This window comes from Tasmannia lanceolata, unplaced genomic scaffold (genome assembly GCF_043159265.1).
Source record: "Tasmannia lanceolata isolate RefF3 unplaced genomic scaffold, GAP_Taslan_0.1 ptg000008l, whole genome shotgun sequence".
Classification (NCBI taxonomy): Eukaryota; Viridiplantae; Streptophyta; class Magnoliopsida; order Canellales; family Winteraceae; genus Tasmannia; species Tasmannia lanceolata.
Genome location: NW_027518685.1, coordinates 11,421,817 through 11,565,531, shown reverse-complemented (window position 1 = coordinate 11,565,531; position 143,715 = coordinate 11,421,817). Strand labels below are relative to the sequence as shown.

Sequence of the window (143,715 nt, the reverse complement as noted above, 5' to 3'; positions counted from 1 at the left end):
TAAAGCAAACCTCTCTTTCATGACCTTATTTCTCCAAGCAGCTATGATGGACTGAATGAGATCAGGAGACAATTTTTCACACAAAGGAGGTGTTACAGCTCCAGGGGGACAAGGGCGCCCTGTGATCTGATGAAGAAGACGGATTGGTGCATAAAAGCTTGACTTTTCTAACCCCATAAGATATACAAAGGGATATGGGTAAGTGCTAGTGATAACTCGCAAGCAAGAATGACTCACACAACAAAATTGGGTTTCCTCCACATGCTGCAACCAATTACGCCACTCATCAATGGATTGTGGTCGGTTGGCCATTGGTTGCCAAGATGAGAAATCTGTCAAGGTGTACTTGCTGTGGCTTATCCTCTGGAGGATAGTGAGTTTTTCACAAAGCCATACGTACAAGAGTTTGACACACCCAAAAAAATTGTCATGAACCTCCTGACGAGCAATAAGATCCAGTCCGGAGAAAGATTCTGCGAGTATGGTGGGAACAGGATTCCTCCCTTCATTAATTTGATCCACCACAGCTAACAGGGCCAAAGGAGCGTTATAAGAATCACTACGAAGCACGTAACGTGCGAAGACACCAAAGATCAAGGCATTACGCCGACAATTCTGAAAGCGGGAGTCGGTAGGGTTGACATTTGTGGAAAAAAGTTTGATTAGGTCCTGGACTCGCACGCTTGTGTCGGTGAGGCATGACAGAGCATCAACCGTGGAATTTTTAAACAATTTGCAGAAAAGGTAATGAGGGTCATCTGGATTCAAAGGTTGGACCCAAAGTCCCTCCAATGGGAGCTCTAATAGGACACACCAATCCTCAAAGATGGGACAAAATTCAAAGGAACCGAATCTAAAGACATGAAGATCAGGATCCCAAAGATTGGCAGCTGCTTGGAGAAATTTCCAGTCTATACCGAGTATGCTCAGATGATTGAAGGTACTGATAAACTTTTCGGCCATACTCCTTTCTGAATGCTCACGAGGGAGAGTTTTAAGAGTCTCCTTTATCCAACTCTTCAACACATTATTGGCCATGATCAAACCTAATCATCCAGACAAGACAAAATTATGAGAGAAAGGAGATACCCATAAACAAATGAAAGGGATAAATTTGATGATCAATTACAGGAGAAGGATACAGTCTGAGACATTTGAATTTTTCATCAAAGATGAGAGATAATCAAGAGATCAGACAATAGACCACGGCCATAAAATGACAAAGTAGGTCGCTAACCGGATCCAAATCTGGCGATGAATATCATCAACTGTGCGATCAAGAGGATCAAAATGATAGACCATGGTCATAGAGACAACGGACAAGCCATCAACCAGATCTAAGACATAACAAGTAGACAGACAAATAAGGATCTAATCCTACTGAATGATGTATACATGGGAATCCAAATAAGGTAGACCGACTCCAAAGGATAGCAACCATGCTTAACATGTTTTTGGATAAAATTCAGCAGCATGACGGCTATACGAGGAGGTCAAGGTCTAAACTAAGTAAACTGACTCTAAAGAGTAGCAGTCATGCTCAAAATGCTCTACGAAAAATTCGACAGCATAACGGCTAAATAAGAAAGTCAAGAAAAGGCAAACTCACGGTTTTCCTAACTCTAAGAAATAACAATTACGCTCAAAATATTCTGCGAAAAATTCGGCAGCATAACGACGCTAGACAAGGAAGTCAAGAAAAGGCAAACTCACGGTTTTCCTAACTCTAAGAAATAGCGGTTATGCTCAAAATATTCTGCGAAAAATTCGGCAGCATAACGACGCTATACAAGGGATCCCCATAATTTAACCAAAGGTATATGAACAATGGTTACCAGAAAAAGGTAATCAACTGATGGACTGAGCAACGGTGAAAATATACTACAACGGGTCAAACCCTATAATCAACAGATCAAGGACTAAACCTGGCCAAGGTAATGGCGATCAAAAGTCACTGGCTAGATCTAGATCTGAATAACGAAGGGATATAACCAATTGAAATGAATAAGGAACTCTAACTGAGAGGAGAACCCTAATATACATATAATCAGTATATATAAGCATATATATATACACACAAATCCTAACCAGGGGCACCAGCCCTAATTCTAATCTAGCTGAGTCAAGAAAATCTCGACTTAAGACAGACTGATAGTGTGTTAGGACCGTGCTGTAGCTATGTAAAATGAGCTACCCTAGTCTACCAATGGGGCAAAGCTCCTAACTCTAGGCTCCACATGTGTAAGCAACACACGTTCGATCTTATATGAATGCAATATACTTATATAAACACGGGTACTTCCTAGTTGGATTTCACTAGGTCAGTAAGTATATACATAATATATAAAAACAAAGTAGGGCTCCGGACTCAATCTACCGGGTACTATGCATATGAAACATACCTAATATGTATAACACAAGTACACCTAGTGTTATACATAGTATGCTTCATTGCTCATCGGCTGCTGTAAACACAAGTACACCTAGTGTTTACGGCTGCAGCACTGGCGCATAGCTTGGAAATAGATTCAACAGTATCATCAGGGTGAAGACATCCCAGTCGGATACGTATTGAATCTATCCCGTGGAGCCAAGAAGGAAAAACAAGGAAAAATAATGAAAGAAAATAACAAATATGATAATGCATGATGTGCAGTGTGTGAATCCCTTGTTTTAATTATGCACCCATCTGGTGCCCCTGGATTCTAACGATAGAATTCCCATTTAAAATGATTTTAACTCAAACTTCTCCAAAGTTAGTAAAAATGGCATTTTTATAGAGTTAGGCAATGTTTCAAAAAATCCCCAGCAGAGTCGCCAGCCTGTGGACCCCCGATCCGAGATAGGCGGCGAGGGAACTGGTCCCCACACCATCCGGATCATCCACGTGTGAAGGAGAGCTCTACCAAGGAACTCTCAAAACGGATGCCACCCTCATAGCATAGCACGAGTGGCGATAGCCTGTGGACCCCCGATCCGAGATAGGCGGCGAGGGAACTGGTCCCCACACCATCCGGATCATCCACGTGTGAAGGAGAGCTCTACCAAGGAACTCTCAAAACGGATGCCACCCTCATAGCATAGCACGAGTGGCGATATAAAAGAAAGAGATATGTCTCGATCCGGAACTGAGGTTCGAAACCGAGACATACCTGAAATAAACTCAGAGTCGCCATCCATGGATATGCCATGGAACCCTAAAATCAAATCCTCTGTGCAATGGATAACCAGAAATATATATGGGTTCGTGCCTGGTTACGAATGGGGAAGGTCTGAGAGCACCCCCGATTCGTCCGAGTGCAAGCACTTGGTCTCTTATGCCATTTATTATTAACTCCAAAGAAGTTTGGATAAAAATCATCTGAAATGGGAACAATCCTCAAGAATCGTCTACCTAAGCATGCATTTCCTGAGGATAAAGATAATAAACACATAAAATAAAATAAAAAATGTGCCACCTAAGCACAGCTAGGTTATGAGTGACAAACCTAAAGGGTGTCTAAGTTCTGATGTGCAAACACATGCAAGCCACAGCAAAAGGTATAGGATCAGTACGAGAAAGTAAGAAAACACATCAAAACATATAATAACAATCATAATAAATCCTAAGACTCTAAGTTATTAGCCCGAGTCCTCGGATGGTCTGGTATTCATCCAAAGAAGCCTACGTATCCCCGCCTCCACGAGAATCAAGGCAACGTAGTTCTTCGCGCCTATTCTAAGCTATGATGCCTAAGACACCTAGACCTCTATCCTAGACTCGATCTAAAAGACCGGACTAGTTATTAAAGTTTATTATATGATTATTTAAATTCCAGTGAATTGTGGATTTTAGGACACCCTATATGCCTTAACTAAATGCAGATTAGCCCTAGGCTAATGCAGGTGGTTCCTACAACCTATGTGTAACTAGGCTGTATTTTCTAAGAAAAACCAAAGGTGGACTAGCGTATCCTACTCTAGTCATCACTCGGCGATGTGTATCGCCGACTGACCGGACGGAGGCGCTCCTATAACTCTAGGACAGACCCCTAACTCTAAAACAAGCACACAGCAAACAAACAACCAAACAACCTATCAAAAGAAAAACCCTAACTCTAAAACTCTCTATCTAGGAGAAACTCCTAACTCTAGAGGAAGATCTTTTGAAAACAAGATTTTAAAGGTTTTTTAAGAAGGTTTAAAATGTTTATTTACAAAAAAGTTTGGCTGGACTTGGGATGTAAATCCCAAGCTGCACTACGTACCTCGGAAGAGGATCAAGCCAACGTAGTTCGAAACGAACTCTCTAACTATCAAACACTTACAGCAAATCAATTATTTTTTATGCTTTCACCCTTTTGGCCAAAGACCGGAGGGAATATACAAAACAACATCCTAGGGACAAACCCTAGGGTGTTCAGGGGAAACTATGCTCTAATAATACTATTATAAGAGCAAATGAGTCAAAGACTCTCTAATGACAGTAACTGAAGAATAAGTGAGTCAAAGACTCTCTAATAAAAGCGACTAAAGGATAAACGAGTCAAAGACTCTCAAATAGGAGCAACTGATAACACTGAAATGAGATAACAAAGTCAAAGACTCTCTAATAATACTTGCAAATGAAACAGATGAGTCAAAGACTCTCTAAAAACGGAAACACGAGTCAAAGACTCCAATGACACCAGCTAAAAGATAAATGAGTCAAAGACTCTCTAAGGGAAAAGAAACACGAGTCAAAGACTCCACTAACACCAACTAAAGGATAAATGAATCAAAGACTCTCTAAAAGAGATGAAAATACGAGTCAAAGACTCCACTAACACCAATTAAAGGATATATGAGTCAAAGACTCTCTAAAATAAAAGGAATACGAGTCAAAGACTCCAATAACACCAACTAAAAGATAAATGAGTCAAAGACTCTAGAAAACCACCGAAAAGGCAAATGAGTCAAAGACTCTCCTAAAAGACCACCTAAAAGGTGAATGAGTCAAAGGCTCTCTAAAACATCACCTAAAAGGCGAATGAGTCAAAGACTCTCTAATCAAGGCTGACTCCTATGCGAATGGACTATCGAATAAGGAGAGGCTTACAAGCAAAAGGAAAAGGAGACCTTGTGCACATTTGGCAAAGGTAAAACACCCAGCCAGGCCGGACAGCTACCTAGCCATCAGGGTGCAACAAATGTGCAACCAGATACCCATATAGGATAGGGGTATGAAGCCAAGCCGAGTAGGGTGCTCTTCCAAAACCAAACGGCGCACTCTAATAACACCATCTAAAGGATGAATGAGTCAAAGACTCTCTAATCAAAGCCGACTCCTATGCGAATGGACTATCGACTAAGGAGAAACTTACAAGCAAAAGGAATAAGAGACCTTGTGCACATTTGGCAAAGGTAGAACACCCAACCGGGCCGGACAGCTACCTAGCCATCAGGGTGCAACAATGTGCAACCAGATACCCATATAGGATAGGGGTATGAAGCCAAGCCGAGTAGGGTGTTCTCCCAAATAACGCACAAAGAGGAGATCTAACGAGAGAATGAGACCAGGCGGGTCTCCTAAACACACACAAAGATGAGCTCTAAGCGACGAGGCTTGCCTCCAGAGGAGAACTGCCTAACGAGACAAAACGTGTCTCCTAGAAAGGACATCTCTAATAAGACCAATTGGTCTCCTAAAATAGGAAAAGAAACTACCATCTAAAGGAAGAATGAGTCAAAGACTCCCTAACAGTGCTATCCAAAGGACGAGTGAGCCAAAGGCTCTCTAATACTAGACTTAAAGGAAGAATGAGTCAAAGACTCTCCAAAAAACACCTGAAAGGAGAGTGCTTACGAGACTAAGTAAGTCTCCTAAGAAAGACTCCCAGTACATCCATCATTGTCCTGGCAATGATTAAAGACAAAGGCAACTAACAGACCTAGTTGGTCTCCAACTAGCGAGGGTATAAGCTGAGATACAACTTAGAGAAGAACTCTATAAATGAGGCAAGGCATGCCTCCTATGGGTACACTATCCATCAAGATCAAGGTGATCCCCCCGAGATTAAGCTACAAATGAGGCGTGCCTCCAAAGGAGGATCGCCTAACGAGACACAGTATGTCTCCTAGTACAGGTTCTAGTATCTAAAAAAAGTCTAAAAGAAATATAGAAGACTGCATTAGTCTAATCAAAATAGAGAAGAAGAAAAAAAAAAAAAAAAAACTACCAGGTAACCTCAAATTTCCATTCAATTATTATAAAAACAAATCAAATATTAGCAAAGTATGATTTACAACTAAAGAGTGCACAATCTGTAAGAACAGCAATCATAAGATGATAAACAACATTGAATTAGTCCAGACCAGCCGCTGGATAGCCTAATAAAGTAAAAACAATATCAAACACTTCAAAGCCAACCACAAACCCCAATACGGGGACTCAGCGAGATCAGATGATGCCAAAGTAATCATCTGATTTCAATACACATATAATATTCCTACAAACCGCCTTGAAATCAGACAGTACTCATGTCGATAAGATCGAATAGAGTAGTCATCTGATTTCCTCCTTCAATTAAACAATTTATTGAAATAAAATTAATTAGCCCAGACCAGCCGCTGGGTAGCCTAATGAAATAAAAGAAAGTATGATAAAGTTTCAAGATAATCTCACCTGAATAATCCATTCATCACCATCTTCAAAACCTAACTCAAAGCTTAGTATAAGAAGAGAATATATATAAAAAAGAAATCAAAAGATTATGATAATTCTAATTTATACAAATTGTAGTGCGTAACAGGGGCATATCTGAAAGGTTGAGTAGGCCTACTAAACAAGAGAGGGGAGCGCTACTTAGATTGAGCGAGTCCCCTAAAGATGGGCTTGGGCTAGCGCCTTCATCGCCCTAAAGACAAAACACCTCTATCTTAATGACTTGCAAACATGGTCATAAAATCTAAGATCGTCTCGAATAAGGTCATACCATTTACCTGCGACTGAAATACCTTTGTGTGCAAACTTATGAAAGTAACCTCAAAGGAGACCAAAGCACTCATGGTAATAGAGATGGATATTGACAGATGAGTCATAACTACATCCGAATTGTAAAAGGCTTAAATGCAAGGAAGCGAGGTTATTCTCATAGCACAAAGTCACCATAGGCATCTTGATCTTCTAGTAACACAGAGCTTTCACTATAATGTAAAACCACTTGGATTCATTTGTAATTCTTGAGATAGGATTCCTAGAACACCATTTGAAAAGACAAAACCAAACAATCAATCATAAGGAAGGGCCTAAAACCCATTTTTGTTGAGCCATTTTACCAAGATGAAAAAGAAAGGAAAAGATTTGTCCAGTCACTCCTATAGCAAGAGTAGAATTATTTGATGATCCAAACACCAGCAATTCACATTATTTGAGGATCCAAACATGATTGATCAACAACAGGTTTGTGTCATTTGATAGTTCAGACCATTCATTCACTATGCTCTATCACACACCTCAGAGGAAATTAGCAAAGAAAATGTTAAGATCAAGATCAGGTCATGAAATTGAACCATTAATCACTGTCTTTCCTCACCACATCATAAAGAAAATCAATATCATGCATGAAATAAAAGTAAGAGGGATCATGGATTCAAACTTCTGATTATTGCCACTTCTCAAAAATCATTGAGACCAAAACAAGGTTTGCAAAATCATTCACCAGCTCATTACAATGATAGCAGAGATCAAGCAAATTAATCCATGGGAATCGAAGTAATATTTGTAAAAATCCATAAAGAAGCTTTCGATCCATCTAAGAAAAGAAATTCAGAGATCAAGCAAATATAACCAACACATTCTACATTCTACTTAAGAAATCAACAACAATGAAAATTACCTGACAATGACGATTATCTAGATCCAAAGAGATGGAGTCAGATCTTGATTTAAACCAGCTGAAGCTTAGATCAGAGAAAATGAACTGCAGAGATCCCTCTTTCTCTTTGATCTTCTCACAAATCTTTCTCTATTACTCTCTCTAATCGAAAATTTTCTTTTAAATCTGAGATTTCTCCGCTGGCCGGAGCTCCGGGGAGCGAGATCGGAGAAGAAAATTTCCAATCGGAGAAGAAAGGAAAAGAAGGAAACAGAGGAATTATTACAAACAGAAATTGGAGATTAAAATGAAACAGAGGAAGAGAGGGAAAACAGAGAGATTGATCGGAGGGGTTCAGATCAGATGAACGAAGCTCAATTGACCGGAAGTGATGGTGGGAGTTTGCCGATTGGCCGGAACTCCGGTCAAGCCGCCGGAGAAGATCAACACTTCTTTTCCGAATCTGCCCAGATCTAAGGTTTCATGGATAGATCTCTTGAATATCAAAGGAGAAAGACAAATGCGAAGGATATCAGAGATCGGAGCTCGACAGGTGGATGAGTTCTCAGAAATAGGTGATCGGAGCTTGATCGGAGGATGATCGGAATCTGTCCAATCGGAAAAATGATCGGAAAATCAAGGTGCTCGGAAATTTAGGGTTTCGGACAAAGAGTTTTAGACCCAGCTCCTTCTCTCTTTTTGCAATCTCAGATCTGAGATTTCAGATCTCAGATCTGAGAATCTAACAACGAATGGCCGGCTTGTGGAGGCGGATCGGAGAAGCTTGGTCGGAGGAGGAGGTGCTGCCGGCCGGAGACAATCGGACGGAGAAGGATCGTAGATCCGGTCGGATTTGCAGAGAAAAGGTTGGAGGAGAAGGAGGTTGCTAGAGGAGGAGATTGATCGGGGAGGAGGAAGATCGGAGAAAATGGAGTTGCCGGAGGAGGAAGTGGATCGGAGAGGAGGTGCCGGAGAGGAGGTGCCGGAGAGATTTACAGAGGTTGCCGGAGGTATGATGGAGAAGATGATCGGCGGAAAGCAAAACCCCCAAATCTCTCTTTCTCTCTCGCTCTCTCCTTTCTCTGTTAAAAAAAAAAAAAAAAACGAGAGATGAACAGTGCCTTTTGATTTTTCTGATTTTTTTTATATATATAAAAAATATGCTGTTGATAACGGCACTCCACTTATGGATAAGGCGCGCGAACTATTAGCTGCCCCCCGCCCGCTTTGTCTTATTAGACAAAAGGCGAAAATCTCGGCTATTTTTGCAAAAGGACACCCCCTGTGCGGATAATTTGCCCCCCTTCCAGATTTGGACTACGACCACTGCCTCGATCCGTTCACCGATCAAACGTGCTCGGATCTCGATGAAATTTTACGGGGACCTATGGAAGACCCTAACCTAGCTTAGGGTGCAATTTGGGGGCCGAATTCACTGGTTTGATGAGGTTGCGCACAATCGATACGAATTTGGGTCTGGTCAAAATGGGGTGTCTACAGCTGTAGACACCCCATTTTGTTTTGTTTTAATCAACAAAGAAGTTAGTGTTCTTGTTATCAGTCTCCTTTAGTGTTTTCCATTCCCGTGTCCGCTCCTCTTGTTTTCTCGATCTTTTTGGTTATTTTTGTCATGTTTTGTGTCGTCCTGATAATTGTTGAGAAAGGTTATTCCCAAGAATCCGAGCAAGAGAGAATTTGGATCCGATTGATGGGCCCGTCTTGAGCATTTGTTTAGATTTGGATCAAACAGGGTGGCCCGCGCATTGTTTTAGTGAAAAATGAGTTTTGAACCTACTTCGATCCAACACCTAAAGATGATCATCAAGAGAACGGTCAAGATCTCAGAGAAGTTGTTTTAACAACCAATTTTGTTACGATCATCAGGTTGAGTTACTCGGATCAGCCCATTGAAATGATTTAGGAGGACACAACCTACTTAGGTAGGGGACCCATCAATTGGATGGTCTGGATCGTCATAGAGGAATGATTTAAGGGGGCACAACCAATTTACATTGCGACCCACCATTTGAACGGTCAAGATCATCAATTGTCGCCCATCAAATGGACGGTTCGGATCATCAAATGGGAGTGATTTAAAAATGGGGTAACATATTCACATTTTGATCTATTGGATGGTTCGGATCAGCCCATAGGATTGATTAGTGGAGCACAAATTAAATCACATCGCAGCCCACTATTTGAACGGTCAAGATCATCAATTGTCGCCCATCAAATGGACGGTTCGGATCATCAAATGGGAGTGATTTAAAAATGGGGTAACATATTCACATTTTGATCTATTGGATGGCTTGGATCAGCCCATAGGATTGATTAGCGGAGCACAAATTAAATCACATTGTTGCCCATCAAATGAACGGTTCCGATCATACTTTGGAGTGGGGCATATGATTTTATGCACAATTGGGAATTTGGTCACATATGGGACCCACTTGGGTTATCTTTTACCTACTCAAAAGGACTTTAAAAAACATGCATGGGGCCACACACATGTCAAAATTCAATGTCCACAATGGTGGCCACCTACCATGGAATATGTCCACAATGGTGGCCACCTACCATGGAATAAGTCCACAATGGTGGCCACCACCCTCCCATTCCTTTGCTATAAATGGTTCAATGAGGGGGAGTAAAGGAGAGAACTCATTTCTCTTCTATCATGAGTTCTAACAAAGTGGCTATGTGGGGTTGAAAAGAAAAAAAGAAAGAAAAAGAAACAAGAAAAGAAGAAAAAGAAACAAAAAAGAAGGAAAAAGAGAAAGAAAGCGGAAGCGATCGCACGGAGGCGGGATTTTCGAGTTTTTCGGCTCTCGGATTCGGCGAGGATTTCGATCACAGGTAGGTACACCGTTCTCGGAATTTTTTTAGAATTATTTGGTATATTTTCGGATTTTTGCATGATTTTTAACAAAGAAAACTAAACGTTATACTAAACAGATTCCAAAAATAATGAAATTTCGTGGGAAAATAATATGATAATGATACATTCTACCATGAATTTGTGAGAATTTTTGGATTTTGTTTGGTATATAATTTTATGCTTTCTTTGAAAATCAGCAGATTTTGGGGGAATTTTTACTGACATCAGATCACAAAGAAAATTCTTAAAATTTTTACAGTAGTCTTATATTTCAAATTTCTTGCTTCTATAAAAGTTTCAATTACTTTGGATCTTGTTTTACATGGGATGTAGTGTTAATTCATAATCTGGTCTAACAATTGAAAAATCCGAAACTGATAGTAAATAGTTTTTTAAATTCATGAAAATCTCACAGCATGCTAATTTCACTTATATCTTACTAATGTAGAAATTTCATGGAATTTAGATTTCTATTTCTAGTAGTTTCTGTGTTATTTTTGCAATCTGGTCAATTAATTGTTAAATCAAAATTAAATATGAGCTTAATGTAAAAATCTGTAAAAATCTTCCAGCAAGCTACATCTCATCATATCTTGCTTCTGTATAAGTTTCAACTCATTTCGAATTCGTTTGCAACAATTTCACTTGTAAAATCACTCATATGCTTAAAATTGATAAAATCCATTGAAAATCCGAAATTAATTGAAAATCACCTGAAAATCTCTAAAGAACCTTAAATCTTTGTCATATATTAAATCCTTAATCCATTGAAACAGAAATCTTAGGATCTTTAGATTTCCCTGGAAAAATGGCCAATGCATCCATAATCGTATCCCAATTGCAACCGATCTTTGACAATTTGAATACTTAAGCTATAGCACGTTGTTGGCTCCGAGGTTCACTGTCCACGAAAATCCTGAGATATGCCAGGCAATAAGATGCTATAACCTAAGTATTAAATTGCGCAAGGAAAGAGCGCACGATTCCCTTCCTTGGATGCTATCCTGGGCCGAAACTGGTGAACCCTAGAACCATTGGTAATCCTTGAATGTCCAAAAACTGAAAATCCTTGAAATCTAAAATTCATTAACCTCGAGAATTTAAATCGATTTGTCTTGTGTCTCTCGGAACCATTGGATTATGGTTTCCGTCTTAAGAACCATTAGAGCCCACTTTAGGAACACTGGTGTCGTGTCGTGTCCTAAGTTTTAGGGAGTCCTAGAGTTAGGAGTCCAGCCTCATCACGGACGTTTGCTATGTATAGCAACCGTGCCATAGGTCTAGTTACACTAGTCACCCGATCTTTCCCTAGGACAAGCCTAGTAAACTAGGATGTAGGCTAACCTGCATTAGTCTAAGGGACAACTTGCATTTAGATAAGAATCATATAGCATCTTCGATGAAATCCTAAGATAATAAAATCCTCAACTTGAATTAAATAACTTCTCCTAAAACTGTTGAAACAGTCAATCCCGTCTAGGTCGGTGTCTTAGTTGAGTTAGGCATATGTAACTTAGCTTAGGTGCACCGAACTACGTCGACTCTGATCCCAGTGAGGCTTGGGTACGTAGGCAGCTTGGATGTCTGATGGCATACCACCCGCGAGTCGGCACCACAAACAAATTGTGGTGTTTTGTATATTAATATTCTTGTAAATGCTTAATCAAATCACTTAGGACTTTCCATTGAAATTAGAATTCTAGGATGCATGTCACTTAGTTCGCACATAAACATAGAGTTGAATGAGCCATTTAAAATAAATTCAAAAGAGTTAGCTTTTGGAATCGAAGACCGATTATCGGGCAGGAATGGTGCATGTGGTGGATAAATCCCCATACCTTCCATTCTCGTAACCAGGTAGCGAGTCTAGATTTCTGGTCAATTACGGGTCCTAGATCCCACATCTAGGTGGCGACTCTGTCAGTCTCTTTCGTGTGGAATTCGGATTGCCTTAGTGATCCCAAGTTTACAGGAAAGATTAATTCAAATCAACATTAAAATGCACACGCCAATCGCGTGGGTACGAGAGTTCAAAGAGAGAGAGCGCGGCGGCTCGCGCCCCACCCCTCTCGCGGGATAGGGTACCACAGTCTGGCGACTCTGCTGGGGATCACCTAACTTCATTAAAATTCCAAAAGATAATTCATTTGAATTTAATTTAACTGGCTCATAAGAACTCTATCTCTTGTATACTTGTCAGATTAGTTTGTCTTGTTTTATTTTCTCATCACATTTTACTCAAACTTAATCTAACAAAACCTGAAGGCATCATAGATCGCGCGAACTTATTGCACACACTTACATCACTTGCATCTAAACCCTTGCATCTCACGTGCACACACGTCCTATTTTAGGAACCCGGAGTGTTATCTAGCATGGTTGACTGGGATTTCATCACCTGGTGCCTCTGTGCTAGAGAAGCATTCCACCCTTAGCCTAGTACCTTTATGGTGCGTAAACGGATCTCTTGTTCACGTACTGATACGCCGGACACTGGTACAGTATATCGAACATGGATTCGCGCTAAGGGGACTCTTGGCCTTACCCCTAGATTAACCCACACATGCATGCAGTATACGAACACATGTGCACCACATGTGTGAGCCTAGTTTAGGATATCTTACCCATTTGTGTCTAGATTAGGCCGTAGTCCATCTTCCAATGGCTACGATCGGTCCTAGGTACACAAACAAAGTCATGAGTCGAGATCCTCTCTCCACTCCGCTAGATTAGGATTAGGGTTGATGCCTTCAGGTAACACTGTTAAAATGTGCGAAGACTAAAAACTTTTCCTTTGGGGTTAGGATATAAATCCCATCATTTCTAAAGATCTCATAGGATTAGTTATTCTTAATCTACCCGTTGAAAGTAATCCTATGCAATCTCACATTTTGATCATGTGTCTATCATTCGTCTCTTGTGGGATTCGATTGTGTCTTCATTGGCGGAAATTGTGTCTCAATCATTTGATCATGCAATCTTGATGATCCAATCTTGCCTGTACCCTTGGTCTCTTCCTCCTCTAGGGGATACCTTTTTCAAGAATATTTCTGCTGAATCCTTCAGAGTTTACTCTCATAATCCTTGAACGAGGGGCATTCCCCGCGTGCTGTCATGTCATCATTGCTGTGTGTATTTGTTTTGAGGAACCATCATTTTACCTCTCGTTCCTTATCTAGTCGTATCATAATTATCATGTCAATCATAGAAAGGAGAAATTCCCTGAATTTCAAGCTCGCATCTCGTGTTTATTGTTCCTATGTCAGGATTGCTCACTGCTGAAAATCCAGGAAAGCTTCTTGGGTTTGAATCTATTCGTGGCCAGTGAAGAAGCTATTTCCCCATTTTCTTTGGAAGTCTCTCTATCCACTTTTTCCTACCGATGGCCGATTCTATGGAAAATTTTCAGCTCTTTCATGTCACAGAAACCCTGGCCCAGCTCGTCCAACTGATGAAGGAATTGAAGGAAGAAAATCAATTCATCAAAGCTCAACTTACTGAGAAATTTGGTCCAACCACTGTTGTCTCTAAGGGCAAAAATCCGAGCCTCTCCATGGTTATGGGTTTGGAAGAACTAATTGTGAATCTCTCTAGACAAATGGCTGCGCTAACAGAAGAAGTTCATCAGATGAAGCAACAAATGCAAACCTGGTATTGTCAGTCCCAAAGTTCGAAGCATTTCGCTGACAAAAATACCAAAGTCCAAGGTGTTGTTACCAGAAACTCTATCTCTCAGCACCAGCAGGATTTTATTGGGCCCTTAATTCTTGAATATAACCAAGAGCCACCATCTGAGACTACTAAAAGAGAATTCACTGACTTGCCGATCTCGCGACCTGATGCTTTGAAATGGTTGCTCAAGGAAAGAATGATAACACTATTGGAATCAGAGCCTGTTCCTAATCCTCTTCCCAGTCCTGGGACCTTCCAAATGAAAGAATTTTGTGATTATCATTTACGTCATGGTCATGCAACTGATAAATGCCTCAGCTTGAAATATGATATTCAAGACCTTATAGACATGGGGCTCCTCGACCCTCAAAATCTTTTGTCAAGCGGCGAAGCTTCATCCTTTCCTGATGACCACAAACCGTGGTTTGAGCAAATGAAGAGAAAGTCTCACGATAATCACGACCAGCAATGTACAGTGATGAGCCCGGTCTCCATAGGTCAGGAAATCAAAGTGGCCACAATACATGGGGTTTATAACAGAGGCAATTTTACTTCGAAAAAAATCAAGGAGTTACAAAACCCTATGGTATTCAAATACAATCAGTTAACGGCAACACCTAAGCAAGCGCTCAAGAAGGAATTTACCCCTCTCCCATTTCCACCATCAGTCATTTTGCAGCAAGGGTTAGCTTCAGGTCACATTACCCTACCCGGCATTAGGGCTCCTCCTAATCCTTTACCAGCAAATTGGAGAATGGACCAGTATTGTGAATACCATAGAGGCCCTGGCCACCTTACTGATAATTGCATTGCCTTAAAATTCAGGATCCAAAAGTTGATTGATGAAAAAAAATTAGCCTACCCGAATCATGCAGTACTGCCGCCAGCCGATCGCAATGCTTAGATAACTGAGGGTTCAAAGAAGCACAGGCCCGGTTGCCATGAAAAGAATCAGAAGTTGAAAGTACCACTTATGAGCCAGCTTTCGCCGAGCCTCCGGAGCTAGACAGTTGCGGCAGTTAAAGTTTTAGTCGTTTACTATTTTATGTTGAGTCAGTCATCATGGTCAGTGCAATTGTTGAGTCCGGTTTTACAGTTCAAGGTTAATGCCTAGTCCAGGCAAGTTATCGTTTGCTTTTCTCTTTATTCAGAGTTGTGAATCCTGAGCATGTTCAGGATAGGTCGTCAGATGTAACAGCCTTTCCTTTAAATAAAATTCCAAGTTTCAATAGTTCACTTGTGTCTGTTTCTTAAGTATGCTTCTGATCTTAAAGTAAGACTCCCTCCTCAAATGAGGACAAAATTGACGAAACTCCACTTGAGTCACAGCAATTACTTGAACAAGAGGAGGAGCGCCAATCTCAGCCTTTCAAAGATGAAATTGAAGTGGTAAACACTGGCACTAAAACCTTGATCCAGTAAATGCCGATTGAAAATACATTACCCTCTAAAGAGTGTGAAGAATTGATAAAATTATTTCAAGAATAAGAAGATTGTCTAGAAAAGCTACAACCGATACCAGGGGCAAGACATAGATGGAAAGCTCAAAGAATATGAAGAAAGTGAGAAGATATATGCTATACAAGGGGCATAGAGTGGAAACAACTTTCATATTTCCAATCAATGACCTTGGTTCTCAAATTCATAAAGCCAACAAATTCAAGATGAAAAGTTCAAAAGCAAACAATGAAAAGTGATCATCAGATATCGAGAGTACGAATCCATAGATGGAGGATGTCAAAGAACAAGTTTCGCTCTATGAAAGTCAAAAGCACGTATTAGAATCTTGAAAGAAGAAGATCCATTATCTCTTACCTGGAAATGCCGTCAAACTCCGCGAAAAAAAAAACAAAAGAGAAAAAAAAAATAATCAGTACCAGAGGGACTCTAGTAACCTAGATCGATTCCCAATTTGAACATCAGAAGGCCTCCTTTGGCCGAATAAATCCCAAAATCAGAACCCAACGTCAAAAGAATACCGATTGCAAACCCTTCGAGCCTGAGTAAAATTTTCTTGAAAACCCATCAAACCAGGGGCATTTCCCCGAACTACGCGAGACCTGATCCCTATACTGGGGTACGTAGGCAACTCGGTTGAACCGAGTTCGGTCGATTCAAAAAGGAAAAGAAATTCAATCCTTTCAAAAAAAAAAAAGAGAGGGACAAGTTCCAAAAGAAGAGAAGTTAATTGTTCCAGAAAGAAAAGAAAAAAGGAAAAAAAAATCAAACAATTTATCTTCAAACTAGGGGCATTCGCCCTGAACTACACACGACCTGATTCCTACCTTGGGATATGTAGGCGACCTGTTCACAGGTTCGGTCGAAATCTTTGTTGAGCCTTAAGCCATTCTTTGAAAAGCCCTATCTTACCTATAAAAGTCCTTCTGGTGTTCAGAACTAATGAGCTAGGTCCTGAGATACAATAAAAAAATGAAATGATGATGAATAAGAAAAATAACGGAGTTTGAAGATCTGCTAGACTGAAAACCTGAAAGGGCGGTCTAGGCAAAATTTAAGATCATTCCCCTGCTAAGTTGAAAACCCGAAAGGGCGGCTTAGGCAAAAGCTAAGGGGATAGCCTGCTGGATCGAAAACCTAGAAAGGTGGTTCAGGCAAAAGTTAAGGCTAGCGCGGTCCGCCAAGTTAAAAACCCTGAAGAGGTGACTTGGTCACGGTAAGAGAATCATTATAAGAAGGCTACAGCCGGTATCAAGACTGAAGATCAACTGAAGTTCAAGCAAATTCAAGTGATATCCTCAAAACTGGGGGCATTGAAGCTAAGCAATCTTAGGGGTCGTAATTAAATTCTTGAGGCATTACTGTTTCGAGGAAGAAGTCCGGTGTTTACCAATTGAAAAACTATTCCTTGCAAGGATAGACTTACCAAACAAAACATTAACTAAGTCAGAAGCATCACTATGTTTGTCAGTATAGTCAGTCAATCTTTATTATTCTAAGTTCACTCCTTCAGGGCTGCTCAATCCTTTGAGTAGTGCCTTTCATCTAAGTTTTCTCTTTAGAAAGAGTCAATTGTCGTTCCTATGTCCAAATGATGTAACTGTCTTGGTGAAGGAGGCCAGGCCTAGGCAGCTCCCTGCAATTATACCTGAAAGAGCTCGAGAATTTAGTCAAACAACTTCATTTCAAAGAAGATCAGCTCAGAAAAATTCAGAAGTAGAAACATCAGAAAGCCCAGCTTCCGTAAAAAGATCATACCCCAGGAAGGCACCTTAAGCTTGGAAGAACCTCAGATGCAAAGATGGTTGAGCCAATTTCTCAGAAAGATGAACCGCTAAAATTCAGAATTTCCTTCCAGTTAGTTTGATTATATCCAAGAGAGCCGTTGTTCTAGATTACCAATCTCAAATATCTTCTTCAAGGTTTCAGTTATCAAAATCCCCAGAAGACAAGACCAGCAGTCTCTTTGAGAAAAATCTTGTTGAAGTTTCATAAAAGTGTTTCTGATCCATTCTTGTTAGTAATGGTTCTTCGTTCCTAAGGTTTGCCGTTTCATCATTCGTCAAAGTCCTAGTTTCCGATATCTTTGTCAGGCACGATCTATAACATCCCCGATTTCATTAAGTTCAAAAAATCAAAAATTCATCAAATCCAATCCTATGTCAAATTCAAGTTCATGAAAAATCTCTAAATTCTTCGTTGTTGAATTCATCAATCAAAGCTATCTTGTTTCTTTGAGCCCGTTTGTGAACGGTGCCTCTTTTCTCGAGTCCATTTGTAAATGATCTCGTCTTCTCCTTGAACCCGTTTGTGAACAGTGTCTCATTTTTCTGAGTCCATTTATGGTCTCATGTCCTCCTTAAGCCCGTTTGTGGACGGTGCCTTATTTCTGAAAAATCAAAAATTCATCAAATCCAATCCTATGTCAAATTCAAGTTCATGAAAAATCTCTAAATTCTTCGTTGTTGAATTCATCAATCAAAGCTATCTTGTTTCTTTGAGCCTGTTTGTGAACGGTGCCTCTTTTCTCGAGTCCATTTGTAAATGGTCTCGTCTTCTCCTTGAACCCGTTTGTGAACGGTGTCTCATTTTTCTGAGTCCATTTGTGAATGGTCTCATGTCCTTCTTGAGCCCGTTTGTGGACGGTGCCTTATTTCTGAAAAATCAAAAATTCATCAAATCCAATCTTACGTCAAATTCAAATCCTACGAAAAATCTCATGTCCTCTTTGAGCCCGTTTGTGAACGGTGCCTCTTTTCTCGAGGCCATTTGTGAATGGTCTCGTCTTCTCCTTGAGCCCGTTTACGGACGGTACCTCATTTCAAAAAAATAAAAAATTCATCAAATCAAATCCCAATTCAAAAAAAAAATAAAAAACAAATCCAATCTTACGTCAAATTCAAATCCTACGAAAAATCTCATGTCCTCTTTGAGCCCGTTTGTGAACGGCGCCTCTTTTCTCGAGGCCATTTGTGAATGGTCTCGTCTTCTCCTTGAGCCCGTTTACGGACGGTACCTCATTTTCCAAAAATAAAAAAATTTAGCAAATCCAAATCCTTACTTCAAAAAAAAAAATTCAAATCCTACGAAAAATCTCATGTCCTCTTTGAGCCCGTTTGTGAACGGCGCCTCTTTTCTCGAGGCCATTTGTGAATGGTCTCGTCTTCTCCTTGAGCCCGTTTACGGACGGTACCTCATTTTCCAAAAATAAAAAAATTTAGCAAATCCAAATCCTTACTTCAAAAAAAAAATCCAATCCTACGAAAAATCTCATGTCCTCTTTGAGCCCTTTTGTGAAAGGTGCCCCATTTCTCGAGTCCATTTGTGAATGGTCTCGTCTTCTCCTTGAGCCCGTTTACGGACGGTACCTCATTTCCCAAAAATAAAAAATTTATCAAATCCAAATCCTTAATTCAAAAAAATCCAATCCTACGACAAATTCAAGTTCATAAAAATTCTCTAAATTCTTCGAGCCCATTTGTGAATGGGGCCTCGTTTCTCGAGTCCATTTGTGAATGGTCTCATCTTCTCCTTGAATCCGTTTGTGAACGGTGTCTCATTCTCTGAGTCCATTTGGAATGGTCTCATGCCCTCTTTGAGCCCTTTTGTGAAAGGTTCTTCATTTCTCGAGTCCATTTGTTAATGGTCTTCTCCTTGAACCCGTTTGTGAACGGTGTCTCATTCTCTGAGTCCATTTGGAATGGTCTCATGTCCTCTTTGAGCCCTTTTGTGAAATGTTCTTCAGTTCTCGAGTTCATTTGTGAATGGTCTCGTCTTCTCCTTGAACCCGTTTGTGAACGGTGTCTCATTCTTTGAGTCCATTTGTGAATGGTCTCATGTCCTCTTTCAGCCCTTTTGTGAAAGGTACCTCATTTCTCGAGTCCATTTGTGAATGGTCTCGTCTTCTCCATGAACCCGTTTGTGAACGGTGTCTCATTCTCTGAGTCCATTTGTGAATGGTCTCATGTCCTCTTTGATCCCTTTTGTGAAAGGTGCTTCATTTCTCGAGTCCATTTGTGAATGGTCTCGTCTTCTCCTTGAACCCGTTTGTGAACGGTGTCTCATTTTCTGAGTCCATTTGTGAATGGTCTCATGTCCTCTTTGAGCCCTTTTGTGAAAGGTGCCTCATTTCTCGAGTCCATTTGTGAATGGTCTCGTCTTCTCCTTGAACCCGTTTGTGAACGGTGTCTCATTTTTTGAGTCCATTTGTGAATGGTCTCAGGTCCCTGATCCCGCGAGAGGGGTGTGGGGCGCGAGCCGCCGCTCTCTCTCTCTTGGTCTCTCGTATCCACGCGATTGGCGTGTGCATTTTATTATTGATTTGAATTAATCTTTCCTGTGAACTTGGGATCACTAAGGCAATCCGAATTCCACACGAAAGAGACTGACAGAGTCGCCACCTAGATGTGGGATCTAGGACCCGTAATTAACCAGAAATCTAGACTCGCTACCTGGTTACGAGAATGGAAGGTATGGGGAGTTATCCACCACATGCACCATTCTTGCCCGATAATCGGTCTTCGATTCCAAAAGCTAACTCTTTTAAATTTATTTTAAATGGCTCATTCAACTCTATGTTAATGTGCAAACTAAGTGACATGCATCCTATGATCTAATTTCAATGTGAATCCTAAATGTGTATCTTGATTTATTAATTTGTCTGGATTCAATCTAAGTGAAAGTTCTCCTAAAATTCTAATTTCATGGAAAGTCCTAAGTGATTTGATTAAGCATTTACAAGAAAATTAATATACAAAACACCACAATTTGTTTGTGGTGCCGACTCGCGGGTGGTATGCCATCAGACATCCAAGCTGCCTACGTACCCAAGCCTCACTGGGATCAGAGTCGACGTAGTTCGGTTCACCTAAGCTAAGTTACATATGCCTAACTCAACTAAGACACCGACCTAGACGGGATTGACTGTTTCAACAGTTTTAGGAGAAGTTATTTAATTCAAGTTGAGGATTTTATTATCTTAGGATTTCATCGAAGATGCTATATGATTCTTATCTAAATGCAAGTTGTCCCTTAGACTAATGCAGGTTAGCCTACATCCTAGTTTACTAGGCTTGTCCTAGGGAAAGATCGGGTGACTAGTGTAACTAGACCTATGGCACGGTTGCTATACATAGCAAACGTCCGTGATGAGGCTGGACTCCTAACTCTAGGACTCCCTAAAACTTAGGACACGACACGACACCAGTGTTCCTAAAGTGGGCTCTAATGGTTCTTAAGACGGAAACCATAATCCAATGGTTCCGAGAGACACAAGACAAATCGATTTAAATTCTCGAGGTTAATGAATTTTAGATTTCAAGGATTTTCAGTTTTTGGACATTCAAGGATTACCAATGGTTCTAGGGTTCACCAGTTTCGGCCCAGGATAGCATCCAAGGAAGGGAATCGTGCGCTCTTTCCTTGCGCAATTTAATACTTAGGTTATAGCATCTTATTGCCTGGCATATCTCAGGATTTTCGTGGACAGTGAACCTCGGAGCCAACAACGTGCTATAGCTTAAGTATTCAAATTGTCAAAGATCGGTTGCAATTGGGATACGATTATGGATGCATTGGCCATTTTTCCAGGGAAATCTAAAGATCCTAAGATTTCTGTTTCAATGGATTAAGGATTTAATATATGACAAAGATTTAAGGTTCTTTAGAGATTTTCAGGTGATTTTCAATTAATTTCGGATTTTCAATGGATTTTATCAATTTTAAGCATATGAGTGATTTTACAAGTGAAATTGTTGCAAACGAATTCGAAATGAGTTGAAACTTATACAGAAGCAAGATATGATGAGATGTAGCTTGCTGGAAGATTTTTACAGATTTTTACATTAAGCTCATATTTAATTTTGATTTAACAATTAATTGACCAGATTGCAAAAATAACACAGAAACTACTAGAAATAGAAATCTAAATTCCATGAAATTTCTACATTAGTAAGATATAAGTGAAATTAGCATGCTGTGAGATTTTCATGAATTTAAAAAACTATTTACTATCAGTTTCGGATTTTTCAATTGTTAGACCAGATTATGAATTAACACTACATCCCATGTAAAACAAGATCCAAAGTAATTGAAACTTTTATAGAAGCAAGAAATTTGAAATATAAGACTACTGTAAAAATTTTAAGAATTTTCTTTGTGATCTGATGTCAGTAAAAATTCCCCCAAAATCTGCTGATTTTCAAAGAAAGCATAAAATTATATACCAAACAAAATCCAAAAATTCTCACAAATTCATGGTAGAATGTATCATTATCATATTATTTTCCCACGAAATTTCATTATTTTTGGAATCTGTTTAGTATAACGTTTAGTTTTCTTTGTTAAAAATCATGCAAAAATCCGAAAATATACCAAATAATTCTAAAAAAATTCCGAGAACGGTGTACCTACCTGTGATCGAAATCCTCGCCGAATCCGAGAGCCGAAAAACTCGAAAATCCCGCCTCCGTGCGATCGCTTCCGCTTTCTTTCTCTTTTTCCTTCTTTTTTGTTTCTTTTTCTTCTTTTCTTGTTTCTTTTTCTTTCTTTTTTTCTTTTCAACCCCACATAGCCACTTTGTTAGAACTCATGATAGAAGAGAAATGAGTTCTCTCCTTTACTCCCCCTCATTGAACCATTTATAGCAAAGGAATGGGAGGGTGGTGGCCACCATTGTGGACTTATTCCATGGTAGGTGGCCACCATTGTGGACATATTCCATGGTAGGTGGCCACCATTGTGGACATTGAATTTTGACATGTGTGTGGCCCCATGCATGTTTTTTAAAGTCCTTTTGAGTAGGTAAAAGATAACCCAAGTGGGTCCCATATGTGACCAAATTCCCAATTGTGCATAAAATCATATGCCCCACTCCAAAGTATGATCGGAACCGTTCATTTGATGGGCAACAATGTGATTTAATTTGTGCTCCGCTAATCAATCCTATGGGCTGATCCAAGCCATCCAATAGATCAAAATGTGAATATGTTACCCCATTTTTAAATCACTCCCATTTGATGATCCGAACCGTCCATTTGATGGGCGACAATTGATGATCTTGACCGTTCAAATAGTGGGCTGCGATGTGATTTAATTTGTGCTCCACTAATCAATCCTATGGGCTGATCCGAACCATCCAATAGATCAAAATGTGAATATGTTACCCCATTTTTAAATCACTCCCATTTGATGATCCGAACCGTCCATTTGATGGGCGACAATTGATGATCTTGACCGTTCAAATGGTGGGTCGCAATGTAAATTGGTTGTGCCCCCTTAAATCATTCCTCTATGACGATCCAGACCATCCAATTGATGGGTCCCCTACCTAAGTAGGTTGTGTCCTCCTAAATCATTTCAATGGGCTGATCCGAGTAACTCAACCTGATGATCGTAACAAAATTGGTTGTTAAAACAACTTCTCTGAGATCTTGACCGTTCTCTTGATGATCATCTTTAGGTGTTGGATCGAAGTAGGTTCAAAACTCATTTTTCACTAAAACAATGCGCGGGCCACCCTGTTTGATCCAAATCTAAACAAATGCTCAAGACGGGCCCATCAATCGGATCCAAATTCTCTCTTGCTCGGATTCTTGGGAATAACCTTTCTCAACAATTATCAGGACGACACAAAACATGACAAAAATAACCAAAAAGATCGAGAAAACAAGAGGAGCGGACACGGGAATGGAAAACACTAAAGGAGACTGATAACAAGAACACTAACTTCTTTGTTGATTAAAACAAAACAAAATGGGGTGTCTACAGATGCCCCTCTTTGGTAGAGATGACGTAGTCATTGAATACCAAAGTTAAAAATGACAGAACCATTTTGCGTAGCTTTAATCGACAAATGACTCTACACAAAACGGAACCGACGCAAACATTTACTACCTAATGCAAGACCCTAAACGAAGTCCTAGAATTGGAATGCAATAAAAAAAAATCCCGCTGCGGTGCCGCTCACAAACGGGCAACGAGAGAATGAGATACCGCTCACAAGCGGGCTCAAGGAGAAGACGAGACCATTCGCAAATGGACTCGAGAAATGAGGCACCGTTCACAAACGGGTTCAAAGAAAAGACGAGACCATTCACAAATGGACTCGAGAAATGAGGCACCGTTCACAAACGGGCTCAAGGAGGACCTGAGACCATTCACAAATGGACTCAGAAAATGAGACACCGTTCACAAACGGGTTCAAGGAGAAGACGAGACCATTCACAAATGGACTCGAGAAATGAGGCACCTTTCACAAAAGGGCTCAAAGAGGACCTGAGACCATTCACAAATGGACTCAAAAAATGAGACACCGTTCACAAACGGGTTCAAGGAGAAGACGAGACCATTCACAAATGGACTCGAGAAATGAGGCACCTTTCACAAAAGGGCTCAAAGAGGACATGAGACCATTCACAAATGGACTCAGAAAATGAGACACCGTTCACAAACGGGTTCAAGGAGAAGACGAGACCATTCACAAATGGACTCGAGAAATGAAGCACCTTTCACAAAAGGGATCAAAGAGGACATGAGACCATTCACAAATGGACTCAGAGAATGAGACACCGTTCACAAACGGGTTCATGGAGAAGACGAGACCATTCACAAATGGACTCGAGAAATGAGGTACCTTTCACAAAAGGGCTGAAAGAGGACATGAGACCATTCACAAATGGACTCAAAGAATGAGACACCGTTCACAAACGGGTTCAAGGAGAAGACGAGACCATTCACAAATGAACTCGAGAACTGAAGAACATTTCACAAAAGGGCTCAAAGAGGACATGAGACCATTCCAAATGGACTCAGAGAATGAGACACCGTTCACAAACGGGTTCAAGGAGAAGACCATTAACAAATGGACTCGAGAAATGAAGAACCTTTCACAAAAGGGCTCAAAGAGGGCATGAGACCATTCCAAATGGACTCAGAGAATGAGACACCGTTCACAAACGGATTCAAGGAGAAGATGAGACCATTCACAAATGGACTCGAGAAACGAGGCCCCATTCTAACGGTCAAGATCATCAATTGTCGCCCATCAAATGGACGGTTCGGATCATCAAATGGGAGTGATTTAAAAATGGGGTAACATATTCACATTTTGATCTATTGGATGGTTCGGATCAGCCCATAGGATTGATTAGTGGAGCACAAATTAAATCACATCGCAGCCCACTATTTGAACGGTCAAGATCATCAATTGTCGCCCATCAAATGGACGGTTCGGATCATCAAATGGGAGTGATTTAAAAATGGGGTAACATATTCACATTTTGATCTATTGGATGGCTTGGATCAGCCCATAGGATTGATTAGCGGAGCACAAATTAAATCACATTGTTGCCCATCAAATGAACGGTTCCGATCATACTTTGGAGTGGGGCATATGATTTTATGCACAATTGGGAATTTGGTCACATATGGGACCCACTTGGGTTATCTTTTACCTACTCAAAAGGACTTTAAAAAACATGCATGGGGCCACACACATGTCAAAATTCAATGTCCACAATGGTGGCCACCTACCATGGAATATGTCCACAATGGTGGCCACCTACCATGGAATAAGTCCACAATGGTGGCCACCACCCTCCCATTCCTTTGCTATAAATGGTTCAATGAGGGGGAGTAAAGGAGAGAACTCATTTCTCTTCTATCATGAGTTCTAACAAAGTGGCTATGTGGGGTTGAAAAGAAAAAAAGAAAGAAAAAGAAACAAGAAAAGAAGAAAAAGAAACAAAAAAGAAGGAAAAAGAGAAAGAAAGCGGAAGCGATCGCACGGAGGCGGGATTTTCGAGTTTTTCGGCTCTCGGATTCGGCGAGGATTTCGATCACAGGTAGGTACACCGTTCTCGGAATTTTTTTAGAATTATTTGGTATATTTTCGGATTTTTGCATGATTTTTAACAAAGAAAACTAAACGTTATACTAAACAGATTCCAAAAATAATGAAATTTCGTGGGAAAATAATATGATAATGATACATTCTACCATGAATTTGTGAGAATTTTTGGATTTTGTTTGGTATATAATTTTATGCTTTCTTTGAAAATCAGCAGATTTTGGGGGAATTTTTACTGACATCAGATCACAAAGAAAATTCTTAAAATTTTTACAGTAGTCTTATATTTCAAATTTCTTGCTTCTATAAAAGTTTCAATTACTTTGGATCTTGTTTTACATGGGATGTAGTGTTAATTCATAATCTGGTCTAACAATTGAAAAATCCGAAACTGATAGTAAATAGTTTTTTAAATTCATGAAAATCTCACAGCATGCTAATTTCACTTATATCTTACTAATGTAGAAATTTCATGGAATTTAGATTTCTATTTCTAGTAGTTTCTGTGTTATTTTTGCAATCTGGTCAATTAATTGTTAAATCAAAATTAAATATGAGCTTAATGTAAAAATCTGTAAAAATCTTCCAGCAAGCTACATCTCATCATATCTTGCTTCTGTATAAGTTTCAACTCATTTCGAATTCGTTTGCAACAATTTCACTTGTAAAATCACTCATATGCTTAAAATTGATAAAATCCATTGAAAATCCGAAATTAATTGAAAATCACCTGAAAATCTCTAAAGAACCTTAAATCTTTGTCATATATTAAATCCTTAATCCATTGAAACAGAAATCTTAGGATCTTTAGATTTCCCTGGAAAAATGGCCAATGCATCCATAATCGTATCCCAATTGCAACCGATCTTTGACAATTTGAATACTTAAGCTATAGCACGTTGTTGGCTCCGAGGTTCACTGTCCACGAAAATCCTGAGATATGCCAGGCAATAAGATGCTATAACCTAAGTATTAAATTGCGCAAGGAAAGAGCGCACGATTCCCTTCCTTGGATGCTATCCTGGGCCGAAACTGGTGAACCCTAGAACCATTGGTAATCCTTGAATGTCCAAAAACTGAAAATCCTTGAAATCTAAAATTCATTAACCTCGAGAATTTAAATCGATTTGTCTTGTGTCTCTCGGAACCATTGGATTATGGTTTCCGTCTTAAGAACCATTAGAGCCCACTTTAGGAACACTGGTGTCGTGTCGTGTCCTAAGTTTTAGGGAGTCCTAGAGTTAGGAGTCCAGCCTCATCACGGACGTTTGCTATGTATAGCAACCGTGCCATAGGTCTAGTTACACTAGTCACCCGATCTTTCCCTAGGACAAGCCTAGTAAACTAGGATGTAGGCTAACCTGCATTAGTCTAAGGGACAACTTGCATTTAGATAAGAATCATATAGCATCTTCGATGAAATCCTAAGATAATAAAATCCTCAACTTGAATTAAATAACTTCTCCTAAAACTGTTGAAACAGTCAATCCCGTCTAGGTCGGTGTCTTAGTTGAGTTAGGCATATGTAACTTAGCTTAGGTGCACCGAACTACGTCGACTCTGATCCCAGTGAGGCTTGGGTACGTAGGCAGCTTGGATGTCTGATGGCATACCACCCGCGAGTCGGCACCACAAACAAATTGTGGTGTTTTGTATATTAATATTCTTGTAAATGCTTAATCAAATCACTTAGGACTTTCCATTGAAATTAGAATTCTAGGATGCATGTCACTTAGTTCGCACATAAACATAGAGTTGAATGAGCCATTTAAAATAAATTCAAAAGAGTTAGCTTTTGGAATCGAAGACCGATTATCGGGCAGGAATGGTGCATGTGGTGGATAAATCCCCATACCTTCCATTCTCGTAACCAGGTAGCGAGTCTAGATTTCTGGTCAATTACGGGTCCTAGATCCCACATCTAGGTGGCGACTCTGTCAGTCTCTTTCGTGTGGAATTCGGATTGCCTTAGTGATCCCAAGTTTACAGGAAAGATTAATTCAAATCAACATTAAAATGCACACGCCAATCGCGTGGGTACGAGAGTTCAAAGAGAGAGAGCGCGGCGGCTCGCGCCCCACCCCTCTCGCGGGATCGGGTCCCACAACAGCCGCCTAGAATGATCTCCAAGGGAAACAGAAGAGATCCTTCAAAGTACTGTCGGTTTCACAAGGACCACGGCCATGACACAGAGGATTGCTGGCAGCTCAAGGGAGAAATTGAGCAGCTGATCAGCCGGGGTTATTTGAAAAAATACATCCAGAATGACGGCCGCACCCAAGAGCGCAAAGGAAAGAGTCCCCAGGGCCGTAGCCCTCGAAGATCACAGCAGCCCCCTCCTCAGGATAAGACTTCTCAGGTCACCGACGCACAGCCTGAGGCACCCCGATCTCAACCAAGGGGGGTTATCAATACAATCATGGGCGGACCAGCCGCTGGGGGCACCTCCTCTGCTGCTCGAAAAGCATATGCACGGCAAGTTAACGCCGTTCACACAACCAGCAAAAAGTCAAGAACGGAGAATGAGATCTCCTTCTCGGACGCAGATCTGGACAGCCTTATTTTGCCCCACGACGATGCATTGGTGTTAACCATGCTTGTTGCTAACTGGGAGGTAAAGAAAATTCTTGTGGACAACGGGAGCTCAACGGATATTCTATACTACCATGCCTTCGAGAAAATGATGATAGGCGACGACCGTCTAAGGCCGGCGAACTCAGATTTGTTCGGCTTCTCCGGAGAGGTCGTAAAAGTGGTAGGACAGATCGAGCTCCCTGTTCTTGTCGGAGATTCACCATGTCAAGCGTTCGCCATGGTTAACTTCCTGGTAGTGAAGGCCACCTCGGTCTATAATGCTATCTTGGGACGGCCTGGCCAGAATCTGATCCGAGCAGTCGCCTCAGCCTACCACCAAAAAATGAAATTCATAACCCCTAATGGCGTGGGGGAAGTTCGCGGAGATCAGCCTCAATCAAGGGAGTGCTATGCAATGGCACTGAAAGGAAAAAACGCAGTGGAATCACTGCCAATCGAACTGCTTGATGTAAGGGACGAACTCAGGGGTACTCAACCCGCTGAGGACCTACTCTCCATCCCACTGTGCCCGGAGGACGGTGAGAAAGTCGCTCTGATCGGTTCCTCCCTTAGTAGTAGCATTCAACATCAACTCACCGAGTTTCTCCAGGGCAATGCAGATGTCTTTGCATGGGTTCCTGCCGATATGCCCGGCATCGATCCAGAGATCAGCACTCATAGGCTTGGTGTCGATTCAACCTGCAGACCGGTGAAACAGAAAAGGAGACACTTTGCTTTTGAAAGGCGACAGGCAATAAAAGAAGAAGTGGAGAGGCTTCTGAAGGCTGACTTCATTCGTGAGATTCGATATCCGGACTGGCTAGCAAACGTAGTCCTAGTCAAGAAGACTAATGGAAAGTGGAGAACCTGCGTCGACTTTACTGATCTGAATAAGGCTTGTCCCAAGGACAGTTATCCGCTCCCGAAGATCGATCAGCTCATCGACGCCACAGCGGGTCATGAACTGTTGAGCTTCATGGACGCCTTCTCCGGATATAACCAGATCAGGATGTACGAATCGGATATACCAAAGACCTCATTCGTCACAGATCAAGGGACTTATTGCTACCGAGTCATGCCCTTCGGCCTCAAAAACGCTGGAGCTACTTACCAAAGGCTGGTGAACAGACTGTTTCAGAACCAGATCGGCCGAAACATGGAAGTTTATGTGGACGATATGCTGGTCAAAAGTCGAAGTGCACAAGACCACGTGTCTGATCTCAGAGAAACATTTCAGGTCCTAAAGAAGCACAACATGAAACTCAACCCCACCAAGTGCACTTTTGGTGTCAGTTCGGGGAAGTTCTTAGGATTCATGGTGAGCCAGCGAGGGATAGAAGCAAACCCAGAAAAGATCAGAGCCGTGATGGAGCTTATCGCCCCAAAAACCATCAGAGAAGTTCAGCGGCTCACGGGAATGATAGCGGCGTTGGGTCGCTTCATCTCCAAATCGGCGGAGAGATGCCTGCCTTTTTTCAGTGCGGTTAAGGGCCTCAAAACTGCGCCCTGGACGGAAGAATGCCAGATTGCCTTTGACGAGCTGAAAAGGTATCTGTCCTCCCCGCCATTATTAACAAAGCCGGAGCCAGGTGAGGAGTTATTTCTATATTTCTCCGTTAGCTCCACGGCACTGGCAGCTGTCCTCGTCCGCGAAGAGCACCGCCAGCAAAAACCAATCTATTATGTCAGCAAGGTTCTTCACGACGCAGAAACAAGGTACCAGCGGGTCGAGAAATTGGCTTACGCGCTGGTAATGGCTGCAAGAAAATTAAGACCGTACTTTCAAGCTCATACTGTAAAGGTCTTGACTGACCAGCCGCTTCGGCAAGTACTCCATCGACCAGATATCTCCGGACGACTTGTGAAATGGGCCGTAGAGCTGAGCGAGTTCGACATCCAGTACGCTCCAAGGCCAGCCATCAAGGCCCAAGTACTGGCAGATTTCGTAGCAGAGTGCACCATCCCCCAGCAAGTCGCCGACCCTGAAACGGTACTACTCCCAGTTGCAGAGAAAGCGGTTCCTGACGAATGCATAGCAGAAACTCAGACAGAAATCTTGCAACCGCCGGCAGAGCAGGACTCCATGACCAGCACACCAACTTGGGAAGTATATGTCGACGGTTCTTCAAATAAAAACGGCTGTGGAGCAGGCCTCATCCTCACTGGGCCTGAGGGGTTCACTGCGGATTATGCTCTGAGATTCGGATTCCGTGCGTCCAACAATGAGGCAGAATATGAAGCCCTCCTTGCCGGAATGAACCTAGCAATTCAGACCGGCGCCCGGAAATTAAAAGCATACTGCGACTCACAGCTGGTAGCAAATCAGATCCAAGGGGTCTACGAAGCACGAGATGAGCGTATGGTTAAGTATCTTGCCAAGGTTCATCAACTCTCCAGCCGGTTTGCCAGTTTCGAGGTCATCAGAGTACCACGAACAGAAAATGCCAAAGCAGATGTACTGTCGAAGCTGGCTGCTTCTGGATACACCACTCTTGGAAGCATACGTATGGAATTCCTACAAAGATCTAGCATCGAAAGAGAAGCCGCAGATATAATGCAGGTGGAGAACGAGCCGTGCTGGATGGATGAGATCATTCATTACTTACGGGACGCGAAACTTCCCGAAGATAAGAAGGAAGCCCGTAAGGTGATACAGAGAGCCGCCCGATTCTCCCTCAGCAGTGACATTTTGTATAAAAGGTCCTACACTCTCCCGTACCTGAAGTGTCTGGGACCAAGTAACGCCGCGTACGCATTGCAAGAGACTCATGAAGGAATCTGTGGAGAACATCTGGGGGGCAAAGCCCTGGCGATCAAGGTACTCCTCAGAGGATTGTATTGGCCCACCATACGACAAGACGCGCTGAATCTGGTTAAAAAGTGCGAGAGGTGCCAGAAATTCTCCCCCACCATCCACCAGCCTGCTGTGGCGATGGCCCCAATTATCAGTCCACTCCCTTTTGCAGTATGGGGGATGGACATTCTGGGTCCTTTTCCACCGGCTTCCGGAAAGCGCATATTCGTAGTAGTGGCAATCGACTACTTCACCAAGTGGGTGGAGGCAGAACCTCTAGCCCAGATCACTGAGCAGAATATACAGAATTTCTTCTGGAAGGCAGTGGTCTGCAGATTTGGGATTCCCCGTGCCTTAATCACAGATAACGGCAAACAGTTCGACTGCCGGAACTTTCGGAAGTTCTGCTCTGACCTAAAGATTGAACAGAGATTCACTTCGGTTGCTCACCCCCAGACCAATGGGCAAACGGAAGTAACTAATAGGATCTTGCTTCAAGGGATAAAGAAGAGGCTGGATGAAAAAGCTGGCCGATGGGCAGATGAGCTCTACCATGTTCTGTGGGCTTACCGCACCACTCCTCGCACGACGACTGGTGAATCACCATTCAACCTCTCTTTTGGAACCGAAGCCGTGATACCTGTTGATATAGGCACCCCATCTCCCAGAGTCATCAGTTTCCATGAGCAACTGAACAGCGACGGACTCCGCGCCAATCTCGACTTACTAGAAGAAATCCGGGAGGAATCTCGAATCCGGGTCGCCGCTTATAAGCAGAAGGTGTCGAATTATCACGACTCCAAAATTCGCCCCAGAGAATTCAGGACAGGGGATCTGGTCCTGAGAAAGGCAGCCGTCTCCCAGCCGACGAAAGTAGGGAAACTTTCCCCAACTTGGGAGGGACCCTATCGAGTGAAGGAAGTTATCCGGCCAGGAAGCTACAAGCTAGAGACACTGGAGGAGCACCTATTACCCCACGCATGGAACTCCAAAAACCTCAGGAAATATTATCAGTAGTCGAATTATCCGGCGTGAAAAGGTGATCTTGTAAATTTGTATATTTGTTGTTATGAATAAATAATCTTCTTGCAAATTCAGTGTCACTTTTATATCTGAAAACCCAGTTCACAAAACTTGGGTACTCACTGGAAACCCAGTTCACAAAACTTGGGTACTCACTGGAAACCCAGTTCACAAAACTTGGGTACTCACTGGAAACCCAGTTCTTAAACTTGGGTACTCACTGGAAACCCAGTTCACAAAACTTGGGTACTCACTGGAAACCCAGTTCTTAAACTTGGGTACTCACTGGAAACCCAGTTCACAAAACTTGGGTACTCACTGGAAACCCAGTTCACAAAACTTGGGTACTTGTTAAAAGACCAGTTCGTCACAATTCGACCATCAACAGCCTCATTCACAGGTTATCAAAATTAAAAAGACAAAGTCAAGCAAATCACTCAGTTGAGAAGTATCAGAGACAGACAAATGTGATTTCATTGATCAGAATATGTGGGGCCTCGAGGGCCATTACAAAATTCACTTTAAAAATGCTGGTAAGAGCTGTAGGGTCTCAAGGACCATTACAAAAAGAGGTCAAAACAAAAACAAAAAAAATTCTAAGCATCTGGAAGAGAGGTGATGTCAGCAGGAGCATCAGCAGGAGTATCTGGCTCCTCATCAGTAATCTTCGGCCTGGCAGGGAGAGTCATGTTCTGCATCAATAGGTTTGGATTGCAGGCCTGGAGCTCCTGGAGGCAGTCGTAGTATCCAAGACTATAAGCCTCGCTCAACAGGCTGAAAAGTTCAGCCTCCTTTGCCTCTGTGGCCTCTTTCACTGCCTTCTCCTGCCTTTCAGTAGCTCTTCCTCTTTGAGCCTCCATGGCTTCAGCAGCCTTGGCCAGTTTCCTCTTCTCTGCGGCCAGATCCTCTTTCAACAACCTCCTCTCCTCCTCTATTCGCCCGATGCTCGTTTGAAGCTCCTGCACCTCAGCGGCCAACTTTCCGTTCACCTCTTCAGATGCAGTAATGGCTTGGGAGAAATTCTTACTCTTCTCCTTGAGGTCATTATAGTAGAGCAAGATCTGAAGAAAGAAACAGAAAGAAACAGGCATCAGTATGGTGAAAGGAAGAAATGGGCAGAAAGTTAGCAAATCGAAGCACCACTTCCTTACCTGGTAAGCTGAGGATAACACAGCCTCCTCTCCTGTAGCTGGCGGCTCGTAAAGGACCTGTTGCTTGTCCTTCCGCAGCAAACACTTGCTCATGAGCTCTGCTGCTACTCGGCTCTCGCCTAGGGCAGTGTCATCCTTCAAAACGGCCCAATTGGGTCAAAAGACATGCTCACTAAGTCCCGTAGGAGGACGAGCCCCAGAACCGGCTCCGGTAGAAGCACCACCGGATTTAGAAGAGCCACCGCCCTGAGCAAAGGGGCCTATTAGCTTCACCGTAGTCTTGGGCCTCTGGGATGGGGGTGGAGTGCCCTGTGACGGGGCCGGACTCCCCAGTACAGTCGCCTTTCTCTTCTGGCGCTCCTGTTGTGCCTGTGCAGCACCCTCCTGTGCCCGTGGCTGGGCTCCTTGCCTGATTTTCTCGACGGTTGATTGTTTCTTCATCTCTGCAAGACAAATGAGCAGCCAACGGTCAGAAGCAAGTATATAAAAAATAAACAGATTGCATAGACAAGTCTAGCTACATACGTTCTGGAGTCGCGGCACTCACGCCCAGCCCGACCAGAATCGCCTCTTCAGAAAACTCCTTACAACGGATGAGGCCCGATTGCTCGATCTCCTTCCGCATCAAGGCGAATGTTATCCTGTCCTCACCTTCGAGGAGCGGCTTTCGACTCAGTTTTGAGGTATCTGGAGTGTCCCACACTAGAGGGACGGACCAGGGCTCACTGGCCTCCTGATCCACAACATAGAAGAATCTATTCTTCCACGAGTGAATCGACGAAGGAATGCCAGTGATTATCTTCCGTTCAGGGCGCTGGCTAATGTAGATCCAGCCCCCTTCTTTATGCTTCTTCAGGTGTGCACAAGCACGGAACAGTGACAAAGTCACGCTCCTCTCTAACCGACCGTGGACGAGGTATAAAAACCCAACTAATAATCTCCATGAGTTCGGAGCTACCTGGGCCGGGGCTAGTCCGTAGTATCGTAGCACCGCTGAGAAAAAGGGGTGCAACGGAAATCGGAGTCCTGCCCTCAGTGACTCCTCATAAATACAGAGATCCTGGCTCTCGTTGCAGGCTCTGTCTCCCTCTATAGCTGCCCTCAGTTCAAATCTCGGGGGCACACAGTATTTATCCCTGATATCTCCCAGCATAGACCTGGTGAGGTAGTTCTCCTCGACTAGAGCTCGCAAGTTGTATTTTGGATCGGCATCCATCCGCGCTCTAGCGATCACCTCCACCGCCCGGCCAGGAAGGAATGTTGTGGACGCTTCAGCAACGTCGCTCTCAACACTCCCTCCTGCTCGCGGGAGACTGCCAGTCAAGGGTGGAGTGGCATTCAGATCTAAGATCACTTCATCCCTATCCCCTCCGTCGTCACTATCTACAAGGTCTATCCTATCAGACGCCCTAGCCACTACAGGCTCCTGAGGCATCCTAAACTCCGAACTACTGCTAGTGGAGGACCCCGTACCGGACTCGGAATTGGAAGTACTACCAGACATAGTAAAAGGAAGGGCTTAGAGGAATACCGGTGAGTGGAGCTCGTAAAGATCTTGGAACGCGACTTCGAGCTACGGGCTGCGAACTGCGATCTGCGATCTGCGGACTGCGAGCTGCGAACTGAGAAGTGGAAACTCCCAGAGCAAGAAGAGGAAAAAGATGAAAAGTAAAAAGTAAAAAGTGAAGGGGGGTAAACCTCCTTATATAGTTTTTAAGAGGCGGTTTGGCAATAAATGCGATGCACGCATCTCGAGGTCATCCGGATTGCGCCACGTGTCCCCTATTTATGACGGACACATTCTCCCACCATCAATACGATCAAGCACGCGCGTAAACATTCACGTCCCAAGAATGGATCTCCGCACTCCGCACTCCGCACTCCGCACTCCGCACTCCGCACTCCACATTCAGTCCGGAAAAAACCGTACTGGATATAACGCGTTCTCACACAACGACAAAAATCAGTCCGGTCCGCACCGAACTGGCCGCAAGACGACAAAATTCAGTCCGGAAAAAACCGTACTGGATATAACGCGTTCTCACAAAACGACAAAAATCAGTCCGGTCCGCACCGAACTGGCCGCAAGACGACAAAATTCAGTCCGGAAAAAACCGTACTGGATATAACGCGTTCTCACAAAACGACAAAAATCAGTCCGGTCCGCACCGAACTGGCCGCTAGACGACAAAACTCAGTCCGGAAAAAACCGTACTGGATATGACGCGCTCTACAAAACGACAAAAAGCAGTCCGGTCTGAACCGGACTCCACTTCCAGCCGAACTCCGGACTGCGAACTCCGGACTCGGAACTCCGAACTCCGGACTGGATAACGCGTTCTATGAAGCGCCAGGAACCAGCCCGGTTGAAGCCGTACTCCGGACTCCGAACTGCGAACTCCGGACTGAATATAATGTATTCTGCAAAGCGCCAGGAGCCAGTCCGGTTGAAGCCGTACTCCGGACTCCGAACTGCGAACTCCGGACTGGATATGATGTATTCTATGAAGCGCCAGGAACCAGCCCGGTTGAAGCCGTACTCCGGACTCCCAACTCCGGACTCCGAACTGCGAACTCCGGACTGAATATAATGTATTCTGCAAAGCGCCAGGAGCCAGTCCGGTTGAAGCCGTACTCCGGACTCCGAACTGCGAACTCCGGACTGGATATGATGTATTCTGTAAAGCGCCAGGAGCCAGTCCGGTTGGAGCCGTACTCCGGACTGCGGACTGCGGACTCCGAACTGCGAACTCCGGACTGGATATAATGTATTCTGTAATGCGCCAGGAGCCAGTCCGGTTGAAGCCGTACTCCAAACTGCGAACTCCGGACCCCGGATTGTGGACTCTGTACTCCACACTAAATTCTCCGATTCACCTCTGAACAACATCTGCCCATCCAGAAAAACGATCGTCACACTTTCCCAAGTCCCTCAATGACTTGGAAAACTGGGGGGCAACTGATGGGGTGTGAAAACACCAGCCTCTCACAGGCTGCCACCTGTCCCAGAGTAGGTGAGATCCAGCCTCTCACAGGCTGCCACCTGTCCCAGAGTAGGTGAGATCCAGCCTCTCACAGGCCGCCACCTGTCCAGGACACCTCACCCGTTTTTCCCTATAAATAGGGAAACAGGGCTCAGACAAACGGGTAATGCTAAAAACCCTCTTCTCCCTAAAAACTGACATTTCCCTTCACTCTTGCTCATACTGACTTGAGTGTCGAAGGACCTGTCCGGACTAAAATCCGGTCTGGTCTTCTGACCTCGTTTGCCTTGTGCAGGACTAAGCACTCACCACAGGACTCATACTCAACCTCCCTCGTCACTCGCTCTCAGTTCTTACGCCACTGCTGTACCTGTTACCGATTTTAGGTCTAACAATTGCCATCCCCTATCTTTGCTATTCAGATTGTAGTCAATTGACCTTGTGTTTTTTTCTTTTTTGTGTGTGCACGCACATGGAGGGAGAGAGAGAGAGAGAGAGAGAGAGAGAGAGAGAGAGAGAGAGAGTTTTAATATGTGGGCATAGCGGCGAAATCAAATCCTATTTAACTCGAAGTGGCACGACTGAGTACTCGGTTGATGACTGGGAGAGTCAAAGGAGTTTTTATATGATCTTGTTGCGCAAAACATGGACTTGAAAAGAATGAGGCCAAGGTAAAAAGGAGGACAACGAAAATGGGGAGGAGTTTTGAAACTGCAAGGGGCTGTTTGGATACGTGGATTTTAGAATCCATGTTTTAGTTTGAAAACAGTGTAAAAGAGAGTTCATGATCAAGCTGCCGTCTGCCGTCCTGATAGCGTTTCTTGGATTTTAAGTGAAATCCAGGTTTTAGAAATCTCTCCCATAACCTCAGATTTCTAAAACCTGGAAACATGGGGCGATATGCTGCTCTCGGCTGGTCTCTTTCTTTTCTTGTCTCCCATCTACAATTTTGAAGAAATCCAGGTTTCTAAAACCCGCGTATCCAAACGGAGAGAGAGAGAGCAAATAGCCAATCAAAAAATTACAAGTTAAAGAGAAAAAATTGACCGTGTCTAACAAAGAATCAGGTGCACATGACCTCATTTTTTCATCTTTATAGATTTCTATCAACGCTACTAGTTTGGGAGAAAAAAAAGAGAATTTCCCCCAACCCATTTCCCTACTGCTATCATTGCATGTAATGCTGTAGCATTTTATAAAGTGGCCCCCTCAAATTTTACAAGAGTAATGGCAAAAGAAACCAGATCCGAAAACTACTATAAAGGTTTAAATAAGCTACCAAACCGGCCCCATAGATCACATTTAGACTTTTCCAACATGTAACCCCACGTTAGGAGTACCAAACATTTAATAAAGTCTATCCTATCGACTTGACTAAAGGGATACTTTCCTATCTTAAACTTGGGTTTTACTGGTGACCGCTGCTAATACATGGGAACATTACCTACGGGCAGACATAACCGCCGGTATTGATAATCATAAATATTCCATAATTCACCAGTAAAATAGTCAAATAAATTTTTAAATCGGGCTTTCTTGTAGTGAATGTACGAAAATATTAAGCATATTAATCAAACTGTATGACAGTAAGGCCCTGTTTGTTTTGGGTTTTAAGAATTGATTTTGAGTCCTAAATTGAGTCCAAATAATCAGTTTCTGACTCAAAATCAATTCTTAAAATCCAAAAAAAAAAAACAGGGCCTAAAAATGCCCAATCTTAATGAAGGTATAAAATACTTCAAACTCAAAAAATGAGTAGAAAAAGTGCAAAAAAAGTATAGAATACAACAAACTTGCTTGTAAACATCAAAAATCTTAAAATACTTGCCGATACGTTTGCATAAAATTCTAAGTCAAATAATAATCCATACTTCATCTATTCCCCATCATATTTTACTAAGTTACACATAAAATTTATAAATTAGTACTTATAAAAGTACTAGTGTTCACATGAGCAAAAAAGCCTTAAGGTTGGCTCTTCACCACCTAAGACAAAGAAATAACTCTATCTTTGTAGCTTCTAAAATGCACTTGGGGCTTATCAGCATAAATCAAATTAGATAATTTATAAGTAGACATTATTTCAGATAATCTAACAATAATTTCTACATCAAACACTAGACCTCAGCTCTGTACATCTTAGATCTCACCCAAGGCCTCATGATGAGTGTGAAAACCCTTATACCTCTTGATCTTCATGAATTTTACCAACAAGAAGAACCCAATTGAAAGGAAAGATAGATACATGAAGGAAATGATGAAAAAGAAAGTAGAAAAACAAATCTTGAGAAAAGAGATACCCATTCACTCCGAAGTTCTTTCCAAAAGTAAAAAAAAAAAAAAAAAAAACTTCAGATTTCATTAATTGGAAGATACACTGTGATTAGGGAATGTCACGTCTGTCTACCTGAATTGAAAGCACTTCAATTCGAGCGTACAACTCTTGGAGGTGAGGGAGAAAATAAAATAGAGGGAGAGAGCTACATTATTTTACAGAAAATGAAAAATGCTATGAAAAAAAATCAAACTTAAAACCATTTCTAAAACTAAGCATTTGAACGAGCATGATAAAGAAGTAAATTTACATTTAGAAATGATACCTCCTTAAAGTAGAAATGATACAGCCTTAAATCGATCAAAGCCAAAGGCTATTCAAATAAAATAAATAAAACTTTAGAACACGCACCTTTCAAAGTGTGGGTCGAAATTAACTCCTTCCGAATAGGCATTGAAGAATTATATTGGTGCTCTGCTCGAATAGTTGAGCCTTCCTTCAAGTGGTTTGGAGAAGGGGAGGAATTTTTCCATTGTTGGGCTATTTGAATTATAAATGATTACATAACACCAACTCTAACAGCTTAAGCTATTGGAGTAATTGGTTGTTTCTCATGGTATTGGAGCTATTGCCTCATATATAGCAAAGTCATGGGTTCTAAACCCAAAAACTCCTTGATGTTAAAAATCCATATGTCCGGCCACACAAAAAAATGAGGGGCCATTCGTGAGGGGGAAGTATAAATGATTAAAGAACACCAACTCTAACAGCTTAAGCTTATGGAGTAATTGGTTGCTTCGCACAAACTTATCTAAAATTTGTGTTATTACTTAGGTTGAAGATGGTGGTTTGGATCATATTTTACTAAGAGTTATCTTTTAGACAGAAGTGATGGATAAAAAAGATTATTGGTTTTTGCAAATCACTGATTTTGGGTTATGCCTATCTCATCCCTGCACCTAAGAATGGACTAATGGGAAGTAAGCTCGGAATAACATGGAATAAATTCAGATTTGATTGAGAAATCCTAGATCCTAAATTGTAGGAGGTGACCGATCCGAGTACCTTTTGCCTTACTGATCACTAGCCAATCTATTGGCCTTGTGTAGGTGTGATCAGTTAAAGAGGTTCCTCTCTCATGTTTTCTAGATTTTCCAAGGGTTGATTGACTAGAAACCTCAAAAAACTTTGGGTAAAACTCTTGTGCTCTCTTTTCTCAATGTGAGATTGTTCTTTGAATAATGAGTGTTCAAGGGTGTAAAATTATCTCATGAAAGGGCAATATAGGTCGGACTTGAGAGGACCAATAATATCCATGGACCCGATCACAATACACGTGGGGGTGGGTCCATGTTGTATGATGATTGTTTCAACGTTCAAAAAGTTTCTTCTACAAGGAAGGTTTCAGATAGGGCTGCAACTCGGGTCGGGCGGGTCGGGTTTTGGAGAACCCAACCCTACCCGAGAAATATCTCGGGTCGGGTCGGGTCGGGTTTTTTTTCGGAAAACCCACGATTCCCAAACCCGGCCCTACCCATGATAAATCTCGGGTCGGTTCGGGTCGGGTCGGGTTTTTTCACGTTGACGCAAATTTTTAAGGAAAATTCTTGTTTGGCAAGGCAACTCAACTCATAGAAGCAGAAATTACACTCACATTACACTTGAATCAAACAATGATGTAATTACACTCACATCACACTTGAATCAAACAATGCTGTAATCAAACAATGTTGTAATTACAATCAAACAATGTTGAATCAAACACTTGAATCAACTCAACTCATAGAAGCAGAAATTACACTCACATACAATAACAGTGGGTGCGTGGGTTTTCACTTTTAACTTTGGGATAATTACATTTACACCCCCTCTAGTTTCTGACACATCCATTTCCACCCCTATAGTTTAAAACGTGACAAATACACCCCTGTAGTTTCAATTTGTTTGAGGTTTGCCCCCTCAGCTGAAGGTTCGTCCATAGATTGAAGGGTTAGGATGATCCGATGGAGCTGATTTTTTGGGCACACCATATCTATGTCAGGAACCATCAAATTAACGCTTTGGATCATCCAAATAATGTGGGCCCACATTGTTTGGATGATCCAAAGCGTTCATTTGATGGGCCCTGACATAGTTAGGGTGTGCCAAAAAAATCAACTCCATCGGATCATCCTAACCCTTCAATCTATGGACGAACCTTCAGCTGAGGGGGCCTACCTTAAACAAATTGAAACTACAAGGGTGTATTTGTCACGTTTTAAACTATAGGGGTGGAAGTGGATGTGTCAGAAACTAGAGGGGGTGTAAATGTAATTATCCCTTTAACTTTTAACTAACAATAGAAAAAAATGTACATACTATAACTTATGTAACTCGGGTCGGGTCGGGTTGGGCCCCTTCAAACCCGGCTCAACCCGAGATTCATGCGGGCTTTTGAATGCTGAACCCGGCTCGACCCGAAACCCATGAAACCTGAACCCGACCCAGGCTATTTTCGGGTCGGGTCGATGCGGGTCGGGTTTTACCCGGCTCGAGTTGCAGCCCTAGTTTCAGATATCAAACATTCTCCCTCTCTTGATCTTTGGTGATAGGGAGAGAGGGCCCACACTTAACTTGGTTGAACCCACCACTCTAAAGCAGAGGTGGGCCATCCTACGAGTGGATACATCATTTCCCTGCTGTATAAACTATACTATACACATGAATTTCTTCTATGCAAATGACAATAGAGGATCTTTAGGACCCACTTAAAAAGAAATACATAAGCTATTCGCCCCCTTTTCTTCCATGGACCAGCCCCCTCTAGTGTATTTATGACTATCCATTTACATTAAAAGGGTGGCTGAAGGAAGCAAGAGAGAGAGAGAGAATCTATCATTTAGAAATGAAATATTCGTCCCTTTTCTTCACCAGGCAACCCGTTGTAGTGTAAAAAGAGGAGTCATCAATACAAGAGAGGAGTGACCCGGGGAAGAAAAGGAGGCAATACATAATTGTTAGAGATGTTAGGCAAGAGTCCAAAGGCATTGTATGGAGACAATCTCAAAGCGGGTTTGGTGAGAAAGACAGCGACCTAACCAAACCAAAACCCTCCGCCCTTACTCAAAACCAACCCAATAGGGACTAGCTATGTAACTAGACGAAAATGCCCTTATGAAAGCCCCATCTTACCCTCAGTTCATCTAATTTTATAAATTAGCATGCCAGCCACATGAGATCCATGGTCACCTAAAATATTTAGCTTTTTTAGAAGTCACCAACAAAGAAGAAACGCATGATACATGAAAGTTCGTGTGGTCCCACTTGAATTCACAGTCTTTGATAACCGCAACAGGAAACAAGTTGATAGAACACCGTTCTATAAAAAAAGAAAATATGGAAGAAAATGATAGAGGAAAGGAAAATAATGAGTTAATTCGAGGAAACTCGGCCTCCAATATGCTAATTGCACTAATAGTGATTATTTATTACTCCAAAAGCCATACGGCATCTACATCTTATAGAAAATAGGGATAGCAAAATATGGAAACATATATCAGTAGAATATAAAATGGAAAATAAGGAAACCCTAAATATGGTAATAACTTAAATAAAGAAAATATAATCTAAATAAAGAAAACCAATTCTAACATTCCCCCGCCCTTAATTTCAACCTTGTCCTCAAGGTTTGAGATTGAGCGATGATATTTCGAGGACTTGATCTTGTGCAAGACGTTCCAAATTTCTTTTATCTTCTATTTTTTTTCTTTCTTCCTGCTTTTTGCCTTTTCTTTGTCTTATAATTATCCATTTTCTATATCATTATCGCCCTTTGCAAATTGATCAAATCATGCCATTCATCAAAGCTTCTTTGTTGTAACTTTTTTGAATGATTGGGGTGTTGATGCACGGATGATTGCGGGTGAGGATATTTTCTTTGGCGTTGGGAAGGTTGAAAGAAGCGACAAGTTTTTCGGTGTTGACTTTTTCGGACTTTACAACACTGACAATATAATCGACAACTTTCTTTTGTGGTTTTTTTGCTTTTTCTTCTATCTGATTTCTTTTTCTCTTTTTTTCTGTTACGTCTTTTCTTTCTTATTGTGTAAGCCTTGTTGACGGTGTTCTCGCTAAACTTTTCACTTAGAGGCTCTCCTAACTTCACGCAAGATAACGGTGCCATCACCTGAGGAGGATTGGAATTTTGAGAAAGAAATTCTCTAAACATCTTCATTATTTTTTCTTCGAAAGCTTGGAATCTCGAATCGATCTTTGCATCCAACTTCGCTTCCAACTTTGCTTCCAAGGATTGTTCTTCTTCTGACGAACCATTCTGTTCTTGGCATCCATGGAATAAGCCTTCAAATCCTTGATACCAATCTCGTTCTTTTGACGGCGAGTAAGAGGCATCCACCAGTAAACTGCTCTGATACCAACTTGATAGAAAAAGAAAATAGGGAAGAAGATGATAGAGGAAAGGAAAAGAATGAGTTAATTCGAAGAAACTCAGGCCCCCAATGAGTTAATTCCTAGAAACTCGGCCTCCAATATGCTAATTGCACTAATAGTGATTATTCATTGCTCCAAAAGCCATACGACATCTACATCTTATAGAAAATAGGGATAGCAAAATACGAAAACATATATCAGCAGAATATGAAAAGAAAAATAAGGAACCCTAAATATGGTAATAACTTAAATAAAGATAATATAATCTAAATAAATAAAACCAATTCTAACACAAGTATTGGATTTACCTGGAACATACCTGAGAGAATAATGGAGTAGTGTTTGGTTGTGAATATGGGAGAATAGTGGTAGGGGTTATCATTACTAATAGAGAGAGGGTGGAGAGAGAGAGAGAGAGAGAGAGAGAAGCACCATTCTCAAGAATTTTAAAGCAAATTTTTGCCTCTTTCGTGAATTTTTGCTTGAATTTCAAATGGAGCGGACAAGGGTGAGACGAGGATGGCATTTGCAGACGTGCAATGATTAACTAAGAGACATCCTAGAGAGTCTCCATGGATTCCAATGTTATATTAGAAACCAAGCAAGGAATTTCTCTATTATGGTATTGATGCAATCGCTAATGGGTGGAAGTGTGAAAATTCAATTACAAGGGAAAAAATCTTGGCCTTACTAACAATGAATTTATAATCAAAGCCAAGGGTTCTTCCTTTTCTCTTCTATTTCATGGCCAAAGCCAAAAATCTCCGACAACATCAGTCTCCTTTATAATTAGGAGAGAATCTAAATGAAATAAAAGGTAACAATTAATCAAAGCAATTCTTACTAAAAACAAGACTAAAAGAAAGAGCTAATAAAAGAAGGGCAGTGATAAATCGACTCCCAAATATCTTAAATCGACTCCCTATGTGTCTTTCTCTCTCCTATGGGTTAGAGAGAGAAAGAGGAGAGAGATAGACACATGTGGGGTCGATTTAAGATATATGGGAGTCGATTTATCACTACCCTAAAAAGAATCAATTAAATCAAAAGCAAATAATGCCTAAAGATAAAGTCAATGCAAAGATTTGCCATATTCGGTCATGCATAGGAATAGAAAGCAATCCAACGGATGATACATGCAGGGATGATCAAATAATCAATGACAATCTAAGGCTACCGTGATTTGAAGATGACGCATATGCCTGTAGACCCAATTGGGCACCTTTGGCTTTGCACTCTCTAACTACCATACAGCTTTTGGATGGACCACTTTCTTTTGAATTTATGCACTATGATTTAGGCCAAAAAATCATTTCTATAGGATGATCCCAACCCTTTGACCTATAGACGAACTTCATATTATGGAAACCTTTATAGATCGGAGGGCTAGATCATCCTATTGAAATGATTTTTGGATCATCCTATAGAGTGGTCCTTAAAGTACTTTTTGAAAAATACGGGACTGTAAGGCCTTACCTCATAAAAACTCACTAGGATGTTTAGCAAAATTAGCCCTTCCACTCAAAACCTCCTCCAAAGAGATTATCCAACCCATAATTTACGATTGGAATCTGAAGGCTTGCACAAATTGTTGGGATTTTAGTCATTGCTTGGAAGATTGCCTTGCTTCCATTCCATCCCATTCTAGGAAGGAATGGAGACCTGTTTCCAGAGTTGCTGAGGGTGTACGTAGCAGTCTCATAAATCCAGATCTTCCTAAATCTGATCTTATGATTGGGTCTAAAGTTCCCAAAGAAAATATTCTTTCAATTCGAAATGATGAGTTTGCCCAAGCTAACAGTTTTGCTTTCTTAGCCAATTCGGAAGAGGTTTTTGATGGGAAGGATTTATTGGCAAATCTCTCAAAAGAAGACCCAGGTAAGGGCATTGTCTCCTCTCCCTCCACATCTGAGGGAGGAACTTGGCAAACTATATCAAAGAAGAAAGGAAAAGCTTTCCCATCCCCCCCTTCTCTGCTGGGCCAAAGAACCCCCTTCAAAGGGCTCATCCCCGGATCTTACAAGTCCTAAGTGGGGTCTGGCTCTCTTCTCTTGGGTGATTTTGGGTTCTTGTCCCCATCTGTTTGCTGTTGGGCTTTGAATTTTGTTTCCCTTAGTTGATGCTTGCTGTTGCTTTTTTGGGGTTTTCTTTTTTTTACTATTTTCTTTTGTTGTTCTCGTGTTGTTGGTTTTTTGTCGTTGTTCTTGATTTGTTTTTATTCGTGCTGCTTTGCTCTTGGCTTTTTTTTGTTTCCCGGTCGCTTGTGGCTTGGGTTTGCTCTTGCTCAATCTTTATAATCTCCTTTTTATCAATATATCTGGTCGGGGTCTGCCTAACCCAGCTTACCCATCAAAAAAAGAAAAAAAAAGAAATTAAGCCTCCCTTGCTTTTGCGCAACCAAACACGCAATTTCTCATATTAACTATCAGCACGTGATGAGGGTCATTTGGTCAGCTCAAGGGGTATTTCGGTCCAATCGGAATAATTTTCCCGCCGCTTCACGCTCGTACAAGGATATTTTTGTAATTTCACAATTCCTTGTCCTACTGCAATTCTAGTGCGGACTTTCCGAGAACGACGTTTTCCGCCTCCCTCTCGTATAAAAGAACCCAAGCTTCTGAAAGTCAAAAACCATATTTTTGCAGAGAGAAAGAGAGAGGGAGATATAAAGAGAGAGAGGAATTTGTTGAAGGAATGGCATCTGCGAGTGTGGTGAAGCTGAATTCGTTGTCTTCGCAGTGGATTGGACAGAAATCGTTCAATCGTGATGGATCGTGTCGGCCGAGTTTCCGCCGAGTTGCATGCCCGATCCGAGCCGGAGCTTACACCGACGAACTCGTTCAGACGGCAGTGAGTTTCTAACCCTAATATCTTAGGGTTTGATTTCATATATTTTTTTAGATCATTAATTAGATTGTAGCTTTAGCTTTTGTACACATGTATAGTCGTTATTTCCCTAGATTTAGATGTGTTACGATGGATCGTTTGCAAATCGTTAGATCTTGTAATTATCTAGTTATTAGTGTTGGAAATTTGAGATCACCGATCTATTTTGGTGATTTTGATCGAGTTTTTGCCTTTTGATCTTGTACAGTTGCATAATCGTTATTTTCCTAGAATTAGATGTTATAGGATGGATCGTTTGCAAATCGTTAGATCTTGCAATTATCTAGTTATTAGTGTTGGAAATCTGAGATCATCGGTCTATTTTGGTGACTTTTGATCGAGTTTTTGCCTTTTGATCTTGTACAGTTTTTGCTTTTGTACTGTTGCATAATCGTTATTTTCCTAGAATTAGATGTGTTAGGATGGATCATTTGCGAATCGCTAGATCTTGCAATTATCTGGTTATTAGTATTGCAAATTTGAGATGACTAGTCTATTTTAGTGACTTTTGATCGATTTTTTTGCCTTTTGTTCTAGATTTCTAATCTCTTCATCGAAGCGGTTTGAGGTTTGGAGTTTGTTGTAGGCATTTTGATCGAGATTTCAAGAATTGAAGTGCAAATTCGTTGGCTGTGAATCTTTAATTCGTTTCTGTTTTAATTCGCTAAATGATCGGATTAGTTGTAGTTAAAATGATTTAAGCATGTGATTTGGATATTTTTCGTTATTTTTTAACTCACGATTTGATTATGCTGGTTTTATTTTGATTTGAGTTGTAGCAGCTGAATGATTGAAGGATTAATTTGTTATTTCTTCATCTTGGTTTAGTCACTTGATCTTTAAACTCATCACCTCTTTGTGTTAATTTTTTCAACAACTTATTTGATCTGTTTCTGGTTACAGATTTGTCTGTTAGATCTACTTTATCATCTGAAACTGGTTTAACACCTTTTATATAATATTTTTTCTGAAATTGTTCTATTTGCAGTCTATTTGTTTCTTTGGTTTTCCAATATACACCATAATGTTTCTGTTATTGTTTATTACTGGAAAGAGTTTTGTTGTGAGAAATAGGCCCTACCCCAAATCTTACAAGAATTTGCCTGATCTTGATCAGACGGTTGTCACATGTTCGGATCCCATCTGAAATCAATCTGGTGCTCGCCTCTTCAAGCTAGTTGGTGTCCCTACATGTGACAACGACCTTTTATAAATGATAAGGTGGTTGCTAAGTGTGCGTAAATTTGTAGAATTTTGGTGCAAGTGATTACACATGATCATTCATCTTCCGTTTCTTTTTGGTGTTGTTTTTGTAAGCATATTTTCACTAATCTGTTAGGCAGCTAGAAAATTATTCGTCCTGTGACCGGTGATAATTTTAAGGAGTGTGCGTTCAAGCATGTGTATTCTAGCATCACCGGTAAGGTATATGTTTGATTCTGGGGAGTGATATCTTCAAATCTTCCTGCTCAACTACCAGCCCTTGGGACATCCTAAGCTATGCACATCCATAAGAACACTATTACTTTATTAACCCGTCGATATCCCATCAACCGAGATCAACTGACGAAGTGATGAGCTGACTTGCGAAGGGTATAGCTTCTCGTGATACTATTCTGATCAGAAATATGCTCACATAACTATTTTGGGACTGGTTTGTTTGGGTTGTTTGGTTTTATTTTGTGGAGAGGACACCTCGCCTTGCTCATCTATCTAACTTCCCTTTCACAACTGCCGAATGTTTATCATGATTGTGATTATGCATTTAGAGTTGATTTATCGGTTTTCCCTTGTTCTGCCTTTTTTTTATTTTATTAATCATTCTATTTTTGGATAAAAGAATGCTATCGTTTCCTTGAACTTACGAGTGGCTTGCATGAAAGTGAAATTTCAGTGGTATTTTTTTTGGGTAGGCAATAGGTAAGCTGGGGTTAGGCGGGGACCCCTACCAGAAATTAATAGAATGGAATGAACGTTACAATCGGGTATATCTGACCCCATTAGAGTCACCAGATACAATTTCATGAGAGGGGGAGGAGTAAGATTTGGATGAATATCCTCTCCTTTACAATTTCAGTGGTATTAACCACCAGTTTAATGGTGTTTCCCTTTATGTGTATGTTCAAAATTGCTTCTGACTCCTCCCTATCTGTATTATGTAAGAATAACCTTTTTTTTACAGTTATGATGTTTGATGTTTATCAGTGTCTTCATGCTTATCATTGACTCTCTAAGTTTGGCTCCTACTGTCCGGCGCCAAATATTTCAATAAGTGAGCAAGTTCATCAAGAGACCTAGTGAAAAAAAAAACATGGCTCAATCCAGAATGCAGGAGTGTAAATGTCAAGCAATTCATTTCATCCTTTTAATGTCATAAGGAAGACGTTATCATTACTATCTGTGGAATCAACAAACAAATAGATTTCTGTGTGAGAATGGGAAACACTAAACGCCCCTATTGATGTGAAGACTGTTAAAATTAAATCTAAGAGTTTGTGCAAAGTTTGAGCAGATAAGTTCTATCCTTTTAATTCTAATCAGATTTCCTGTGCTTGACTACCTTCCATTTCTCCCTTGTTTGTGTACCTGTAGAAATCCATTGCTTCTCCTGGACGTGGTATTCTTGCCATCGATGAATCAAATGCAACATGCGGAAAGCGGCTTTCATCCATTGGTTTGGACAATACAGAACCCAACCGCCAAGCTTATAGGCAGCTTTTGCTGACCACTCCTGGCCTCGGTGAATATATTTCTGGTGCCATTCTTTTTGAGGAAACCCTTTACCAGTCAACAACAGATGGAAAGAAGTTTGTGGACTGCTTGCGTGAGGCAAAAATCATGCCAGGCATTAAAGTCGATAAGGTAATTCTGCTATTATATTTTCAGCTTGTTTTCAACCTTGAAAAACTGTTATAATTTAAGCCGACCCCAACTAGTTTGGGACAAAGGCTTTGTTGAGTTGAATTGTTTTCAACCCTGAAAAACTGTTATAATTTATTAATTTCTTTTTAATTCAAGATCACAGCCTCTCAATGTTAATGGTGCTCCAAATAATTTGTCCAATTGGTTAATGTTTTGTTCCAAGGGTCTGGTTCCTTTGCCAGGATCAAACAATGAATCTTGGTGCCAAGGTTTAGATGGATTGGCTTCAAGATGTGCTGAATATTACACGCAAGGTGCCCGTTTTGCAAAATGGTATGTATGTATCCATTTATTTTACTATGCTTACGCTGAATATCACTAATTTATCATTTCATTTTGTTCTCCTTGTAGTTTCAAAATCGACGGCAAATATTTTTTCTCCCCTTTGTTTGTTTCCTCTGGTTGATTATCAGGACACTCTTTCAAGGCATGTGTCAACTTCTATTCAATTTTGAACTTGGCTGACAACTTTGCAGGCGGACAGTTGTTAGCATTCCCTGTGGCCCGTCTGCCTTGGCTGTTAAAGAAGCTGCATGGGGACTTGCACGTTATGCTGCTATTTCCCAGGTATTTTTATGTGTTCATGATCTATATGTTTGTGTATTCTGATTTGATAAAGGTTCCTTTGTCTCCACAATTCATATTGGAATTCTTTATTCCTAATTGGGAATGAACAGACATCTTGAGACTATGAGAGAAATTTATATCGCATTAAGGAGGTTCAGTATATAACACCAATGTAAAAAGATCTAGCTTAAGCAGTTTGGATGCTTATAAATGTCATGCAGGTAAATTAGTTTCTGAAATGTGAAAGTTTTTAGCATCACACTCACATGCACAATTTAGAACTAATCTATATGATGCATGAGTCCTCCAAACATGCACAAAGTGAAAGGAATGCTGACAAAAGAATCATCATCAGATGAGCCAGAAGCGAAGAAATGAAGGACGTATAATCTGTCATTTGTGACAGAGAATAACATGGGATTCTTTTTTTTTTAAAATTCCATCCTATATTTGTTGATTAAGCCTGATTTATGACTATTTTATGTTGAGGTTTCTTAATCATTTTCCATGGGCCTGTTTGCTATTGGATTACTATTTTGTTTGTTTGCTTTTCTATATTTAATAGGCTTTAGATAGAGAATTGTTGAAAGTTGGAAAATTGGACTATAATTCATCATGGAATCCATATTATTTTATTGTGTATTATGTGATTTAAAATTTAAGCCAAATTATTTTATTGTATATTATGTGTGTGAATGGCATTTAAAAAAATATATTTTGTGGGTGAATACAAAAATATGCATGTGTTTTTTCCTTCTTATAGGATTTGTGCTGACCATTATAGTCAATAAAAGTATTGAATGATGGTATTATCTCACATGTTAACTACTTGGAATTGCATTTTCCTTGGATTGACTAAGATAAGCATATTGGTGACAATTATCCTTGGAGTTGAACCGCTAGCACTCTTGTGCTCTTCAATATTACAGTTTTCACTGAATAGAGAGAGCAAGAACCTAAAGTGGATGTGTAAAAGTAAGAGAGAAGGGAGTCATGGATTTCAAAGGATAGGGGGCTCCAATTTAGTTCTGTTTGAAAATGGTTGTGGGGACTACTCGTTAGGTATCTGGAATCTTGGTCGTGGTTCTTTCTTGGTTCGCGTTATATATCCAACAACGAGTATCCCGATTGTGTAGGGTGAGGAGCTAGACTGAAGGGATATCACCATTTAAGAAGATTTTGAGTTCATCAAAAATTTCTTTTTAATTTTAGAAGCACTATAGGATATGAAAGTTCAGGGAGATATTATGGGGACTTTGTATGCGTAGTTACTTCTTTAAGGAAGGCCAATCACTGACCTGAATGGTTACTTCTTTATATTTGGATATGAGAATTCAATAAGTTGCATAAATGTAATTTTTTATTTCCATATAAAAAGCTTACTATTAGGATGAATATAGCTCGACAACCTTGTTGCATTAGAATTCAACATGGGTATAGTGCTGCACTGGCAAACCTTGAAAAAAAGTATTAGTGGAATCAGTAATATACATATCAATTGAAAGAATTAGGTTTTTTATGGGGATTCGTGGGGATTCGAGCTCACTTGTTCTGTGCATGTGTCTCAACAAGGATTTCATCTTTATTTTCCAAACGAAATCCTATTTTGCTGGCAGTCCTCTACCTTTTATAATGACTTGAATCTATGCACTCTGGTAACCCAGATATATGTCCATGTAGATCTTGCGGGTGTTCGAGGAAAGTCTTTTATAGATTTTAATATCTGTTATTACTGTAATTCCTGCTGCAGGACAACGGCCTTGTGCCAATAGTGGAACCTGAGATTCTACTTGATGGAGAACACCCAATTGACAGGACACTTGAGGTGGCAGAAACCGTATGGGCAGAGGTCTTCTACTACTTGGCACAAAACAATGTGGTTTTTGAAGGCATCCTACTTAAGCCCAGCATGGTAACCCCAGGTGCTGAACACAAAGAGAAGGCCTCTCCAGAGACAATAGCCAAGTACACACTCAAAATGTTGAACAGGAGAGTGCCACCTGCTGTTCCTGGGATCATGGTAAACTCCCTTTAAAACTGTTTTCACATGGATCTGTATTTTAAATAAGAGTAACTAATGGAATAATCTCTGTGATTTATATGCAGTTCTTGTCGGGAGGGCAATCGGAAATGGAGGCAACACTGAACCTGAATGCGATGAACCAAAGTCCCAACCCATGGCATGTTTCTTTCTCATATGCACGTGCTCTACAGAACTCAGTCCTTAAGACATGGCAAGGACACCCAGAGAACGTGGAAGCTGCACAGAGGTCACTATTGGTGCGTGCCAAGGCAAACTCTCTGGCCCAGCTTGGCCGTTACTCCGCTGAGGGTGAGGATGAGGAGGCTAAGAAGGGAATGTTTGTAAAGGGATATACCTACTGAGGCAGTGACCGGAAAGGACTTTGCTCAGCCTCAGATTTTGCTTTAAGGTAATATAGAGATTGCCTCTAAGAAAATTAGAGGGTTGGTTTTATATTTATGTCATTTAGAGTGGCTTTTTAGAACTAATATACATGGTAGCCTATCTTCTTGTTTTTGGCTGTCGAGATTTGTGCCTCTACATAAATGTCATTGAAAAGAGAAACTTGATCTGGGTTCAACAGTTTCTAATGCCATCAAAGTAGCGTTTGATTTTAGTCTATTTCTGTCTAGGAATGAAATTCTGAGTACGCTTTTCGACTTTGTTTCTTGGAAACTTCAGTTTTACTCAGAAGTATGAGAAATTAAACCAGATAAAAGGAGAATGTGTTAAGCAATATAAGATATTGCAAGGTATTAAGCATACAACTACTCTTGTTCTCTTTCTCACTCGGCCATTTATCTTATCCTGGGTAGTTTAATCTGCTCAGATAGCTCCTTGAGGCCAGCTCAGGTCTTCTGTATACGATATTTTACTTGCTGGTAAATTTTCTAGAAAATTGGATGGCATCTCATTGATAGCTTCGACTATTTGATTGGATTACAAGCTCCTTAAATTAAGAAGTTGATATTTATGAGAAATTAATTATATGATGCCAGATCAGGCATGCTCCTGCAAGGGCGGTGCTGTTGTTGGATCAAATATCAAGGGTGGTGCCCTATGCACGAACATGCCCGATCGGGCACCATATACAATCTCCCCATGCACGAACATGCCCCCCATCGGGCCCCCATGTATAAAATCTCTATACCCGGCACTCCCGTCTTTTGTTCCTCATCTTGATAGATACGCCCTCGTCGGGGATTATTTTAACCCACCATCCTTTTAAGAAATAGATAGCTGAGTGAACCATTGTAGTTGCCCGTTTGCTCCGACTTCTTTTCGAAAAAGAAAGAGAACCGATCAGTAGAGTAGAGGTGAATTATCCCTCAACTATGCCTGCCTGATCTTAAGCCCGTTACGGATTGACATCCCTTAAAGCCCTCGTGCCTTGTTTTTTGTAGGAATCCTGAGGCATTGTTTGTTTTGGATTGTGCAGTCCAAAAGTGATTATTAGACTCAATATTATCCTTTAACATTTGAGTCCAATAATCAGTTTTGGAATCAAATTGTTCTCAGCGTCGGATTCTTACTAATGTTTGTGCTACTCAAGCAGGCGTCGGATTCTTACTAATGTTTGTGCTACTCAAGCGGGCATTCTTGGTTGCACTTCAATTGTATAAATATTATAACATATTAAGAAACAAGTAAAGGGCGGCCCAGTGCACTATGCTCCCGCCATTGCAGGGTCTGGGGAAGGCTAGATGTACGAGAGGCTGTTTGCGTAACTCGAACCCGTGACCACCAGGTCATAATGGAGCAACCTTACCGTTGCGTCAAGGCTTGCCATCTATATTAAAAAATAGTATAAAAAGGAAAAATAGAAAAATCATCACACAATAACCCACTTTACTTTCTCCTGTATTTCCCATACGCCATCACTACAGTTGAAATGGCAGAGGACTGCGTGTTGGGACTTGGGAGTTGAGAATGTATGTAGAGGCCATTGAGCAGTTCAAGCAAAATCAGATTATTTCTCCTCTTGATGATGCTTTATCCGCAGCTTATTAGCATGGAAGTCCAGTGTATCCGGCCTATTTTTTTCATATAAAAAATAAGGGTGGCAAAGTACAGGTGGTTCAGTGATCCAAAAACATAATTTGTTGTCTCCCTTTAGACCCTGTTCGTTTCGGATTTTGAGTCCAAAACCGATTATCAGACAATCGGTTTTGGATTCCAAATCCAAATCGAACAGGGCCTTAGATAGGTTCATACCCCAAAAATCCTCCCATTCACATATTCTAGGGTGTAAAATGGAGAATTCAGGATGTTAAAAAGATAAAAAAAAAAAAAGCAATACAAATATCACCACATATCAGAGGGTTATGGATGTGAAATTATATGGTGTAGGCATGCGAGTACACCATATTAAAAACTCGTGAAATGTACTTTTGGTGAAAGATATTTCTTCCAAAATACACGCAAAAACAATATGGATTCCTCGTTAATGCAATGTTCATTTGAGCTTTTCCCAATCACTTCCATTTTTCATTTGGAAAGATGCAACGAAGAGAGGATGTTTAAGATCTTTTGGACAAGGAAACTCCTTACTAGTGTCGGCCTTTAATAAGTATCAGAATCCCAACGCAAATAGGAAAAATCATCACCCGTTTCTAACGTTCGAAAGCCAACAATTCCTGAGGAAAGGCATTGTTTGAGCAACAAGAATCGTACTGTGTGGAGACGATCAGTGTAGAATAGAGATATCGAAAGACTAAAGAAATGGAAATGTTATCAGCACTATTGTATTTTGATGATCGCACTCCTCACTTAATTAAAAGTATGGTATGGCCCGCACCATAGGATGATCCGAACAGTGGAACACCTCATCGATGGATTGGATATCAGAATCCTCGAGTGCGTGCTACCACTCGAACCTTTCCAACTGGTTTATCAATGGTGTGGATACGACCGGCCATTAGGTCGGACACAGCCTAAATAGGTTGTGCCCCAAAAATTATTTCCAGAGGTTGATCCTAACCCTCCGATCTATAAAGGGTTAAGATCAACCCTCTTAACATTCAGTTCCTCTACAGCAGAATCGTCTGGGGTCTAGTTGAGTAAAACGTTAAAAATAATCTGACCACTGGGATTGGATGGAACTCCCTCAGTCCCCTACTTCTGGCATGGCCATCCGGAAGCTCCTTTCCACAGATCCAATTCGTTCCTTCTCTTGCTCCTCTCAGTTGGTCAAATCTCGTAGAGGAATTTGGTGCAGCTAGTTCTCTATCAAGTTGAAAAGGGCAACAAAAACAAACCATTTTGGTGGTTTTAGTGATCAAGCATAGGTATGCTGAAAGAAGTGGTTTTCACCCAGGCCTGGTCATCAGGCGCAGAGGGTGACCAAACCGGTATCCGGTTCTCTATCAGTAACGGCCAAGGCTGCAATGGAGTATCCCAAGAATATAGGTTACAAATTCACCACAATAGCAGGTGTTGGGTGAAAACCATTTGATTGTCCGAGTTCCTCTTCAGCATGGATTTGCAAGGATACAGCCTGAAACCCCAAACCATGACGAAACTCGAATTTGAGCTGTAGGGTTTAATTTGGATTGGCTAAAAGTAATAATGGATTCTTAGTGACCAGATCTGAGCAAAAACAAAAAGCGCATTGTTTTTCTTTTGAAGACGAGAATCAGGTTTTGGTTTTTCTGCAGAATCAAGAAGCTTTCAGAGCTGCTTCTTCTAACAGTCCTCATGAGTTTATTAAGAGAGACTGTAAAAGAAGCATGTCTGAGGGTGGAAGATGGATTTTGAAGAGAAAAAAAAATAGCCATGGGTTGTTGTTGATCCCAAGTCGTGATTACTGATTTAAGAGTGTATTTTTCTGGAAACATAAGACGAAAGAAATCAAGGATTCAAATCACAGGTGCAGTCATCGATCTGCTTCAGTATCTCTGTCTATCCACTTATCACCTTGGCCCTATTTCGTTGGCTAGGAGAGTAGTGGAAGAAGTAGTCAAAAGGGAGGTGACAAGCATGGAAGATGTGTAGAGTTGTCTAGGGAGAATAGGGGAAGAACAGTAGTAGCGTTTAGTTGCACGTATAAGACGTGTGGAAAATGTAGGGGTGCTATTATCAAAATAGAGAGTGGAGGAGAGAAGGAGAGAGAGAACAAGACAAGGCCATTCTCCTTTTCTTCCTCCCAAAAAACCTACTTTTTGAAGAAATTTGCTTGGGAGATGAGAGGAGGGGACAATTGAAACAGTAGGGTGCCACATAGGAAAAAAGCTCATGATCATGTCCCCTTTGATGTCTACAAGTCAAATGGAGTTTCCACTAAAATTTAGCAACCAAAGTGTTGGGCGTTCCATATTCCACAAATTTCCCAGCCGTCTTCCACGGTTTTGGCAACCAAACGTGGCCCTTATGATTGACTTAGCAATCTGCTTCAGTTTCTCTCTGTCTATTCATCTATCATCACATCACTGATTCGGCAATCGAGAGATCTAGATTGAAAGATATAGCAAGCATGGAAGGTAAGAAGAAACCTCCGAATTTGATGAAGTCTCAGACATTGGTTTGAACTTGGAATGGGCTAATAAAAGTACTATCGGGTGTTTAGAAAGATCCAAGTATCAGAGTGGCTGGTAACTCATTAAACTGAAGCCAACTCTTCAGCCAATAACCTGCAACTGCCAGCAAGCACTTGAGAATCCAAACGACGTTGAAAACACATAATCTGCCATGGCAAGAACACCAGAACATCGCACACATGACACAACCCCAAATGCCTGACATGATCTAACCAAATGAGTACCCTTAAACAAATGGGTACCTGCCTGTTACCAAGGATTGAAATGTCGATTTCGGCCAAATTTTCGGCCGAAATTAGGTAAAAAAAAGGAAATTTTGAATTTTCGGAAAATTTCCAAAGAAAATTGGAAATTTTGTTAATTTTTTTTTTCCCGGACCGACACCAAATCGATGTACTTTCTCGGTGTCGGTCCAGACCAAAATCAGAAATTTCGGCCGAAATTTAAAACCACACAGAGAAACTCTACTAGTTCCTTAGACAGCTCTGAGTTTAATAGCATGATCGCTGTCACCATTCCTAACAGCAACTTCCAATCCTCAGGACCGAATCAATGGCACCATTCCTCACAGCAACTTCCATTTCCCAGGACCTAATCAATAGTGGAGCTCTCAATACCAGCAAAGAGTTCCAAAGGTGTCACACTTTCCAATAATGCTAAGAGGGGCAGCCTAGAAGACTCCGTTGGATTCTCAATGGGCTACAATTAAAAGCAAATTCCCACCAGTAAGCCCACTGGTGGACATGCAAAAGAAACCCGGGATATGACAGACATTTTGAGGAACTGCAAACCAAGTACATCTGCGCACTAGTGAACACAGGCTGACCAGTGCACTAGACCAATGCACCAAAGGAACCAAGAAGTTGGTGTCAGCTGAAGGGAGGATATGCATGGTTTAGTTGACAGGTAGGAGCTTTTTGGCCAGGTGCAAAAAAAAAAGATCTCAGAAGGAACAGTAGGATATGAAAATGTGTTATCAATGGAAACAACTCAACAAAACACATGGTTGAAGGAACCAAGCAGCAGTCAAAATTTCTACTTCCGCATAAGCTCTGGAAACAACTAGTCAAGATCAAGCAAGCAACAAAACACAACTTGCAGACCAAATATAAATCTGAGTTCATCATTGTCAAAAATAAAACGATCAAACCCATCCACACTGCGTGGACCAGTGTTTAAAAAAGCAGATACGGCAGAAGAAAATCCTCATCAACTCGACATGACGCGGTCAAGTACATGGTTGACGCGGCTGAGTACTCGGTTGATGCGGTCGTAATTCAGGAGAGTCATGTAGGGCAAAACGCAGAGAACGGACGTGGCGCAACGCGGAATGCGGCCAAGGTAAGAGGGAGTCGACTCGGGGAGTTTTAAAACTATGGGGTGGACTCCGCTATATTTCAAAATTCAGTTCAAAGCAAGAAAGTACTAATGCTTTAACATGCACTTCATATAATGCTCACAGTAAACCATAAAGCAATATGGAGTGAGGTGTTAATGAATAGTCCTGCCAAAACAAGATACACCTAGAGCCAAGTATTAGATCCATTGAGCAGAGAGAGGTGGTAGACTTTGAGCTCTTAGCTGAGAAACATGTCGAGGAGACATCTGGGAGGTCCACACGTTAATCCGAAAAGCTATCACGTGCTTTCTTTGTTCTGTTTTCTTTTTTCTTTATTGGGTGCGTGGGAATCGATGGGAGCACAAGGTTGCAGGGATAGATGAGGGATTTGCCCCTCAAGTCTAGAGGAGAAGAAGCCAAAAGTACCCCATTCACTTAATGGTCATACACAGTGCTTAAAATCACAGATAGCCGTGAGGAAAAGAAGCCAGAAGTACCCCATTCACTTAATGGTCCTGCACAGTGCTTGAAGACACGGATTCGAGCAAGAACTTGGCCAAGGTAAACGGGAGACGAATCAGGCAAATCAATGGTTGGCACGGTCAACTTTTCATTAACTTGAGCATGCCAAAGGAGTTTTTTATTTGACTTTTTTTTGAATGGTGCACAAAACTTGGACTCGGGCAAGAATTTTGTCAGGCTGAAAGAGATTCAACTCGATCAAGTCGGTGATCGACTTGGGAAAATTTCTAAATAGTGGTCCTATGTGAATCCAATAGTAGAACTGAGTCAAGCAAAGGAGGCCAGCAACTTCCTCACCTCCCTCTACATAGAAGAAATATCTTCATCTTCTAACCAGTGATAAAGGATTCTAATTCATAAAAACCATGTTACACTTGGAGCTTATCAAAAGAATGAGATATGTCCTTTGTAAGCAGACACTATAACTCAGATAATCTAACAACATTTCTATTCTTCATCCACCACTACCTCAAATCAACACATCCCTGACTTCACCGAAGATCTTAAGGTGGGTGAAAAAACTTATTGAGTTAACTTATTTCACTTGACCTTAACAAAATTTCATCAAAGAGAAGAAAAGGAGAAATCCAGCTCCTACTCAACCAGAAGGTGATATCAAAGTTTGGGGCATAACAAATCAACCAATAAAGGACGATGGTTACAACTTGCCAACTAATTTGTGAAATGGAATGGAGGTATGGTCAATTGAAGGTACTGAGATGACCTCAAAAGGCATCAAACTCAAGGAACCAAAAAGCACGGAAAACTCCCAAGTAGAGACTTTCCAAAATCAGCCCATGAGCGTTGGTTGCCTTTTCAATTGGAAGGATCTATTCGAGGAGATAAAAATTTGCTTTAAGCTCTGAGTTGATAAGGCACTATGGTGGCAACATATTCAAGTAACTGAGGGTTTGGTAAGGTCTTGCTCCTATTAGATGTTGTGACATCATGAAAAAAGAGCTACATGCAAAATATCTATTGGTAGACTATTCTCAAACTCTCATTAACCATTACCACCAGTCTAACCAATGGAAATGGAGTATTTAAGAGTGTACAGTTAATCGATTCCTCGAGCTCTCCGCATGATGCAAGTGATGATGGCATCAGCCCATTGGTTTCTAGACCAAACCCTCGAGTGCTTTACATGTAGAGGTATAGAACACCATTTCCTTTGAATGGCTGACCAAATAATCAAAGCTCTGAGGTTCTAAGACACAATGGTGGCAAGATATTCAACAATCAAGAGTTTGGTAAGGACTTGCTCCTATTAGATGTTGTGGCATCATGAAGAGAGAGCTAAATTCGAAATATCTATTGGTAGATGATTCTCAAACTCTCATTAACCATTACCAGCAGTCTTCGAAATGGAAATGGAGTATTTAAGAGTGTATACCTATTCGATTCCTCGAGCTCTCCACATGATGCAAGTGACGATGCCATCATCCCATTGGTTTTTAGACCAAACCCTCAAGTAAGTGCTTTACATGTAGAGGTATGGAACACCTTTTCCTTTGAAAAGCCAACCAAATGATCAAACTTGATTGAACATGATGAAGGTGAAGAGGATATAACCTAAAAAAGGGCAGCCCAGCGCACGAGGCTCCCGCCATTGCGGGGTCTGGGGAGGGCTACATGTATGCAGCCTTACCCTTGCTTTGCAGAGGATATAACCTAAACAACCAAAAATGTTGATGAAGATGCGACCAAGGAATTGGAGCTTAATCCATTAACTCAAGACAATCAATCATCATTTGATGAGTGGTGACATCTTTAAAGCAAGATCTAGGGAATGGATGCGATTTGTATGGATTTGTGTGCATTTGAAAAAATGGAAAGCATATCCTACTGGTCTACATGAATTGGTGGAATTGCCAGTGTTGAATAGGCTTTGAATCATCTTCATAGGTTAAACGAAATTTACTTACTAGGGAAGGAGCTAGAGACAATTATAAATAGCTGTAGAGGGAGATGTTCTTCAACAAGTCCGAGAATTGTGATTTTTATGAGGTTGAAACAGGGAAGAGAGGTTGGACTGGTGAAGTAAGCTTGTAGGTCAAGTTTGACATTGTTTTCCTTTTGTGAGATCAATCTTTATTCCCTTGACCTTTCTATTTTGGCATTTACAAAAAGAAATTTGTATTGCTCCATTACATCAACGTCTATTTTTTTTCCCTTCTTCGAGTTGGAGGCTGCAACTTTAAATCCCAGCATTAAGTAAACAAAGCTAATAACAAACACTGCAGATGTCATTGAAAAGATGATGGTCAAGATATGCCCCTTACCTACGATACCTATACCCACAAACATGGTTTCAAATTTCGGTTTTGGAATGCGTTTCGGTCCTCATCGAAACCGAAATTTCAAAATTTCGGAGGAAATCCAACGAAATCGAATAAAGTAACATTTTATCTCGTACAATTTCGGCTGAAATTCCGGGCAAATATTAAATATTGAATAAAATCCGGATTTTTTGGTGATATTCCTTAGATTTCAGACCAAAATTTCGGGGAATGTTTCGAGTATTCCGGATTTCGGATTTCGGTCGAGATTTAAAACCATGCCCACAAAACCACTAACTTTTATGGTTTTACCACATGGCAATGGGCATTCCAACTCATTGTACAAAACCTGTCTTAACTGACATTCCCCAAAACATGACATATTACTACCAACATCAATAGCATCAAACTCACAAGGACTTTTGCACCCCCTAAGAAGCCACTATGACAAAGGAAAGTTGAAAGGTTTATGGATACCCTCCCACCTAAAAACACCTAAGTCGAAAACTTGTACGGTGCTCCAACCATGCTAAACCAACGGAGAAGGATAAAATGGAGCACCATGCTAATCCAACAGAGAAGGATAAAATATGTTACATCAATACACAAGTTTTGCATCAATGGATGGCATTAGTAGTTTATGTTTTATACACACACACATATGTATGCCACAAAAAGAGGATAAATATGTTAAATCAATATGCATGTTTTGTATCAGCGCATGAAATGAGCATTTTATGGCTTTACACACACACACACAATGTGTGCATTGAGTGTGCAGTTGAATGCAATTCATCAAATGATGCTTAACCTTGATCTAATTTGCAGATTGACTTATAGTTTTAAAGAACAATTGCACAAAAAGAAAACTATCAGCATCTCAAGCAGATCGATTGACCCAAGCAAAGACTCAAATTAAACTTTAGAAAGTCGTACAATGTTAAAACCAGTCATTGCTCAAGCAAACTCAATTTATCACAATCAATTCTAGAGTCAGCTGAGAGATTTCCAACCATGGTAATGGTAGAGGCTACACAATAACTTGCATTTCAGATTATGTAATCTTTGCACAAACTAAATGCCCGCATTCTCAAGCAAATCCAGGATGCACTTAGAAGCAGGACCCCAAGGTCCAGCAACATAGTGATACATCCACCCAACAGTTAACGGGTTAACAAACATCAATCCATCAGTTCCTACATCTACGGCTTTAAATAGAGATTTCAGTGTATAACCCACAAAATATAGCAAGCATAAAAGCATGCATGCATAACATGGATTCCACAACTACTTAAACGGTTCGACAGAAATAATAAATGCCCCATTCATTGAACTACAATGATAACGATTGCAACTGAATAACAGAGCAAATGAAGACTGTTAAAAAAAACTAAAAGAAAATTAACTAACGTTAGAAATAAACATAAAAGGGCGGCCCAGTGCACGAGGTTCCCGCCATTGCGGGGTCTGGGGAGGGCTAGATGTACACAGCCTTACCCTGCTTTGCAGAGAGGCTGTTTCTGTGACTCGAACCCGTGACCACCAGGTCACAATGGAGCAACCTTACCGTTGCGCCAAGGCTCGCCCTCAGAAATAAACATAAAGACTGTTAAAAAAAAGTGACCATAAAAACACCAAAGTTAAATGCAAATAAACCCACATTAGAAATAAACATCCGCAAACAAAACCACAAGCCTATAAGTGTTTTACCAGCACAATTCCAAAAAGAAGATGAGTACTTTAGCAAAAAACACAACAGAAATAGATAGCAAAACTAAAAGCTACCAAAAGCTTTCTCAGTCCAGTGGCATCATGCTATTTTTATAGAGATTATCTGACCGTAATTATGTCGTCGATCTTCAATATCACTCTCACGCACTCAGTCGCCAACGTAATCGCACTCGTACTCACCAACAACGGCTGCACCACGTTCTCCTCAAGAATATTAGTAATCTGCCCCTTCCTCACATTGATCCCCGCATTGATCTCCCCTTGCGCGTGACGATTTCTAAGCTCTGTCACAATAGTAATTGGATTCAACCCTGCATTTTCCGACAACGTATACGGAATCACCTCAAGCGCCTCCGCAAATGACTTCACACAATAACTCTCCATCCCTTGCAAAACCTTCGCCCATGCTCCAAGCTGCCTCGAAAGCTCAATCTCAGGCGCCCCACCTCCTGCAATCAAATACCTCTTACTCACCAAACACCTAATCACACACAAAGCATCGTGCAAGCTCCGCTCAGCCTCATCAATAACCAGCTGATTCGAACCCCGAACAAGCACAGTCGCAGTCCTTCCCATATCCTTAATCCCCATAATCTTCACAATCTTCCCATCCCCAACCGAAACCTCCTCCACACAATCCGCAAACCCTAATTTCTCCACGCGAAAATGTTCTATATTCGCAATAGGCAAACAATTCAGTGTTTTTGTAATAAACTCTATCTCATCCCTCTCCACATCCTTAATAACTAAAATCTTCGCCTTCGCAAGATAATGCAGCGACAGATCAGTCACAGCATCCCTCAAAATACTCTTCTGAATCAAAAGCACATTACATCCAGTCGCCTTAATCTTCTTAATCATCCCCAGTATATAATTCCTCTCCTCCTTCAAAATCCGATCCATCTGCGTATAATCCGAGACAATAATACTCTGCTCAATATCAGTCTTCGGAGGCGAGATCTGGAACTGGATAACCGCAATCTTCGCATTATCAACCCTAGTCGGACCGCCAGCAGAATGGCTAACCTTCTTATCAAAAACCAGACCCTTCACAAGCTCAGTATCATCTACAGTCCCGCCGAGCTTCTTCACAATCTTAACATCCCTAAGATCCGCCATCTCCGGCTTACCAGGATCCACAACAGAGAGCACAGCATCAACAGCTAAAGGCGCGAGGAGCGAAGAGTACTGACTCACAACCTTACTATTGAGAGAAGTAGATGCAGATTTAGTTAGGGCATCGCGATCCGAGAGCGAAACAGGGACCGCCATAGCGGTGAGGATATCAACAGCTTTTTGGGAGAGTTTATGGAGGGAATCTGAAATTAGGGTTGGGTGGATACCTAAATTGAGGAGGGAGAGGCAATGTTTGAGGAGGGAGCCGGCGATGACGACGACAGTGGTGGTGCCGTCACCGGCGACGACGTCTTGGGATTTGGAGAGATCGACGAGCATTTTGGCGGCGGGTTGGAGGACTTCCATTTTGTTGAGGATGGTGGCTCCGTCGTTGGTTATGATTACTTCACCGGAGGCTGTCGATATCATTTTGTCCATCCCTTTTGGGCCTAGGCTCGTTCGGACTGCGTCGGCTATGGCGGAGGCTGCGGCTATGTTGGCTCGGCGGATGTCGTCTTTGCGCTTGTTGTCGACGTAGCTCTCTGTTTTTGAGGTTGTGGAACGGGGGAGTACTGCGGTTGCCATGGTAGAGGGATGGAAGGAGGGAAGAAAAGTAGAAACCCTAACCCTAAGTTGGTAAAACCCTAACCCTAACTGGTGTAAAGTTTGGAAATGCGAGAGAGGGAAAGATATGTTGTAATAAAGTACCCTAAAACGTTGGGTATGTAGGGAGGCGTGAGGGGAGAAAGTGAATGAATCCTCTAGAAAAGGGAGTGGATTCGAGTAGTTTGAGTAACTTACATAAATGTCCTTGTCTAATCTAAACCATTGATTTAAGTTTAGTAACGAGAGTTTGTATGGTGAATGGCCCGTGTGTGCACGAGCAGCCCAAGAATACAGAGGGCCCGCATTGTTTGGGTGATCCAAGCCATTCATTTGTTGGGCCCTGGCATAGATAAGATGTGCCCAGAAAATCTTCTCCATAGGCTGATCTCAACCCTCTGATCTGTGGAGGTTTTTATACTGTGCCGTCTATTTTAAACCTCCACAGATCGGAGGGTTGATCATCCTATGGAGAAGATTTTCTTGGCACACCCTATCTACATCAAGGACCAACAAATGAATGGTTTAGATCACCTAAATACTGAGGGCCGCTCTGTGTTTGCATGAAAGGCCTTACACGTTAACATTAGTGGTGGCCACATTTTATATAGGCTGGATTTTTTTAAATGATAAATCTGTGTCTCAAAGCGGTGAGAGAGGTGGGTGAAATCAGACATTTTATTATCGTTGTTGAAGGTGTGTGAAATGGAAACTAATGTACATGTCATAAACAGATGCCCCTAATTGTTGGGGTTCCAGGTGAAAGCAAAGATCCCACATCTGAAGTGTAATAGATGTGGATGGGCTTTATAAAGGACTTGGGCACCCTCCCCTTAATGGTTAGCTTTTACGGGCGAGTTCTACCCATGTCCGGACACTAATTCCATTGAACCTCTAACTCAGTTAGAGCACGGACCTCTAACTCATTGGAACCGTTCCTCCCAATTGTCCAAGAGAACACATCATCCAAGTGGTTCCTAGTGATATCACCAATGCCCGTCAGACCTTAGTTGCCAAAATTGAGCTTTTAGCATATGCTTGGTGGTGGGAGAACACAAGACTGGGGAAAGTAAAGTTTGTATCAAAGTTGTTGCTTGTCTTAATGATTTAAAAGAAATTCCATCACGAGATAGAAATAATTATCTTTATTTTATTTTATAAACTTAATCTAGCCTCAAGATTGAGAAATTTTACTTTAGTTTAAGATCGACTTGGACTATGAATCCTAAACCAGAAGCATTTTTTTGAAATTGAATGAAATATATTTATGCTAAAGTGATTAATATGAAACCAAGGATAAGCTTGCATGATCCTCATTCAATTTCAGGAGTCCCTTCTAAAGAATACCATTGGCCTGTTCTATAAACTTGATCGATCTAACATCCTTTTCCATTCTATGTAAAATTTTATCCTCGGTGGAGGTGAGCTCAATCGGTTCTGTTTTCCAAGTCGTGAAGTTTTTGCATCATAGCTACATATTGACAATTTAGACATCCAGATCCTAAGCCTGCCTTTATGGTTGGATTAAGTGACTCTATCTAGAAGATCAACTGCATACTTGTTCATGGTTTTAAATTTCGGCCGAAATGCCGAAATTTCGGATTACGGGGCCGCCGGCGCCGGCGCCGAATGTACTTTGAACTGAAATGTTACATGATTTCCTCGAAAATTTTGCCGAATCGACCTTTTCATCCTTATTAACTTAAAAATTTTCTACCAAAATATTAAAGATTTCCATCGAAATGGTTGAAATTTACACCAAAGTTTTTTATACATTTCAGTTAAAATTTTTTTTTAAAAAAAACAAAATTTTACATGATTTCGGCCAAAATTTTCATCGAAACTGAAACCATCACAGAAACCGACATTTAAAACCTTGCTTGTTCTTTATGGTCGAGCTAGCTATTATAACCGGATACAATTACTGAAAAGGGCAAGGAAAATAGCGATGTGAATATGCATTTAAAAAAAAATTAGGACATGTAAATGGATCCGGGCATCCCATGCTACGAGAAAGGATGCAAAACATGTATACATAAAATGCCATAAAACTTAAATGGATGTAATTTAGAAGACGATGTACTTCATGTCAGAAGGATTCAATGGGGCTGATTGCCACGTACACTGCTGCTGGGTGTTCCAAGTAAACAAAAGGGGCGGTATCACTTCCCTTTTTCTTTGGAACATTTCTCCAGCCTAAGTGGGCTCTCTAGTTATTGTGCCCTTTTTCTTTGGAACATTTCTCTAGCCTAAGTGGGCTCTCTAGTTATTGTGCAGTTATTAAGGCATAGAACGTCTATATAAAGTAGCCCCATCTTCTTCTAGAGGCACAAATATACTTGCTCAGGGGGGCCCTAAACCTCTAGGAAATGCCCCCATTCATCATCATCGGTGGTTTTTTCCCTCTGTTTTTGAAAATCATAAACTGTAGTGAATGACATATACACCGAATGTACAGCGTATACATATTCAGCTCAACTAAAATCAAGATGAATACTGAATATACACAATTCATCACTTGCATCCAATACTTTATTAATGAATACCTTGGCTTGTAATGCCTTTTGTGAAAGAAAACTGGATAATACAAAAGCACAACGATTTACCACCTCGACCACCTGATCACAGCTTCTAAATTCCCCATTCATGGTTTCTAAAATTTAAGCCTTCTTTTTTGTCTGCGTTCCTTCCATTCGCATACACCGCCTACCTTTTTTAGTAGGACTTTGCCATGGAATAATGGAATATAGGCATCATTACAACTTGAGGCCAATGGAAAGATTGAGCTGAAGTGAAGTAAGAACCCCATCTTGCTTCAAGCCTTTTGTGAAGTCTATAATTCGTTAAGTTGAAAATGGCTTGGTGGAGACCTTCTTTCTCCATGTTGTCCTTCCTCTAACAATCTCTTCATTTTTAGATTCCCCTTTTATCTGGAGTAGATGTGTATATCTTAATGGCCATTTATCAAAAGAACCCAACAGTCCATGGCCCTCAAGAATTTGTCGTGTCAAAGAAAATCTTCTACGTAGATTCATGTCATTTTCTTCTTCATGGATTGAATCTTCATCTGGTTCACAGAGGGACTGCACCATTTCTGAACTTCCACATTCTCTTCTGTATTCTAGAATGATACTGGAAAGTTGGTGACCCTCGAAAAACAAGTCAGGAATTGCCTGGAAAAGAAATAATTCAGATCTATTTAGATTTTATCATGGCAATTTTTTTTCTTCATTTCTCTTTTTGGCATGTTAAGATGTGTGTGTGTGTGTGTGTGTTTGTGAGGCGGGGGGCGGGGGGCGCGGGCTGGCCTTGATCCCTAAAACCTTTGCCTGAGAAATATCCCTAGTGCAAATTGATGACATAGCAACTGTCTTCACCTCTAGCATCCATCCGACATATTTGACATTGTTGACATGGTGGTTCATATCCAAGTCACTCCTCTTTGGCTGCAACATCCAAAATTGCATTATTTAGTGATGTAAAATACAATCATAAATGGCACTGTAAGGAAAAATGGAAAAATAAAGAAGGTTGGAACCCAAATTGTATAATTTGTTCTTTCATTTTTGGAGGAATTCAATTTTATTGTAGTAATTTGAAATGAGAATTGTAAGGGAGGCAAAGCTCTGAAGGAAGATCCCAAATGATAAGAGTTTAAAAACTTGTCAAGTACTTAAAACTCATCTGTGTGGCAGTAAAAACTAAAAAACTCAATTGTCTCACTTGAAAATTTCAAACTGAATACATAAAACAAAGCCTCAATAATCAGTCTAGACATCTTTTTAAACTTGAAAAACTCAATTGAGTACCATCAAATTTTTTTAGGTGGCTTTGTAGAGATTTTATTTTTATTTGAAACGATGCTGTTAAATCACAAGTTCAAAGCATGATTACATCAGTACGAAGTTATGAAACAGTAGTTCAATGTTTACCTTCAAGTCAGAATTCGCATACTTGGCCTTATCATCTAACTTTATTATCTTTTCAAGGAGATCTTCTTGGATTGCTTGCCTGTTGACAAACCAAGGCGAAATCTCAGCTCTCACCTCTTCTGGCATTTTTGATAGGCACCTTGTTTGTTGGTTCATCATCACCCAAGTACTGCACATGTTCAATTCCTTCAGATCAGCACATGCCCAATAAAAGCATCAATAAGAAAAAGAGGCAGAAGATATGTACTCAAGAGTCTTGCCTGGTCGCAAGACCAAACACGTGTCCTGTCAGGTGACTTCGTATCATCCAATCTCTTCGCATTCCATTCTTCCCTGATGCTCCTACCCATGTGTCAATCTCCACTACTTCTCCCCTACAATTCCGAAAGTCCATGAAGTTTTCAGGTTATGGTTTTGGATATATGTTCAAGCGAGGTGAAAGTGTAGAAAGGAGGTGAAAGTCCATGAAATGAAAGGTAGGAACAGAATTTCTGGGAACGTTCCATTCCGATATGAAAACCGGAACAAAAAACACCAGCTTTCTGGTTTTATTTGTTATATATTTTTTACCATTCTTTTAGAAAAGTCCATTGCCTTTTAAGGGCCTACTCAGTTGACAAAACCATCTTCAATCAAATGGGGTGCTTGTGTTAACAATCACAAAAGCTTTTCTTTAACTGGATTACATAGATGGTATTTGCATTATGTTGATTTTAGATAGATTTTCTCATGGATTAATAAATGATAGGTCTAACAAACTATGTAGTTATACTTTGCTTTAATTTCTCTATTCTTCTTCCCATTTTCCTCTTCTTTGTCGTAAAAATTATTACATCTTTTTTTGAAACGGAGTAATGGGCACTGAAATTGTTCCATTCCAAAAGAAACACAAAAAATGCCTTTCAGAACAGAATTGAGAATTACTAAACACCTTCTAAGCATTCATGCAATAACAACAATTTTGATGATGATGATGATGATGGCGACGATGATGACAGAACTCACCAGATGGGATAGCTATCGACTTGGACTTGCATCCTTGTAACAACCCATATTAGACTGTTTCTTATCATTCCATGGGTTGCTCCGAATCCATCGCCGAGGAGACCCGACATCCATACATGGTTCAAGGCAGTTTCCTACAATGCTCACAGTGATCCATAAAATAAAAGAACTTCTATCACCCAAATTATATTATTAGAGTATAAACCGTAGTTGCCAGAGTGGGAAACCAGTGTGAGGAGCGATGCGGTAAGCGAAACCGGGAAGCGAGGAGTTCAGAATAGAGAAAATACAGGAAGCGAAAAGCTCTAAAAAGGTAAAAAGAGAATGTGTGAAAAGCGTCATTGAAATTCAATATAAAACATGTAAGACACCTCATCGGAAGCGAACAAGGAGTACTTAGAAAGAGTAGGATTGTAGTAGGTTAGGGAGTAAGGGTTAATATACATAAGGATTACAAGTAGAAAATAAGACTTTGTAACTAATTAGAATTACAAGTTTTAGGAAATGATAAAATATTCTTTTGGTAAGGAATAATCACCTAAATAGTAAGCGTACTTTTAATTAAGAGGAAACACGTAGGAAGGGTCTGGGAAGTGCGCTTCTCCTAAATTTGGGAAGCAGGAAAAACTTAGCTTTCGAAGCGAGTTTTTGGGGAAGTAAGCTTCCCATCCAACTAGGAAGTTTCTAGTAACTATGGTCTAAACATCAGGAAATGACAACATAAAATACCCTACTAGGACAGAACTATATAAATTCTCTCTCTAGATGGATAGATTTTATCACCATTACTTTGTCCAATGAATCTAAGATATAACAACAAGAGCTAGGTTATTACCTGAAGAAGATTGAGGATGCTCTCTAAAGTTGCAGTATTATCAGGGCCAACTTCATAGGACCGTATGACAACGGTCTGTCGATATCCGACATCACCTTCAATGATGAGCCCTTGTCGGAAAGGATCAACCAGTTGCTTCTTTGTTGGGATGTTTTGACGATTTGTTTTTCTTTCAGTGTAGGCAGTTTCAGCCACGGACGCAACTGAAGTGAAAGCGGCGGCGGTGGTGGCACCAACTGACTGGCTCAGGCCATCAACTTTTGTTGTAGCCATACTAGTACTCCCATTTAATTTGATGGAGTTTAGTTTCTGTATGTGGCTTGTTGGACCATTTTCTCTATCAGAGGAGCATTTGGTAGGATAGTAGAAGGCATGGGAGTAGAGAGATGCCATTGTTGGAGTGAGAAGAAAGGAAGGAGATTGGAAAGTGATGGGTGGGGTGGTGTTCTTATAGTTGGGGTAAGGGTGGTTTGAAGGCAGAAGGGTCAAGTAATGTTGGGTGGAGAGACAAAAGAGGTGATATTTTTTTTGTTATAGGAAGATGAATTCATCAAGGCCTTGGGTTATTGCGAGAACATGGCCTCTCAGGAGGAAGCATAGGCACTACCGATTGGTATTTGGACAAAAAAAAGCCTTAGTTTTGGCCTTGGCTGTGGAAAGAACAAAGATGTTGAGAGGGGATGAGGGGTGACACCAGTTCCTTTCTCATCTTCCTATGTGCTTGGATTTGGACTTTTCCCAAGATGTGGAAATAACATTTCCACACCTTTTGCGCAAGGGGCGAAAAGGTTTATCCTTGGCAAGCAACAATAGTTTCTTCAGTAAAAACAAGAATTTGAGGATCCTTTCAATTGGAAGCAAGAGAGGAGGAAACTTGGTATTGGGAGAACAGTCAGGTTGAGTTGGTAATGAACTTTAGTGAGCAAGGGAAAGGAACCGGCGGTCCGTAACATAAAGGTCAGGTGGAAGGTAGTTTGGAACCATGCAAATTCAGGTGCATAAGCGTCTTAGAACCCATTGATTCGGTTTAAGTTACCGGTTGATTCGGTTTTAATTTTTGTCCCAGTCAAAGAAAAATCCATCTTAGAACCTTTGATTTTATTTCCAGTTTCAATTCACAAATGAAATTAACTTAAAATAATTTCATTAGCAAATAATGACCAATTTGTGTAGTATCGAAGAGGACCAGAGTACATGAAGGTAGGGCTGCAACTCGGGTCGGGCGGGTCGGGTTTTGGAGAACCCAACCCTACCCGAGAAATATCTCGGGTCGGGTCGGGTCGGGTTTTTTTTCAGAAAACCCACGATTCCCAAACCCGGCCCTACCCATGATAAATCTCGGGTCGGTTCGGGTCGGGTCGGGTTTTTTCATGTTGACGCAAATTTTTAAGGAAAATTCTTGTTTGGCAAGGCAACTCAACTCATAGAAGCAGAAATTACACTCACATTACACTTGAATCAAACAATGATGTAATTACACTCACATCACACTTGAATCAAACAATGCTGTAATCAAACAATGTTGTAATTACAATCAAACAAAGCTGAATCAAACACTTGAATCAACTCCAACTCATAGAAGCAGAAATTACACTCACATACAGTAACAGTGGGTGCGTGGGTTTTCACTTTTAACTTTGGGATAATTACATTTACACCCCCTCTAGTTTCTGACACATCCACTTCCACCCCTATAGTTTAAAACGTGACAAATACACCCCTGTAGTTTCAATTTGTTTAAGGTTTGCCCCCTCAGCTGAAGGTTCGTCCATAGATTGAAGGGTTAGGATGATCCAATGGAGCTGATTTTTTGGGCACACCATATCTATGCCGGGACCCATCAAATGAACGCTTTGGATCATCCAAATAATGTGGGCCCCTACCCGAATCCAAACACTACCAAAAAATCATCCAAATAATGTGGGCTCACATTATTTGGATGATCCAAAGCGTTCGTTTGATGGGTCCTGACATAGATAGGGTGTGCCCAAAAAATCAGCTCCATCGGATCATCCTAACCCTTCAATCTATGGACGAACCTTCAGCTGAGGGGGCCTACCTTAAACAAATTGAAACTACAAGGGTGTATTTGTCACGTTTTAAACTATAGGGGTGGAAGTGGATGTGTCAGAAACTAGAGGGGGTGTAAATGTAATTATCCATTTAACTTTTAACTAACAATAGAAAAAATGTACATACTATAACTTATGTAACTCGGGTCGGGTTGGGTCGGGTCGGGCCCCTCAAACCCGGCTCGACCCGAGATTCATGCGGGCTTTTGAATGCTGAACCCGGCTCGACCCAAAACGCATGAAACCTGAACCCGACCCAGGCTATTTTTGGGTCGGGTCGATGCGGGTCGGGTAAAACCCGGCTTGAGTTGCAGCCCTACATGAAGGATACAAAACATTCATTTTCATGATATCGCTTTTGACATGGAGTGAGGGTGGTCATAACTATTGACAATTGAATACTTTCTCTGCCACTTAGGCCTGGTTCGTTTTGGATTTTGAGAATTGATTTTGAGTTTAAAACTGATTGTTGGACTGAATAATCAATTTTAACGCAAAAACCAAAGGACGCACGATCGGTTCTCAAGATCCAAAACAAACAGGGCCAACGAACAAGGCCATAGTAGTAGAATGAATTCGAATTTTTGGATCATTCAAGCGAATGCTAGGTTTTGTCTTCTTTATATTTCCTCTATTGGTGTGACTCTCAACTTGTAATGTTGTGGGTCAAACAGAACTTTCATGAGTCTTGAGGCTCTTGACTATTGAATCCAAACTTGGAGTCGCAATACCATTTCCTTGTTTTTATTTTGTTGTATTACAACTTGAGATGAATAGAGAGTAGAGGAGAAGGGAGGGATTTTGGGTTTGGTATGTTAGTTTAGAACAGATCTTGGAATGGTTTGAGGAGAATTTATATGACGGGTGGCCGTGAAAACACGTGAAGTCTAAAAAGGTAGGTACATCCCACTTTTTTTGATGATCCAAACCGTTCATATGTTTGGGCACAACATAAATAGGTTATGGCCCAAAAATCATTTCCATAGGATGATCCTAACCCTCCGATCTGAACTGATATGAATATGGAGATTTCCAAAAATCATTTATGGAATCTTCTACAGATCGGAGGGTTAGGATCATCCTATGGAAATGATTTTTGGGGCACAACCTAAATAGGAAATGATTTTTGGGGCACAACCTATTTACGTTGTGCCCAAACATATGAACGGTTTGAATCATAAAAAAAAGAGTGGGCCATACCTACTTTTTTGGACTTCACGTGTTTTCACGGCCACCCATCATATAAATTCTCTGGTTTGAGTAAAGAGAGAGTTAAAATAAGAGAAACTGAGTTGGGGTCTTTGAGGGAGGACTCTAGAAATTTAATTTAGTGAGAAGGTTTTGCCCATGATTTGCTGCATTTTTTTGTTCCAGTTAAAACTTTTCTTGGCAGAACCCTTGAACAAGGTTTTGATCAAAGATTGTTGGATCAAGGGCCTACGATCATCCAATCAAGGTACTCTTAGCGGCATTTCGTGTGCCTTGTGGTTGCCATTTGGATCAATGGATTCGATCAAATAAATGAGACAGAAGTGGGGCCCAATGTCTTTTAGGATTGAGCCTAAAAGTGACTTTCCTTTTAACATTTTCTTTAAATAGGACAGAAGGGGGGGCCAGTGTATTTTAGGAAGGAGCCTAAAAGTGACTTTCTTTTAAGGCTGAAAAATGGAGGCTAAAATAAAAATAAAGAAAGTAGGATTACAGCATATATAAACAAATCAATGGCTTGAGGCCCACCAATCATGGTTCTGTTTGAAAATTTTACATGGAAAATATTTTTTTTCTAGTGTTTTAACTTATTTTTCATGGATTTTTTCCAAAAATATTTTTTTTTGTGTGTTTGTAAGGAAAAGTGCTAACCTATTGAATCCCTGGAGAAAACACAATTTGCAAATTCAAAGAGTGACTATCAAACACGAGAATTTATATGATGGGTGGCTGTGAAAACACGTGAAGTCTAAAAAAGTAGGTACGGCCCACTTTTTTTATGATCCAAGCCGTTCATCTGTTTGGGCACAACGTAAACAGGTTGTGCCCCAAAAGTCATTTCCATAGGATGATCCTAACCCTCCGATCTGTAGAAGATTCCATAAATGATTTTTGGAAATCTCCATTTTGGTGAAATTACCAAATTACTAAGGGTTTGCAAAACGTAAATACTAGCAGAAAGAGTGTGAAAACCACTCTTCCAAAACCCAAAAAACTACAAAAATCATTTTAAAAACAAATCTATTGAAACCTATTTTTAAAGCAATTAAAGAATTATTTTTGAAAATAAATTTATTAAAAAATAGTTCACATTTTAAAAGACAAACATAGGCGTTGTGTTCTCTATAATTAGGGATTTGCTAGGCACTTTCGCATAAAGTCATCTCGCGGATCACTTTTTTATGGAGAGAACTGCCCTTCACCTCGGTCCACACATATAAATGAAATGAATAAGACAAAATCTGCTTTTTAGGCAACCCAAAACTTAGAAACTATCATATCAGTCTCGGTAATAAAGCCTCTTTTTGGATGGTTTCTCAGATCATGAACTTCTAAAGAATAACAGTGGACTATTATTTATAGCTACTGATACTGGCACTACAAATGTTTTAATAACTGCTCAAACTCAGCTAATGTAGCTGATTTATATGGTAATTCCGCCAACATTTGTAGCCGATTTATATTGAGAAAAGAGTTCCTATACCCTAATGTAGATAACTTATCTACACCCTAGCTTAAAATATAGTGAGGCCGCATTGTTTGGGTGATCCAGAGCATTCATTTGATGGACGCTCTCATAAATAGTATGTGCCCAAAAAATCAGCTTCATAGGATCATTCTAACCCTTCGAACTATGGAGGCAAAAAATGGACAGATTTGTGAAGGTTTATACACGTCCATTTTTCCCTCCACAAATCGTAGGGTTGCAATGGTCCTATGGAGCTGATATTTTGAGCACACCCTATCTATGTAAGGACCTATCAAATGAATGCTTTGGATTCCCCCAAACATTACGGCCCCCATTGTATTTTAAGCCTAGGGTGTAGATAAGTTATCTGCACTATATAGGATGTAGGAACTCTTTTCTTCTTCCCATAGGAGATGCTGATACTCGACAGTAGCTTGAGTACTGTAGCAATCGTGAAGACCTAATTAAAAAAGTATTGATTAAACATATTAATTAGTGTCATTATCAAAATACGGCGGTGGATGCCAGTCCCATATGTGTACCTGCACATGTATGTATGTATGTATGGCCAATTCGTCATTTTAGAATAATAACCGGTAAAATAAATGGAAGTGGTCCCTGAATGAGAGTCAAATGATCATATGCATTGTGTTTGTTTAAATTTTCCAATCGTTAAGTAAAAAATAAGAAATAAAAAACTCCAATAGCCTAAAGATTCTTCCAACAACAAAGGGCCATTTTCTCGACCCCATTTTACCTACCAAAAAAAAACACAAAGGGCCACATACCAAATGGTGCAGTCTATATTTCCATCTTATATTAGTAATCAACTAAGAAAGGAAACTTAGGGAAATAATATGTTCACTTGATATCGACACCCCAACGCTTCTCTTTTGCCTATCATTGGCTTTTTTCTTTTCTTTTTTTCCTTTGCCTTCTTGGTTGGTGGGAGTGGCGTGACGAATTTACATGATCTGGACAACCAACCACCTAAATTGTCCTCTACCTGAGCTTTGACAAAAAAGAAAGTGAGCTCGAATCCCACGTTAAAAAGCACCGTGGAAGTGACTAAATCGTCTCTCATTTCCACTTTTGTCTTTACTAGTAAAAAATTGCACGTGCGATGACACACTAAGATCGTCAGATACGATTTTAGGGTACCTAATGAGAGAAAAATAAACGAACTTTCTAACCCATCTCATTCTACTTTTTCAAGTTTAAATGATGTTGAAAATAAATGATAATTGCTGATGTTATTTTTCAATTTATGTTTTGGTCGATGGAGGGTCATTAGTGCTGTTGATGAAAAGTTAAAAAAAACAGTCAGTATATTAGAGAAATATTAAGGTTAATGTTAAAAACCCCATTCGAAAAATTAATTGTGTAGATTACATATTCATTTATATTACCTATCGCATGGGAAATTGTGAAAAATACTAATCTCAAATCCTCTAGAAAAGCAAAAAAAATTACCTAAAATCTGTAGAAAATTCTACATATTCATCTATATTACACATTAATTTTTGTCGATGTCGTGTGCTAAAGTCAGACACGTATGGTGGCTGGTCTAAATTTTAGGTCCTAAAAACTTGTACCCAAGAGAAATCTTTATTGCATTTTGGAAGAAAAACATTTATATGGAAAAAACAATTCAATTAGGCAAATGTCCTCTTTCCATGATTTAAAGGGAATTGATATGGTTATGGTTAAATTAGAATGATGTTATCATAAATTGAAGGTCCCTCTAAATAAAAATTAAATAGGGTTGATTGTTGATAAATATTTATTGGATTGCAGGAAAAAATTGGGGGAAATCTCTTTTCCCCATGATTTAGAGGGAAATGATGGGATTAGTAAGCCCGTGTAGTGACGTATTGTTTTTTAATAAACAAGCAGGGGTCCCCGCCAAACCCCAGCTTACCTATCAAAAAACAATGTCCATATGATCATTCCCATATGATGATCCTACCCTACAGTCTATAGAGGAATGGTATATTTTGAAAACCTCTATAGATCATTTGGTGGGGATCATCCTATGGAAATGATTTTTCGAGGAATGGTATATTTTGGAAACCTCTATAGATCATTGAGTTGGGATCATCCTATGGAAATGATTTTTCGCACACAATCTATGTTGTAAGTCCCTATAGTCAAGCATTTTTCAACAAGTACCGTACAACCTATACCATAGGATGATCCAAACCAGACCATCCATTTGATGGGCAACAATATAAATCAATTGTTCCCAAAAATCATTTCCATATGATGATCCTAGCCCTACAAACCTTGTCATACAACCTATTTACATTGTGGCCCATCAAATGGATGGATCGGATAATCCTATGGTGTAAGACGTATAGAACTTGTGAGTGCCTACAAACATCTAGGTTTTGTGGCCCACAATATCTTAATTTCTCATTTATCCTGAGAAATTGTATGATGAAAGGCCGTATAAACACGTAAAGGTGGTACGACAGAGGTGCCACCCTTGATATTTGATCCAACAGTGAGCTTCTGTTGGATCAAATATCAAGGGTGGGATGATGGGTACGTCATACGTGTTCATGTGGCTTTTCATCATATAATTTCTCAAACGGATTTTTTAAGATTTTTTTTTTGTATAGGAATTTGCTAGCCACCATCGCCGAGGCCAGTTGTCGGCTTGTCGCCCATCCTTTGCTGCAAAGATTGGCAGAATACTAAGTTTTAAATGAAAAATTATGGAAAAAATACCAAAACAATTTGTAAAATATGACAATTACGGAAAAAACTACAAAAAAGATAACATTTATGACGATTACGAAAAAAAGGGCAGAATTAAAAGGAGACAGGTGCGTTTTTTTGTCCTATTGTAGGGGTAAGAGGGTCACGGAAATGACGAAAAAACCATAGAAACCAAGGAGATTTACGAAAGAAAAGCTACCAACAGGCGGGACATGAGGAGAATTTCACGAAAAGAACGTGCCGAAAAATATAGGATTGTCCCTTTTAGTATAGTAAGGATTTTCCAAACGAAATCCTATGTTGGAAGCCTTTTCCATAAAATATTGATATCCCTAAAGAGTGAAAACTATTGTTGGACCAAACATCACTATGTACAAGTGCAAATGTTGGTTTGGTAACATGATCATTAATAGAAAAGGATTACTTATTGTTCTTACTATCTGAGTATGTATCACAATTAGTACAAAAACAAAATCTGAGAAGCAACATCTTTATTAATAATTAAACTAGAAGATAATATATAATTCAATCAATCTTTATATGGGTGACCTAAATGTCTAAACCTCAAATACCACAAATCACGCCTTACTTGAGAATTTATTTAAGATGGGAAAGAAGCAAACCTTCACATGGATCTTCCCCATGCACAAGTCTGGTACAACAACAAGAAGAAAATAAAATATAATAATTATTTTCTACTAACTAACCTAAGAAAAGTAAATTAATTTGCAGAAATTTTTATTTTTTGAGCAGATAAAATTTCTCTAAGAAATACGGAATGATCCTTAGAAAATGAAAGAGAAACTGAACCACGTCCAAAAGTGGTTAAGAGATCACATTGGCATAACTATTTTTTATACCTAGAGTACTTCTCCATGGTGGAGAGATTCTTGTGCACTCTAGTCATATATAGTTAGACGCGAGATTCCAAACATCATTGTGCTCCAGCTCCTATAATGGCAAGATTGCAGTGTTGGATGAGCCAATTAACAACCAGATTTGCAGGGAGGCTGCAAGGGGAACATCAGGGCGTCTTGGCCTATGTCCCCATCATTCCCTTATTTTCAAATCATTTGCTTAATTATAAAATAAGGTTTAAGTTGCACCTCAATTATGGTATCAAGTATTCTAATGAAAATACTTAAGAGGTGTTTGGATTCTGGAATCACATGCGTTGGAATCAGCATCCTATTCCGATTACGCTTGGTTCTGCCATTTGTTTCGAAGAAAAAAAAATGAACAGAATAAGGGGTCAGAATCAACATCGGGGTAGGATGAAAAAGGGAAATTGCCGAAATCTCTTTTTTACCCCAAGAGGTGGTATTCTGATTTGCACCAGTCGGAATGAAATTTTTATTAGAAATTTTAAATTATTCTTTATTTTTTTCCCTACTATGTTTATAGGGGAATCGGCATAGCAATCAAAATAAGATACCGATTCGGCGATTCCTATTCCTGATTCTGGCAATCCAAACGCGGCCAAGGTGTTTTCAACGTGAAGAACCAAAAAATGTAGCAGTTAGTGAAATCGTGTCCTCATCTATGATTTCTGGACACGGACACGAGTGTCGTGTGTCGACACGGACACGGAGTGTCCAGTTTATAAACTGAGACACGGCTAAAATAGAAAGTATACGTAATCATGATTTGTGGATATGAATTTGTATGTCCAGTTTCAACATGGATACGAGTTGTCTATATGAGGTAAACAAAATATTCAATAAAAAAACATAATGTCACACTTGACACGTTATAAAAACATGTCCACACACCCACATTAAGTCTAACACTTCCAGCCATTCAAGTAAAAGTGTCCAAAGGAGTGTCGACACGTGTGGGCACAGGTGTCGTGTCGGACACGTCAGGACACGTGAGTCGGCAATAAGTTCGAAGTGTCGGCCAAATCATAGGTCCCCATGTTTGGGTTATATATATAAATTATGTTGCGTGTGTGCATGCCAGAATCATGACCAAAACTTATCATTTAGGAGGTCCCACCTGTTCGCTGGATACCGCGACTCTAATCAGAATTTATAATTATTTGATCAAATAACGTGAGTGTTGACAAATGATTGTTTTATGCTGGTCGTCTATGTTTAAGCTACGTGCTGGCAGTCTATTTTTAAGCTACTAATTGAACGGTTGGGATTGTCCATTGGCTATGATTTAGAGGCTGTGATCTTGACAATAAGTCCCACCAAACGAACAATCATGATTGAGTGGGTTGTCATGGATCTGCCTCTTCATGCCCTTCTCATTTCCTTATAAAATTGAAATAGTTAAAATAAATCAGCCTTTAACAACTCATTTGAAAATTGTAAATAGAAATGTAACATTATTAGAAAAGGAGTGTCTATATCAATTCCAGTGTAATATATGAAGTAATGACAATTGTGTGATTTCACATGATCTACGGATTTGTAACCATCAGCAGTATCACAAAAAGAGGGATAAAAGGAACACATTTCAGTATAAGAGGCCACAAAGTAAATGAGAAGAAGAGGAGAGAGAGGTCACTTGAGTTGAAATGAAGCGTTGGAGGAGTTTTATACGGCAAGAGCCGAGAAAGTTAGGAAAAGGATGGATCATAGCATGTATGATACTATCTCTAGTCGTTCTCTCCTTTCTCAAAACTCGTTTTTGCCCTGTTATAGGTGAGAACATTTTAATCTTTTTTACTTTTCTTTCACATGGGTTCTTTTAATTTCCAATGCATCCCTTAACTTCTCTTTCTTTCTCCCTCTTTCAGTGAATTTACAGGGACCTATGAAGGCAAATGTAAAAATGCTAATGGTTGAAGGTGAGAGTTTTTCTTCTCAATCCAATAATTCTTGCTCTGAATGATGAATGAAAACTGTGTTAACTAACCCTTATAAGATCGGTTGAGATAGCCAATCTTACAAGTCATAAATAAGTAGGGGTGCAACTAGGGCCGGGTTGGGTCAGGTTGAGGCCAACACCACAACCCGAGTTGGGTTGGGTTCAGATTGGCTCTAAGGGTGGGACTCGAGTCAATTTTTGGGAATTCAGGTTGAACTTTTACCTTAAAATTGGGTCAAGTTCGAGTTGATTAATCCAATTCAATTTTTAGCAAAAGCTCAACCCGACCCGACCCAAGTTGCACGCCTACTCCTTGGGTCGTGCCAGAAAAAGGAAAAATATACAAAACAAACCATGAAGCTAAGATTTTGAAAATTGTAATAAAATTAGGAGGGGGTTGGGTGAGCAAATTTGAAATTAAATCGACTTGGTTTTTTCCAACCCTAACCCAATTTGAAATTAAATCAAGTTGGCTTTTTCCACACCTAACCCAACCTGACCCAAGGAAACACCAACGTCGGGATTGAGCCCGACCCAAGTTATACCCCTATAAAAATAAGGGCCTTTTCTAGTTGTTGGTGGTGAGATTGTCTCATTTTTCACTTGAAATGTGCAAAGCACCATAGTGGATATCAATTGTACTACTGTCACTAGGCAGACACGTGAAACTTGAGTTCGTGCCTATATCAAAACAAGGTTGTGCCCGTATCATTTGCGTTTCAAAAACATAGCGATCAACTAGCTCACCCATGTCTAGTCGACCTAGTCATTAACTAAGCGGTGGAGAAAACTAAGCTGAAGTTTCCCAGTGGATTTTGCCTAGTTCACTGAATCAACTCGGGCAACTTCCAGTTAGACTCGCCCAATTAAGAAAACCTAATTAAGTTTTCCAATTATTATTTATTTATTAGTATTTTATATACCAAAAAGTATTCAAATTATTTATCTGACCCATTGGTTAACTCACCAAATCACCTGGTTGACTCAGGTCAGTGTTTCCAACCCCGCTTTTTATCGGTTTGCCGCCGTAAAAATACTTAGGATTAGCAAAACGTTTTAGCATTTTCAAAATATTAAACGGGTTTTTTTTGCCAACTTTCCAACTTTACGCTATGTAAATGGATATTTTGAACCACTAAACTTCAAATTTTCTGGTCCCTTTTTTTGCCTTATCACGTTTTGCTAACTATGGTCAAGAGTCAAGAGCACTTTATTATTGCATATGATTTTATCTCTACGTTACAAAATCTCAAAGAGGGGATTTGCTACTTCGCGCCCCATCTTCTGCATCTCAGATGAATTAAATGAATAAAGCAAAAGTTAACATATGCCGCTGTCATCACATGAAAAAGACGGGGTGCGAAGTGGATTCTGCATAGGTGGCTGGCAAATCCCCTCAGAAAGATAAAACCAGAAAAGAGAAACTACAAATTCTAATATGCTAATTTTGCAGATGAAGACACAGAAACAGAAATGGAGGTAAAGAAGCCCATATGCGATGTTTCGGGGCCGAGATCTGACGTATGCGACATTGAAGGAGATATAAGGGTCAAAGGAAATTGTACCACAATATCTATACCAAAATCCAAAGGAGAATGGAGGATCAGACCCTATCCTAGAAAGGGGGATACAGTAGCCATGGCGCGTGTTAGCAAATTATCGTTAGGATCCTTACATGGTGATGAACACCAGCCCCCTCCTCATTGCACCCAAAATCATACAGTTCCTGCCATTATTTTCTCTGTTGGCGGGTTCACAGGCAACCTCTTCCATGACTTCACTGATGTGTTGATTCCGCTTTTCATCACTTCCCACCAATTCAACGGACAAGTACAATTCCTCGTAACCGATTCGAAACCTTGGTGGTTAGGCAAATACCATTTGATCCTCAAGCAGCTCTCCAAATATGAAGTAATCGAAATAGATCACGACGAAAATGTTCATTGTTTCCCAAGATTGATCGCGGGTACGAGTTTTCACAAGGAATTGGGCATTGACCCATCAAAATCGACAAATGGGTACTCTATGTTAGACTTCAAGGAGCTATTGATGAAGTCTTTTTCGTTAGGGAGAGGGACAGCGGTTCGAATTGGGGGAGACCAAGTTGACTACAAGAGGCCTAAGCTCTTAATTATATCTCGAAAGCGATCTAGAGTGTTTGTTAATGAGAGGGGAATTGTGGAAATGTCAAAGAGCTTGGGGTATGATGTCGTGGTTGCAGAGGCCAATACAGGTACCGACATATCTAAGTTCGCCCGTTTGGTGAATTCGTGTGATGTGATGATCGGCGTTCATGGCGCCGGGCTCACCAACATGGTGTTCCTCCCTCAAGGAGCTGTACTAATTCAAGTGATTCCTTTGGGTGGATTGGAATGGTTAGCCAGGAGTAGCTTTAAGGAGCCTTCTATAGGAATGAAGGTGAAGTACTTGGAGTATAAGATACAAGAAGAGGAGAGCACTCTCATTGAGCAATACCCACATGACCATCCTGTATTAAAAGACCCATTTTCTATTCATAAGCAAGGTTGGGAAGCCATGAAGTCTGTATACCTTGAAAAACAAAATGTAAAGCCTCATTTGGGTAGGCTTAGAAATACATTGTTAGAAGCCCTGAAGCTCCTACATCAATCACCATAGATGAGGTTTTTCTTGGGTCATTTGAAAGGCTGCTTGTCAGTTTTTCCTCTTGTATTATCATTTTACAAGTGAATATGGTGAAATTAATGTTTGGTATCTAGTTCAATTAGATCATGTCTTCCCATCTTTGCTTTAAAATGAAAATTAATTACTTGTTTGTTGAGAACAAAATGATGTCAAAGTCTACTTCATTTTTTTGAATGATAATTAGCTATATCATTTTTAAAGGTACTATAAATATAAGGGATTTGCTAAGCTCCATCGCAAAAGGGTTTTCGCGGCTGGTCTGTCGCACATCAGACCAGCCACTCCACTAACGAGGTGGCTGGTCTGATGTGCGACAGACCAGCAGCGAAAAACCCTTTTGCGATGGACGCTAGTAATTCCCTAAATATAATTTGTAAAAATTCAGATTTCTAATGCTATTATACTGACACAAGTGGCTCTCATGACTTCTACCCAATGGCAGTTTGGTTGCAACACTTGCTCTCCCTCTCAATAGCCATGTTTAAAAACTCACTGAGTTAATCACTGACTCTCCCAAGTCAACCCAGTCCTGGGTCCATAAACTAGAGTCCATACTAGAGAGTCAATCAAAACTCACTGTGTCAATCATTAACTCGCCCAAGTTGACATGTTTTTCCTTTGACAAGTTATTGACTGAGTTTCAAAACAATTGCTCTAGAGGGACAATGGTACTTTCCATCTTGATAATGTTGACTTTTTATATGAAAAAAGTGTTTTTTGTAATTCAAACTTACAATGGGGTGTTTTTAGTCTTTATATGTATGCTTTTGGGCTTCCCTCCAAAAAGACTAAAGTCATGAGAAAACTTTAGTCCTAGATGGGAAGTGTGAGAGGATGAGAGTGGCCATATATATACTTTCACTCTCTTAACCTTGTGAATAAGTAAGAGGTCATGGGGATCCTACGCGCACGGATCGCCCACTTGGGTCCGGTGGGCTTTTGATCTTACCACACACGCGCTCCGTCCGGCCGCGCGCGTGGACGTAAGGCTTTTATTTTTATTTATTTATTTTTTCTTTTAACGGTCAAGAATTTATTTATTTTTCCTTTTAACGGTCAAGAATTTATTTATTTTTTGTTTTAACTCTTTTTTTTACCGTTTGAGATTCTTTAATCGTGGTTTAGTGACCGTTTGAAAAACGTCTCTCATGCACTAAAAGAGTGCGACGTTTCACCCTAACGTGTCAATTACCTTTCTATATAAATCAGTTTTAGAGAAAACAGAAAGATATCATTGACGGATTCTTCTTCTGCTCTTTCTCTTCTCTGGTTTTCTCTCTGGTTTTCTGCTCAAGGCTTTTGGCAAATATAAGAGAGTTCTTAGGCATCCGGGCTGCGTGAGTGCACACCTCTGGAGCGAGAGTTGTTGTATCCTGGAGGCATACGCCGAGACGTCCATCTGCACCTTTGATTCGTCATAATGGGGGAGAGATTTGCCTTAAGGATAGCGAAGATTCTTCGTGCCTCAACTCGATAAGTGATCTAACGATTTCTTTTTTCCTTTACAGATTATTATTGCAGAAAATAGTATTATTGATCTCTGTCTTCAAGTTGTGAGGTTAATTTGTTATAAGGTATTCTCGAATCCTAAATTACAGATTTGCACATCACTTTTCTAACAGATAGACCCAAGATTAAGATTCTTCTTGGATGCCAACATTATTGGAGATGTTCATCATGGGGATATCAATCCCGGGTTTACTTTATCCTTAAATAGACATATGCTATCCTCTGTTCGTGTCGCCCTTTGTTTTTGGATAAAATATTACTAGAACAAAATTGGTGAAGCAGAAAATTCCAAGATAAACTCATCCAAGCATGATAGCCAATCCTAGGAACAGAAAATATAATTTCCCTATGTTTTAGCGAAATATTATCAGCACTACTGTATTTTGATAAAGGCACTCCTCACTTTATTAAAAGTAAGGATAGCCCACACCATAGAATGATCTAAACCGTCCATTAGATAGATTGGAGGGTTAGGATCGACCTATGGAAATGATTTTTGGGGCACAACCTATTTAGGCTGTGGCCCATCTAATGTACGGTTTGGATCATCCTATGGTGCGGGCCATACTGTACTTTTAATAAAGTGAGGAGTGCCTTCATCAAAATACAGTAGTGCTGAATCTGCTGATAACATTTCCCTTGTTTTATTCAATTAAGTCACGTAAGATGGCTGCTCTCTCATGCATCAGCCAGCCATGAAATGACTTTCTATAATTACTATGTCAAAAAAAAGAGATAAATGGCCAAAAGACCCATCTAACCCTAACCCTCGTTTCTCTCTCCCACACCTCAATGGATTTGGGCACGTGCTAGAGAGAGAGAGAGAGAGTTTCTGTACATGAGCTTTGTCTCCAAGTTTTAAATTGGGTCACCTTCTTTAGCCGGTGAGAAAGTTTGAAACTGGGTGTCCAGAGAATTAAAAGGGCGCATATATCAGCTCCCTATTTCTCCATCTCATACAACAAACATTGTAAGATTCTTCCTACACTTACTACTACAATTTTCAACGGTACAACTTCATAGACTTGAATAAAATATAACTTACTAGACTAGTAAACACGACTTACTAGACTTAATGAAATATGACTAAATAGGATTAATAAATAAGTTAGTTGTTGAAGAAGTCCTCCAAGCATTTGTTTCAAAACAACCCTACTTAATTTATCCAAGCCACATGGCTGCCAAGTTGGCACTGTATTATATCACCTTCAATTCCCAACTTGCATTTAGATGAGACAAAAGCTAATCTTTAGACTTTAGAACAGAGCCCAGGCTATAGCTGGCAAAGGATCTGGAACTAACAAGTTTTCTATGCCATGTGAATATGTGAGGTTAGAGAAGTGTTGGAATATTATGTCGGTTTACCTCTGCAGTAGGTCCTCTTTCATGCAATAATTTATAAATTTAGAGAAATTCTAAGGAGCAGGTCGAGAACTGGTAAACTAAAAATCTCTTATATTCAGAGAATCAAGTGGTTAGATGGGGCTTATTTTTAGATTTTCTTATATATTTCACTAATGATAATAATTAAATACTTTTTTTCTGACATTTCTAATGATTACAAGGCTTATATTTGGTCAAATGAAATTTAAAGTGTTTACATGGGGTTTATTTTTAGATTTTCCTATATATTTTACTAATGATAATAATTAAATATCTTCTTATTTTCTAACATTTCTAATGATTGCAAAGCTTACATTTGGTCAAATGAAAAAACAATATGAGTTTTTCGGCATTTGGCTAACTCAATCTTAATGAAATTGGTTTTACGGAATCGAGAATCTTTCCCAATTTCTAGGAAAATATAACACTGGCCCTATTCGCTTTAGATTGTGAGAACAGATTGTGAGTCCAAATTCAATTAGGGCCCGTTTGGATACCTCATATATTGTATTTGGATTTGGAATTGAGTTTTGAATACAAAATAAATAGATCCGGCAGCTCATGTTGAGGGAGAGAGAGAGAGGGAAGGGGGTACTTCCTATTGGAGGGGAGAGGTTGAGGAGCAAAGAGGGTGAAGGAAACTGCCAGATCTGTGGATTTCCAATTTCTTATTTGCACAACTTATTTGAAAATCTGATTTTTTTTCACTGTTAGTTGCTGAATTGGAAATCCAAGAATTTGATCAGATCCAAATTACAATGCAAAAAGGGCTGCAAATGTGAGAAATCCAAATCAAAATATTCTCTGCATCCAAACGGGCCCTTATTGGACTAAAAATTATACATAATTGGATTTGGACTCCCAATCGAATCTCACAATCTAAAACGAACGAGGCTTCGGATGCAGCCTTAATCATTGTGTTTGGCTTGTTAGTTTATTTATAGTTGTGAAAAGGTGTTTTTGAAAAAGAAGTCTTCTACTTTGCCTTATTTGCAAAAGCAGTCTTCAAGTTTGACAATTTACTAGGGGTGCAAATCGGGTCAGCTTGGAACAGGTTAAGACCAAGCCTAACCCAACCCAGGATAGCATTCCCTCAACCCTAACCCAAGCCTCGGGTTGAGGCTGGTCAACCCTAACCTAATTACCTGCCTCTAAATCTCTCAACCCTAACCCAACCCATCTAACCTATTTTTTCCAAATCTGGTTAAGTTGAGTCAAGTTGGGTTTGGATTAACCTAGGTTCAAACAGAAAAAATGCCAAAAAAAAAAAAAAAACATAATCTCAAGAAATCACAATAAAATTAGAGGTCGGGGTCTAGTTTGGGTCAAGTTGCCCAACCTAACCCAAGCCAAGATTGGATTGAACCCGACCCAAGTTGCAGCCCTAAGTATTTAGACAAACTCATCACATTTGAGTGAATTTTGTAAATCCAGTCATGCCAACAATTTGTAACCAAATTACCCATGGTAACTTTTTTTATTTATAACCAAAACATACTAATATCTTAAAAGACAGATTATCTCAAATAAAAACCTTGATTTAATTAGGGAAAGTATTGTGAACCATGGATATATTGAGCAACTTGAGAGTCATGCTCGAGTTGAGATTCTTTCTTGAGAAGAACAAAGGTGAGATCAGCAAAAGAAGGGGGTTCAGGATGAACATAGAGGGTTGTGACACGAGATTCATAGCTGAGCCCAGGCTAGTAAGAGTGCAAATGGCTAGATCAACATTAGAAACTGGCAGCTGTCGAATGATAGCGAGAGCATCGGCAATGGATTTGACCTTTTTGAGATAGTCTGGAATAAAGAGATCGGCAAATAGTGAAGCGGACGGATCATCTCGCCTGAATATGGGTTAACCGGACAAGTTTGGAGATCTTTGTATCTTCCCCTTGATTTTGCTTTTCGGGTTGTACCCTCCATTTTTTTTTATTGAATCTTTTTTCTTTTGCTATAGGATTTCCTCGGTCGGGCGGGCGCTTTCTTACTTTTAATTAATAATTTCTCATCATTCAAAAAAGAAAAAACCATCATTCAAGGATGGAAAATTTTAGACCCCATTCATTCCCAAAAGGCTAAGGTCTCCCACCACAAACATTGTATAGCACAATTTTCTTATAATTTCACAACTTATTACAACAGCTTCAACCAAACGTAATGCTTCTTTCAGTATATTTGGTTGCCCAACTAACAAATCCATGAAACTGAACAATGAAAAGCTACCCAAAAAAAGGAAGCCTAGAGAATAAAATAACATGAGGAAAAGAATGAGTTGTAGTAACTCTCTAATTGATACACAACTCCTAATGATGGAGAAGCTCAAGGGCTTTTAATAAAATGGCTCTAAGCCTGCCCACATCAAGCATTACATTTTGCTTGTCAAGGTATATAGACCTTAAGGCTAACCATCCTTGTTTATGAATTGATAAAGGATCCCTTAGAACAACATGATTTCGTGGGTATTGTTTTATCAAAGAGCTCTCCTCCATCTTTATCTTATACTCCAAGTACCTTAGCTTCATATCTACGGCTGGCTTTCCAAAATCAGTTCTAGATAACCATTCCAATCCCCCAAAAGGAACTATTTGAATTAGTATTGCATTAATTGGAAGAAAAACAAGATTAGTAAGCCCCGCTCCATGAACACCCATCATCACATCGCAAGAATTGACGATTTGTGCGAATTTCGACAAATCACTCGACACGCCGGCCTCAGCAACAACCACTTCATAGCCCAAACTTTTAGCTGTTTCAACTATTTCTCCTTCATTTGTAAAAGACCTTGATTTTTTTCGCGATATAATCAGAAGCCTCGGTTTCTTGCCTAACCCATCTCCAATTTGAATTGGGGCCGCTCTCTCCAATGAGTAAGAGTTTCTTAAAAACTCATTAAAGTCGTACATAGAGTACCCATTTGGAGATTTTGAAGGATCAATGCTTAATTCTTTGTGACATCTAAGACCAATTACCGCTGATTTGAAGCAATGGACCCGATCATCTCTATCAAAATCGAGGATTTCATATCTAGAGAGCTGTTTAAGTATCGGATTATATTTGATAATCCACCAAGGTTTATAATCTGTTATTAGAAACTGAACTTCTCCGTTGAATTGGCGCGAAGTTATGAATAGAGGAATCAATACATCTGTGAAGTCATGGAAGAGATTTCCAGTGTATCCTCCGATCGAAAAAATGACGGCTGGTACATTATGATTTAAAGTGCAATTAGGGGCTTCTTCATGGCCGATTAACGATTTAATCGACAATTCCTTAACAGCTGACATTGCGAACAGATCGCCCTTTCGGGCATAAGGTCTGATCTTCCATGATTCATTTCGCGCCAAAATACCCATTTCAGATGAAGCAACAAAGACCATAGAGGAATTCCCATGAATCCTAATATCTCCTTCAATTTCACAAAGATCAGATCTTGGGTCTGAAAGATTGCATTTAGTCTTTTGCTCCTGCAAATTTTTGCTCTCTGAGACCACACAAGTAAAAATTACATTAGCAACTGTATAAATTCACACGCTACTGATGTTGGCACTACCATGTTTTAATAATTGCACAAACTCAGCTTGTCTTTTCTTTTTAAATTGACTTCTGAGAGCCTTTTGGGAACAGTAATAACCTTTGACAGCTGTTTAGAAAAGAAAGAGGGCTACTAGGAAAACGTGATTTCGTTTGGGAAAAAAAAAGAAGACAAGGTCCCCATCTGTGACATATGCCCAAGAAGACAAGAAAGTAAGCACGCAACCCATGAAATGCAAAAAATCACCAGAAAATGAGGGTCATTTTCACCACTGTCTTTAGCTACTGGACGGGGTCCGTTTTAGAAGTGTTTTCCAAAAAGAAAAGACAAGCTGAGTTCGTGTAATTATTAACCACATCAGTAGGGAAATTTAAGTCTTGGACATGTCTGACTCACAAGTACCAACAGGGCCAGGCTAACCTATTTGACTCGACGAGTCGAACCAAATGACAGCACTAGGTTGCCGATTTTTTGGTTAGGCCCCCGTTTCTTTCGAGTAGAACAAATTTTACATCCATTCGTTTACTTTTTTAAAAGGGAAATGTTATCAGCACTACTGTATTTTGACGAGGGCACTCCTCATTTTATTAAAAGTACAGTATGGACCGCACCATAGGATGATCCAAACCGTCCATTAGATGGGCCACATCCTAAATAGGTTGTGCCCCAAAAATCATTTACATAGGTTGATCTTAACCTTCCGATCTATAGAGGGTTAGGATCAACAATCTAACATTCAGTTCGGAGGGTTAGGATCAGCCTATGAAAATAATTTTTGGGGCACAAATTATTTAGGCTGTGATCCATCTAATGGACGGTCTGGATCATCTTATGGTGTGGGCCATACCGTATTTTTAATAAAGTGAGGAGTGCCCTCATCAAAAATGCAGTAGTGCTGATAACATTTCCCTTAAAAATGGAAGAATCTTGAATTTTTCTTGACACCAAATCGCACATAGTTACAAAAATCTCCTAATAATTGAAAATTATGGGAAAATCTCGGCTTTTTTTGTACCACATTTTAAACTTTGAAAATCTCGATTAATTCTAAATTTCTCTCATTTTTTGAATTAAGGGCCCGTTTGGATGCCGAGAAGATTTTGATTTGGATTTCTCACATTTGCAGCCCTTTTTGCATTGTAATTTGGATCAGATCAAATTTTTGGATTTCTAATTCAGCAGCTAACAATGAAAAAAATCAGATTTCTAAATATGCTGTGGAAATAAGAAATTGGAAATCCAGATGTGGCAGTTTCCTTCACCCCATTTGCTCCTCAACCTCTCCCCTCTACTAGGAAGTACCCCCTTCCCTCTCCATCTCCCTCTACATGAGCTGCCGGATCTATTCATTTTGTATTCAAAACTCAATTCCAAATCCAAATACAAAATGGCAGGTATCCAAACGGGCCCTAAATGTAATTTCCAACTAAAGCCAAATTTTATAAATTAAACATGAATTTGAACAACATTACATCAATATATTATTTGTAAATCTGGTGAAATTTTTAGAAACCATTCTGGAAACATACCTATTCTCTGAGAACTGCCCGTATTTTCAATTATCAGCATACTTAGACCAGCTCTCATCGACGACCTCAAATTTGCTGTGAGAAAAAATTTCAACATGAGCACACAAAATTTAGTAAATTAACACATAAAAACAGATAATTAAAGCTTAATTACACTAACTTACAAATTGGCAGAGGGCTTAAGTAAGGCTTAAACAAAACAAGAAAACCCAGAGAGATTAGCAAGCACCCAACAAGGGCGCCATATCCGAGCTTCGCGGGTTCGTATCGACTGAAGCTTTTGACAAACTTCATGTCATGGCGAAGAGCCATCCCTTCTTCCTTCTTCCTTTTCTTCCGAGATTAAGATTAGGAGAAGCAGAAGAATTTAGGCATTTTAATTCCTTCTTTAGAACAATGTATGTGTAGTGTGTTGCATTTCATTTTAATGCTTCCCACGAGCTACTTATATTCAAAGATTTCTACCTAATGAAATATGGCTGAAAAGGACATAAGGTTGACCATTTATGCAACCACTTCTTGTTTTTTTTTTGTTTTCTTTCTTCTCTTCTGGGGCTGAAGTGCAGGCCATTGATTTTTGCTAGTGAAAGGAACAGATGAACTGAAGAAAGCTGGAATTTCTGTGAGTTTCAGATTATGTTTTTATAATGAATTTTTTTTTTTTAAAGACTGGATGTTGAGCTCTTTCTTAACATCTTATTGATGGGCCCCACGTCGATGTGATCATGTCCATTGATCCATTTGATCTCCACCTTGGATCAGATGTTCGCGAAGAAATGCTAAACCATTTGTGAGTCACCTCATGATCAACTACAAGATCAACAGTCTCAATCGCACATTCATATCTGTGTGGGACCCAAAATTTGATTTTTTTGGATTGATCTGACGGTGATTACTGCCTTGTGGGACTCTTTTTAAGCCTTTTATAATACCATGCGTTAACGAGTTCCTTTTCAAGAAAAAAATAGTTTATAAGGAATGATCTGGGCCTGTTAATTCTCAATTTTGAATTCAAAACTGATTATTGAGTTATTAATAACTTACAACCGACAATTAGTTTAAGTGATCGATCTTATCAAATATCCCGATCCGGTGTCGGGCCCACCACATTCTAGGATTGGGATGATCGGCAGGGACGATGGCACTTGAAAGGGAAGGGGGGCAATTGCCCTTTTTGGGAAAAAAAATATACCTTTATTTTTTAATATTTTTTTATACTTACCCCTTTTTTAAAAATATATGCCCCCCTTTACAATCATCCCCGAGATAGAAAATAAGTTTAAATTTTTAATTTTACCATTTTTATACCCCTTCCTTGTAAAAAATATCTTTTTACTATAATTTCTGGCATCGGCCCTGATGATGGGTCTCCTCATGTGGAAACCATTCCATCGAGAACAAGCGGCTGTTATTGATGCCTACATTAATCTACCATGTTGTATCGTATGAGAAGATTAATAATAGGAATTTTTTGAACGAGAATTGATATTTCCACACCCTTTTTTTAAGCTTCTAAATAGAGTTTTTCTTTCCTTATTTTTCAGCCACTCATCTCCTCACTCGTGCCCTCTATATTCTCTCCTCATCGGCCCATCCTAGCCTCCTTTGACCTTCTCCCACATGCCACAGCTTGATAATATATTCCATGGAAAAAAAAATTCATTCCTGCACCATCTTTTTTTTTTTTTTTTCTTTCCTGACTTTTTCTCTCTCTCTCTCTCTCCCATTCTCCCTATCCTTCTCTTCACCACTTGGCAATCTAATATTACATGAAACAAAAATAAAGGGTGCAGAACATGGCCTCATGATTATGAGATAGATGTATCTATGACTTACTTAGAAAGTTGTCATTATAATTAAGTTGAAGGTCCCTCTTAATAAAACTTAAACTGCTGTGGCTCAATGGAAAAGCAAAAAAAAAAAAAATTGGAAAAGTTTTTCTTTTCCAAACTTTTCCAGAAAATTCTTACAATCCAAACAGGAACTCTGGGATTTATAGTAACAAACCCGGCCGGGTTTTCGTGTCATCACAGCCTTGCACATGGCTGTATGGTCAGAAGATCTATACCGTCCATATAAAGGGTCTTGCTGTAATTGGGCCATGGGCCAGATTCAAAGAAAATTCAGTTAGTGTGTAGCTTGATAAAATCGCGCATCCACAGTAGAGCCCAACATATGAACGGTGTAGATCTTTCTATAATTACCTTCGTGCATGGCGATAGAGGTGAAGAATTGATGATGATGTAACCAAAATGGTAGTAGGAGAGTTGTCGGTTGATTGGACGTTCTAACATGAAGTCTTTGTATTTCTCGGTTGGACGCATGATCGAACAAGATTATAATAAAATAAGAAGATTAAGACAATTTGAATACTTGTTATTTATTTTTGGGTTCTCCTATCAAACATTTCTGTTATTTATATAGTAGAATCTCAAGAGCATATGTTCTAAAGATATGTTTTAACTAGTTCTAGTCGTTTTAAACATTTAGATTTTCTTAATCATTGCTTATATTGTCTTCCACACCTACAGATTCTGCACATTATATCAAAGATTCAAAATTTTATTTTATTAAGGGAGTTGTTAGTTCCGTGGTAGGTTGTGTTTAAGTTCGGTGCGATGCACAGAACACGGAACACGGAAGACGGAATGATAGAGAAAATGTAAATGATTTATAAAAAGATGCATTCAAACAGTTTTTAAAAACAAAATGTATTCATTATAGAGCTAATACACCATGTTTTTCTTCAGTATTCCTTATGTCAGCTAACAACCAGTGAAATGCATAAATAAAGAGGTTGTTTCACCTCCCCCCTGACTAAGTGTGTCTGCCAAAATCAGCACATCATTTTCCCACTCATAGCTCAGATTATTCTATCTGAAAAACCATTTTCTAATCTCAGCTCAGCCATTCAATGGCTGAGATTATTAAAAAAAGAAAAATCCATCTAAGAAAGCCATACTCATATAGTCATATCATTCCTGGAAATTGGTCAAGATGAATAATATCATCACCAATAAATTACCTGTGATGAAAGGCATAACTAACAACCCTATGAGATGATGCATTGACATTTTTGTCTGTACCAAAGACACCGACTGTGAGTCATCCAACATTTCCTGCTCACAAGTACTGAGCCAGGGCAATTTGCCACAGAGGCATGTCTCCAACATTGTTCTAAGTTCTAACCACAACACTACCACACCCCCTTCATGAAAAGGGTAACATGTTCCTGTAGTGAACTATAAAGTGTGACAGATTGATACACAGTGATATGGCAGACCAAAAAATTCCATAGGATTTTTCAATGCCAACGGATGAGGGAAAGCTGGCACAGATGCAGTTTGACAAATCAATTGGATGGCTGCTACAGCACAAGTGTTGATATCCCTGTCATAAAAAAAGAAGAGCAAGTTATGTTAGAATAAATGAAGGTTTAGATATTATCTTAGCAAGTACGAACATAAATAAATCCCACGTAAAAAGAACGTGATGAAGTGATTGAACATGTATGATGGTGGAAGTCATTTGTACAGAAGACATTTTATGTTTTTTTTTTTTAATTGTAAAGATATCAATAATAAAGAAAAGGAGATAATGTACATGGTTAGAGCAGCTAAGATAGAAAAGATTACCTAGGAGAAAATTTTGTACTAATTTCAACACCTGGAATTATCCTAATGCCAAACTTATGAGCAGCTTCAAGGGCCCATACGATGCACGCGGTGACAAAAGTAGAAATGATTAGCAACAGTATATACTTTACATGAAATCATCTCCTTTTTCTTTCTTTTTTCTTTTTAATTCTTTAAATGGTATTGCCTGTGAGTGAATCTGTATTCATATGCAAATTAGGGATGAAAGTACATATTCAGCAAAAAATGATTCTGTTATGTGGAAGTAGGACAATTAAATAATATAAGAAAAAGAAATTATGAAATTACAATAAAAAATTTAGCTATTAGGATCAATTGTGAGGTACATACAATTGGACATGAAAAGTTCACTTTGATATGCACATATATGCATGTTAGCATGTGGCTTTAAATATCCAAAAGCCTAAAAATTTGTGACATAAATTGCCAATATTTAGATAGTTACTAAACTTGCACAGAAGGAACCACCCACATACATAATATCCACGTAACTACATGAACTTAGATTTTTATGAATGGTATCTCCAATATGGTTCTACCTTGCAAAAGACTCATATCAGTATCTTGTAAACATAGATGACTGACAGACTACGTAGAAGCTGTTTTTCGTTTTGTAACTCTGAAGATAAGTTATGTTTTACCTTTAAGCCCTTTCTTTCTATCTGAGTTAATTTCCATTCAAAAAACTGTCTGGCCCACCCTCATTTTCAGAATGACTTTTGGGTTTTGGATCAAATAACAGCACGGCATCTTTGAATGAATAACTGAAAATTTGCTACCCTACTTGTACTATTCATGCCCAAAATGCTAATAGGAATTCAATTCCCAATTATAAGGAATCAAAAATAGGAAATAAAGAGAAATTATATGGTGAATGCGCATGTAGATTGGTGTAGACGGTACGACAGAAGTACCGCTCTTGATATTTGATCCAGCAACAGCACCTTAAAAAGTGCGCTGCTGTTGGATCAAATATCAAGGGCGGTACCGCCTACACCGATCTACATGCGCATTCACCATATAAAATGTCTTTTTTTTTTTCCTATGGGGCCACTTACAGAACATATTGGCGGCTTCTTATTGACCTACAGAGCTTCAAATGCAGCACTGCCTAATGCATAAACCAAGAAAAACTAACTTGAACAGGAATGGGGTTGAGCCTGTAGCTCAACGGTTGAGACTTAGTTTCTCAACCTTGAGGCCGCAGGTTCAATCCCAGCTTTCCTACCTGTTAAAGTATAAAAGAATAAATAACACCTTCTCCAATAGCTTCAGCTTGTGGAGTAATTGGTTGTTTCACATGGTATCAGAGCCAAAGGTACTGAGTTCAAACCTCCTTGATAGCAAAAATCCAGATGCAATGACCAAACCCAAAAGAGGGGCCACATGTGCCACATGTAGGCCAACCCTAAAAAGAGGGGCCACACGTGAGGGGGAGTGTTAAAGTATAAAAGATTAAATAAAGTCTTCTCTAGGAGCTTAAGCTTTTGGAGTAACTGGTTGTTGACTTGTTTCACACTACCAAAAAAACTTGAACAGGAAGTTTTTTGTTTGAATAGAGCAAAAGACCAAGAAAAAAGGCAGGTTGCATGAAGGGTGGACTTGTTTGTACAGCAGGAAAGTCAAAAGAGAACATGTAGAAGAATGCACAGTAAAACCTAATACGCAGTGGGGCACCGGCACACAGGGTGTACATGTCATTTGTATTATAAATTAGACTTGTTTTCAAAGCGTATTGCTCATATCAATCAAGAAAACTAACACAAGAAAGACAGCAGGGTCATATATTGAAATTATTCAGAAAACAAATGGAATGTGTTAGGAGGAATCGATAAATACATACAATTGGCACCAGCTTTCCATTGCTTTTTCTTTGGTTGAGGCAGATCATAGCCTCTCATCAGAGACTTACAAGTCAGCTAACCATCCAGCAACCATCCGACTAACACACGATCAGCATCCCATCATTTGTAAGTTTCACGATCGAGTAATTTCTGAAGAATAGCCTAGATGAGAAAATGTCCATCGTGTTAATTTACTAGTGACAGATAATCCAAGCCCGTAGGAATCAATGGAAAAACCTTAAAATTTTGAACAATTAAAACTGGAATTCCTAAACTTCTTCAATAATCATTGGCTACCAATTGTATAAAAACATGAACAATATCTCAAGCAGCTCTTAGTAGGCTCTGATAAAATAAAATACTTCTGGTTCGTGATTCATATTTAGATAGGAATACAGGTGGTAGCATGCATTGTGCTTAAAAAGTTGTGAGTTATACATAACAATCTTTCTGAAGTAACGTACAGGACAAAAACGGTTTGATTTCAAGCCCTGATATAGCTCTTGAGGTGATATCAGAAGTTTCACAGGGCGAAATTCAATAGACTGACTCTGTGCCCTGTTATCAGCAAAACTGATCAATTCACGCTCCAAAAGGTGTTCAAAGGCCTGAAAAAATAACCAACCATTGTTAAAATATCGTGAGTGCAGAGATGGGGAGGAATGTATCATGTATAACAGAGGACTATTGTGCACACCCGTAGGCAAACATTACGCGCGTAATAGTCTGAGGTTTGATAAGCATCATGTACAGCTTTGTACTCTGCCAGAAATGACAACCAATCATGAAACCCAGCAGTTCAATATCTCAAGCAATAATCATGGTACAAAGTGCCACACAACAACTACCTTTCATTATGGAATTGAAATTGTATGAGTTTTGCTCTTTAACCTCCAGTCTGTTCATGCACACCAGTATATAGAGCTCTAAAATGGAGGCATCTGCTTGAACAAGTCTCATATACACATAAGAATTTCCCCATAAAAGTTAGCATTTACAGCCAATATTTCTTGTGCGAATAAACTGCAACAAATTACTTCCAAAGGCTTCTCTATATTCTAATATCAATTTGTTATTACGGATGAATGCATGACTGTCTGAAAATTTGTAGAAATTCTGCATATGTCACCAAAATTCAGTTTAAATCATTAGAGGCATTGGACTATATCTAGGAGAACCGTGTTCTCTATGATGCAGGTCAATACCTAGAATAGGGAAGATCCTACACTCCTAACGGGATAAAGGTTTAGGAAATATTTAGGGCTAACATGGAATACTAGAAAACACTTAAAAGATTAACATAGGGCTGAATTAACACGTGATTATTTTACGGGCAGTAGCAAAACGGGGTAAAATTAGCTCTATTTAGGCCAAAAGGGCGTTTTGGTAATTTGGACAGCAGTATTAAACCAAAATTCCCGATCTGCAAATTACCAAAATACCCCTACAACCCAAAACTGGACCGTTTTGAGCCTTTTACTGCTACTGGACATTATTCTTTATTTTTCTTCATTGGATATTATTATTTTCATGCTTGTGTGACATCTATTTCATTGGTACTCGCATTAGCTTTTAGTTCTTTTAATTGGTTGCATGCGTAGGCCTAGTTTTGGACTAATATTTCTATTATCAATTCATCTTACGAATCCTTATCACTTTGATTGATTTGTATAAGGTTTAGTTCATGCTTAATTACATTCTTTACAATTATTTATGCTATTTAAGTCTCATTATTGCTGCTGCCCATAGATTAATTAGAAGTTAATTTGGCCCTAGGGAAGTTGTTAAGTGTTCTTTTAATTTTTGCGCGTAGGATTTTCCTAAAGCCTTAATCTCATTAGGAGTGTAGGATTTTCCCTAAATTAGGTATTGTCCTGCATCAACTTGGTATCAGAGCCTAGAGTTAGTCGTAGGAAACCTTTAGGGTAGGGTGTTAGTGTCCAAATTAGTGTCTAGTTTTCATTTGCATGCCCACAAGAAGTGGTAAAGATTACCACACGATGACTTCTAGCAATCCAATATCTAATGATGAGTTAGCTCAATTCATTCGAGACAATATGGTAGAACTGAATCTTCTCCGCGAAGAGATATGACTTGGCAGAATGGATCGTGAAGCTCGCAGTCGACAGTTACAAGTCGTTAGTAACGAGATTCAAGCCGTACCACTTGTTGATGATATTATCTCTCAAGAAGGGGAGAAGGAAGTTGCTAACACTATTGAGGAGTCAGATGCTAATGTTGATGAGACCATTATCGATGTTAAGCCGAGCTTATGTCAGATAAGGAGTCCATGATGGCAAAATCAGAGATGGACGATATAGAGCGAGAGAGTCTAGTGACTAATGAGGCATTGCTAGAGCATGCAGACTTTTCTAAGGTATTTGAGGCTGCATGTGATGCCTCAAGTGTCGGGATTGGCAATGTTCTAAGTCAAGAGGGACACCCAGTTGCCTATTTTAGTGAAAAACTTAATGAGGCTAGGCAAAAGTATACCACTTATGAGAAAGAATTTTATGCAGTAGTCTAGGCTTTGCACCATTGGAGACACTATCTACCACAAGAGTTTGTGTTATACTCCGACCATCAAGCACTCAGATATCTTACCTCGCAGAAGAAATTGAAACCAATACATGCGAGATGGGTAGAGTATCTGCAAGAGTACACTTTTGTCCTCAAACATCATCCAGGTGTTGAGAATACAACTGCAGATGCCCTCAGTCATGTCACACTTCTCATGACTTCTAAAGCCTTCCAGAAGATCAATGCGTCATGTGAATTTCAAGCGTGGAGTCATGTTAAGAACTTATTGAATTCCATGAGTGTAGAAGTCATTGGGTTTGACAAGATAAAAGATGAATATGTCAAATGCCCAGACTTTGGAGTAGTGCATGCTAGCTTGAACGATGGACATTCCGATTTACGTTCTGATTATTTAATGCGGGATGGTTATTTGTTCAAGGGAACTAACTTGTGTCTGCCTCGTACCTCCGTACGCGATTTTATGGTATGTGAATTACATGCTAGAGGAACTGCAGGACACTTTGGTCGAGAAAAGACCATATCATTGGTTGAAGATAGGTTTTATTGGCCTGGATTAAAGAGAGATGTTGCTAGGATTGTTAGCCATTGTCGAACTTATCAAACAGCCAAGATGCATAAACAAAATACGGGATTGTATACTCCATTGCTAGTACCATATGCCCCATGGGAGGATGTGAGTATGGATTTTGTTTTAGGCCTTCCAAGCACTCAAAGAAGACATGATTCAAAATTTGTAGTGCTAGATAGGTTCTCGAAAATGGCCCATTTTATCTCATGTTCTAAAACATCTGATGCTTCTGCCCTTGCTCGATATTCTTTTCTGAGGTTATGAAACACCGTGGTCTCCCAAAGACAATTGTGTCTGATCGTGATGTTAAGTTCACCAATCACTTCTAGAGAACCTTGTGGAGTATGATGGGAACCGAGTTGAAATTTTCTAGTGCGTACCACCCACAAACAGGTGGTTAGACAGAGGTCATTAATGGGAGTCTAGGGAATCTCCTTAGGTGTCTTGTTGGTGACCACCTTTCTAGTTGGGATAGAGTTCTACCTCAAGCTGAGTTTGCCTATAATAGTTCTGTGAACCGTAGTACAGGTCTTTCCCCTTTTCAGATTATCACAGGCTATTCCCCTAGGAAACCGTTGACCTTATTCCTGCTGTAGCTAGTGCCAGTTCTAGAGTTTCCGAGTCTACCGAGTCTTTTGCACAGCATATTCGAGACTTACATGCAGAAATAAGAAGAAAGATAATAATTAGTAATGAATCTTACAAATCTTATGCAGATGTACACCGAAGGTTACAAGAATTTAAAGAAGGTGATATGGTAATGGTAAGAATTAGGCCTGAACGTTATGGTAAACGTGTAGTTAGCAAACTACATGCTCGTGGCGCAAGACCTTTAAAATAATTAAAAAAATTAGTGCTAATGCCTATGTTTTAGATTTACCACCTGACATGGGAATTAGTAATACTTTCAATGTTGAAGACCTTGAACCATACCATGAACCCTTTTTTGTCGTTGAAAATTCCAAATATGTTTCATCACCGCCCATCCCAGTACTCCCTTCTTTTAGCCCACCATTACCCAGATTTGACAAAAGAAAAGAGGTAGTAGAAGACATATTGGATGAGAAGATTGTCTCCACTCACACCGGCGGAGTCAGAAAGTTCCTAGTTCGATGGTGAGGACGACCACAGATCAATGATTCCTGGATCACAGTTGACGAGCTTCAGGAGCTTGATCCAGATTTGTTGGAGCAGTACGAGCGGTTTAATTCACCGGAGGTGAATTTTTCCAAGCCGGGGAGAAATGATGGGGACATCAACAATGGGCGTGGATTCAAGGTTTACAAGCGTAGACGTGGACGAGAATGATGGCGTAAACTCTAGCATGGGCCACGGACATTGCCCTTTTTTATTATTATTTACTTTCTATTTTCGTCATTTTATTTGTAGCCTACTTTTTAAGCATCAAACCCCACCCGTTTGGTGTGTGTTTTGTATCATTAGAAAGGTTTTTCAATTACCTATCTAATGGGCCCAAGATCACATGATTTGGATGTGATTTGAGCAAGTTATGAGTGTTTTTAGGAAGGGGTACAGGTCAATTACAGGATTATTATTTTTGGTAAGTTTTTATCTTTATTTAGCTTTGCTTTAGATTAGATGAATGGTTGAGATTAATTCTTAACTTTAGGTTATCTTCTAGGGTTTCTTTTTCTTATACATACATCTTATGAAAATAATGTAAGAGGCTTTTGAATATTGAATAGAATTGAGATTTTCTTTTGTGAGAGCTATTGTGACTTGGACTTCTTCTTCTCTTTTCCTCTTAGTGGTTTGGAACCATCTTCTCTCATCTCCTCTCCTCTATTATCTTCTATTTCTTCAATCAAATCAGCACAAAGAAAGTTAGTAAATCTAATTTTCTTTTTTTTTCTTTGTTCTTGAAACCTAAAATACAAAAACCCAAAATCAATAGATCTCTCTCGTTCTTCAAGATCTCGTTTCGAGACTTTGAAGGATTGTTTTTATGATTAAACCTCAGCCTAAACACCCAAGAACCATAGCTTTAAATCCCTTTTGAGCCTTATTGAAAGTTGCACCTTTTTCGAGCCCGAAAACACTTTTTAAAGATCCATAGCCTAGACCTACCACCAAATCAGAGCCTAAACCCTAGAAGTATTTGTATTTTACCTATTTAAACCTTTACCTAAGATTTGGACGGCAGTATTAAACCAAAATTCCAGATCTGCAAATTACCAAAATACCCCTACAACCCAAAACTGGACCATTTTGAGCCTTTTATTGCTGCTGGACATTGTTCTTTATTTTTCTTCATTGGATATTATTATTTTCATGCTTGTGTGACATCTATTTCATTGGTACTTGCATTAGCTTTTAGTTCTTTTAATTGGTTGCATGTGTAGGCCTAGTTTTGGACTAATATTTCTATTATCAATTCATCTTACGAATCCTTATCACTTTGATTGATTTGTATAAGGTTTAGTTCATGCTTAATTACAATCTTTACAATTATTTATGCTATTTAAGTCTCATTATTGCTGCTGCCCATAGATTAATTAAAAGTTAGTTCGGCCCTAGGTAAGTTGTTAAGTGTTCTTTTAATTTTCCGCGTAAGCCCTAAATTGTCCTAAAGCCTTAATCCCATTAGGAGTGTAGGATTTTCCCTAAATTAGGTATTGTCCTGCATCAGTCTATATGCATCATCGTTTCACATAATAGAATGCCATTGTTTATGTAATAGAAATTTCCACGAGACAAGGTCATCACAATTCCTAAGATAATTAGAAGCCAGGAAGAGATACAAGAATTCAGAAGAAATGTTCAGAATAAGTTTTACGGCAATGAGAAACCAATTATCTAAATCTTATCGAAGGACCAGAACAAACAAGGAAAAGCCAGATTAATAATTTCTACAATATTATAGACTAAGATGAGAACAACTAGTTCCGAGTTCTGACAACCATTTCTCAATACTTTCATATTCCTGTGGTTCAAACATTCAGCTTTTGGTATCCCTTTTGTCTCGCAAAAACATTCCGAGTTGGATTGAGGTAATGGACACTGACCTATGCATATCAGAACACACTAAGTGACATTGTGAGAAACATAACCGTAGCAGCTAAGAATTCATCAAAGAAAATCTGCACAGAAGCCATGAGGCAATGACTCGTGGTTTTGTAAACAGAAATGCCTTATATATGGTGGTTACATCAAAGAGAAGCTAAACATTTGCATTTTACTCTTGCATAGTATGCCCGTTGGCATTTCAACCCCTTCACATGTCAATGACCGCTTCCATCCATTTGTAAACACTTTATCTGAGTTAACAGGAATAAAACAACTCCTAAATACACATGTATCAGATCAATGTTGTAGAAATTTAATATTTCTAGACTTGCAGGTGCTAATCTGGTGCCACTGATTTATCTCACTTTGTCTTGGTCATCAACAATATCAATAGGGGCATCAGTTGTTTGCATCCCTTCAGATTTGATCATAACGCAAATAGTAAAAGCCATAATGGTTGTAGAAAATTTTCATATACTTTACTGGTTTACAAATCTTTATCAGAAATCTGGTTCCATTCAACATCATTTCATGGCCGAAGAACATCTCTCTGGGCCCATGGATATTACTAGCAGGGATCATAGACGAGGTTTTAGACATTTGAAGCGGTGTTTCAAGTCAAAACGCGGCCAAAGAAAATCCTAGTCGACTCGGCACGGTGCGGTCAAGTACTCAGTTGACATGGCTGAGTACTTGGTTGACGTGGTCATAACTCGGGAGAGTCAAAGAAGTTTTTACCGACTCTGTAGGGCAAAATGTGGAACGTGGCCGGGGCAAAATGCGGAACGTGGCCATGGTAAAAGGGAGTCATCTCGGGGGAGTCCACGATGATGCGGAGTAGTTTTGAAACTATGATTTGTAGTTCTAATGCTTTTTCTTTTTTCCACATCCTCCAAACTGTTGTCAGTTTTTTTTTCCTAATAAATTCTCTTTTACCATTTCAAAAATAAATAAATCAGGTAATCATCCTCTTTATCCCTGAAGAAAAGTACTAGTTTCATGAAACACCAAAACATTATCACAGAGACACAAGGTTTTTATTATGTTGTGCTTCAGGTTAGGCAGATTTAAATTCCTTGTTGATTCTAAACCCAGTGACCTTACTCAGTAAACCGTGAAATTATACAAATGTAACTTACTAGATCAGGCATAACTACAGTGGACAATCATTTAATCATCATTAGAAGGATGTTGTGAAAACATCATTGAAGTTCACAAACCTTGAAGACTCTCAAGCTTAGGTTGCCTTTGGATACACAAAATCGCAGTCTTGAAGTTCTCAAGTGATAGAAACCCAGACTCCATATCCATATAACAAACAGCCTGAAATCTGCCAGCATGGTTACCTACTGATTAGTTTTCCAGAAATTAAACATAAACGTGCAGTATCAAAATTCCCATGGGTGCTCGCATAGAAAAAGATAACTTACAGAAATCTCAATAGATGGCTGACACTGGTGTCAACATTTGACAATGAATTAAGAATTTCAGTGAATCTCTTATCACCTAATATATTCTGTAAAATGTCAAGGTCCTATTGCCAAATTCAATGAGAATTGGAGCCTATACAAGCATAGACAACAAGATAAACATTCATCTTAGATATGATGCAGAACATGAAATATTTATAGTTTTGATTTACAAAAAATAACAAATAAATGGAGACCTTTGTCAACCATTACATAGGAAAGTAAATAGTAATTATCAAAGTCAGTCAGTTAAAGAAACCTCCACAAAAATGGATACAGAGAGATTATCATTGAACTGAATGGCATAGTTACGAGGAAAACTCGAGTCTGTCGGCAAATATAATATATGCTCCAGTAATCTGCATATACCAGTGACCAAGTAGATCGAGGAATTATTGAATTACAGTGACCAATAATCCAGCATAAGGTAATTTTCAGCAGTTCAAGTATAGAAATAATTCACCTTTGCAAATCTCCTGTTGAAGGAGGAAGAAATAATAACTTCCTATGTGAAAAACGAGACCTAACTCTCTTTTCTAAGAGCTGGTCTGCATCCTGCACCACATTAGTGTCTGCTTCTTTAGACAACTCCAAAAATAAAAGTTCAAAAATATTTAATCCATCCAATTCGCATATATCGGCAACAGGCATTATTCAGTAATTTTGTGTCCAGAATATGTATGTTTGAGGAAGTCAACTGATGTATTTGGCTAATCATCATTGAGGGACATGTTTGTTCTTTATTTTTCACCCTGTTATTTCCTAAATGGAATTATTGCATAGATTTTTTTTACTCTAGAAAAGCTTTCAATTTCATCAACTACCACGCATCAGGAACATTTGGGTCCTTCCTTTATTCCACTTTTCCTGTAATTTTTCTTTCTTTGATGAAGGATCTTTTTCTCAATATATGTGTGTCGCATGCACAAAATGGAATCTTATGGCCCGAGTTAATTAATAAACATAAATAAGACTAGAAAGGAGGCACAGGTCAAAGCCAAATACAGCAGCAGCACACACCAACGAATACTGTCTGTGAAGTTAGAGACTCCATTGCATCTAGCAAGCTATAAATAAGACTAGAAAGAAGGCACAGGTCAAAGACATACCAAGCGACCGCTCACACCAACTACTACTGCCTGTGAAGTTAGAGACTGCATTGCATCTAGCAAGCTATAAAGTAGCCGCTGCTTTCCCTGCAAAAAATGCAAAAACTGATAACTTCTAACGACGTAAGTATAAAATCATAATACCGATAAACTTTTTCACAGAAATTAGTACACAAGAGGAGCATTTGGGTGTGCTTTTTTTTTTTTTTTTTTTTGAATGGTAGGAGGAGCAATTGGGTGTTCTTTATTCTTTTATGTTCAACATATGCACGACTAATAATAACACTCTACAATGCTCACAAACCAATATGTATTCAGAAACAGAAGAGAAGGAAAACCACGGGGAATAACATTGTATATTAAGGCAAACCTGAGTGAAGAGGTCAAACTCATCCAGTATGAAAATGATTGTCTTATGAGCTAGTCCACACTCTCTGACAATAGAAGGCCATCACAAAGGGTAAATGCATGACGGAAATGCATCGATCAAATGATGAAAGGGGAAATAAATAAGGCACAAGAAAGAGAAACAGTATGCCAACCAGAAATAATATCAACCCAAAAACTTTAAGAGAAATATTAAAGCTTCATAAAGTACAAAGAGTAAATTGATCCAAGTTAAGATGCACCCACCGCAACATAGCTATGATAAACTGAGAGTTGTCATCAAATGAAGCCTACAGAAGTACATAACAACCAAGAGTTTAAGAGCTTCAAACTCTAATAGATCTGAAATGCAGTGCAGGATTCATTCACTTGAAAAAAGAACATAATGGCATGAAGTAGCTTGTGAGAGGGTACCCTTTTCGAGAATAAAAGTTGATGCTCCAAACATAATTGTCTTGCAATTTCCTGTTAAAAAAATCACGCCAAACGAACAATAAATCTAAGAGGAAAACAATAGTGCCAAGAGACAGATCCATGAGGAAATCCTTTTGTAAATTTGTGAGATCTTAGATAAACTTCAAAACAGGCACCTAATGGCTACATTACGAGAACAGAAGCACTATTCAAATTGCCTCAAACATGGTATTCCATGAAAATTAATCATCATTTATTTGAGAAAATATGATCGTGATAGAATCTCTCCCCCCTACATTTCATCCCCCATGCAGCTTGTCGATTTTCCAATAAAATTTATGCCTATGAATGCCATTTCAGTTGTTGTTGAAAATTGAAAATCTGTCCCCTCATAATCTTATTCAACAAACTGAAAAGATTTGTGGAACAAACTATAAAAGTTGTGGTACTTAATTAATTTACAAGCAAGGGTATTTGTGTAACATACTCATATGTTTCAAGGCAGATTCATGCATTTAGGTCCAATAATTTCTCATTTTTATTCCATGGCACTCATGTATATTGTGAAAACCCAGGAAGATAATGACAAGTGCAATTTTTTTCTTCTCCGGACCACAAGTTCAAATTTCTTACCTAAACCACGGACTTTGGTAAAACAAAATGTTTATATCACTTTGTCAGCCATATTGCCCAAGGATTATGAAATTGTGACCTTTGTACTCTAGATAACACAACAAACATCAAATATTTTTCTTATCAAAAGCATTGATGGGGTTGTCTTTTGACGGACTTCAAAGGAATTGGGTAAAATACTTTGAGAAGATAGTGGAATGAGATTCACTCAAGAAGATTGGTGGTCCCTAGATCAACACCACCTCCTCCAGGAGGTGTTCTTCGCGAGCATGCATTTTCGGGGCCTTTGGGGGTGTACAAATGCAACAATGGTGGAGGTACATGCTCTTCTGGAATATGTTTGATAGAGGTGGCTGACCTGGATCAGGTAGCAGTAGGAGACTCTAAAAATGTCATCAACTAGATGAGTTATTGCTCTAAGTTCTAACAACCCTGGGAGATATGCAGACACAATTGAAGAAATCCTTGATAGAATTGAGGGGCATGCAGTAATATTTCAGCATGTATTAAGATACGCCAATAGTAAAGCTGATTGGTTGGCCCGGTTGGGTACCAATAGAGCAGCCTTGGAACGCTTGCACTTCCTTCCACTTTTTTTTTTAATTTAATCCTTCAATGCTCCAATGCAGTTCCTTGAAATCATGTTATCTCCTCCAACTTGTATTCCTCATTGAATAGAAAAAAAAAAAAGACTCAATAACTCAAAGCGTAACCAGTCAGTCAGCACCCCAAAATTGAGTGTAAAAGTCTCAAATCCATCACGCAATGGTAAAAGGATATCATTAGAAAAAGCAAAACCCAAGGAGTGCAAATCTAAAAAGACCTATAAATTCAAGGAGTGTTTGATAATATAAACCATTCAAAGATAAACCCAAAGGCTAATGAACAAAAATTAAGACCATCGACGAGAAAAGAAACTCAAACCAACCAGTTTCTTATCTAATCAAACCATTGGTGAATGGTCAACTATGGGTACAACACAAGTTTGCAGAATTTTCCGGAAAAACTGAGAATTGTCACAACATTTTATCCAATAACATGAAAAACTTGTGATGACCAATTTTCATCCATGTCTCTTCACAAGATCGAAAGGTTGATCTTGTGAAGAGAACCCTCTCCCACTACATCTTATCAACACTTCACATATACTATTACTTCAAAAATGCATTCCCCAGTTCAGCTCCATGCAAGGTAGCAATCTCTAAATTCATAAAATAATGATGAATAAACAAACAAGCAAAGCATTTAAACAATATACAGCACATTTTGCACTTCAATCATAACAATAACATCAGAATCAACCAAAATCAAATTTGTGAATTGGAATAGATCATGTATCTGACCTTGAGAGCGCAATTGTCATCGCTATGCAGTAGCCCATTCAATCTGACCTGAAACAAATAAATGCCGAACAGTACTTTTTTTTACCCACAGAATTGTCCAAAGATATGTAATACTCATTGTATAAAGATATTATTAACATTTCTATTACACACAAATCCATGAACCAGTCCAAGCAATTCATTGAATTGTGAGAGAACAAGAGCACCGTTAATCGCAGAGATACAAGATCATTGTTATCTAAATTGTTAAATAAAGATAATGTTAGGAATTATCCGTTCAAAAAATTGTTAAATAAAGACATACCACAGTTATCATTTCGGGGTATTCGGCCAGTAAATCTTTAAGAACAATCTCCAATACCTTTAAACCCAAAAAATAAACAATGAACAATACAAAATTGTAATACAGATTATACGGATTCAATAGATCAAACCCTAGAAAAAAAAATGTTTATACCGCGATTTTTCCGCATCCCCTGGGGCCGAGAAGAAGGACTGAGTTATTGCAGGCCTCGATGATTGAATTGGATATGATGAACTTCAGCTTGCTGGAATTGGAAACTAGGGTTTAAGGTTTCTTAAACGAAATGAGTAAGAAAACAAACAAAAAGAGGAATTTTGGGGTGAGAGAGAGACCTGTAATTGCTATCTGGAGAATTGGAGGAAGGGGTGAAGGGGAAATTGGGATCACAGAGACGGGTTCGAAGAAAAATTAGGGTTTTTTCAGCTGGATTTTCTGCTTCCATGGTGTTTGGTTTTTTGGGGCGGAAGGATAGAAATGGCGGGAAAAGGAGTTCTTTAATACTCGGGTGGTGGAGTACTAACTTGTCGTTGGTATTTAGGGCAAAATCTGTAATTGTGTACAAGATTACGGTGGTTTAAGATAGAAAATTAGTGGGAGTGAGATTGGGTTTTGGAAGTGGGGTTTTTTGTTGTTGTTGGGTGGGAGGACGTGAGAAAAGGGGTGCAACTTGGGACGGGCTCAACCCAGACGCAGCGGGTTCAATCCGATTTGGGCTCGGTTAATCAGGTTGGGTTGTCATTTCCTCCTGTTGGGTTTGGGTTGGGAAAAGTCGGGTTAGGTTTGAGTCCTTGCACACTTTGTGCATGGATTGGTTGTGAGGACAAACCTTGCTAGGCTTGACAGTTTCCCCCTGCCGTTGTGGGCATTGGGTTGCACGTGCAAAACCACAACCTGACCTGGACCAAACGACTATCCTCTAATTTTATAATGATTTATGTGTCATGTATTCTTTTTTTTTTTTTGTATTTTTGGTTTGGTGCTAGGCTAACCAGACTCGACCTGACCCGAGTTGGAAAAGGCTATTACATGCCTAGATGGATAATAATAGAAATAACTAAATAAAGATCAGCCTAATATTGGCTCGTATCAATCCAAGTTGCTTAATCTCCCCTAATGCCTAATATACCATCCAATAATTGGATTTTAGAAAATCTGATATATTCTAAATCTAATAATTTATTCAACTCTAGTGGGATGTGTCTAGGCACGTACAAAAGCACGCTAGACGGGTTGAGTTGGATTAGGGTTGAGAGATTTAGAGGCAGGTTTGGTTAGGGTTGAGAGATTTAGAGGCAGGTTTGGTTAGGGTTGACCATCTTCGACCTTATCGGTTGGGTTAGGATTGAGGGAATGCTATACCGGGTTGGGCTAGGGTTGGCGTCAACCCCATCCAACCCAACTCGAATTGCACCCCTAGGGAGAGTGTTGTTTTGGGTGAAAGTTGGTTGCTATTGAATTTAAAAGGTGAGTTAAGTGATTGCATGTTAAAGCCATTGCTTTCTCTTTTTCTCCTCCTCTGATCCCCATTCCCAGATCCGTCAAATTAAGCTGGACAGTGGATCCAAATCGATCAACTTCTGCACTGAATAAGCCAGTAGCTACCTCTAGATCTATACTATACAAGACATTTGGGCCCTATAATGAATCAACGAATCCTAGCCCTCAATCATGTCTTGTGCCCATTGCTATCAGATCAACGTCCCAGAGCACCACTGGCGCATAATAGAAACTCTCCACAAATTTCACTAAAATACGCGAGGGGTCTCGTTAAGTAAGCCAGAGGCCCAAATAAACAGTGAGGACAAGGCAATCGGGATTGGTTAGATATTATAGAGCGATAATTGGGGGAAGATATGGAGAGTGCGTCTCTGATCTCTCATCATCTTCACCTCAACTGCTTTACCCGTCTCGATTTTTCCAGGAAAATAAATTCTCTGCAAATCAAAAGCAGACCCAGTTTCAGGATTTCTCAGACCTGGAAAAAGAAGAAAAATGGGTTTGCTTGTTTTGCTCTCGAAGGTGGAAAAGACCAGACGCAGGAGCAGTTGTTGGGTGCTGTTGGTTCTGTTGTTGAAGAAAGACCGGTTATTTCTGGTACGGCTTGCTGTAATATCTGAATCCTTTTTCTTTTTATGGTTTGGATTATCTTATTCTTTTTGGAGTTTATGAGATGGGTTTTTTTTTTTTTTTATGCTTTGGGGTTTTAGAGAAGGTTTCTGCTATTGGGTTGCAACTAAATCTACTCAATTTTCGATTTTATGGTTTAATTGATATCTGTCATGGTTTTCTTTCTTTCCTTTTTTGTTTGTTTCACCCCTCTGATAAAGCTTCTTTGGTGGGTTTTTCACTTTCTTTCTGTTTCTATTTTTTGGATTGTTTGGGAATTAGTTCATTGTATTACCAAAATTGCTGTCCAGATCTGCCAAAGTTGTATGCTATACGATTTGTTCTCTCATCTATCTGTATATTGACTCATTTGAGGTCTCTCAACCCAGTTATAACCCTCAGAACATATTGTCATTTGATGGGTTTGAATTCATCTTGTCTAGTTTTATTTTTGTCAGTTGATTTTAATGTGTTGGTCATTTGATATTCAAAAGCTTACTATTTGAACTGCTAGTGCTAATCAGCTCAGGTACATCCATAGCAAGCTTGTGTTTGGAATGTAACGAAATTTTATTAAAGCCAAGCATCAATATACAAGAGAGGAACCCAAACCCTTGTTTATGCAACATGAACCTGCATGATGCAACTAGGCAAGTGGTTCTCTAAAAGCAGGGAATGACATTAGAATCTTCCAATCTATTCATCCATACAGACTCATGCTAATATCTCATTTTTAAAGCCCACAGTTTTCCATCCATCTCTTTGTGTGGAGATTTGGGGAAAGGATTTGGGGTTGGGGGATGGAGTTAATGGAGATTTGGGTGGAGAAGATGGAGAAGATGGAGATGAATTTGGTTTTGGGTGGAGGTTGAAGGAGATGGAGAAGATGGAGGCTTTCGATTGTCCCTAGGGCTCTGATACCATGTTACTTGAGAGAGAAGAGAAAATAGTGAGTTAGGGAAAAACTCCCCCTCACTTATGTATTTATATAAAGCCAAGAGAAGTATAATGACAACTATGCCCTTAGGCAAATACATTATACCCAACAAAATTCAATTATATTTTATATTTGGATTATCAGTTGACCCAAGATCCAGAGCTATATTAACCATCTGCTGATCTGCTCATCATGCCCAAGCCATTATAGGGACCTTAATTTCCTTCAATACATATAATCCCCAAAGGCACTTGTTCATTTCATTTCTGATGTCTGTGTTTGGGCATGGTTATTTATTTATTTTGTTTTGAACAACATCTAGAAATGAGTAACCATCACGTTGCTTTACAGGAGTTTCCAAAGCCTTCTAGACAGACTGACAGACACCTATGGATTCCTTTACTGAAAGTCTAAAACCGTTCTGCAATTACAGCATGAGATCCCTTGGAATTTGGTTTTCTTTAGTAGCCCTATGAAGCCACACAGAACCATCCTTTGCTTTCTCTTACATCTGATGTGGCTTGCCTCTACCTGCTCTTGTCTAGCCTCCCCTCAGATAGCTGGTTCATAACTTTCATTAATGAACTTAACTTGCTCTAGATTTTCATTTATGTGGTGCATTTATCTCTGTTGACTGCTGAACATTTTCTTTTCCAACAATCCTGATTTATGAACGATATTTTTATCAACTATTTATCTGCAGGAAGAGGGGTATTTATGTCTCTTTTAGTAGCTTCTCATTACTTCTACTGTTTGTATTTGTAGGCACGGGAGATAACTCACAAGTAGAAATTTCAGATAGCCCACAAGTAGAAGCTTTGCAGAATGTTGAACAACAAAATGGAGAAAGCAGCCCCATTTATAATTTCCTTTATCCTGGTAAAGATCTTCTCCCAGATGATAAAGAGATGACAATATTTGATCATTTAGATGAGCTGCGCCAGAGAATATTTGTGTCAGTTTTGGCCGTGGGAGGAGCTATCTTAGGCTGCTTTGCAGTTTCTAAAGATTTGGTAGTACTCCTTGAAGCTCCTGTTAGTTCTCAGGGAGTACGCTTCCTCCAACTATCTCCTGGGGAATTTTTCTTTACAACTTTGAAGGTAAAATGCGTGAATGCATATCATATATTTTTGAAACATTTTTTTTTCTCGGTATAGTTACATTTTCCATACCCAGCTTGTTTGTAGATTTAGTTCTATATCATTCATTTTCATTTGTACGTATGTTTCGACCAATCGGGAGGATTTTTTTTTTTTTTTTTTGAATGATGATGAAAACTTAATTAAGGAGGAACAATGAACAGATGTTCGGGATCATAAAAATAAATGTGAGGCAAATGAAAACCAAAAAAAAGGCTCTTCCCGAGCAGGTCCTTTTGCTTCACTATCCACCTCCTTATTGATTTAATGATGAATATGGTAAAAGTTGCATCCTTGAGTAACTGGATTGGTCACCTAGTTTGACTCGAAGAAATAGCTTCTCTTGCGGTCTGTTTTGCTCCAAAAATACTCATCGACTGTTTTTTTTGGCGCGCGCCCACACACACACAGTTGCATCCCACACAGGATTGGTCACCTAATTGCGTCCCACACAAACCACCCCCCGCGCCCCACACACACACAGTTTTACTGTTTCTTCCATGGTGAACAACCTGCTCTTGAACTCAACCAGATGATTCATTCAATTGAATTACTTTTTAGGTAAGATTGTTTTTTTTTTAATGGCTGGGTAAGAAATAATTAGTAGATTTATTTTTTTTCAAATTTTCTTTTTGGGTCAAAATCCAAGTAACTTGCTTTTGGAGGGCTTCCAATTTGTTCGATTCAATCTATGGGTGGTTAGGCGTCAATTCCATTAATCCCATCCCATCCCATCCCATCATTGTTAGTTCAAAACAGTGGGCATTACTTGTTTCATCATAATTGAGGACAGACACATGCACACATACACACACAGACACACAAGTCTCTGGTGGTTAAGCATTAATTCCATTAATTCCAGGTTCCACCCCATCGCTGTTAATTCAAAGACGGTCATTGCTTGTTTCATCTTTAATTGAATTTTCAGTAGAACCGTAGCATTCAACTTTTTATTCCTATGGAACATGTATTGCTTTGAATCACAAGAGCAATCTTCTGAATTTATGCAGGTATCTGGTTACAGTGGGATTCTTCTTGGGAGCCCCATCATTCTTTACGAGATAATAGCCTTTGTTCTCCCTGGTCTAACAAGGGATGAGAGAAAGTTCCTTGGCCCGATCGTCTTAGGCTCTTCAGTGCTTTTCTACGCTGGTATCTTCTTCTCCTATTCAGTCCTCGCTCCGGCAGCCTTGAGTTTCTTTGTTAGCTATGCAGAAGGGGCAGTTGAATCGTTATGGTCGATCGACCAGTACTTCGAATTTGTGCTAGTGCTTATGTTCAGCACGGGTTTGTCTTTCCAGGTACATGAATTTGTACTCGTGCTACACTTTCTACATGAATTTGGAGCTCTATGTCATTTTCTCTCAAAAATTATATAAGTTATCTAACTGATATTGAAAAGTGAAAACCAAATCCTGGAGTTTAATAATTCAATCTTGTTAAGTTACTACTTAAATATGAATAAATACGAATGTTTCCAAATATGCTTTTCAGGATCATTATGAGCAAAGTCTCATCAGTTCCATGTTTGTTTGTTTTCTCTCTCTTTTACAGGTTCCAGTTATCCAACTTCTTCTGGGACAAGTTGGTTTAGTATCTGGAGACCAAATGCTTTCGATTTGGAGATATGTCGTGGTTGGTGCGGTTGTGGTCGCAGCTGTTCTTACGCCATCAACTGATCCTCTCACCCAGGTTCTGTTGGCAGGGCCGCTGTTGGGTCTGTACTTAGGTGGTGCCTGGATGGTAAAGCTAATTGGTCGTTAACCGAATTGTTCCATGCATCATTTGTTTTTACATGGATTATGTAACTCACATATTGTATCATAAATACACATTAAAGAGGTAAATACCCCTTCATATTATTTAGAAATTTGTTTCCTTTTTTGTATTTCCTTCACTAGACTCTACCATCTTCATAGGAATATCATTCTATGGTATCATTTCATCTTATCAAATACAGTGCTGTCATCATTGTTTCATGTGCTGTAATTTGTAGTAATAAAGTAATCATATCAAACGTATTTCATGTATAGGCTAAAGTAGTTTCACGGGCGATTTGAATTCATGAGATGATGGGAATATGATTGCTGTGGGATTCAGCCGGAAGCTCTCAGTTTGTTTTTCAATTGTTGTCTGTCAACACATTTATCTGTATTGATCAGAAAAAGAATAGTGCCACGATGGCTTGGGGACTTTGTTTCAGCACTCTTGATCATGGAGCTAGGATCTTATCGAGGGAAATGTGCTGGAGCTCTTATGCTCGCCAAGTTGGCAGCTTCATTTGGGAGCTGTCTTAAGCTCTCTCCTCTTGCAGCACATCCTTCACAGACACTGCAACCTGTGTTACTGTTCAATCAATGGCCGTATAGTTCATGGTGAGAGTTTTCTTAAGGGTAGAGAATGCCTCCCAAACTGTGCCTGCTAGCTGTGAGTTGGATAATTTTGGACGCATGTTGCGAGATCCTGCATGGAATCCATGGAAAGAAAATCCTTTATATCAAAGGAGGTGAAAGCTGTTGGGAATTTGTGAGAACTTTGTAGTGCATCTGAAATAAAATAATCATGTTCATACTAACCGTTCCAATTTTAACTAGGAGAAATTTTTTTTTACTTTTTCCCTCACTGATCTTTCTGTTGGTTCTTGTATTTTTGTCCTGGAGTTTTGTTGTAGCTCTGACTGTCTCAATGGCAGGGCCTTCTTTTCTTTACTAATATAGTGCTCATCTACACCCCCACCCCCCCCCCCCCCCTCCCCCGGCGGCGGGGGCAGCCCTCACACACACACACACAAAAAGAACTATTCCATGCAATAGAGTGTTCTGAAAACTCTCGGGAATTTTTGGGATTAGACTAAAGAAATGTACAGAAGGAATGCTCCACAGATTTTTTTTCTCTCTTCTTTCTTTTTGTTTTTTTTTGGTCGCCCGGGGGGGGGGGGGGGGGGGGGGGGGGGGGGGGGGGGGGGTGGTTCCACATTCCCAAGGAATTTAGTAGCTATTCGGGAAACTTACATTCAATGTTAGCTATAAAAGAAGAGAAACGATATTTTCACCCCCTTTTCTCCCCGGGCCACCGCGTCTAGTGTATTTAGGACTACTCTTTTTACACTAGGAGGGAGTTGCCCGGGGAAGAAGAGGGGTGGTTGCTGGAATTTTTTTGGTTCTTGGGACTCATGTGGAATTTCCGCAGGAAACTCACATTTGGTTGCTCGGCCCAAAATAATCCCAAGAACCAAAATAACCCCGCACGAAACCCTACCCTGGAAAAAAAAAAAATACTCCCAAGAACCAAAAATGTTGCATAAGAATTTTTTTCTTCCCAACAGTTCAAGAAACTAAACAAAGCATTTTTTTTCCCCACCATAGTCCGGTCAACCAAACATGGGATTTTTATTTTACCGGGATACTTCCAGGGAGGTTTTTTTTTTCCACCAATCTCCCAGGGAGTTTTTTGGTCCACAGAAATCCCAAGAACCAAAAAAATTCCTGCAACAAAACGGAGCAGAATGTACACTTAATAGGGCATTTAATTGTCAAAGAAACCTTTACAAAGAAAGTGGGAGCCAGCCTCCACTTCAAAGATTGAGAGGCTGGCTCCCGGGGAAGAAGAGGGGTGAAAAATAAGCTTCTAGATGACCGTGGGAGCCAGCCTCAACTTCAACAAAGAAAGTGGTGGGTCATACTCACCACCACAGTTTGATACGTGGACAGGTCATTCACGGGGTTCTCTTCTGAAGTTCTAATAAATGCGCTGGGTGTCCTGTGTTGACTCGGACGAGCTGCAGGACTGAATGACCCCCGAGTTATATATATCAGCAGCGATAGTGGTATGCAGAATGGCAAAAGACATGTAGAACGAGGGGCTTCAAAGATTGAACATTGTTTCTTCTTTGGGTATTTCAAAGATGGGATTTGCTAGCGTCCATGGCAATAGGCATTTGGGTATTTCACAAATGCACACTAATAAGTAGTGGGCCACCACATAGATAGGTCATAGCTCAAAAATACCTTACCAACAAAGGTATTTGGTAACTAGCTGCAAATGGAAGGTTTTGACAGACTAAGCAAAAAAAAGATTAATGGTCCCACATCCAAATGCCATTGAAAGAAAAAAATTGGACCCACATACAAAGGGTGAAAATAATTAAGCGGACAATTAAGAACATCTAATTAACATATATTTACTCATCCATGGTATGGCCCACTAGATGAAGGGCCCAAAACACTACGATCTGAACCATCTTTGGGGCTTGCATGAAAAAGAGTTGACTGGGCAAGTAGTTGTATCGAGCCTACAGCCAGCTGAAATTAGATGGGTGCTACACTGCTACTCTGATCACCACTACAGGTAAGAAATGAATGCCAATATCATCCAAACTGGCAGTTGTCCCCATTGGAAGCTGATATTCAAATACATTTGTTTTGGGACTATTCACACGTTTCATTAACAATCATTCTTAGAATGGACTTTGGAATTCCCATTGAGTTGTATGAACCAGTGGAGTCTGAAATGAAGAAAAGGGGTGTATGGTATCAAAGAAAGCGAAAAGTATCAGCCCCCTTACCCTCTTCAAACTCTCTTCCCCAAATTCTCAATCACCCCATCTCATCTACCTTCACCATCCCACCTGTACAAGATCTCCTCTTTCACACTTGTAGGCAACAGCTCTGAAAGAATCTACCAATTCATAGTCAATAGTCGCATCCTGCCATGCATGCTGTCCGTCCCTTAACTGGTGCTTGTATGCTTGGCATATCCTCGCCCTGTGGCCCTTGGGCCCCTCTGAACAGTATCCGCACGTTTGACTGCGTATTTCTCCATGAGATTTAAGGTCCCTGACTGCATTGTCTTCCATGCTTTCATGCCTCGCACAGCTAAACCTGCAAGTGTGCAACAATATGCGATAAAAAGCTTGAAAAATTATTTATATTGAGGATCAGATGCATAGACAATTACCAAGCAAAGAAGGATGATCTGATCCAAACCCATTTGTATTACTGAAAGTATTGTAAGTACGAAGAACCAAATAGCCAATGTAATAGAACCAAGAAAGAACAACAGGCATGAGACACAGACAAAGTGGTCACCAGTTTGCCACATTAAGAGAGAAATAACCTGAGTTGGCTATTAATTTGCTAAATCATTGCAGTTTGTGGATGGTTAGAGAAAATTTGATAAGCTACAGTTTAATTCATTGAGAACAGTAGAACTCTCATATAGTAGGCATCTGGTTAAAACACCTTTACTATTGTTGTTGAAACAGCCATGGCTGAATAACACTCTCATTCAGTTCGATTAGAAATACATCTGGAAAGTTCCAACACAGAAATGGGTCTTTTTAAAATAAAAAATAAAAAATACAGTTAGGAAAAAATCACTGCTATGAGAGAATTGAGGAGGACGATAGGAAAGGCTAAACTGCACATAAGCAAGCACATGATTAATAGGAGGAACATTATTTTTCCTTCAGACTACTAAATAAGAGAAGGGGATTTGTGCTAATACCAACAGTCTAAGCAACCCAAACAACCAAATAAAAAATAGATCCAACCAGCATGAATCTAGCCCATCAAAGTTCCCACCACCAATTCCTCCTTTCTCTTGGCCCATTCTATCAATCCACCTAGCTGGCTTAGTTTTAATCAAAGGCTGTACTCTTGGTTCTATCAAGAGAAGGATGCATGAATATTGAAACCACATGCTGCACCAAAATGCCATCACATCATTTAAAAGCCCTTCTGCATTCTCTGAAAGCTCCATTTTCACGATCGAAAACTCCTTCTACATTTCAACTTAAATCCAAACATTGCATGCAATATGTTACCATGGGGAGAAATCATAATGTTAATCTTTGATGTTTCCGTATTGCTTGTTAAAAATACTGGTAAAATTCACTTTGTTTGCAAACACATATCCAGGCACCACAGAATGAAATAGTTGGCATCACCTCAAGTGATTGATGCATAAATTATATTGTATTCATACAGATATATGTTACAAATAAGTAACATCTCATGAAAACTAAAAATAAAAAGATAAGCATGAAAAAGTCAAAAGAACAGGCATATAAATTAGCAAAAGAAGGTGCGGAAACAGATGAGTTGGTTATACTCCCGATGGACTGGGCAGGGGAGATGAGGGTAAATTAGGGGATTGAATTCAAAGTCCCCAATCTCTCTGCATGTGGGCTTCTTTCTGGAGTTTCATCAGGCTGCAGGCAATCGAGCCACTGTGTAGCAGAGGGTGGAGCTCTAGGAGATTCGGAGGGACAAGGGTATACCAAAGGCAAAGCAGTATAACAGGACTGTTGGGTTGGGCAGTGTATCAGTGTTTTAACAAGCGGAAGCGGCGCAGAATGCGGCCATAGAAAATCCTAGTCGACTCGGCACAACGCGGTTGAGTACTTGATTGATGCGGCTGAGTGCTCAGTTGACTCGGTCATAATTTGGGAGATGTAAAGGAGTTTTTATTGACTCTGTAAGGATAAACATGGAATGTAGTGGCAAAACGCGGAATGAGGCAAGGTAAAAGGGAGTCGACTCGGGGGAGTCCACGATGACGCAAGAGAGTTTTAAAACTATGAGCGTATGTACATAAGGGACTAAGTAATTGCTGTTACACCAGTGGGATTACTCGTCCCCATGATGTAATCTGCTTATAGTTTGTTAATAAAATCGTTACTTTTCAAAAAAAGAATGAATGAATTCGAGATTACACGAAGAAATCAAAGATTGAATGAAGTTCGAGATTACCCCTTATTTGAAACAAAAAGGATGCAGGAGTCAATCGAGAAGAAAATAAGCTATTTTTATGGCCCAAGGTAATCTATTAACATTGCCTGAATCCAAGGTGGGAGTGGTACAAGTAGGAAAAATTGATTTCACATAGGTTAGTCAAATAAAACACATTGACATCTCTAGAGAAATAGTGGTAACTATTAAGCACATCCTATTGTCATATTTGCACACACCAGAAAAAGAGGAAAGACGGATTAAAATCAAAATCTGTTAGAACAGCATCATTTGTCCTCTTGAGTTCCAAAACCAATAGAAAAAAGTTCCACTAGGATTCACTTCAATGGTTCAACCTTATCAGTTCTAAATGAGTTCCAAAAATATTCGATAACTTCTCCTACAAATTGTCCTTAAATATCTGAAGACTCTGAAGTCTGAACCCATATATCTTAGCAGTCAGAATTCTAATTTCTCTTTACATGGTTTAGGGACACATCAGAAACCTTCGCATTCTTATTTCCTTCCTAATCGATGACAATTAGGTTTCATCCAATGTTCAAAAGCAGAATGATCAGACTCCAACCCCATTAGAGCTGACCCAGCTTGGCTAAAAAGTGAGATTGGGAAAGGTTTCTGATGAAATCTATCATCTTTGGGTATCATCTTTGGCTAAAAACTCCGATTCTAAAAAGATGATAGAATCGTATTCTTATTTCCTTCCTAATAGATTTCAAGCTGACCCAGCTTGGATTCTGGATGAGATTCGGGACTTAGTAAGATTCCTACACCCTCAATTACAACATCGGAGGAGAACTGCGAACTCCTTGGCAGATACTCTGGCAAAAGAGGGGGTGAACGTTCCTATCACTCAGAGATGGGGGCTTCAACTTTATGAACAATTTTATGTAATTCCCTTTGGGGACCTCTTGTCCCCTCTTTGTAATGTTCGTTGATGCATTTAATAAAGTTACTTTTCAAAAAAGAAAAGAAAAGAAAACAGTCTTCAAAGTTGAGTCATACTATTGGAGGCTTATTTGAAGATGGTGAAAAGCTTTCCTAGATTTACTGAGTGGTATGATATCAAATAATGAAATAAATCTCTCATACTTTGTTTAGAGATGATTTTTGGTTGGACTTCTCCATTTCAGCCTTAATATACTCCATCATCAGTTATGCATGGCCAAAAGATTTCCAGTTCCGTCAGTTGCAAGTTTCTCTTAAAAGATCCAGTCATTTAACAAATAAAGGGAGTTCCCGTCACTTTCTTCGGCCTCAATCCATATATTTCAATCTTTGGATTTTGGATATAAAATCCATCTTCAGTCATGTGCGACCAGAGGCCTTATATTCATGAAAAGATCAGGAACTGGAAACGCAAAAGGCAACATCTTCAAACTAAGAACTAGAGGTCAGCTATTTTCTTTCTTTCTTTCTTTTTTGAATGGTGGCTATTTTATTAAAGAAACTACTATTTTCAACCCTTCTGCAGATCAAAATAAAAAGGGGGGAATAATTCACGTAGGAGACAAACCTTGCATATCATCAGAGGCAGAGGACTCAGAGTTGTCGTCCCTTGGACTCTTGCTCCTCTCCCAAAACCCAAATGGTTGGATACCCTTTCCGCATGTGGATACCTCCGTTCGAAATCTATCATCTTCCCAGCAATGTTGTATACGGGAAAGGCCCTTCTCCTCGTTGGATACTCGGGAATGTCCACACTCGCTTGAATGCAAAGTTCTACAATTCCCGGGATGCGGTCAACCTGAAGTCGCTCTTCATGTGAAACTGCCCTTCCCAACCTGTCATATAGATGAAAGGATTCCACAAGAGGGAGAACATGTTCAACACCACCTTTAACCCAATTATGCTCTTTGCTAGATGGACTCCCGGCAATGTTGCACGTGTGGATTCTATGTGGGAAAGGCCCCACATGAACTTCTCCACACAAGCTACATGAGAACAAACCCGATATCAAATTAGAATCTGAACTAGTAGCAAGTAATGTTTTAGAAAGAAATCAAGACTAATCAAATTTGATATTTAGAATTGCACTTGGAAATCGCATACCCTCAGCTTTACCTGCATAAATGAACAGGGATGCTCTCGACAATCCTTGAAACACAATAAAAAAGCTCGAATCTGGCAGCGTAAGCCTCATGTGCAACTGGGACTAGTTTCTTCACTAACAATCCATTTTCAGGGGGGGTGCAAAATAATCTCGCGCACCTCCTGCCTCATTTCTGTCTCCAGTCTTGCTCTACGTTTGAGTTCATTGACACCAGTTACAAATGGCTTTCTTTCCGAGTTTTGAAGCTTTCTCGGTAGCTCTGCATATTTAGGTGCCTCGACTAAACTAGTAAAAAATGAGGCTCGATGATTAGCGATTCTACAAATGAATCTAGTGCAAAAGTTTTGTAGAATTATCTCGCTATGGCTAACGAAGTTTCGAGTTCGTGTTGGTAACATCTTTTTCAATTGTGGCCGTTAATCTGAATACTCTGGGAGACATTTGGATGAAGTTTATTAGAACTATAATTGAATTTCTATCAGAACCCAAGCATCATTTGAAAGATAAACATCAACTACACGAACGAATCACCAAAGCTCAAATCCCAAGCTCCTACACAATAATATTTCAGTTATCCAAGATCAAGAACTCTAAAATCTCAAAATCTCAAAAATCTACAAGTAAATCATCAGCTTTTCACTAAAAGAAATGAAATTAAAGACAAGGAGAGGAAGTAAATTAATCTCAAATCAAGGAAACCCTAAATCTGCAATCGATATTTAGATTCATAGAAAGGAAACCCTAAATTAAGGGTGTTCGGATGCATGGAAATTTTATTTTTTTTCAAAATATGGAAATAGAATCAGATCATTCTAATTATAGGAAATCTATGACATAGTCACCATAAAAAAAAATCACCATAAACAAGAACTTGAACTCCAACAATAGCAGAAATTCAAAACTAACATCTAAAACTGAGAATTGGTTTACCAAGAACCAAACTCCCAATTTTACCAAGAATCAGTTTAGGACTCGAAATCAATTATCAAAATCCAAAATAAACAGGGCTTAAACTTCTAAGCTCCTATCTAATCCTGTATTCCTCTTTAGTGATTCGAACCATAGCAGAACTATCTTTTCAATAATGGATTTAAGTCCACAACTTTGATGGTTTTAGCATACGGGCAACCAGAGTAGGACATGGAATCGATTGGGAACTCAATGAAAATATCAGGTAGAGATCTCCATATATAAGAAGATAACAAATGGAAAGAATTCCAAAGTTCAGTGAGGGATCTCCATATATACAAGTAGGTCTTTAGTTACTGCATAATAATGTCACTGAGCTACACTACCCAACATGATTCTTGAGAATTGTTGAATGAAGCAAATGAATGACTATTGCATTTTAGATTATACTACAAATATCGGTACTCGACTGAGTATTCCATTTTAAAACATAAAGCATACTCCAATTACCCCCATTTATTCTAGAATGCTTTTTAAGTGCAAGTCAATATCATCTACTAATTATCTTCCTCAGATTAAGTCCATATTTCTCAAATCTGAATTTTAAGAGAACAACTTGAATATATAAAGACCGAATTATACATAGAAGTAGAGAGAAGCAAAGGATAAAGCCAGGACAGAAAGAAAAGTGCTTCTTGATAATAATGCTCTGTTAAAATGAAAAACCCAAATAAGAACTCACAACCCAAAAAGAAAAATGGAAACCAAAATCAAGGAACCAAAAATCAAAATCAGGGTTTTAAACACAGACAGAAAAAAATAGTTTCTAACACAGTGGAACAAAACCCTTCCTTTTCAGATGAAAGCCCTCATAAATTAGGGTTTTAAACAGACGAAATAAAAAAATAGCTGGAGAATTTGGTCCCAGTAAGAAACAATCATCTTCCTCATTCTTGGAGGTCACGACGACCTTTCTTATTACATTGAAAAATCTAAAACGTTGAATAGAAGAAAACTTTCTTGAAATTCATAGAAGGATGTTGTTCTAATTGTGTAAGATATGTTCTAGGTTTGGGATGGGAGTAGTAGTGCTTTTGTTTGGTTTTCTTAGTTCCATGAAATATCTTTAATCTCTCCCTCCCTTTGTTCTCTCCTCACTACATTGGTATGAGTTTGGAGTATGGACATAGGGGTTTTTGGCTACCTTTTGCCCATGCCGTTTGCATTGCCGGAATTAAGCTCTGGAATCTGCATATGATTCTGATTCCGCACGATTCTAGCATTTCACATTTGGTTTCAAAAAGAGGAATCATGGAGACGGAATTGACACGCCAGGGCAAATTAAAGGGGGAAAATGATGGTGTCTGTTTCCCGCCCCAAGAGATGGTATTCTGATTCTACCCGGAATGGAAATTTTAATATGATTTTTTTGAATTAAAATTTTAAATTTATATTTTAATTTTAGTTCTCGTTCCATTCAAGGGAGAACTGGAATAGGAATCAGAATATGATGTCCCTTTCGATATTGGATATTAGTGGAATCAAGAACTGGAATTGGGATATGATTCCTTCCGACCCCTTTGGAATTGTCATGATCTGATTCTGATTCCACCCAATTCTGACGTTTGGTTCAAAAAAATGAATCGCGATCAAGAGGCCAGAATTGACATTGGAGCGGAATTACAAGGATAAAATTCAAGAATTTGTTTCCTATACCAATAAGTCGTATTCTGAGTTCACCCCGGAATCGAGTTTTTATTAGGAATTTTTGTAATTAAAATTTTTCTCATTCCGTTTAAGAGAGAATCCGAAAAGAAATCAGAATATGATGTTAATTCGGAGAAAACCCAAACGCAGCCTTAAGGGCACGTTTGGCCACCATGATATTTTTTTTTTTCACGATAAGTCAGTGCCTCCTAAGTGGAGATGATGGTGAAGTGGCTAAAACCTAGGAAACAGAAAACAAGTAAGAGTCGATCGGATTTTGAGTAGAGTTTTTTGTTTCCTGATTTTTAGCCCCTTTTCACCACTTGGAGATGCTAGTTTCATGTATTGTATTTCCCGGTTTTTAGCCACTTCACCCGTCCAAACCCTCTCTCACCACTTGGAGGCGCCAGTTTATTATGAAAAAAATTCCTGATAGCCAAACATGCCCTGAAGTTAGGTTTAATCCTAAGATTCTATAACGTAGATCTTAAGCCTAAGTCCTTAATGATTCATTTTCATATATGATCGATAATGTTGAATTTAACATAATGTTCTGTTAACAAAAAGGGAGATGATATTCCCCCTCCCCGGATGGTTTATTTATGTGAGAATGGTTCCCTCCTTGAGGATAAATTCACCCCTATAATGTTTTTCTTTTTCATTTAAACTCAACGGAAACGGTTCAGGGAATCTAGACCTTTTAATCTGCTTAAATATGTTTGCCCAACAAATGAACGGTTTAGATCATCCTATGAAGCGGGCCCATTATACTTTCTAAAAAATACTAGACCTTTTTATTTGGTAGGAAAAAAATACCAAACTTCAAATGCACTCAACATATAAAATCTCATTACCACTAATCAAACCAACTTAATACATAAATGTAAAAACAATCCAAGTTTTGTCAAATACAAACATTTTACAACGGGAAATGATTTCAGCGCTCCAATGTTTTGAAAAACATGCGCTCACTTGTTTCTCTATCTGGTTAGGTTTTCCAGATGGGTTAGTAGTTAATTGCTATCACCTTGGTATGGTGCGGTATTTTATTTTGGAGCCATGTCGTCTAGATGACAAGTATTTGTTGTCTGTGCGGGATAGTGTAGTATTTAAAGTGATGCCCTAGGATATTACGGTTCTCAAAAAGCACTTAAAAAGCTCTTTAAACCCTTTAAATACTAGACGACAAACAAGTGGAGCGCATGTTTATCAAAACACTTGAGTGCAGAAATCATTTTCCTTTACAACTTATAGATATCCATTCAATGTGCATAAAATAGGTGTCTCATGTGAAGAGTGGGCCCTTAAATGACTATTGGCTTGTGGAAATGACACATGGCATAGTCGAACTCTCTTTTATTCTTTAGCCATTGCGGATTAGGAGAATTGAAATTGAAGGGCTTAAGTGTAATATAAATGAATATTAAGGGCTAATGCTTACAGTCCAAAATTCGCTCACAAAATGTACGTGAAGGCATTCAAAGGCAACAATACATCAGCGTCATCTCTTCAGAGGTCTAATCCGACAAAGTATTGAATGACATTATAAATGCATTCCGGTTAGGTGGTCTAATGGGGTGCTCTTGTATCTGGGTTTTGCAAAGTAGCCCTTCAGTTTAGCATTCCTCTATATTTAATGGCCAATACATTAAAAAAACCAAGGTGAAAGAGACCAAGTGTTTCAATAGTCAATACACTAACACTAAGAAAGCAAACAAAATAAGAGACAATACACTAAGAAAACAAACACAAAAAACCAAACAAGATAAGAGAAAATACAAGAAAAATAGAAACAAAGAATCAAACTCCTCATGGGGGACGTCAAAGAAGAAAATAAACAAGGCCCATATATGAGAATCGAATGCTAGACTCTTCAGTAGCCAATTAAAAAGGAAAAGACAAGGTAAGTTTGTCTCATTATTAAGACAGGTTGGATAAAATATCAGTAGCCAAAAAAAAAAAAAAACGCACCATCTGCAGACACGATCCATGCAAAAAAAATGTATTTTTTATGACTAATGTGTTTGTGGAGCCCACCACTTGGACCTCTGGTCTCATATGGCACGTGTTTGTGGGCCCCATTAGATGACTTTACATGGTCTCGGCCCCATCACATGGACCGATCCATAAGAAAGGTGGGATCACCTTTCTTCTTGGTGGGATCACTCTACTAGCAGAAGTTGCAGAGCCCACACAGAATGCCCAGTGACTAAAACACTAATTAGGTGTACATGTATGCTCAGGCATGCCTATTAGTGGGGCCCGGGCTAAGGGCCTAATGGTCAAGAAAATCAATAGGGCCCACACGTATACTAAGTAATAAACGATGTGATATATTGGCCCCCTTTTATTCCCCAAGCCACCCCCTTAAGTGTATTTATGGCTACTCTTTTTACACACTAAAGGGTGGCCCGGGAAGCAAAGGGAATGGATCCCAATAAGATTTCATATAAGACCAACTGTGACCCACATATAGATAAACCAAATACCTTATAAATGTGAGTTTCTTTATAGATATTAAATATCTTATAATGTAAATTTCTCTTTAGCTAATATACACATAATAGATGTTTATTTGTGGTCATGGTTATAAAGTCTGTTCCTCTATGCCAAAGACACCTGAATGTCAAACAATGAAGGAAGAAAGACAGGATAGAAACACATATATTGGTTAGGTGTTCTAAGCCACAAATTTTGACCTCCAAGGAGATTAAAAAAAATGAAGAATGTTTGTGAAAAGTTTGACAAAATTTCAGAAAACCATATAATTTTTAATATTTACTATATATATGCTACTGATATTGACACTTCCATGTTTTAACAATTGCACAAACTAAGCTATCTTTTCCTTTTTTTTTTAATTGGCTTCCAAGAGCTTCTTGGGAGTTGTAGTAACCTATGATAGCTGTTATAAATAATAAAAGACAAGCTGAGTTAGTGCAATTATCAAAACATGGTAGTGCCACCATCAGTACTCTATACACACACTTATTTTTCTGAATAAAACACAACAAAAGGCATGAAATAGTTGTTGAGTGCATGTGTTTAAGAGATTAATATGAGATTTCAATTTTCCATTTAGAATTTCTCACAAGATTGGTAAATAATATATGAAGAATTGATGATTTTTCATCGAATTTGTTAGGGGTCTTTTAAAGTTTAAAATAAGGATAAAAATTTGGGATTTTTTTCAAGAATTTTTAAATTACGTGGGGAAATTTTTACTATACTTATTATAGCTGTTAAATACCTTACCTTATAACCTCCAGCTCTACTTTTCCGTCGTAAAACATAAAAGCACATGGAGAAAAGTACTGAATGTGGGCTAATGTTTGGAGAAATTACGGATTGTGGGCACCTTTTAAAACAAGAACAAAAAACTGGCTAATCTTCAAAATCGGGTCGGAAAAAGACCCTGATACCCTTCTGACCTCAATAGAAACGTCATTAACTTCCTTTTTCATTATTGCCCACTAAATTGGCGCATTACACGAGGCTTCTTTTGGTTTCTTCTGAATGTGTATTTGAACCGACAGAATCTTGGGTTCATTTATATCTTGGCCGTCGGAAATAACTAGAGATGGATGGATACTTGACACGTGTTGGAAAACTTTTTGGGAAACTTTTTGGAACGCTGACAATCCAAAGTCAATCATTATCTTTTCTCACTTCTCTTTTAGCTTAGAAAGGTAACGCTATTGAATATGTCTCTTTTGGCTTAGAAACTTTTCACTTCTCTTTTGGTACTCACTTCTCTTTTGGCTTATAACGGTAACGTTATTGAATACGTCTCTTTTGGTTTAGAACGACGACGTTATTGAATATTTTATTATTTCTCACGTCTCTTTTGACTAAGAACGCCGCCAGAATATTAAGAGGTACGCCGGCGGATATAGGGTGTACGCTGGCGGAATTCAGGGGTACGCCGGCGTAAATAATGATGACCAAAAGAGAATGACAAAGATTATAAGCCAAAAGTGAGTACGCCGGTGGAAATAATAGAGTACGGCGGCGTAAATAATGGGTACCAAAAGAGAAGGGAAAAGATTCTAAGCCAAAAGTAGGTATGCCGGCGGAAATAATGGGTACGCCGGCGGCGGAAATAATGAGGACCAAAAGAGAAGGGAAAAGATTCTAAGCCAAAAGTGCGTACGCCAGCAGCAGAAATAATGAGGACCAAAAGAGAAGGAAAAAGATTCTCAGCCAAAAGTGAGTATGCCGGCGGAAATAATGGGGTACGCCGGCGGAAATAATGGGTACGCCAGTGGCGGAAATAATGATTATCAAAAGAGAAGGAAAAAGATTCTAAGCCAAAAGTGGGTACGCTGGCGGAAATAATGGGTACGCCGGCGGAAATAATGAGGAACAAAAGATAAGGGAAAAGATTCTAAGACAAAATTGGGTACGCCGACGGAAATAATGGGGACCAAAAAGAGAAGGGAAAAGATTCTAAGCCAAAAGAGAGGTATTCAAGAGAAGTGAGAAAAAATAACAGCATCATTCCAAAAAGTATTGAATAACGTCAGCGTTCCAAAATTTTTTCTAAAACATGTCAAGCATCCATCCATCTCTAGTTATTTCCGGTGGCTAAGATAGAAACAAACCCAAGATTCTGTCGGTTCAAATACACATTCAAACGAACCAAAAGAAGCCTCCTGAAGAGCGCCAATTTAATAGACAATAATGAAAAAAGAGGACTCTGTCGATGTCAGAAGGGTATCACGGACGACTAGATCATTTTCTCAAGCACATATGTTCCGGGGAAAAATATATTCCAAAATGGAATTCCATTCTGAAATTAAAGATAGAAGTGACAATGACGGACGACTAGATCATTTTCATTGTGTTTTTTTATGTTTGGAAGGACCCGGGCTATCACGGTCTCACCCAGTCACACTTGTTTTATAGCGCACGTGACACGATAGAAGATCCCCTTTTGCCCTATTTTCAATAGAGATTTCTGTGCGCTTTTTTATTATAAAGTTTTAAATAACCTGGGGTCCATCCATGTTTGTCGTTTGTATATGATATATATTAAATGCCCTATACTATACTATATATAGTGGGAAAATTTAGGTGGCCACCAAGATTATTTAAAACCTTATCTTTAGTACTTATACTGTATGTAATGGAAAAAATTGGGTAGCCACATGAGATGATTTCTGTTAATAGTGTCGTTCGGTTTGCTTGTCACAGTACAGAATTTTCAACTATAAGTTATCAATATCTATAGAGACAAATAGTTACTACTGATACTGGCAATGGTATGTTTTGATAATGGGACTAACTCACCTTGTCTTTTATAATTTAATCAGCTGTTGAGAGCTTTTTGGGAATGGTAATAGCTTTTGACAACTTGTTAAATAATGAAAGGCAAGGTGAGCAAGTCCAATTATCAAAACGTTGTAGTGCCAATATCAGGAGCCGTATATATATATATATATATATATATATATATATATATATATATATATATATATATATACACACGAGACATTTGATAGCTATCCAGAAATTTATGTTTAACAGATTAAAATTATGCACATGACTGAAGCCGATTTAGAGAGCTTTTGGGGAATTGTAATAGCTTTTGACGACTTATTAAATAATAAAAGACAATGTGAGCTAGTCCCATTATCAAAACATTGTGGTGCCAATATCAGTAGGCATATGGTTATATGAGACATTTTATAGCTATACAAAATTTACATTTAACAGATTAAAATTAGGCTATTGATGTTGGCACTACCATGTTATAATAATTGCCCAAACTCAGCTTTTTTTAAAACAGCTGTCAAAGCCTATTACAATTCCAATAATTGCCCAAACTCAGCTTGTCTTTTAAAAAAAAAAAAACAGATGTCAAAGGTTATTACAATTCCCCAAAAGGTCTCATTAGCTAATTAAAAATAAAAGACAAGCTAATTTTGTGCAATTATTAAAACACGTTAGTGCCGATATCAGTAGCCTAAAATTATGCATAAAATTGATCCCAATTTAGAGAGCTTCTTGGGAGTTGTAATTTATTTTGACAATTTATTAAACAAAAAAGACAATGTGAGTTAGTCCCATTATCAAAACATTGTAGTGCCAATATGACTAGAGTAGCCATATAGTTACGAGACATTTGATAGCTATACAGAAATTTACATTTGACAGGTTAAAACTTAAAACTACGTGATGCCATTTAAGCTATTTTAGAGATATAGCATGGGTATTTGCGTCAAAAAAATCCACATATATATGGTTGATACACAAATGGAGTGGGTGCTTTGTGCCAAGCTTTTGTTCCTTCTCCCTGCAAAAATTATACTGATACAGGAGAAATATGGAAGGAGAAAACAACCCATCTCTCCAATCTCCTTTACTTCAAAACTCTGAAAAGAGCTCTGAGTTTTGTAGAGAGAGTACTCAAAATGGTTTTAGTAGAACTGAGATTATTGCAGAGGTGAAGAAACAACTTTGGTTGGCTGGGCCTCTCATATCAGTTAGCCTTTTGCAGAAGTGCCTACAAATGATTTCAGTTATGTTTGTTGGTCATCTTGGAGAGCTTGCTCTCTCTAGTGCTTCAATGGCTACTTCCTTTGCAGGGGTCACTGGTTTTAGCCTTCTGGTATATGGGTTTCTTTTCTTTTTTCCAATACATTGATTTGATTAACTTCCATTGATTGTTGGTGCCCTTTTTATCTATTTTCCTATCTCAATGATGTTTATCCTGAAAGATTCAATTGATTGAAATTTTTTTTAGGAATACCCATCTCAAGCTCAATATGATGTTTTATCCTGAAAGATTCAAATCATTCAATTGATTGAAAGTTTTTTAGAAATAGCCATATCAAGCTAACATCTCTTTTAGTCAATGTTAGTATTCTTTTTATTGATAGTTTCTGTGTCTTCTGGTTTTCAACCATGAATACTATGAAAAAGAAAGTTCATATCTTGGAAAATATGGTAAATTTTTCCTTATTGTTAACCATTTAGATTGAGATAATGGAGGTATTATCTGTTGGGAGTCTACTATTTAGGTTGAGATAATGGAAGCATTATCTTTTGGGAGTCTACTATTTTTTATTTTATTTTATGACGTAGGATGTCCCCACCCTCTTCAGGAGTAGGACTAGTCCCTACGGATACACGCAACGACCCACTCACCACGTGTATCAGGTAAGTCGGGGTCGGGATTCGAAAGGAGTCTACTATTTAGATTGAGATAATGGAGGTATTATCTGTTGTGAGCCTACCCCATGGTTCCATTCAAAAGTGTTGAGTGGTTCAATCCGAAGGTTCAAGAAATTTACCCAGTAACTCTTCCAAATTCTTTAGTATTTAAATTATCATGACATTTCATCTATCATTTTGCATTTTACACATGAATTTTCAAGAAAACGTTTAAGAACCCACCGTATCGGAAAGAGATGACTTTAAAGACAAGAGACAATCCAGTCATTTAAATGTCTCCTAGAAGATTTGCCGAATCTAGATGAGCTGACTTTAAAGAGAAGAGACAATCCAGTTTAGGATGCTGTTTACATTAGTAATCTAGAATGGTATTGTTGTAAATTGTGCTGAGAAGGATGTGTCTTGTTTGAAACAGACTGACCCTTATCCCACTCTTCAGATTCAAAATCCTTTCTGCTTTATTATTTTTATAAAGAAGTCTCTGTTTTTAAAAATTCTAATGGAATAAGGATCTATGCTTTATCATGACAAGGCTGTTTAGTTTTGGCTGACTTTGTTTTGTCTACTTTTCCCAAATAGGAAAACAGTTTTTATTGAACTCATTCAGGTTCAATAGCCGAATCAATCCCCATGTTCTTCATTTCTTTTATTGGGTGACTAGTATGTTGGGACCGGCAAACCCTACTGTTCCTATACGATCAGTTACAACTGAGTATGAGCCTTAGATGCCTTTTTTCTTTAGAACTTAAAGCTTTTAGTATGTTCATGCAATTCAGGATTCGGATGACATTATACAGATCCTTGAAAACTAAGTCTCGAAATTCTTAAATCATTATTTTCCATAACTTACAGTTTTCCTATTGAAGAGTCGGCTCTGTTTCTCACAAAGTCTTTGGTAGCTGAACCAGTTCTTATTCTCATCCATTGCTTATTTTCTCAAAAATAGTCTTTATAGAATTTGACTCTCTAAATACCTTAAATGCCTATTCAAGTATCAAGATATCTTTATTCTTGTCTCCATTACTCTCAGAATTTTAATGGAAAAATGATGTCCTATAAGCCACACAAAGACAGACTTCAAGTTCTTATTACTCCCAAAACTTTAGCAATTCTTTGTTAAATTATGTTATATGGATATCCTAGACTCAAGAGTTCTTTAAAGATGAAGCAGATTTAGATTTCTCACTATTTCTCTCATTGCTTATCTGTAACAAGAGAATATATCGATAATTGGGAGACTCCCAACAATGTGAGCCAACCAAGGCACATCCTGATTAGCCAAACCAACGGAGGCAGAAGTTCTCATCTTCACAGATATGCACTATAGTATAGAGGAGCCCTGCAAGAGGTAAGAGTAAGATAAAAAGAACAGAAATATTCTACCTTCCATGACGGGGAGCTTGTCCCCCCCTCTTTGATAACATTGTGGGAACCTCTCATTGATGAGCATATACTAGCAAATCAAAATCTTCAACCTGTTCAATCATGAACTTGATAGTTGAACCCTTTTAAAAGAAGAAAACTGTAGCTGTCTCATAGTATGATCTATCGCCACCAACTTTATCACCAAGGCAGTTTGCTTACCTTGCTGCCACTGCCCTTGATTCTTGATTTCCAAACAGTGAAAAAGAATGTGATGAATAATATTGATCTAGCTGCTCATCCGCTTAGGCCTCATACACACCTTTATAACCCAAATTTTTTGCCTTTTAATATGTTTATAAAGTTTGAGTTCATTTCAATCTAAAATTGTTTTTTACAGGTTTCTCAGTTTTCAAAATATTTGTAGGCTAAAGGTGCTTTCAATTCTCTACTCCCTTTATTTATCAATATTAACTTTTTATACAATTCTGTACTCCCTTTATTTATCAATATTAAGTTTTTATCCAGCCCTCCCCATACCCTGCAATGGCGGGAGAGCCTCGTGCACCGGGCTGCCCCCAGTGGCGGAGCCAGGATTTATGCATAAGTGGGCGAGCTTATACATGCTTATATACATAAGGGGGGCAGGCCTTCAAATTTTAAAGGGGACTGGGCCCAATTGAGTTGGGCCTATTAAGGATTTGGCCCAACTCAACAACTGCCCCCCTTATGTGACGTGCAGCTCTGCCCCTGGCCGCCCCTATACAATTCTATTTGTATATTGTACAATCTTGGGATGGTAGACAGTCAAGAAAATACTCAAAAAATCATGTGCATACAGTGGAAAATATGAGAATGACCCACTTACAAAGAAGATGAAGGGGAAAGAGAGAAGAGAAATGGATTTGTAGTTGAGTTATTAAAAATTTCTCTGCACAAATCCATACTAAAAGCTCTTTCTCATAATCTCTTTATTCAATTTCCCATCTAACGGCCACTTCTCTAACCTTCCCAGCGCATTGGAATAACCATAGCTCAAACTTTTAATGGAATCTCTTACAAATCAACCTAAACTTGCTATTAATCACGTAACTCTATCCATAACCGAATCCTAGTTGAACCAACAACCTAATAAGTTTTCTGTTACCTTTAAAAAACAACAACCTAATAAGTAGCAACCTAATTTTCATAAGCAATGATTCTCAACTGTATATCTTATCAAGTTGTTTAAGAAAATTCATGCATGAAATTCTTCCAGTTCCTCTTTTCTATTGGTAGATGGGTATGGGAAGCGCATTGGATACATTATGTGGGCAGGCATATGGAGCAAAGCAGTATCATATGCTCGGCATACAAATGCAGAGGGCTATGTTTGTCCTTCTACTTGTAAGTGTTCCACTTGCTCTCATATGGGCCTATACGGGTAACATTCTGATGGCGCTCGGACAAGATCCAGAGATATCAATGGCAGCTGGACTATATGCTCGTTGGATGATCCCAAGCATTTTTGCATATGGCCTCCTTCAATGCCTTGTCAAGTTCCTGCAGACTCAAAGCATAGTCTTTCCAATGATGATAAGCTCTGGAATCACAGCATTACTCCACATCCTTGTGTGTTGGATTCTGGTGTTTAAATCTGGCCTTGGTAACAAAGGTGCTGCATTGGCAAATTCAATCTCGTATTGGATCAATGTGTTGTTATTGGTACTTTATGTCCAGATATCTCCTGCTTGTAAGAAAAGTTGGACCGGTTTATCAACGGAGGCCTTGCATGATGTCCTCAACTTTGTAAGACTTGCTATTCCTTCAGCTGTTATGGTTTGGTAAGTCCCACTTTCCCACTCTTAAGCAATTCTCTTTAAATTTCAAGATTCTTTTTCACTTCACAACTGCCTCTGGGAGTAAAATTTTCTGAGTGTGAAATTTTTAATATTTTGTTCTTATGACATGAAACAGCTTGGAGTTTTGGTCATTTGAGATGTTGGTTCTCTTGTCAGGGCTTCTTCCCAATCCAAAGCTTCAAACATCAGTGCTATCAATTATGTTAGTTTCCAAGTCTTAAAGTTTTCTCTAAGAAGATTGACAGTTCCCTTAATTTGTTTTGTGAAGAAGTGCTAACTACTGGCTTCAACCATCATACGGCTAAAAGCAAGGGATAAAAATTAAAAAGAAGTTATTCCATATTACGTTTATGCTTCTGGACCAACGTCATTAAATTTCAATATCGTTTTGAAAAGTGTTAGGAATTTAACCGGGTAGAACTCACCCCATTACTTGCAACTGTAGGATCTATCTTATGCTGGTCAAGGAGGATCGTGTGTACATGTATGGTAGGAGTTGGGTACAACTCACTCCATGTTATCAGCTTTTGTAGGAGTTGGAAAATCCATTACCAGCATACATGTACACACGATCCTCCTTGACCAGCATGGTAGAACATGTTAGAAAAGTGTTATGTGCCCCATTACTTACAACTGTAGGATCTATCTCATATAATTTTCTATATGAATAGTCAGACTGTTAGTTGTTACTAATAATCGTCTTATCTTCCCAGCCTTAACACATGTTCAATGGCCTTCATGATCCCCTTTGGTCTTGGCGGTGCAATAAGGTCAGTTGAATTGGATGCAGTAATTCTGTTTCGTTAACTATTATTTCTACTTTTCTAATTTATTCTCTATTTCTTCTTTTTTTTCAGTACAAGAGTTTCTAATGAATTGGGTGCTGGGCGTCCACAAGCTGCACGGTTAGCAGTACATGTTGTGTTATGCATGGCAATTATTGTGGGTTTGGTAGTAGGGTCAACCATGATTTTTGTTGGTGGGATATGGGGCTATGCATATAGCAATGAAGAAGAAGTTGTGAATTATGTTGCACACATGATGCCACTACTAGCAACTTCACACTTCTTGGATGGAATCCAATGTGTACTTTCAGGTTTGAACTACTTTCAAATCAACTCTTATCAAAGAAGTTGTAAAATTAAGAGTTTATCATTATTAAAGTGGTTTCATAATTGCCACTTTATGAATTCAAATTATTTTAGTCAACGCTATATTGGTTTCCATTAACGGAATTAGCTCTGTATTTTCTCTGGACTTCTCCTTTAACTTTGAGTCTTTTCTATGCTTATGATGATTGTTTAATTTTGAACTGATCGTGAGTCGTAATATCGGCGGGTGTCTTCGAACATTTAGGCAATTCTAGAGGATGTGGTTGGCAGAAGCTTGGTGCCTTTGTCAATCTTGGAGCTTATTACATTGTGGGCATTCCTTCGGCTGTTCTCTTAGCTTTTGTCTTCCATGTGGGAGGAAAGGTTGGTTTTCACCTTTTTTTTGTTGGTATGCTTTTGTGCTATAATGTTGCGGTCAAAAACCATTATTTTGGTTGATGTTATGACTTTTGGAATTGTTATAAATAGGGGCTTTGGATGGGGATCATATGTGGGCTTTCTGTACAATTGTTGATGCTTTTATCCATAACACTTAGTACCAATTGGACGCAAGAAGTAGGTGATTTCTTTCTAACTCACCCTGAATGGAACAAGGTGTTTATTTCAGTTATTTTCAACATGGATGCCTGTACAAACACTATTTTTATTATTCGATAACACTGATATTCTAAGATTCTTGAAGTTATCATCTATGTTTCATCATGGTCGAGGAGGATCGTGTGTACTTGTATGCTGGTAATGGATTTTCCAACTCCTGCAAAAGCTGATAAGATGGAAATGAGTACAGGGACCATGCTGTTAACCCAAACATGTTCTTAAGGCCAGTATACATTGGAGGAATGGTATGGTTTCCAGAGCCATTTTTTCCAAAGAAAATGATTGGCTACGTGCAATTGGAAATTAAAGCATTCATTAGTTTCTCCCCATCATGAATAAGCCATGCCTAAAATTCTCCCCAATGGATGATCCTAACTTTACAACTTTGGGTTTGCAAATGGATGGTTCAAAATGTTAGAAGGCAGCAGTGCAAATATACTCATAGATCAGAGCGTTATAATTTTCAGACACAGGAGACTTTTGGTATGATATCAGTTCATTGTGAGGCCTAGCAGATAATGGTTTAGATCAATATGCTATTTAAACCCACATGTATTTTTTCCGCCAACGAACATCATCTCGTCAGGGACCATTCAAGAAAATCAATGCAACATCTAGAACCAATTACGGTTTGCTGACAATAACATGAGTAACAGGAGCCTTAGATCGGCATGTACAATGGTGGTACCATTTATAGTTTCGAAACTCTCCTGTGTCATGGACTTTCCGGGGTCGACTCCCTTTTACCTTGGCCATGTTCTTGTCCAAGTCTGCATTTTGCCCTAATAAGTCAATCAAAATTCCTTTGACTTGCTTGAGTTATTACGACCGCATCAACCGAATACTCGATCACCTCGTATCGAGTTGAGTAGGATTTGCTTTGGCCATGTTTTGAAACACTAGGTGGTAGTGCCCAAAAGATTTATACTTATGCAACTACCTTACATGCTGAAGACAGAAAGGACCAGATGAAATAATGGTAAGGAATAGTTGGGGGTCTGTATTTCTGTTTTGGGATCAATTATACTTGCTCCTCAAATCTTAAGTTCAAAATAGATTTTATTAATTCTCAGTTAAAGGATATAGAGTACTTTCAACTTGTAATCCTTCAATAAATGGTAAGCCAATCTTTTTCTATTATCAATAGCCATTTGATTCTTGTGAAAATCTTGACCAAATGTGTAAAGAATTCACTGCACATACTGCCTCTTTATTTCAACCCTATTTATTTTGTTGCACATATCTTTCTCATCCTCACAAGAAGTTTCTTTCTTTTGTCATTTAACAGGCAAAGAATGCTAAGGATAGAGTTTATAGATCCAGCATCCCCACAGACATTCAATCATCAAGCTGACCTGTTACCACTCCCAAGTAAATTTTCACCACGACTATAGTTCTACAAACCCTAATCACATTATTCTGTAATTGCTATTGAACACTTAAGAGTGTTTAACTGTTTCATCTTGATATGGTGCAAAGTTGTTGCAACTATAAATTTGTTAGTGTAATTAGGGTTTAAGCAAGGATGCTTAAAGCATTACACCCAAGGTATCTAGTTTGGAATACCAAGTTTGTTGCCTCCAGCCCCTATATATAGAGATACACTAAGGTTTTAATAGGTTAGTGGGCTCTAGCCCAAATAGGCCCACTACACCGGTCCATTATCTTATTGGGCTTATATTAGAACATACATAGGTTATATTATATACCCAACAATCTCCTCCTATGTTCTACATTTAGCACAATCCAATAGATAGTTAATGTGATGTCCAAACAAAATTATTGAATCATCCATATCACCATATCAATAAAGATTTGTAATCCAACTGAAAACAAAAATACTTTAAAGAATAACCAAGAGTTTTAAAAATAATCTAAACTCAAACATAAGCAGTTTCATATGTAGGTGAACTATTTAATCAACTGAAAAGAAAATAATAGTTCCCACTGCTCTATAAGGATTCACTCATCAAGTAAGTCATCCTCATCAAGATCCAAATTGAGGCAATCTCCTCCATTTTCGCCAATTCCTGTAAATTACCAAATATGAATTTTATTAAAAATGAATCCAATAATTTGTGTAGTTTACTAAAAGTATCTAGTTCTACCAGAAGAACTTAGTACAATTTCATAATGGGTGAAAAACAAATATCAATATCAATAAGCATCAATGTCAAGTTTCAATCAAGAACAAGACCTAAACAGTTTCTTTTTACAAAGAACCATTCCATGTTTCCATTTGGAATGTTACAGGCATCATATCCAAATTGAGTTAAGCTGTATCATCAAGTTTGGAATGAAACAACCTTTCCCAAGAAGGACATGTCATCAAATGTGGAATGACATAAAGACAACTGTAAACATCATTGAAACATATCAAGTGCTTATCTTGGCCAAGATAGGGAGATTCGAAAAATTCAAAATAATATGAATGTAGGTTAAGACACGTCTACACAGTCTTTAACCCCATCTCCCCCACAGTTTTGAATATTCGATCTTTGTTCAGTCCCTTCGTAAGAGCATCGGCCATATTATCCTTCGATCTCACATCAACCAAAATGATAATACCTCGTTCTAGAAGATAATTCAGCGTGGTATGTTTCAGCCTGACATGTCTCCTCTTTTAATTCAAGGTGTGGGTTTTCCTCTCCAGCTTGTACAACAACAGAAATTGTTTTTGGGTTTTCTTCTATGTCGGCTATACAGAGGTTGGTTTGAAGGCCACTCCTCCAACCGAAATCGTCTGTGATTGTTGGCTACACCAATGACAAAACGTGTGTACTTCTTTCACAGTAATAACGAGTGACCATCCATTGCTGAAACCCATCCTTGGATTGATTGAATCAAGGGATTTTCGTTGAACCCATCTTGCAGATACCCATCCTCCTGTCTGACCAGCAGCCCTCTCCTCAAATTTTGATTTTGGTGCAAAATTTCATATTGAAGAAGAAGAACAGGGACGAGGATTTTGAGTCGGCAGATTTAATCCCTACACAAATTTTCCGTCGAAACACTGCTGGTTCTTGCCATATTTGGGGTGAATTTTTTTTTTTTGGTGGTCGAAATTCAATTTTGTGGCTGGATTTCTCTTTGTAGCAAAGAGTGGTGGAGAAATTTCTCGGTGGCCGAATCTTTTACATCTCCTTTCTTTGTTAGACGAATTTTCCTCTGGAAGACAAGATTGCTGCTATTGACTTTCAGCTGAAACCTTATTGGTAGAGGCTTATATTGGGTATCACCCCTGTTGGCCGAGTACTCTTTGGGCCAAAAATCTTGTGGTTCTTGGATTCGATCTTGGATTCGGTTCTCGGATTGGGTTCTAGCGATTCGCCAATCAGGTGCACTCTTTCCAACTTTTATTTCATCTAAAATTATCAAATGGAAAAGAATTCTATGCCTTTTGAGATGGTCAAACTTCAATCCTTTGGTGGGTCTGAGTTTAACTCTTGGAAGCGAAAGACTCAATTCGGTCTAAAATATATGAATTGTTTTTACACCGTTTTGAGTACCTTTGCTGAGACGGATGAAGAAGTTGATGAATCTCAATGGCTTAGAGATGAGGAGATGAGGATTTCTGCAAAGACTACTTGTTGAATTGTCTTTCAGATCGTCTTGCAGAAACCTATAGTAAATATAACACTGCTAAAGCAATATGGGACAACTTAGATGTTCAATTCAAGAAGGAGGAGGAATTGTCCAAGACCCATTTGGTGGACAAATTCATGGATTTCAAGTTTCAAGAAGACAAGGAAATCACTCCTCAAGTCACTGATCTAGAGAATTTGAGATCTAAGTTGCATAATGAGAAAATAGTTGTCTGTGATTCGTTTCTTGTGGGTGCAATTATATATAAGTTACCATCTGTATGGCACTCTTTCAAAATCGGAAAAAGGTGCAAGTGGGACTGGATGATCTCAAACGATTCATTCGAATTGAAGATGAGAATCGAGCTAGGAATAACTTGGAGATGGTTAAACAGCAACAGTCTGCTGCTAACGCGGTAACATATCACAAGAAATTTCTTCGGAAATCCAAGTCACCTAAAAGTGAACATTCCAAGTTGGAGGCCAAAAAGACTATCTTTCAGAAAAAGAAGGGCAAGTGCCACAACTGTGGGAAATAGGGTCACTTTGCTGCAGAGTGTAAACAACCTAAGAAGGCTAAATCTGACACACCCCAAAAGGAAGCTCATATGATGGTGGGCAGTGCTGCGCCTAAGAATTTTATTGACATGTTAGGCAATGGTAAGGCCAGTACTTCTTCAGACTGGTGGTTAGATACAGGAGCCACCTGCCATGTTTGCAACTCGAAGAAACTACTTACGGATGCTGTTGACGTGAAAGAGACCGTTACAGTGCCTAGTGGAGCTGAGGCAAATGTGACTCACACTGGAACTGCGAACCTGGTCCTTTCTTCAGGTAAAATACTAACGTTAAAAAATGTTAAAGTAGTTCTTGCTATTCAAAAGAATTTAATTTCTATTAGTCTTTTAGATAATGCTGGCATGTGTTCATTTTTTTTGGGTGGTAGAGTAACTTTAACTGTTAACTCTTATTATTTTGGTTGTGCTTTCTTAATCGATGGTATGTATAGATTGAGTTTAGCAAATGAAACCGTTAGTCAGGTTAGTTCCACTTTGATTGATCCTAAGTTGTTACACACTAGATTGGGACATGTGAACTATAGGAAAATGGTCACACTTGCTAAAACTCATACTATACCTCTAGATACATCGATTAGATTTGACAAATGTGAAGTGTGTGCACAAACCAAGATCACTAGAAAACATTTTCGTTCGGTTTCTAGGAGCACACAACTTCTTGAGTTAATACATTCTGACCTCTGTGACTTTAAAAGTTTCACTACTCGAGGTGGTCAGAAGTATTTAATAACTTTTATAGACGATTTTTTCTAGATATTGTCATATTTATCTCCTAAAATCGAAAGATGAAGCCTTTGATAAATTTAAAATTTTCAAGAATCGTGTTGAAAATCAATTGAACTTGAAAATTAAGCGATTTAGGAGTGATAGAGGAGAATACACTTTGACAGAGTTCAAGGAATTCTGTGCCTCTCAGGGCATAATACTTGAAACTACTGCTCCTTACTCACCTCAATCTAATGGCATAGCTGAACGTAAGAACCGGACGTTAACTGAAATGTTAAACTCTATGTTATTGACAGCTGGCATGCCTACTAGCTATTGGGGAGAAGCAGCTTTAACTGCAAATCACATCCTGAATAGAGTACCACACTCTAAGTTGACCTCTACTCCTTATGAGTTATGGCATAAACATTCTTGTAGATATGACACTCTTAAGACTTGGGACTGTATTGCTTATGTGAGGATACAAGACCCTAGAAGACCTAAGGTAGGACCTCGAACAAACACTTGTGTTTATCTAGGTGGTGCAGAAGATAGTGCTGCTGATCGGTTTTTGGATCTATCTACCAATTTGGTTATAGAATCTAGAGATGCAGTATTCTTTGAGAATAAATTTCTCAGAGATCATGGTTTGAACCTACCTGGCGATACTGAGATGGTTACAGACTCGCATGTAGAGTTTGAACAGAATACTTCTGACACCTGTCCTACCCTGATTTCTACATCAGAACCTTTAAGAGTTTCTACAAGAGATAAAGTACCCAAGAACTTTGGTGAGGACTTTGTGACCTACCATGTAGAGAATGATCCATCAACCTATAAGGAAGCGATGAGATCTAGGGACTCTTTGTTGTGGGCAGAAGCCATTGATGATGAAATGAGCTCTCTGTTACAAAATCAAACTTGGCAGCTAGTCGATTTGCCAAAAGGGGCTAAGACTGTGGGCTGTAAGTGGATTTTGAAGAAGAAACTTAATCCTGACGGATCCATAGCTCGGTATAAAGCACGTTTAGTAGCTAAGGGCTATACTCAAGTCAGTGGGATAAACTACTTTGATGTTTACTCACCGGTCTGTCATTTGGCAACGATACGAATTCTTCTTGCTTTGGCTTCTATTGAGAAGTATGTTGTGCATCAAATAGATGTAAAAACGGCTTTCCTTAATGGAGACCTCACAGAGAAAATCTACATGAACCAACTCTTATCAAAGAAGTTGTAAAATTAAGAGTTTATCATTATTAAAGTGGTTTCATAATTGCCACTTTATGAATTCAAATTATTTTAGTCAACGCCATATTGGTTTCCATTAACGGAATTAGCTCTGTATTTTCTCTGGACTTCTCCTTTAACTTTGAGTCTTTTCTATGCTTATGATGATTGTTTAATTTTGAACTGATCGTGAGTCGTAATATCGGCGGGTGTCTTCGAACATTTCGGCAATTCTAGAGGATGTGGTTGGCAGAAGCTTGGTGCCTTTGTCAATCTTGGAGCTTATTACATTGTGGGCATTCCTTCGGCTGTTCTCTTAGCTTTTGTCTTCCATGTGGGAGGAAAGGTTGGTTTTCACCTTTTTTTTGTTGGTATGCTTTTGTGCTATAATGTTGCGGTCAAAAACCATTATTTTGGTTGATGTTATGACTTTTGGAATTGTTATAAATAGGGGCTTTGGATGGGGATCATATGTGGGCTTTCTGTACAATTGTTGATGCTTTTATCCATAACACTTAGCACCAATTGGACGCAAGAAGTAGGTGATTTCTTTCTAACTCACCCTGAATGGAACAAGGTGTTTATTTCAGTTATTTTCAACATGGATGCCTGCACAAACACTATTTTTATTATTCGATAACACTGATATTCTAAGATTCTTGAAGTTATCATCTATGTTTCATCATGGTCGAGGAGGATCGTGTGTACTTGTATGCTGGTAATGGATTTTCCAACTCCTGCAAAAGCTGATAAGATGGAAATGAGTACAGGGACCATGCTGTTAACCCAAACATGTTCTTAAGGCCAGTATACATTGGAGGAATGGTATGGTTTCCAGAGCCATTTTTTCCAAAGAAAATGATTGGCTACGTGCAATTGGAAATTAAAGCATTCATTAGTTTCTCCCCATCATGAATAAGCCATGCCTAAAATTCTCCCCAATGGATGATCCTAACTTTACAACTTTGGGTTTGCAAATGGATGGTTCAAAATGTTAGAAGGCAGCAGTGCAAATATACTCATAGATCAGAGCGTTATAATTTTCAGACACAGGAGACTTTTGGTATGATATCAGTTCATTGTGAGGCCTAGCAGATAATGGTTTAGATCAATATGCTATTTAAACCCCCATGTATTTTTTCCGCCAACGAACATCATCTCATCAGGGACCATCCAAGAAAATCAATGCAACATCTAGAACCAATTACGGTTTGCTGACAATAACATGAGTAACAGGAGCCTTAGATCGGCATGTACAATGGTGGTACCATTTATAGTTTCGAAACTCTCCTGTGTCATCATGGACTTTCCGGGGTCGACTCCCTTTTACCTTGGCCATCTTCTTGTCCAAGTCAGCATTTTGCCCTAATAAGTCAATCAAAATTCCTTTGACTTGCTTGAGTTATTACGACCGCATCAACCGAATACTCGATCACCTCGTATCAAGTTGAGTAGGATTTGCTTTGGCCATGTTTTGAAACACTAGGTGGTAGTGCCCAAAAGATTTATACTTATGCAACTACCTTACATGCTGAAGACAGATAGGACCAGATGAAATAATGGTAAGGAATAGTTGGGGGTCTGTATTTCTGTTTTGGAATCAATTATACTTGCTCCTCAAATCTTAAGTTCAAAATAGATTTTATTAATTCTCAGTTAAAGGATATAGAGTACTTTCAACTTGTAATCCTTCAATAAATGGTAAGCCAATCTTTTTCTATTATCAATAGCCATTTGATTCTTGTGAAAATCTTGACCAAATGTGTAAGGAATTCACTGCACATACTGCCTCTTTATTTCAACCCTATTTATTTTGTTGCACATATCTTTCTCATCCTCACAAGAAGTTTCTTTCTTTTGTCATTTAACAGGCAAAGAACGCTAAGGATAGAGTTTATAGATCCAGCATCCCCATAGACATTCAATCATCAAGCTGACCTGTTACCACTCCCAAGTAAATTTTCACGACGACTATAGTTCTACAAACCCAAATCACATTATTCTGTAATTGCTATTGAACACTTAAGAGTGTTTAACTGTTTCATCTTGATATGGTGCAAAGTTGTTGCAACTATAAATTCACATTAACACCCATGGAGTGCATTAAATCTGCAGCCAACATTTTCATGATAGATTTAAGTTTTGACTGTTGAAGTATAAAAGATTAATTAATGCCATCTCCAACGGCTTAGGCTCGTGGAGTAACCGGTTGTTTCACATGTTATCTGAGCAAAGGTCCTGTGTTCAAAACTCCTTGATATTAAAAATCCGGGATTTGCTAGGGACCATAGCAGAAGGCATTTCGCAGGTCTGTTGCATGAGAGAGCAGCCACATAGGCTCACTTTTCAACGGAGAATTTGTCTTTATTCATGAGGTGGCTGCTCTATTATGCAACATACCATCCTCGAAATGCCTTCTGCGTTGGTCCCTAGCAAATCACTACATGAAATGGCCAACCCAAAAGAGGGGGCCACATGTGCCACGTGTAGGCAAACCTAAAAAAGAGG

The 143,715-nt window shown here is 39.3% G+C and overlaps 8 protein-coding genes and 1 pseudogene across 14 annotated transcripts; 4 read left to right on the top strand and 5 right to left on the bottom strand.

The window, feature by feature from the left end:
* The first annotated feature begins 45,545 nt into the window (after nt 1-45,545).
* LOC143884359 (fructose-bisphosphate aldolase 3, chloroplastic-like) lies at nt 45,546-51,976 on the top strand. The gene is made up of 6 exons (XM_077387873.1): nt 45,546-45,769; nt 48,398-48,667; nt 48,891-49,000; nt 49,204-49,294; nt 51,045-51,314; nt 51,401-51,976. Exons 1-6 carry the CDS (start codon nt 45,614-45,616, stop codon nt 51,677-51,679), a joined length of 1,176 nt encoding a protein of 391 aa, XP_077243988.1. The 5' UTR covers nt 45,546-45,613; the 3' UTR covers nt 51,680-51,976.
* A 9,656-nt stretch (nt 51,977-61,632) lies between these two features.
* LOC143884358 (TCP-1/cpn60 chaperonin family protein) lies at nt 61,633-63,568 on the bottom strand. Its single transcript, XM_077387872.1, has one exon. It carries the CDS (start codon nt 63,422-63,424, stop codon nt 61,823-61,825), a length of 1,602 nt encoding a protein of 533 aa, XP_077243987.1. The 5' UTR covers nt 63,425-63,568; the 3' UTR covers nt 61,633-61,822.
* Nucleotides 63,569-66,285: 2,717 nt separating this feature from the next.
* On the bottom strand, nt 66,286-69,607 carry LOC143882727 (palmitoyl-acyl carrier protein thioesterase, chloroplastic-like). Its single transcript, XM_077386161.1, has 6 exons — nt 69,215-69,607; nt 68,380-68,513; nt 67,635-67,748; nt 67,375-67,543; nt 66,820-66,888; nt 66,286-66,615 (listed from the first exon to the last, which is right to left on the bottom strand). The coding sequence occupies exons 1-6, from the start codon at nt 69,605-69,607 to the stop codon at nt 66,286-66,288; spliced, it is 1,209 nt and encodes a 402-aa protein (XP_077242276.1).
* Nucleotides 69,608-79,110: 9,503 nt separating this feature from the next.
* On the top strand, nt 79,111-82,253 carry LOC143882912 (alpha-1,3-arabinosyltransferase XAT3-like). Its single transcript, XM_077386293.1, has 3 exons — nt 79,111-79,341; nt 79,437-79,487; nt 80,961-82,253. Exons 1-3 carry the CDS (start codon nt 79,215-79,217, stop codon nt 82,142-82,144), a joined length of 1,362 nt encoding a protein of 453 aa, XP_077242408.1. The 5' UTR covers nt 79,111-79,214; the 3' UTR covers nt 82,145-82,253.
* A 4,894-nt stretch (nt 82,254-87,147) lies between these two features.
* Nucleotides 87,148-90,530, bottom strand: LOC143882911 (alpha-1,3-arabinosyltransferase XAT3-like). Its single transcript, XM_077386291.1, has 3 exons — nt 90,292-90,530; nt 90,128-90,202; nt 87,148-88,547 (listed from the first exon to the last, which is right to left on the bottom strand). Exons 1-3 carry the CDS (start codon nt 90,437-90,439, stop codon nt 87,370-87,372), a joined length of 1,401 nt encoding a protein of 466 aa, XP_077242406.1. The 5' UTR covers nt 90,440-90,530; the 3' UTR covers nt 87,148-87,369.
* A 2,292-nt stretch (nt 90,531-92,822) lies between these two features.
* Nucleotides 92,823-107,949, bottom strand: ORC4 (origin recognition complex subunit 4). 2 transcript variants are annotated; one of them, XM_077387871.1, is made up of 18 exons: nt 107,755-107,949; nt 107,576-107,666; nt 107,423-107,479; nt 107,119-107,166; nt 105,143-105,193; nt 104,975-105,018; nt 104,712-104,775; nt 104,342-104,428; nt 103,696-103,787; nt 103,510-103,591; nt 103,194-103,279; nt 102,984-103,093; nt 96,476-96,568; nt 96,325-96,389; nt 96,092-96,235; nt 95,627-95,789; nt 93,763-93,826; nt 92,823-93,517 (listed from the first exon to the last, which is right to left on the bottom strand). In XM_077387871.1, the coding sequence occupies exons 1-16, from the start codon at nt 107,862-107,864 to the stop codon at nt 95,748-95,750; spliced, it is 1,266 nt and encodes a 421-aa protein (XP_077243986.1). In that variant the 5' UTR covers nt 107,865-107,949; the 3' UTR covers nt 92,823-93,517; nt 93,763-93,826; nt 95,627-95,747. The 2 variants fall into 2 exon arrangements, with proteins under 2 accessions (XP_077243986.1, XP_077243985.1); XM_077387870.1 differs by lacking the exon at nt 93,763-93,826.
* Nucleotides 107,950-109,208: 1,259 nt separating this feature from the next.
* LOC143884356 (sec-independent protein translocase protein TATC, chloroplastic-like) lies at nt 109,209-114,179 on the top strand. 2 transcript variants are annotated; one of them, XR_013252826.1, is made up of 5 exons: nt 109,209-109,516; nt 111,231-111,565; nt 112,615-112,905; nt 113,159-113,446; nt 113,638-114,179. XR_013252826.1 is itself a non-coding variant. In XM_077387869.1 (4 exons), exons 1-4 carry the CDS (start codon nt 109,276-109,278, stop codon nt 113,366-113,368), a joined length of 1,077 nt encoding a protein of 358 aa, XP_077243984.1. In that variant the 5' UTR covers nt 109,209-109,275; the 3' UTR covers nt 113,369-114,179. The 2 variants fall into 2 exon arrangements, 1 of the variants encoding a protein (XP_077243984.1); XM_077387869.1 differs by having other exon boundaries at nt 113,159-114,179.
* A 1,492-nt stretch (nt 114,180-115,671) lies between these two features.
* On the bottom strand, nt 115,672-121,174 carry LOC143882905 (APO protein 3, mitochondrial-like; annotated as a pseudogene). Its single transcript, XR_013252324.1, has 3 exons — nt 120,418-121,174; nt 119,870-120,287; nt 115,672-116,484 (listed from the first exon to the last, which is right to left on the bottom strand). The product of XR_013252324.1 is annotated as an APO protein 3, mitochondrial-like (transcript).
* Nucleotides 121,175-129,285: 8,111 nt separating this feature from the next.
* LOC143884354 (protein DETOXIFICATION 16-like) lies at nt 129,286-143,339 on the top strand. 4 transcript variants are annotated; one of them, XM_077387866.1, is made up of 9 exons: nt 129,286-129,635; nt 132,842-133,386; nt 133,520-133,606; nt 134,118-134,174; nt 134,262-134,500; nt 134,761-134,879; nt 134,985-135,071; nt 136,402-136,484; nt 143,079-143,339. In XM_077387866.1, exons 1-8 carry the CDS (start codon nt 129,351-129,353, stop codon nt 136,465-136,467), a joined length of 1,485 nt encoding a protein of 494 aa, XP_077243981.1. In that variant the 5' UTR covers nt 129,286-129,350; the 3' UTR covers nt 136,468-136,484; nt 143,079-143,339. The 4 variants fall into 4 exon arrangements, with proteins under 4 accessions (XP_077243981.1, XP_077243982.1, XP_077243980.1 ...); XM_077387867.1 differs by lacking the exon at nt 143,079-143,339 and adding an exon at nt 141,436-141,553 and having other exon boundaries at nt 136,402-136,485; XM_077387868.1 differs by lacking the exon at nt 143,079-143,339 and adding an exon at nt 131,417-131,549 and having other exon boundaries at nt 129,496-129,635; nt 136,402-136,610.
* The last annotated feature ends 376 nt before the right edge of the window (nt 143,340-143,715 follow it).

Coding starts and splice junctions, on each gene's coding strand:
- LOC143884358 (XM_077387872.1), bottom strand. CDS start 63,424: ATGGCAACCGCAGTACTCCCCCGTTCCACAACCTCAAAAACAGAGAGC.
- LOC143882912 (XM_077386293.1), top strand. CDS start 79,215: ATGAAGCGTTGGAGGAGTTTTATACGGCAAGAGCCGAGAAAGTTAGGA. Junction 79,342..79,436: donor TCGTTTTTGCCCTGTTATAG/GTGAGAACATTT, acceptor TCCCTCTTTCAG/TGAATTTACAGGGACCTATG. Junction 79,488..80,960: donor AAAAATGCTAATGGTTGAAG/GTGAGAGTTTTT, acceptor CTAATTTTGCAG/ATGAAGACACAGAAACAGAA.
- LOC143882911 (XM_077386291.1), bottom strand. CDS start 90,439: ATGGCTCTTCGCCATGACATGAAGTTTGTCAAAAGCTTCAGTCGATAC. Junction 90,203..90,291: donor CTTAAGCCCTCTGCCAATTT/GTAAGTTAGTGT, acceptor TTTTTCTCACAG/CAAATTTGAGGTCGTCGATG. Junction 88,548..90,127: donor GGGCAGTTCTCAGAGAATAG/GTATGTTTCCAG, acceptor GTGTGGTCTCAG/AGAGCAAAAATTTGCAGGAG.
- LOC143884359 (XM_077387873.1), top strand. CDS start 45,614: ATGGCATCTGCGAGTGTGGTGAAGCTGAATTCGTTGTCTTCGCAGTGG. Junction 45,770..48,397: donor ACGAACTCGTTCAGACGGCA/GTGAGTTTCTAA, acceptor GTGTACCTGTAG/AAATCCATTGCTTCTCCTGG. Junction 49,295..51,044: donor GTTATGCTGCTATTTCCCAG/GTATTTTTATGT, acceptor TTCCTGCTGCAG/GACAACGGCCTTGTGCCAAT.
- LOC143884354 (XM_077387866.1), top strand. CDS start 129,351: ATGGAAGGAGAAAACAACCCATCTCTCCAATCTCCTTTACTTCAAAAC. Junction 134,175..134,261: donor GGTCTTGGCGGTGCAATAAG/GTCAGTTGAATT, acceptor CTTTTTTTTCAG/TACAAGAGTTTCTAATGAAT. Junction 134,880..134,984: donor TCTTCCATGTGGGAGGAAAG/GTTGGTTTTCAC, acceptor TGTTATAAATAG/GGGCTTTGGATGGGGATCAT.
- LOC143884356 (XM_077387869.1), top strand. CDS start 109,276: ATGGAGAGTGCGTCTCTGATCTCTCATCATCTTCACCTCAACTGCTTT. Junction 111,566..112,614: donor TTTTCTTTACAACTTTGAAG/GTAAAATGCGTG, acceptor GAATTTATGCAG/GTATCTGGTTACAGTGGGAT. Junction 112,906..113,158: donor GCACGGGTTTGTCTTTCCAG/GTACATGAATTT, acceptor TCTCTTTTACAG/GTTCCAGTTATCCAACTTCT.
- LOC143882727 (XM_077386161.1), bottom strand. CDS start 69,607: ATGGCATCTCTCTACTCCCATGCCTTCTACTATCCTACCAAATGCTCC. Junction 66,889..67,374: donor ATGCGAATTCTGACTTGAAG/GTAAACATTGAA, acceptor TGGATGTTGCAG/CCAAAGAGGAGTGACTTGGA. Junction 66,616..66,819: donor ATGTCGGATGGATGCTAGAG/GTGAAGACAGTT, acceptor TTTCTTTTCCAG/GCAATTCCTGACTTGTTTTT.
- ORC4 (XM_077387871.1), bottom strand. CDS start 107,864: ATGGAAGCAGAAAATCCAGCTGAAAAAACCCTAATTTTTCTTCGAACC. Junction 105,194..107,118: donor ATGACAATTGCGCTCTCAAG/GTCAGATACATG, acceptor TTTTTTTAACAG/GAAATTGCAAGACAATTATG. Junction 96,236..96,324: donor CGCGTAATGTTTGCCTACGG/GTGTGCACAATA, acceptor TTATTTTTTCAG/GCCTTTGAACACCTTTTGGA.